The sequence below is a fragment of the Lygodium microphyllum genome, chromosome 8, assembly GCF_053477565.2.
Source record: "Lygodium microphyllum isolate KBCC chromosome 8, Lygodium_microphyllum_v1.1.10, whole genome shotgun sequence".
In the NCBI taxonomy this organism is placed as follows: domain Eukaryota; kingdom Viridiplantae; phylum Streptophyta; class Polypodiopsida; order Schizaeales; family Lygodiaceae; genus Lygodium; species Lygodium microphyllum.
The window spans coordinates 56623153-56767331 of record NC_141142.1 but is presented as its reverse complement, the minus strand read 5'-3'; the positions used below and the strand labels follow the sequence as shown (position 1 = coordinate 56767331).

At 39.8% G+C, this 144179-nt stretch overlaps 3 protein-coding genes across 3 annotated transcripts; 1 reads left to right on the top strand and 2 right to left on the bottom strand.

Moving 5' to 3' along the window:
• The first annotated feature begins 18262 nt into the window (after window positions 1–18262).
• LOC148032318 (aspartyl protease family protein 2-like) lies at window positions 18263–20231 on the top strand. The gene has a single exon (XM_087683912.1). The coding sequence runs from the start codon at window positions 18263–18265 to the stop codon at window positions 19820–19822; it is 1560 nt and encodes a 519-aa protein (XP_087540038.1). The 3' UTR covers window positions 19823–20231.
• A 34732-nt stretch (window positions 20232–54963) lies between these two features.
• Window positions 54964–111157, bottom strand: LOC148032317 (aspartyl protease family protein 2-like). Its single transcript, XM_087683911.1, has 2 exons — window positions 111033–111157; window positions 54964–55909 (listed from the first exon to the last, which is right to left on the bottom strand). Exons 1-2 carry the CDS (start codon window positions 111155–111157, stop codon window positions 54964–54966), a joined length of 1071 nt encoding a protein of 356 aa, XP_087540037.1.
• Window positions 111158–111179: 22 nt separating this feature from the next.
• LOC148032316 (protein ASPARTIC PROTEASE IN GUARD CELL 1-like) lies at window positions 111180–111683 on the bottom strand. The gene has a single exon (XM_087683910.1). The coding sequence runs from the start codon at window positions 111681–111683 to the stop codon at window positions 111180–111182; it is 504 nt and encodes a 167-aa protein (XP_087540036.1).
• Window positions 111684–144179: the final 32496 nt, after the last annotated feature.

Genomic DNA, 144179 nt, shown 5'->3' with positions numbered 1-144179 from the left:
ATGCCAAATGCCCTGCTGCGGGCACATGTACTATTTCTTTTGTTGCTGCAAATGGTGAAGTCAAAAAGCTTTCAAATGTGTTATATGTTCCCGAAATTAGGAGAAATCTCTTATCAGTTGTTGCTGCCATAATTGATCTTGGTCATGAAGTGAGGTTCAAGAAGACAGGTGCAGAAATTCTTGATAGTACTGGCACAATTGTTGGCAAAGGAGAAATAAGGAACAACCTGTATGAGCTAAGTGCTCTTACAGCCACCGCTGGAGTGGGCACAAGTAAGCTTTGGCATGAAAGGTTTAGACACATCCGATTTGCAGTGTTGAAGGAGATGCAAAAGCAAGGTATGGTTGCTCACCTACCTACAATAACTGAATTGAAGGAACCATGTGAAGCTTGTATGATGGGCAAGCAACAAAGAAAGGCATTTCCACAAGAAAGCAAGAATAGAGCACAGGCTCCTCTAGAGTTGGTGCATGCTCACTTGTGTGGTAAGATGCCTACACAGGCCTTGGGGGGATCTTCTTATTTTATGTTGATTGTTGACGACTACAGTAGGAAGATGTGGGTGTACTTCCTTCGTGATAAGGCTCAAGCTTTTGGTAAGTTTAAAGAATGGCTAAAACTTGTTGAGAATGAAACAGGGAAAAGTGTGAAGAAATTTAGAACAGATGGTGGTGGTTAGTTCAACTCAAAGGAGTTTGAAGGCTTTTGCAAGAGCAAAGGGATCAAGTGTCAATTGACGACGCCTCACACACCTTAGCAGAACGGTGTTGTGCAACGCAAGAATCGCACCATTGTGGAGATGGCAAGATGTATGCTATTAATACTGTAGTCTACATTCTAAATCGGAGCTACACAAAGGCTCTCAAGGGAAAAACACCTCATGAGGCTTACACTGGTAAGAAACCATCTGTCTCACATTTCAGAATTTTTGGATGTGATTGTTATGCACATGTTCCAGATGAGAAGAGAAACAAGCTAAAACCAAAAAGCAAAAAATGTATCTTCTTGGGTTATAGTGATGAGCAGAAGACTTACAAGTTATATGATCAAGAGGCAAATAAGATCATCGCAAGCCGTGATGTGGTGTTCAAGGAGGAGCCGCATACAGTGGAGGAGGAGAAGGCAAGTTCTTCCACTTTGTCATCAAGCGAGGAAGTAGTCCACTATGAACTTGTCTCGAGAGCTATCCCTATCCTTAAGGAGGAGGAAGCATCATCTTCAGATGATGAGGGAAAAGTTCACCAATCTGATATCACCCCACCGGAAAAGCCATTGCCGCGCTGGGTGAAGCAGCTCTATGACCACAATAATCCTATGCCTGCATCTATTGAGGAGAAGGCAGATGGACCAAGGAGGTCTCAGAGAATAGAGGAGCAAAGGAGGGCTTTTGCTCACATAGTCAATATGGCCTTGATGGTTGAGATTATGAGAGAAGTAAAGAAGCCAACTGACTTAGAAGAAGCACTTGCAGATCCACCATGGAAGGCTACTATGCAGGCGGAGTATGACAGCATAATGAAGAGTGACACTTGAGAGCTAGTGGATCGACCAGCAAAGCGGAAGGTTATTGGCATCAAGTGGATCTGGAAGGTAAAGTACAAGGCTGATGGTACCTTAGAAAAGTACAAAGCTAGACTGGTTGCCCAAGGATTTTCACAAGTTGAAGGGTTTGATTTTCAAGAGTCATTTGCCCCAACTGCCAGAATGACCACTATTCGCACGGTACTTGTAGTGGCTGCCCATAAGAAGTCGCCAGTGTACCAAATGGATGTTAAGTCAGCGTTCTTAAATGGTAACCTCAAGGAGGAGGTGTACGTGGCTCAGCGACTAGGGTTTGAGGCCCCCCAGTCTGAGAACAAAGTGTGTAAGCTGAAGAAGGCATTATATGGGCTGAAACAAGTCCCCCAGAGCATGGTACCAGCGGATAGATAAGTTCTTTTTAAACCTAAACATCAAAATTAGATGTGCCTCAGATGCTAACTTCTATGTTTACAGGGATGGTAAAAAGTCTGTAGTGATTTTCCTATATGTGGACGACCTTCTTATTACAGGTGACTATGAAGATATGATCAACCAAACTCGAAAGGCTTTGAGTTCTGAGTTTGAAATGACAGACTTGAGCTTGCTGCACTATTGTTTGGGGATTGAAGTCTGGCAAGAGCTAGGAAAGATCTTCATCTCTCAGAAGAAGTATGCATGGGAGATCTTGAAGGCATTTGGCATGATCGAGTGCAAGGAGATAGCTACACCTAATGCAAAGTTATCCGTCGAGGATACATCAGCACTGGCAGACATTGGGAGGTATAGGAGGTTGGTCGGTAGTCTGATCTACTTGTGTAACACTAGACCGGATATCAGTTTTGCTGTTGGTGTTTTGAGCAGGTTCTCAAACAAACCTCATGAGAGTCATTGGAAGGCTGGAATGCGGGTGCTTAGATACTTGAAGAAAACTCTTGACTATGGTATCACATACAGTTTCGGAACTTCTCTTTTGGGAAACTGTGACTCAGATTGGGCAGGAGACAGTGATTCCATGAAGTCAGTTTCTGGTTATTGTTTCTCTTTGGGCTCAGGAATTTTCTTTTGGATTAGTAAGAAGCAGCCAATAGTGGCATTATCCTCTACCGAAGCAAAGTACAAGGCAGCTTGTTTTGCTGCATGTGAAGCAATATGGTTGAGAAGGATTCTATGGCATATGGGAGTGCAGGATGAAGAACCAACTGTGCTGAGATGTAACAATCAGAGTTGCATCGCCATTGCCAAAAATCCAGTGTTTCATGCACGCACCAAACATATAGAGATCTAATATCACTATGTGCATGATTTGATGGAGGATGGGATAGTGGAACTGGTCTACTGTCCAACAGAGGAGAATGGAGCAGATATCTTCACCAAAGCACTTACGAAGGATCTGCTTCAAGTTCATCTTTAGAGACTCGGCATTGGGCCGAGGAGATAGTTTACCTATGGGTGGACATTGAGGGGGGGTGTTAGATATGATCAATGCCCCACCCTCATTAGGTGCTACCAATGATCCATGGTCCTCAAAGTTGTAAGGCCCCCATTATGAGGAGAAGCCAAATGTGAGCCCGGACATTGGTTGAGTCCTGACTTGTATATCAGATGAGGTCTATGTGACCGGATGGCAAAAAGGTGACCATTGTGGGTCTAATCTTTGGGTTAGACGGAGTGGTTAAGCTAGCAGCAACTTGAGGCGCATTGCATCGAGTTGTGGGGTAAGGGAGTTAAAAAGGGGCCCTATTGTGGGGTTCGGGGTCCGCAGAAGCAGCCCCTGGCTGGGGGGTCCCAAGGGGGGCCGCGAAAGCGGTCCCTGGGGGGGTCCCAAATGGTAAAGAAAATATTCCATGGAATATTCCCTAGCCGACTAGTGGAGGCTTATATGATAGGTCGGTCAGGCCAACCTCACAGCCTTCGCGGGCTATAAAAGCTAAACCCCTTCACATCGATCACTCATCTTTCACCCAGTCAGAGTTGTTGTTCTAGCTAGCCTTAAGCTCTTCACCTATCTTCTATCTAGATCGCTATCTAAGCTTCACACAATGGAAGCGCACGGGTGGACAGAGCCATCTTTGTATCAGTTGTTTGAAGTTAAAGAATTTACTGATTCTCCTTTTATTTGTTGTGTACTCTCTATCTCTTTCTCAGATTCTGTTCGCTGTGTCGTGTAATATTTTACATGGAGTAGACGTCCCCATAGGTGTGACAAATCCTGGAGGTGACGCAGCTCCAGCTGAACGACAAGACGGAGACACCACATCCGTGTCTCCACAGCAGCATCCCCCTAATCCCGATGCACTCCCTCCCTCTGGCCCAAGTCGTGAGCGTCGAGATCGTCTGCTCGAAGCCGAAGCATTCGATGGCGCTGAAGGAGATCTAGCAGAGTGCCCTGACGAAGAATGAGACAGCTCCTGGTCTGCCATCTCTCTGAATCTCGCGAACTAATCTAGAGACATGCGTGCGAAGATATCCTGCAACTCCTCATCGCTCATCCCTCGACTCAACCTGAAAATGTCACCTGCATAGATAAGAAATTATGTTAGAATAATCAATTTAAATTATACAAAGCACAGTAATATAAATCATTTTTAAAAAATCTCTCTTAAAATGCATATCTTATGTACCTTTATAAGAGATTGGTCAACGAATTGAGTAAGTGGATGCTCCAAGTATGAAGTATCCTATGGTCCCATATTAATCTCCTGACACAACTCCGCATACACTGGAAGGTTGATAGACGTGTCACCACAAAAGAATGAGTCTGCCTCGTTCTCAAAAATTCTTGGACTCCTGTATTTCCATCATTGTTAGCCGATGCTGGCTCCAAGCTTTCGACGGCCTCCACCCCTTGTAATATCGACCCCTCTATTTGCATATTATCTTCATCTTTGCTCGGAACATCGCTTTAATCATATACTCTCGCACTTCGGGGTGTTGAAGGTATAACATACCACCATCGAGGTTGTCGGGGGTTTGGATAGAAGATTACCTGTTCACAAACACGTATAAGAGAGTGATTAACCATTGTGACATAAACCATGTCGTAATACAATTAGCAAGAAAATGACTCCATGCACCTGTTCACAATGGGCCGGCAACACAAAGGTGTTGCGCAAATCCGTCCATTTTTTTCGGATTCTATTTCGAGAAATCCCGATGAACCTCGTCGAACTGTTGCTCCAGCTCCTCCAAGTACCACTTTGAACCATTGCACATCGAATAGTATCATGGAGAAGCTACGGTAATCCACCTTAATAATACTTTGCAAGTTTCCAAAATACTCCATCTCATCCACAATCGTGTTCGGATCCATTGCTCGTCGCGCCGGTTCTCTTGCTCGAACCTTGCCATGACACTGCACTATATATTTTGTATTGTACATTGAAACACTCAAATTAGATGTCGCATATAAAATTTAGGTACGAGAGATTCTAAACCCCTCATCATCTTTGGACTACATCCCCTCGAGAATTCTCACTCCTCCATCGAGATCTCTGTCCCTTTGCTGGATGCTGCAGTCAAGGCTCCATGCAACCATCGCGTTGACATAAACCACGGCATCTCCTCCATATCTTCGGGATATCGAATCGGTCGATGACCCGTACTGCGTCGGAATTCAGCTCCCGCTTCCTCTCGATCTTGCCTTGTAATCTAGTACTTGGCGAGCCACGTCTCCATGGAGGCATGGTGCAACATACAAAAGCGATTCACATTCTTTTCCATTGAGGCATCCATTCTTTTTTCTACCCCATTTCCAACCACCACATCTCCAATTAGTCTATCATCGTTCTTCAGCGTTCATAGCATTTTATTGTCTGGTTCCACCATTGGTAGCCATTGTAAAATATGCACTAACACCTTTGACACCAACCAACCTTCGGCCATGCTACCTTCTGGCCGAGCTCGTTGTCGCACAGCCTTTCAGGGTTTTCATGAAGCGCTCCAAGAAGAACATCCATCACGTATGGATAGGTCCAGCAATCTCCACATCGTCCACAAGATGCACAAGAAGGTGGATTTGTATCATGAGCATGCTAGTGGGTAGGTATTTCTCAAAGAGACAGGCCGTCTCCACTGCTCCCCGCCTCGCGGATTAAATAGAGGATGTCTTAATCTCTTTCTGTGAGATCCATTGCACCAAAGTCGACAACTTGTAAATGGCCCCGCAAATTTCTAGAGTAAGGCATCCTGTGATCGCGATCGGTAGGACAAACTGCCACAAATGAGAAAGCATTATGAATAATGGCAACTTTCCAAATTGCAAAATGCCCACGCTAATTACAATCCATTCGTAGCACAAACCTGACATATCTTATGCCAATCATAGGATTTTAACCCCGACAATTGGTCATCTTTAGAAAATGCAGACCTGAGAGAATGCATTGTACCCTTCGAAGTGCGGATAGACTTGATTACTTGCTTCACAATGCACTCTTCTTTAGTGGATAAAACCCAAGGAGCACAAGGAAGCTGCATGCGACCATCAGCACTCGACTACGCCAAAGCGCCTCCATCTTATCTACCTCCTTCAAATCCATTCCTGTCCCTATAGTGTCTCTCTTTCCTGTGATGTGGTCCCATAGCAAGTTTCCCACATTCTTGAAAATATGCATGGGATTCAACAAGTGGTTGACCTGTAAGTGGGTCTAATATGGCAACTCGTAGGAAACTGAGAACCGTCGCATTCCATTTGGATGTGATTCCGCGTGGACCATTTTCAGCTCGTACCAGCTTGCGGCGTTCATACGTGTTGGAGGTCATCCAAGGAAACCTTCCCTGAGTTCATGATCCTCTGGCAAGAAAGCGCCGTATCCTTGGATATACCATCTTCTTTATGGTTTGTGACCTTCGGGAGTCTAACTGTGGCCCACACAATGGACATGCATGATAACCTGAGGTAACCAGACCTGTTCCAATACAACGACCTAGTGAATACTTGATTGAATGAGATAAAATATAGATATTACTAGCGAGAACGGAGGTCTGCTCACCTGAGGACTCTCCCAATCCGGGAAAGTCATGCATCGTTCACATGAGAATGGCTTGAATATTGGTTGACCATCGACCATCGCGCTTGCTCATATCTTGCACAGTGACCCCCTCCTCCCACAAAATCTTAAGCTCATCGAATAATGGACGAAGATACACGTCCATATTTTTTACTTTGTAGCGGCCTGGAACAAGCAAGCTAAGGATGAGATGTCCTTTCTTCGTAGAAAGCCATGGAGGGATGTTGTAGTTGACAAGGACTATAGACCACACACTGTAAGAAGTTGAGCGCAGATCGAATGGGTTCACGCCATCCATTGCAAGATCAAGCCGAAGATTCCTTGACTCTCACGCAAAGCCTGGGAAGGTAGAGTCAATGTGGCTCCATGCGCGCAGATCCGTTGATATTCGTTGAACTCTATCCATGGACCTATTCTGCACATGCCACGTTGTCAAGCTCGCCATGCCGGACGTACGAAACATGTGGTTTATGCGGGGGATGAGTAAAAAGTGTCTGGGAACTTTTTGAGGGATGGTCTACCCTTGCAAGTCCTGTCGATATCTGTGAGCACCACACTTTGGACATGTCTTCATAGTCTCGTATTCTTCTCGAAATAGTATGCAATCGTTGATACATGCATGAATGTTATTGTAGTCCATACCAGGCTTCCGTAAAACATGTCGTGTATCATCACGAGACTCAGGCATGGTATTTGCAGGTGGTAATATATGCTATTTCAATAACCTGGAAAAAATCATAAAAAACCTTGAAAAAGCACAAATGTTTGTAATAATAGTGTAAAAAAAAAAATCAATGAAGCCTATGTGCAAGGTACCTGAATAACTCGGTCACACTCGTATCGCTCCACCCGTATTTTGCTTGCACACTTAAGTGTTCAAGCAGTGTCTTCAACCAGATACTCGGCACCCATCATATAATGGTGTCGATACTTCCTCTCTAAGCGGATCACATGTCTCGACATCCATGGGAATCAATGCATCGATCATTGCCTCCATCTCAGGCTCCAAGATTGTAGATAGGTCTGGAAGGTTGTCTGTCTCCTCTGGCATTGACGGTATAGATTGGCCTTGCGAGTGGTAGATTAGCTCCTGCACTCCATCCATCGCATGCCCACGAAATCTTGTAATTGGCCGCAAAGGGTGCACTCCCCCTTGGGATGAGACATCACCTCCCTAGATAGAAAATTTGCTGAAAATCTACAATCGCCTGATCAATTATCTCAGATTGAAACTCGCCAAATCGTCGTACGTGTTCTATAGACAATCAGCGTTTTCGTCTAATTGCCAACTTGCATTGAGAGCAAGGACATGGGACACACTGATTAAGATATGCCTTGCGATCTTGAACAATAAGACATTCTTCGTTTTCCATCTTATCTACATTACAACAAACGAGGCTCAAATGGATAGCTTTATGGAGATGTATGTCAAGTTACAAGTTGACCATAAGCTCTTGCTTAAGAGGTTTTAGCCTGTGTAAGAGATTGAGAAGCAAATTTTGTAAAACATTGAGGTTTTGTTTTTCCCGGTAGATAATTATTCATTATTGTAAAAAAAAAAGCATTGGTTCATAAGGTTCATGAGTCGAAGACTAAATGTTTGGACTTGACTAAAAGATTGGATAATGCCTTAGATGCTAAAAGGAAAAGTGATGAATATGTTACTTCATCATTGCAACAAAAAGATTGGTGACAAGGATGCTATGATTAATGAAGTTCTTCACGAGGTGAATATAGAGTTGAAGGGGATGGAACACGATTCTTCTTTGGGATTTAGTGGTGATCAATCAATTATTCAGGTGTCTTCTTGTGCAACCATTATACCTTATATACCTAGCTACTGTCTCTAGGTTATGTACTTTGAGTATCTTAGAGGGGCTCTACTAGGATTACTTATACAACTGTACTAGAGGGCTTTGAGTATAAGTAATCCATTTATGAGCATCATTGAGGATCTCTTAGTCTAATAATAAATCATTCTCAACAAAAAGCATCTTAGTAATGTGGTTTTTTTGTCCTAGGTGCATGTATAAAAATTAATGCCATCTATGAAATTTATCAACTATAGTAATAAAATTTGTTTCAATCAATTCTACTCATAGTCATAACATTTGAAGAAAATATCCTATGCTCAATTTAAGCGATTCTTCTTCTATCGCAATACTTTTGGGTTCATTTTGATGAAGTACCATAATGACCATTAGCTAGGGTATCATTTTCTTTTAGTCCTTCCGTTGACTAGTTGGCATGATTACTAATTTGTTATGCCTATAAAGTTAATACAAAAACAATGAATTATGCATATCACAATTAGATCCCCTACTTGGACATTATGAAGGATATAACGGATTTTAAGCCAACTTAAAGAGTCACCAATGTACGTGGCCCATGGCAAAGCACATTGCATACCATTATTGAGATAAGTCTATTATCGTGCATCTTAAATCTCCTAATTAGACTTTATAAAGTGTATGACTAATTTTTAGCCCTCTTAAGGAGTCGATGTAATGGTACCTATAAAAAAAGCAAAGTGCATACCATTACCATAATCATGGATATGTTATCGTTCCAATATATACACACACAGGTGGACTACATCTTGAGTAGACAAAAGCTATCCATTTGAGTAGACATACATTTCCATAAAGCTATCCATTTGAGTATAATTCTCTTTCTCTTTCTCTCCCTCTCTCTCCCTCTCCCTCTCTTTCTCTCTCATTTCCTCTCCCTCTCACAATATATCCTAACACTCTCCAAAAGCAAAAGGGAGAGGGAGAGAGAAAATGCACTCTCCCTCCCTCTCCCTCTCCCTCTCTTTCTCTTTCTCTCCCTCTCTCATTTCCTCCCCCTCCCTCTCCCTCTCCCTCTCTTTCTCTTTCTCTTTCTCCCTCTCTCTCTCTCTTTCTCTCCCTCCCTCTCCCTTTCCCTCTCTTTCTCTCGCATTTCCTCTCCCTCTCACAATATATCCTAACACTCTCCAAAAGCAAAAGGGAGAGGAAGAGAGAGAATGCACTCTCCCTCCCTCTCCCTCTCCCTCTCTTTCTCTTTCTCTTTCTCTTTCTCTTTCTCTCCCTCTCTCTCTCTCTCCCTCTCTCTCCCTCTCCCTCTCTTTCTCTCTCATTTCCTCTCCTAAACAAGCAAAAGAGAAAGTGATTTAAACCTTAAAAAAGCAAAAGGGAGAGGGAGAGAGAGAATGCATTCTCCATCCCTCTCCCTCTCTCTCCGTCTCCCTCTCTTTCTCTCTCATTTCCTCTCCTAAACAAGCAAAAGAGAAAGTGATTTAAACCTTAAACAAGCAAAAGAAGGAGAGAGGGGGACTCACCAATGAGATATGGCGAGTGTGGGGCGGCTCCTCTTTGTGATGAAGGCTCCTCCTCTCCTTCGCGAATAACAGCGGCGGCGGCAACAACGGCAAGTCTTCTTCCTCTCCTTCTCTCACGTATCTATTTCACCGTCACTATAAGCTCAAATCCTTGTAGTGCCTCCACCAAACAAAGTATCTCAACAGATAATACTCGAGCATCTTGTAATGTGTTTGGATCAATTTCCTTCGAGCTCATGTATCTATCAGGATGTATTTGAGAATTATTTATTTTTGTGTAGAAATTCAAAGATATATAATGAAAAAATACAATGTATACACACCTCACAAGCTCTCCCATCTTGTAAATGATATCACGTACATCTTTGGATATTACACAATGGGATATGCTAGTAGGAAGTACGAACTGAATGTAAACAATATTCATAGATCAAATGATTAGTTGAGGAAAAAGTCATCATGCCCCAAATTTTACACATAGTTACTCCACTAATTACTATATTCATGTTTAGAGATACCCTAACTTGAATCATTTTGTGCCAATCGTGGGACTTAAAACCAAATAGTTGCTCCACACCTCTTTTCTTTTTCTTTATGAAGGCTCCCTTGAGACATCTCATACATCCTGTGGGTGTTCGAAAGCTACATATTTGTTCCTTCACTATTTTTTCCTCGTTCTTTGACAACATCCAAGGTGCATGGGATAGCTCAATCTTTCCTCTAGGTCCAATGCGTGGCCAGGCTCATCTCATGCGACCAATGTTACGTAAATCCTCCCTTACATTGGACTGAATCACGAGCCCCTATCAAGTGATCCCATAATGTAGATACAACATTTTTCAATATGTGCATAGGGTCCAACAGGTGATTGACAGTCTAGTATAAAAGATGAAAAAATATAGGGAACCTAACAAATAAACAATATATTATGTAAACAATTCATAATGCTAAATACTTTAAAGTCAATCGAGAGAAATGCACTTCTTATTGACTCATGCCGAGTGGAGGGTGGCTGTCGGCATTAATCCATCTCTCCTTCCAATCTCGAATGGTTAGAGATTGTGGAGTCATTCCATTAGTAGAGAGAACATATTTGGGATGGTCAATAGAAAGAAATCGATGATGATTGTCGTAGATAACCTTCTTTAAATGTGCTGGCCTAGAGGAAACAAGAGAGTGACCACAAATAGGATATGCATGATATCCTGATGTGGTTAAACGTGAACAAACAAGTGAATTAATAAAATGCAATTGATTCAAGTCTTGAATTTCAAATTATATAGAGTTATATACATGTACCTGAACACTCTCCGTATCTTGGAAAGTCATGCATGGTCCACAACAACATGGCCTTCAATGTGAAATCTCTAGAGGATGCAGATGCACTTGTATCTTACACCTCAATACCTTCCCATAACATTTCTAACTCTTCAATAAAAGGCTCCAAGTACATGTCCATGTTTTTTACCTTGTGCTTTTCAGGAATCAGAAGGGACAACATTACATTTCTCTTTTTAATTACAATGGATGGAGGAATATTATAGTTCACCAATACCACTTGCCATACACTTTATGATGTGCTTTTGATGCCAAATGGATTGATTCCATCCATACCTAAACCAAATCTCAAATTTCTTGTCTCTTCTTTGAAAACGGGCCACAAATTATCCATATGTTGCCATGCCGGTGTGTCTGCAGGGATCCTCCATTTTCTATCACTTGAATGATGACTAACATGCCATGACATGAGCTTTCCAATAGACTTATACTTGAACATAAGTTTTATATGTGGAACAATCGGAAAATGTCGCAAAACCTTACGAGGCACATCCATTGACTTCATCTCCACTTCGTATCTTGATTCGCCACAAACAAGATACTCTCGTGCGAACTCATGAATCCCATGAAATAAGACACAATCATTGACATATGCATGGATCTTGACATAATCGAGGCCTCCCAGAGATGTCAAGTAATGTCTTACTTGCTCTCTCTTAGTTGGCAATTTGTTTCCTTTTGGAAGCATTTGTGATAATAACCTACATATATTTTTAAAAGTGAGTTAAAAAACCACCAACATATATTTCTATCTGATTTCAAAATAGAACAATTAATATTATGATTCATAAGCGAAAATGAATTGATACCTACTTCAATAATGCATCCAAACTGACATTACTCCATCCATAAATTGTTTGCAAGTTAATTATCTCGAGGGACGCACGAAGAATGGAGTACGTACAACCTTCATACAACGGAGTAGATGACGCTACGTATAGTGGATCATCTGGCTTCATAGAGTGACCTTCTCCCTGAACCGGTTGCGAAAATAGATGGTGTACCATGTTGTCCAAAATCTCATCCTCTACGACTTGATGGGGTATTTCATGAGGGCTACTATCATGGTCGTCAGTCTCCACTCTTCTTGAAGACTCTGCCTCCTCGCGTCGACGTTTTGCAGCCTCTCGATGCTTGGGAGGGAGCATCTGAGGATGTGGCACCGCATCCTGCTCAACCACAAAAGGAAATTTCATGTACATTGATATATATTGAGTAACATAGACTAGCAATCTTAGTGTTTTAAAAAAACAATGAATACCGATGATTTCTCTCGGTCCCATTCTTCATACATGCTGAGGTGTGACATTGCAACTCTACGTGCTCGAAAAATACACCCTCGACAACGATCACATATGCATTTAATTTTTCGTCGTAGCCATGCATCTCGATTATGAAGACGTAATGTTTCATCCTCACTTGAGGATGTGCTCATTGACTCATGAGCATACACCGCACTAGGTGATGATGATGATATGATTAAACCTAATTCATGACAACATCAAAATATTTGTCATTCATATGTTTACATAAAAACTTCAAGCTGGCGTATTAATTATTCTAAGATCTCAATTTTAAATACATAAAACTCATCATAAATACATTAAAACTTATGATCATAATTCACCATCAAAACTTATCTTAAAAATAAAAAATTATGATAAAACCTAAATGCGCATCTATATCTACATTTACGTACGCGTCTAAATTAACGTCTCTTTGTGCGTCTAAGTTCGCGTCTATACGTATGTTTACGTAAACTTAGACGCGCATATACACGCCAAGATAGATGCACACGTCAAAATTCAAAAGATACTTAAATCATTTCTTTTCAAACCGCGCCTTTGCTTTCCTGCGTTTTTTGCGGTTCTGAAGCTCGAGTTTAGCCGACATGTAGTCTCTTCATGCCTCACCTCCTTATGACTCACCTCTTCTTTCATTTCAAACACACAACATGGGGAAAAGGAAAGCCAAGAAGAGGAAGAAAGAGAAAAGAAGAGAGAGGAGAACAAGAGGAAGAAGAAGCAAAGGGAAGAGACAACAAGCAGCAAGCAAGCATCAAGGGAGAGTAACTCACCAAGGAGAGGAAGAAGGAGAAGGAAAAAGCGCCACCACCCGCCACACCAAACACCCAAGGTGAGTCTCTCTCTCTCTCTCTCTCTCTCTCTCTCTCTCTCTCTCTCTCTCTCTCTGTGTATATTAGGTCAAATGATTGCATTTTATATTGCATTTTGTAAATCATAAATGGCGGTCGTTGGACGAAAATCAGCCGACTGAGTGCGTCTACAAACTCGTCTACATTTCAGTGCAAACACAGGGATAGATGCAAAGAAATGTTTTCTCTCATTGCATCTGAGGCCGCGTCTCAGAGCGCGTGTATTCTGCGTCGGAGACACGAGAATACACGCGCTCTACACAGAGGCTTTGACTTCAGAACCGCATCTCCAGGTGTGTGTATTCTGCAGTCGACACATGAGAATACACGGGCACGCCAGAAGCATTGACCTAGAGATCGCATCTGATAGACGCGCTCTGAACAGATGGTTGACTTTAGGGACGCGTCTGAGAGCACGTCTATCATGCATTTTAGACGCGGTTATACACGCGTCAACCAGCTTTGATAAAAAATAATTTCCATTGCCTAAACAATATATTTTTGCAATGATGAATGTGACCAATCCCATGTTTGTGTTTATAAGTTTTCTTGATTCATGATCAAATTTTTAGAAGCTTTAGCCTCCCAACGTAGTGAATTAGGTAGCATTATACTTTCGATACCATATTAGAGATTTTGGGAGTCTTCCAAGCTCCACTTTCAAATAAGGAGTAAAGATTTGACCAAGTGGCTAATCTTAATCCCATATTTGAGAGTGGGACTCCCAGAGATTTCTTATTTATGAGAAGCATTAGCACTTAAGTTTTATGCTCAATGTCTAAAGAAAACTAGATTATTTGCACTTTCAAGTGCCATGAGCATCCATGTATTTTTTCTATGGGATTTTCACACCTTCACTTACATGGACCTTAGTAAGTGCTTGCAAAATACACTTGAAGAAAATGAAAATGTGTGAGCATCAAAATCCTTCTCTTACATAATGATTCTAGGCTCACTAAATGATTTTTCATAATTAATGTTGGATTGGATCAAGGATTATGGCTCTTTGAAAATGTTTAGGTGTGGATGAAGGTAATATATGATTTTTTGTATGCAAACAAATTTATCTTTTTCCTGTGTTTTTTTGGCAGATGTCGCATTTTGCTTCATCTAGCAATGACCCGGATTTGGATCGCATGAATGATACATTGGCCTTGTTCGGCAAGGGGGTCAATGCATTTTTTGGATGTTTTCCTAGTAGGGAAGACTTCATGGGAGAGATGACCAGACACCTTCCTCGCTCTTCCACAGTAGATGAGGTGTTTAGTGTCATGTCTGGAAAGTCTCTAACGTCTTTCCCTAGCACTACTTCCCAAACTCCAATTGCAGGTACTCCAGGTGCAGCACTTGTACATGCATCGACTGAAGCACAAGCATCAGCCAATGCACATGTATCTGCAGAAGCATGTGCGTCAAGCGAGGCAGAGGGTAGTCAACAGAGAGGGAGGAGGGAGAGTCGAGGGGGAGGACGAGGGTTGTGTGGGGGTTGCCTAGGAGGTGGCAAGCAATCACCCTCACCAGTAGATCATGTAGAGGAGCCAGTACGCCAGTACTATAGAGTTACAGATTCTGGTGGCATCTTCCATGATGATGAAGGAAGGGATGTTATGACGTACATGAGGAGCGTCGTACATGCGACGTATAAAGATTGTTTCGTCTACTTCAAAAATCAGAAAAGCGGCTTGTGGTAGGAGGTGTTGAGGGCAGTCCATAGGAGGTACCCAAATCCTGAGGGTCAGTGATTCTTGGATGATTGGGGACGCACAAAAGTGAGGGATTTGCTTCACAACAAAAGATCCCACCTCATGACACGCGCCAGGGACTCACTGCGGAGACAGGAGGAGGGGCGTGGAGCCTATAGCCAACCATCTATGTGCCACCGCATAGAGTGGAAGAAAGCTAAGAAGAAAGCATTAGAGAAAGTGAAGAGGCGCCAGCATGCAGAGGCGCGACGCATCCAAATGGAAACCATGGGATCGTCGCATTACGAATCGGGCGACAAAGAGTCGTGGGAGTCAGAGTTTGTAAGTATATTTTGATTTCTAGTTTTTAAAATTTTATATTTCTTTCAATTCTTTATATGATTTGTTGTAATACATTGTGTCTCATAATTGTTTGTATATATCATAATTGTGAGGGATTTACTTCAATTAGGCGTGTCTATATGCCCGTCTAATTTGCCAGGTAGACGCGCTGGTAGATGCACAAATTAAATTAAATCAATAACAATTTTGGTTTTTTTATGCACTCGTATTCACGCATGTATATGTGCATCTGTTGCACGTCTATTTCTGCGTGTAAATTCCTTAATACATGCGATTATAGACACGAATTTATAGACGCGCAAATAGATGGGCGAGTAGACGTGCTCGTAAGATTTTCTCTATATTCAAAAATCGCGTCTAAAAGTGCGTCTAAGAGGCCTTGTTGTTGTAGTGGTGGGTCATAGATGTGGTTTGTGGAATGTAATTTGAAAGGAAGATGTGTGGAAAATATAGCTTTAGTATTTGGAAGGCATTGTTGTCTCATATTACAACTTGGAAGCAAACAATACATGAAAGTAGGATAATACCTTGTGGTTTTCTCCATCCTTGAAAGCGTTGACTTTAAGAGCAAAGTGAAAAGCTTTTCCTACCAACCAACTAAGCTCTTCACCTTGCAGATTTATCTAGGACGCTGGTGTTGGTCTAGTTTTGATTAATGAGAGAAAACATGTTTCTTGGCCTCTTCTATAATTGCCTCTCTAAAGTGCTTTGGTTTTGGGAAATGGGATATAAACATGGTAAAAAAACAAAAAGGGATTTTGGAAAGTTAGAGGGAGCTCGTGACTCGAGTTCCTATACGTAACATGAGCTTATTACCTATCTTTTGGCATCTAGGAATGCCCTCAAGTAGCGAGGTTTTGAGAGCTACGTCCACGTAATTATTGTTATGTCCTTGAATCAATGCAGTGGAGGGACGTGAATTACATAATGAACGACCAAGAAAGCGAGATATCGAAACTCACCTCATATGAAGGTCCGTATGAAGCTTCAAATTTGACGCCCAATGTTGGGCTTCAATCAAATTTTACTAACACCTTTGGCCTTTTTTATTGGCATCAAATTGGGGCTTTCACAGTAATTTTGGGCATCAAAACTTCCAACATGTGTTACTCATTGATTAATGATTGCTAATAATTGTCAAAAAGTGGAGTCGACATATGAATTTAGGGGTTGACTGTTTTGGAGGAGCCTACCACAATCGCTATGAGGGGTACAAAGATAATAGTAGGGCATAGCCTGCATGTAATAGAGGGTAATGTAGGAGCTTTAACTCAAAGAGCTTTTAAAGGTTGAATGTGTGATGCTAAAGGCAACTAAATACTTTGCCACTACACTTGTATGAACCTATATAGCCTATCAACATTCAGCCTTTGATTACTCAACCCTCGATGCTTGCACCTTCATAAGTTATGAGTGTAAGTTGAAACACATCAGTTAGAGCATGCATAAATAAGTTGGGTCAAGCTAATGAGGACAAATCAAGCAAAAGGGGTAGAGTCACAATGTAAATGTGATTTATAGTAGATATTCACAAGTCACACGAGTATAGGTTTCTCCTTAAAACATGCAGCTCCATATCTTAATATGGAGTAGACAAATGACTTAAGAAACACAGTAACTTGTAGCTTCAAAAGGAAGGAAACATGCTTTATATTGATGTGAATATCTACTACATCATCCCATGAGTAGTAGGCACACTACAAGCATCATGAACTAATATACCTCTTCTTCTTCTAGCTCCTCATCCACCACACCTGCCAAAATTGCATACCCCCATCACTACACCTTCTCGCCATGACCTTCCTCATTTCCATCGATCCATGCTCATCCCTACAACACAAACAACATTGGTTTTTTACACTTATCGTATGCAAGTGACAAACAACGCTCAAACTTCCTTTGTGTGAAAGTAAACTGAACAAGGAACTTAGTTAATCATCAAGCTTCATTTTTGTATATTAAACATATTACATGTTCAAGAATAAACCTGAATCAACGCTCGTTGTCGAGCTTGTTGGATCTTGATTGAGGATGTAGCTGTTCATTGACTAGTGACACCAAATCTCGCAAGCTGAAGAAGTGCACGCAAGTGTTGAAAATGCATTGAGCATGATTTGAGTTTGGGTCGTTCAAAATTTTCTATGGTGGGAAAAAATAAATTACGGATTGATAGGGAAAATAAGTGAGCAATCAAGTGGATCGCAGTTCAAGGGTAAACACAACTATTAAAAATTGTAAATTTGAATATTTAAATTAATGCCTTAGATATTTAGGCTAGACTATATAGCCTTATAGATTTGAAAGTGGTTCTGGATCCCACTCATTGCGAATTCTAAGGCTTAATTCTATGATGAGTCATGACCAAGCTTTCAAATCAATGCTAAAAAAAGTGATTGAGCATGGGAATTATGCTTGTGTGTCTTCTCACTTCATTTTCATTCTACATGTATGTACAAATGTGTATGGTGACAGTGCCTTACCTAACATTATTAGACTTCAGCTGCAACCTTGACCTTAATTCTTAGACTTCATCTTGACACCTTTCCCCAAGTTTTTAGGTGTCGTTTGATGCCCAAAATGGCCATGACGCCCATTTTGGGCTTCAGATATAAACACCGTGCAGCAGCAGCCAAGATACCTAGCAACCGAGCCCCTGTCTATAGAGCTAGTTTCGCGGATTACAAAGCTACGTGCATGCGTTGGAACCGGAAGGCAAACTTGAAGACTAGCTTGCGAACTGCCGGGTGACGTCGGTTGGTTGGGCAAGATATATATGATCAGTAGTCGGTCCATCCGCAGGTGGAGCATGTACACATCACTTGACCAGAGACATCATTCGTCAAAGCAGTAAGTGAAGGCAAGCTTATCATCATCATGTCGATCTGCAAGGCGGGCCTGCATGTGCAGGCGCTGGTGGTCCTCCTATTCCAGGTCTATACGATCATCATCAACCCGCACATTGATAACATCGCGGGTGCGGCTGACATCGGACCGGACCATAATTATGTGGGGCTCCAGATGGACATCCTTCACAGGAGCGATGTGCACGAGGAATGTGCTAAGCGCGGCGCAGCAGTTGTTGAATATGGGGTGGACCATGGCTGTAAGCGCCTGGAAAGGGACGAGGCCCGTGTTCAGTCCCTCCTGGGTATTCTTGTAGGCGGTGCTGCCACCGCAGCGCGCCAGCAGCTAGCTGAGGTGGTACCTGCCTTGAAACTCTCGGGAAGTGGGGATTATTTCGTCAGGCTTGCGTTGGGCGGGGGCTACCATAATTACATGTCCCTCGACACGGGCAGTGAGCTGTCGTGGATCCAGTGCAAGCCCTGCGGCGGCAAGTCGTGCATCCCGCAGGTGGACCCTTCCCTCTTCGACCCCTCCGCCTCTGCCACCCTGCGCAACGTCTCCTGCAAGTCGCCTGTGTGCCATCGCCGACTCACGACAGGGCTCGTTGGCTCATGCTATGCGGGCACTTCCAACTGCGCCTACAAGGTGGACTATGCAGACGGCTCTTCCACCGCAGGAAGCTTGGTCATGGAGGCCATCACTGGCTTGAACAACAACAGCAAGCAGGCCGTTGAAGTGCTGCTGGGCTGCGGCCACGACAACACGGGCATCTTTGGAGGTGCGGTGGGAATCGTAGGTCTTGCACGCGGCCCACTCGCCCTTGCGTCGCAGCTCAGCGCGGATCGCAATCACAGACCCACCTTCTCCTACTGCCTCCCTCCCAGACGGCTACCCTCAACTCTTATAGGCCCATCAGTTGCAAGGGCCGCGGCTACAGGTAGCCTCGTACTTGGATCAGCAGCAATTAGCCCAGCAGCTCTACTTGGTCTCCGCTATACACCACTTCTCCTTCACCCCGATCCCGCTCTCCGGACCTTCTACTACGTCTCTCTCACCGGCATCACCGTTGGCTCCTCCCTCCTCCCCATCGCCCCCTCCGCCTTCCAAATCGACAGTCGCACCGGCGGTGGCGGTGTCATCCTCGACTCCGAAGTCGCCATCTCCCGCCTTCCCCCTGCTGCTTATGCGGCTCTTCGCACCGCCTTTGTCCGTGAAGCCGCGCCCCACCTTGGCCACCCGTCGCCTGTTGACAGTGGATCCTTCCTCGACACCTGCTTCGACACCACCCACATCCAGCTACGTGCTCAACGTCAGCACGATCAGCCTCTCCCTATTCCACGCGTCGTGCTTCACTTTGCAGGTGGCCTCGACCTCGAGCTACCTCCCTCCAATGTCCTCGTCTGGCTGGACGACTGGGCGAGCACCGCGGACGGAAGCCCCCCGTCCACGAGGAAGCTATGTCTCGCGTTCGCCCCTGCCCCTGATGCCATGTCCTTCTCCATCATCGGCAACGTCCAACAGCAAGGCTTCCGCATTCTCTACGACGCAGCCGGTGCTAGGCTTGGTGTCGCACCGCACCAATGCACCTAGACTCCCTAATTCATTGCACACCTTACTGGCTTCTCAGAGTCTCTGCGGAATTGTCGGTGGAGCCTTGTCCTCCTTCATGTAAACAGAATATTATTTCCAAAGAAAGAAAAGTTCTGACATTCTTTCTAAAATCGAATATCAATCCTGCTCATTACCTGGCTTCATAGATGGATATGAGTTCTCATTCCTGCTGATCAGGTGGAATGGAATGGACGATGTGTCGCTGGTCGGGTCTATGTAGATTAATGTTGGTGAAATCTCGTTCTCTCGCTTTGATCTCGCTCCTACGCTGCACCACTAGAGTTATACACAAGGGACTTTTAGTCAATCCCTATATAGGAAATCTTGTAAAATGTAGGAAATGTTGCAATATTTCCTATGTTTGTATGCATGTATTCCATATATACAACTAGGGAATGACATTCCCCACATCTAATAGTAGGGAATTAAAGGTCACTATAGACTATTTCTTAAGTTATGTAAAAATTCCCTATATAAGTGTATACAAGAACATGTTTGGATTAAAAACCTTATAGGTTTTCATGCATGCCTTGTGTGAATTGGTCTATAGCTCATGGTTAATTTAAGAGCAATAGTAAAATACTCACCCTTGCAAGCTTGGACATGCCAATGTAAACATAATCTTAGTCTAGCACCCTATGAGCCTTTGGTGAGAAACAATCAACCTTTTGAATTGTTGTAGTGTTTGGACTAATGACCTAGATGGTTAAAATGATCTGATTTTTTTGAGATATCCTATTGCTCTTATTAGTAGAAAATGTTGGTATTTGTATCGCTTCTTTAAATGAGCAAGATAGTGCTTCCCTTTGATTGCCATAGTGATAATAAGTGTCCAATGAGCCATAATTTTCCTTTTGTATTTCTTAAAATGGCAGGATACATACGTTGTATACTCTAGATAACTCAACAACCTTGGGATCTCCTAGTAGGGCCTCTTATGGAGGACTAACTTTTAGAGGCCCCTAAAAAGTTGGAGTTACACTCTATGACTATTATAACCATGAAAAGAAAAATACAAAATACAATGCAACATAGCTCCATTGTGATGGTTTAGCTGATAGTCAGGGTGATAGAATAATTCTCCAAATGAATGTAAGGCTGGAGTTATAAGTGTGGGTTGGGGCCTTAGCCATAGACAAGAACTCACCTTTTTCTTCTTTATCACAACCCAGTCTAGAGGGACGATGTTAGCAAACATCCATTTTTTAGCGATGTCCATGTAATTCGTAAGGGATCTAAGCATAAAATTAAGACAAAAAAATTTGCCATTTGGATTGATGCTCTAGAATGACTAAGGGCCATTTTATATTCATTTGGGAACAAATGTGTGCAACAAAGCTATTAATTGAGGTAGCAATTATCAAATGGGGGATAGAACTATCTTAGTGTTGTTGACTTTGATAAGGAAGAGGTGTTTGGATAGTTTTTTGTGGTACACAAAAAAGAGTGGCTAGCCATTGGCAGCACCGATCAAATGCATGCAGGTATCCAGACAAATTTCAAAGAAAAAGTGCCCAAATCATGTTTGATCTACCTTTTATTGCTTTTGGTTTATGTATTCTAAGGTGTTTGTTTGTATTGATGTTCATGAAACCTTCCTAAGGTACCAATTTTTCTCAAGGTGATGAGGTCCACAAGTTAGCTTTCCCTCTTTACATCCATAACCTAGTACATCCAACCAAGAGAGCACCATTCCAAGTCTATTCATAACCTAGTATGTCTAACCAAGATCATAGAGAGAACCATTCCAAGTCTACTCACAAATCACACTTGTTGTCTTGTAGGGGCTAAAATCTTATCCAACTTACAATTATAAAAGGTATAATTCGAATATAGTGATGAGAATACATCTCACATGATGCAATTATCAAAGATGCCACAAAGAGAATTGAATTACACCAATCAAAATACATCATAGAGAAAAAAAATGGTTGCACACAAAATAGGAACAGAGTTTGATTCTAGTTATGGCATGTGAGCTTTTGGACGACTTGTGCGTATGTGTTTTTTGAAGAGTACCTCAATCACTTTAATATTATAGTGTTAGGAGGTAAAACAAATCCCATAGAATTGCATGTACTAACGGAGACCTGAAAGGCAGTCGCGTTTATTGAAGGTAGGTTATGTGTACTTGGATCTACTTTAATTTTCTAGGAAGAAAGGACATGAGAAGTGGGAAATTCTATTGGTATAGTTGCCCCTCAATCTGCCACCAATGTATTCAATAGTCAATTTTTTGCATGTTTCTACTAATATATAAATAACTAAGGTATATGTTTCTCAATTGAAGCTTCAATAGTTTGTCAACCTCTTGCTAGTTGTATGATAATTCAACTATGAATCATCAAGCCACAAGTACCTAAACAAAACAAATAGGGGGGACCTACTCCTAGAGAAGCAAAGAAGGAACAAATTATGGTGGGCCCATGAGAACCTTGAGTAGGGGTTGCTACTATCTTTCAAGGAAGACAAATGATATTCTGGACCTACATCGAGAAGAAAACCATGGTATAGAATGTGGCCAAATCGTGAAAAGAGGATGATAAAAAGAGAACCAGTGATTACAGTAAATAATCAACAAAAGGGTAGACAATGTCTTTTGAAAGCAAGACAAAGGGAGTGTTTCAACAAAATCAGCTTGGGCTTCTCATGCATTGTACAACCTCACATTCCAGGTATTTACTTCCACCATAAGGGAGGTTCTTTAGAAATACTTGCAGACCATCATCCACAAGTAGAGAGCCAGCACAGTGTAAGCATAAAGATGATCAAACTATCATTATGGAAATCAACAAAAGCACTATTGTGTTTCCATGTCTACAAGCTACAATTGTGCTACTATTGAGATCCAAGATGGCTACTTCTGCAAAATAAATGATGGCTGATTTGTAATATGGGAATATAAGAAGAGGGATGCTCTTTTGAGGTAGATAATATGGAGATTCAACACTCGCGTCTGTCACTGAGTTATAAATCCTCTATATCATGTGCATTCATGGCATGTTTTATATATACATACAAAACCTATTTTGCGATATTTTCTTGACCCTTCTATGACTTTTTACTATAATTTAGGAATCCCTTAGTGTAACTTTATTTTTTTCATAAAAGAATTTAACAAATCCTTATGTAATAGATACAAAAAACTAGCTCTGTCATAGAATTGATCACGAACTAGCTAAGGAACAACTTCAAGCTATTCTATGGAAGGGTGCAAGCATATTAATGGTTCTCACCACTGAACACCATAAAGGTCGCATCTAAAGAATATATGACAAGCGGGCACAATGTGCGACCAAATGTTTGCTGAACTAAAAATACATTCTAAACTTGGTCAACTCATTAAAACAACCCCATAACATATAAGATCCCAAACTTCCAAGCTTTCATTAAAAAGAAAGTGATCCTAGAAAGTTTTTACACATTTTGGCATTGCCTAAAATTCACAAGCTATGGTCTACATGTGCTAGTAAGCTCGTTGCTCAAGCCTACTTTTCAAAGTGAGTGAGAAGTGAGCCTTGTGGATTTTTAAACATGAAAGCTAAAATAGAAATAGAAGAATATGAAATTTCACCATCATAATACTATCTTTGAGCTCTCATACATTGCGATATTGATCTCAGTCTTGTCTTTTAGTGATAACATTAGACTATATCATTGTATCTTTTGTATCTAATTCATCTTAAATAATTGTCTCCACTATTTCTACAAAGTGTATCAATAAGAAATGCACATACACACACACACACAAAATCTAAAGATAACAAGAAATAATCACACAGAATTTTTTAGTTAGTTAATATTAAGTCTTAAAAAAAGCCAAATAATATGAGTTTAACTTGTAGCTAAAAAGGATAGATATATCCACAACTAAGTTCCATAATTATTTGCATGAAGATGTAACTAAAAGCAGGATGTTTTATATTTGCACCTATACAAAGATTATCTCATTTTCTTTTATAAAGTAGATATGGCTATACAAAATTTTCCTCTAGGCCATGCATTCTACTCATCACCTCAACATTGTTGAAGCTAGAGTTCATTGTCATTTTCATATACGTAGATGCATCATCGCAATCTGCCAGTCATGTTCCTGAAGCAAATATACAAATACAAGAAATTAAAATCAAGGGAAATGCTAAGACTAAGCTTAATAAGAGGAATAGCTCCACACGCAATATACCAAATCCACTTATGCATAAACCAAGCTTTAATTACAACACTCCAGAAAAGATAGTCAAGTCCATGTAACTTATCATTCGTAGAAGTGTACGCAAGAGCCATTTGGAGAGGGAAAGAAGAGAAGATGGAGGAGAGAGGGTATAAGAAGAGGGAATACAACCAAACCAATAGCAAAGACTTCATGAAATGACAATTCACATGTAGTGTAACCAAAAAAATGATAAAAAACAAATGCCAACTGCTATAAAATGAGGAAAAATCAGGCAATAACTACAAAAGACAACAAAAACGGCATGTTCAAACTATTGTCTAGCCATCTGAAGGGTAGAAAATGAAAAACAAAGACTGGTTGAGCATTTAATGTAGTAAACTATTGAGATTATAGGCTAAATCCAAGCGCAAGCTAAAATAATAGGTTGGTCATCTAAAAAATGTAGGCGTGATCAGTAGGGGGAAGAAAGACTTGTAATGAGTAGAGAAATCACAGTAGGAACTGAGATCCTATAATATAATACCATATCAAAAGTGGTACAACAAAACGAAAGCATAGATGAGTGTAAAAATAAACTACTAGATACAATATGAAAAAACAAAAAAAAAATTGCAAAGAAAGAGAAATCAAAGAGATGCTCGGGAAATCAAATCCACATACCAAACATGAGAATGATGCATACAATAGTGAGTTACTAGCTATGTGAGCACCGGCACTGGCTCGTCTCTCCAACATGAAGACCACCTAAAGAATGATGATGACTCAATGAAAGGAAGAGGAGCCACTAAATAAATAGGCCCAAAATGTGCCTAAAATACCAAGTAATGTCAAGCATAGCCATGTCTCACACATGAACTAACTAGACTAGACTGATAGCACTTCTTTGCCTATTGCAATCATGGTGGACAAGGATCGGAATGTTATACATGGAGTTTTTTGGCATGCTTGAGCATTCCAACATGTAGAAGCTAAGCTAGGATAGGATAGGACTTGTTAATGATCAGTCTTAATCATGGTTTTATAATATCCTTACCACATTCTTGTGCCTATATATATTTGTGTATTATAGAGGGACATGCATTCTGCAACCATCGATAGCTACGTGGAAGTTTCCAACAATGATGAGTAAGCCCTCCTTCAAATAATTTCCAAGCAATCCATTAGCATTGGTATCAACACAAGAGTGATAGAGATTTCCAATTATGTGCCACCGTAATATACAATCCGACATCTTTGTTTACCATTTTGTTAGCCATTAGGGATCAACTTGAGTAAGAATATAGTACCAACATGTTATGGCATCATATAAATTAGTAAGGCCTTGATAATAGAAAAGAATGAGAAAAAATAGTTGAGGAATGGACAAAGGTTGAATCAAAAGGGAATGACTCCCAAGGACGATATAGAGGGTTTAGAAAAGTCAAAGAGTGAATGAAAAAGCTCATTCTTGTTGTGTGGCCAAAAGTTTCTCTCTTCTTATTTCTTGCTTCTTGCTTCATTCTTATGTATTAGAGAGAGAGAGAGAGAGAGAGAGAGAGAGAGAGAGAGAGAGAGAGAGAGAGAGAGAGAGAGAGAGAGATGGTGTGAAAGAGGGGGAGTGTGTATGTGAGAGAATGAGGGATTGTGGAGAAGCTCTTCTTCTCCTCTCTTCATCTTATTCTTTTTCTCTTATGTTTTCTCGTGTACGTGGCAATGAAGCTTGAAGCTTGGAGCTTTGAGACAGAGCTTGCTTGAAAGCATATCTTGGATCATCGAGCTAACAAAGGATATATGGGAGGAGGGGAGTTGATCAGATTCAAAGGTAAGCTCACTACACTTGTGGGTGAGAGAGTATGCACAACTATGTGAGAGGTAGCCATAGCTCTCGGCTTGAAATGCTTAAAGAAATAAGTAGTACATGGCTCTTGGTAGTGTGCTCGTGAGGATCAATGGATTCAATCTTCAGTGCTTACATGGTCCAAAATGAGCTTGAGTGCTTGAGTTCATCCACAAAAGTCTCCTTGATTTAGGTAGCAAGTGATGGAGTAAGAGAGTGTTTGATCTTCTTTTCTTGATAGTTTAGGTGTTGGAAGATTTCAGAGCATTAGTTAGATCAATGCTACGTTGTTTTACATTAGTAAAATGCATTAAGGTTTGGGAAATAAGATGGAAAGGACTAAAATATGTCATTGTAACAACTAGAAAATAGGTGAATAGAGAAAGAAGGAAAAAAGATTTTGAATATTTGCAAAGGAAGATAGATAGTAAGAAAAGGTGAGAAAGGGGGAAGGGAGATCAAATTTGGACACTTGGAGATTGAGAGAGAGAGAGAGCTATTGAGAGAAGAGAGAGGGCCCCAAGTCAAGTAGTCAGTAGTAACATCAATCTGTGGTGTCATTGTATTATTGTGTTTGAGATATGCTTTGAGTCTTCCCTAATGTTTATTGAATGAAGTCAAAACCCTGAATGCAACAATAAGTAGTGCATTTAAATGTTTCAATCAATTTGTTGACATTTGGTATGTTTTGTCCTATGCTCCTCAAATGGCATCCCCAAGATTGGGAAGACGGCCCTCGAACACCTAAGTAACTTTAGTCCCACTCGAACTTGCACAAGTCCACTCAAACACTTACACTCAAACAAGTCCACTTGGACACTCTGACATTGGGACAAGTCCCCTTAGATACTCAAACTTGAACAAGCTCACTCAGACACTCAGAGGAGCACCACTCATTCGAGTCTGAGTCTTTGATCACTTAGATGATCACAAAGTCCACTCAAACAATGGTCAAGTTTAGGACTTGGATAGGCAAACCTACTACTCTGTGAGGTTGTCCAGAACATAATTTTTAAGAGTTTTGACCACTGCGTGACGTGCTCATGCCAACATCTAGCAAGCCCAGCAATCGAGGTTGGAACTCAGATATGTACATGAGACCATAGAGCCGATTGTCACTAGAACTTTAATGTAACAGTCATGGAGTAATTGAAATTACCAACCACTAACTGCTTGCTCCTTAGTAGAGACTCAATTTGACTGCCTGGGATCACCCACCAGACCATCTATCAAAACCCATGAAGAATCCAAAATTGACTAGTAGGAGTAATCACTATTCATGCAAAAGAACCACAACAGCATGAAATTGATTGGTAAAAGTGTGGAGGTGATTGATTTCATTGAAGGTTGCATCGTGCAACAAAAACACTTAAGTGCATGTCAAAATTGTAAAGCCTAAGCATAGCTCACATCGAGTTGCACCTCTCAAAAGTATAAGTGTATATACTTAAAGATTGATTGGATTAACAAGGAATACACTAAAGGGGATTAAGTTGAGAAATGAACACACTAGTAGGAGTGCAACCTCAAAAATCACACGAGTGATCCAAGACACCAAAGACAAGATCTTGGAAGATAGAACCATCAGACCATTGAGGGAAACAAGGACTAACCAAGATTAGGGGCACATGCCTAGTCAACCTCATAGAAATACTAGTGGTTCAAAGAGACAACCACCATGGTAGGTACCAATTCGAATGAGAATGACCTCAACTTTGACCTTGGCCTTAATGTAGTAGGGGTACCTGGATGAAATCCAATGACTTATCACATAGTATAACCAATAGACAAGTATAATGCATCATGAAAGAGCTATAGCTAATATCATAGTCGATCTTGAGAAGGAGAGGAGTCCTAGAAGGATCACACTGTAGCACATAGCAAGGCATAACCAGGAGTAACACGCTTAGAGGCCACGTGAGGACAAAGAGATCAACAAGGTTCACAGGATACTAGCCATCTCAGGTAGAAATAGAACGAGAGGAAATGCCAATAGAGAGAGAGTCTTAGAAGCTGATTTTACATTGAGAGAGCTACTCACAAAGCTATTCCTAGACGATACTAGTGCCGAGCAAAGTGGAGTAGCCTTGGTAGCATTATTGTTAGCTGGAGTCACCTCCAATACGAAGAGCCAAACAAAAATACCCATAGTTTCCAAGCAACTTAATAAATATCAAGCAAACAATGATCTTTATCACTTCATCAAGCAGTTTGAGTAGGTCTGCAAGGCCAAATCCCACTCAATGGGCATAAGCATTCGATCTTTGCTCAGGAGACAAGCAACATACTTGTTTTATCATTCTAAACAATATCAAATGTAATAATTTCAATGATCTAAAGGATCTCTTTATCAAGAGATTCTCAAAGGCAAGATACTCTAACAAACTCATCTGTTAAGCTAGTGAATGTCATCCAAAAAGACAAAGAGGAGATAGAAAACTACGTCACTTATGTTAGGAGTCTCCACAAGAGGATACCTACAGGTGAGCTACCCAATGTGAGATCAGTATCCATCATATTCATCAATGCGATCCAGAACGAGGAACTCTGTAAGGCCTGTAGCGAGCAACTCAAACCTGCAAAAGGATGACATATTCACAAGAATCTTTAAGGAGGCTATATAAGTGGATGATTTAGTAAGAGAGATAAGATCTGGGGTTACATAGCAAGAGAATAACACGTTTAGAAGTGCTGAGAGAATTGTAGCACTTAGCAAAGGATCAATCCCTAGTGAGAAAGTTAAAGCAAAGAGTGTTGACTAGATCCAAGCGATAGTTGATCTACTGAGATAACCAAACTATAGGATTCATTGCGAAGGCCAGTGCAACCTCACATGCAGTGTGTACATTATGAAGGGAACCATCTACTATCTAAGTGTCCCAATCCTAGTTCTTCATCTTTTGCCAACTGCGGAAGATTCAGACATGATGCTATGCACTACACCGATTGCCAAGATGATTACCATACCAAAAACCCTATGCTCAACCATACTATCCAAGAGGCAGATAGCCTAACTTTGAAAGAGGAGCCCCTTCAACTCTACCCATGCCTAAGGATTTAGAGCTAGCCGCTCCAAGGATCAACATCAACCCAACAGGAGTTCCTAGACCTTTAGGACCTATAGTGACCCATCCACCAAGCAATACTCTAGTGCACTTGGTAGAGAAACCACTGGAGGGAGACTCATACATGAACCCTTATGTCTCTTATGACAAGGAGGGTAATGACATACTAATGGAGTTTAGGCCTATGCTACTCATGGCTTTAGGTAGAGGGAGTGGTAGAGGCCTAGGAGGAGGTCATAACCATAAGCCCATAACATGTTGTATGTGTGGCCATCCAAGGTATATCTCATCCCGCTATCCTAAAAATAAGCAAGCAAATAGAGAGAAGGTTGACTTGAGGTGTCCCAAATGCAGAGTCACACATCTATTTTCCGATTGCCCTAGGTAAAAAACCTCCATTATTTTGGCAATCGTGTCACCTAAAAGAAAGGCCACACCCATCCCCATAAATGTCATGACACGATTACAAACAAGGCAAGCTGGTATTTCATTACCTAGATCTAGTAACCTAGATGTAGTCTCAATAGGGAAAAAGAGTCAACAAAGGAGGAGGAAGAGCAGTGATGCAAAAATAACACTCAAACAGAGAGCGTGAACACTTTAATAAAGAGATAGTAGGTTAGTAAAACAGAAAAAAAAACATCTCATCCCAAGATGAGGGAGAAGGAAAGCCTAAGGTTGTGGAGAGTACCCTAATCCCAACCAACAACTAAAGGCTGTGGATCCACTTTCTCTTAGTTCATAGCTTTTTGCTCTAGTGCATCCAACTGGTTGTATCGCTCCTTAAATTCGTGCAACAATTCAAAGGTAGCAAGTCCTTTGTTGGGTTGATAAACCCACTCTCTGAATGTCTTTTGCATAGCAATACTGTAATCCTCCAAAAAATATTCATCTTTGAGGAGATTCTTGAAAGCATCCTAGTTAGAGACCCATACAAACAAATTTGTCACTCTAACATGCAAAGCAGGGACAAGCCATAAGAAATAGTTGCTCTAGTTGGTCGAAACTCCGAAGAAGTGCATCTAGCTTTTAAAGGATTTAATGTAGGCAGAAACATTCTGGCCATCAAATAATTTTTTCTCACTAACCGCAGCCTCAATCGCCTGGGTCGCACCATGCATATGCTCTTGTTCTTGATGTAGCAGTTGTTGTTGATCCAACTGTTGTTGACGCAACCACTGCTACTGCTGTATAGATAATTTCATCTGTTGGTTTTGCATCATAATGGCTAAAGAAAGAGTTTTTCACAAAGTCTTCATCTCGTGGGTCAAAAAGGAAGAAACTGTTGATGATGAAGGTGGATTATTCAAAGAGTTTCCCATCTCGATGATGAGAAGCGACACTTTCACATCGGGTTCACCAGATGTCGCACAAAATAATACATCCAAGAGTTCGTGAAAGTCACTCATCGCAGGTATTCTATGTGAAATGGCAGTTTTTAGTACAAATCCAAAGCTTAATCAAATCAAAGCATGAACATACACTTTACATCCTTGAATCCATACTTCAACAATTTATCAAAGATAATGGCACAAGTCCATGAAGTTTCTCCCAGTTAATTATGGTGGCAACCAATAGTATAAATTACTCAAGACGGTGTAAGTGATGACAATGGGGACAAGAGGGTATGTTGGAAACACAACCGAGAGATGATCCAAAAGCTAGCTCAAAGTAGGGTATTGTGCACTTGTACATTGCAGTTTGCTCCTTTTGCCGATCAAAGTAATGATGCTATCGATATTGTTGCCTCTTTTGCTGACTACAATGATGATAATGATGATGTAATTCAATGATGCTTAGAATGATGATATGTTAGGTGGACTATGGTTCAAGGTGATCTCTACCAAGCATTGGCTTTATAAGGTTTCGTGTATCCATTGCTCCATTGGTAGCACTTGCTCCTACAATTGTATGTCCTTTGAAGCTTTTTTGTGTCATTTTAAAGATTTTTGTTTTAACAGTCTATATTTTATATCAGTGAACTGATGAAATTTTAGTGTACAATTCCATCCACCATGGGAAAGGCCTTTCACAGTACAGTTTTCCATCCATATCTATATTGGCAAGGCCATTGCAACATCTTATCCAAACTGGTAAGAGGTTCATTCATGATTTCCTGATCAGATGATGGATAGGAAAGGAGTTTAGTGGTTGTCAGCCCGTGTGATATCCAAGCTGAAGGGTTGTTTCAGTAGCTCTGATGTTGGAGTCATTCTGCTGCACAAACGCAACCATATTTGCTAGCCTTAAAGATGACACCTCGATTGTTGCAAGCTTTCAAGACTTCAAACTTGATGTATCCTGAATGCCTTGGGTACTAATTACACCATGTGCTTGTATCACTGACAACTCAGAAATCTTAGATTTCAATAATTCATTCTCCTAAAGGAGTAGATGCTTCTTTTTATGTAGGTTCACAACCTGTTCCACTAGCAATTGGGTTTGCTTGTTACACAACAAGGTCAGTAGTACATAGCCGACACTACAAAAGCCAATCAGTCGAGTGTCTTTTCCCCCCTGCGAAATCGTCCCCTCCTCCTCAGACTCATTAAAGCGTGTCTATATATCAACCTTTGTCCAATCTACAGCACGCGGTGTCCGAAAAGGTCATAACTTTTCTTATAAAAGCTTATGACTTTTAAAAGCTTTTTCTAAAGCTATTCTCCTTTTTCTCCTTCCTGTCTCGTTGATTAATCCTCCATGTTAGCTCTCTTTGAGAGCAACCGTCAACTTACTACACATTGCTCCAAAATGAAGAGTAGAGTTCTAGAGAAGCCTCATTGCCTCCTTAGATGTCTTGTAGTTATTCTTGAAGATTGTTCCTTTAGCACACTAGCACATTGTAGTTTGTAATTGCACATAAGCTTGATGTCCCCCAAGATTCACCAATCATCTTCTTACTTATCAAATTTGATTCTTCAGTCGTTCCAATTTGGCGTAGTACAAGGCCTTGTTGTTTTCGATATAAGCTCTTCATATTTTCCAATTGGCCTTTCCTCTTAATCCATTGGCTTGAAGTGTAGTAAAATTGGAGATTCTGCAAAATTGGATGGCAAAGAACTACTTGCATAGTCCTTTTCTTCAAGGTCATGCTTCTTGCATCTAAACTTTTGTGAAGGCCCATTCCATAATGATATGTTTTTTAAAAATATCCTCTTAACTACATTCTTTTCAATTTCTTCAAATAGAGAACCGCTTTCCAACCTTCGTCATTTAGGAAAGCTACAATTATCTCCTGGCTCATAGGATCAATAAATCCCCTCCACCAAGCACAATGTTTCTATACAAGTCCTTGTGAATATTATCATCATACTTCATGATAGCATTTTATGTGGTCTTGTGATTACCAAGATCTCCAATTTGCGAGAGGATTTCTAATCTTCTTTGATGCATTCAATGTAGTTCATATGATACCCAAACAGTATCCTATTTAAGTATTCAGAAAAGAGAATTCATATAACATGAAGCTCTAATAGAATGTCCAATAAACACTACTCCACCATAGTGGGAACCCTTACATTGTTTCAAAGATGTGAGCACTATCTTAATTCCTTGCTTCTTGTTTTCCTCTCCCAATTGTTAGCTTTACATTGCCATCACTTCCTCCTTTGATTGATACATTGTGTCCTAATAGAAATCTATTTTAAAACAAAACTGTGTGCTTAATCATTCATGATTTAAAGAAGACATAAAATATCAAATCCATGCTATGCAACCAATCACGTGATGCTCACACGAAAACTATGGATGCAGTAAAGAATTGTGCCTATCCTATCTACATGTGCTTATGCATTATGCAAAATGCAAACGAAAAGACACACACAATGGAAAACAAATTCCTAATGATGCTAACTAATGAGTTTAAATTTCTGGCAAGAAAAACTCCGCCCTCAGGTCCGCGGTGGGGGATGCGCAATGACATGACAACGCAGGAGCCATCTGGAGAGGAAAAGAAGGGAAGATAGAGGAGAGAGGGTATACAGAGAGGGAATACAACCAAACGAGAAGTAAAGACTTCATGAAATGAGATTTTACATGTAGTGTAACCAAAATTCTAATAAAAAACAAATTCCAACTCCTACAAAATGAGAAAAAATCAGTCAACAACTATCAAAAACAACAAAAATGGCATGTTTAAACAATTTCCTAGCCATGTTTAGGGGTAGAAAATAAAAACATAGGAAGGTTAAGCATTTAATACACAAAACTGACGAGATTATGTGCTGAATCCAAGCACATGCTAAAAACGTAGGTTGTTGATATGAAAAATGCAAGCCTAATCATGAAGGTGTGAAGAAATACTTGTAATCACACTACAAGGATTTGAGCTAGTAGCGACGCCGATTAACGATGGCGGATAGTGGCGTTGCTATTGGCGTCTCTATTGGCATCGCTATTTGTGTCGTATTTGTGACGCAAATAGCGATGCTCCACAGGGAAAAAAAGCGATCGAAACCAAGCGTGTTTTTCATTTCGCATTTGCGGCTTGTGAGTTTTGAGAGCGAGAGCGAGGAAGAGAGCGACCGTCGTGAGAGAAGGAGAGGAAGAAGACTTGCCGCGCCGTCGCCGCCGCCGCCGTTGTTCGCAAAGGAGAGGAGGAGCCTTCATCGCAAAGAGGAGCCGCCCCACGCTCTCCATATCTCATCAGAGAGTCTCCCTCTCTCTTTCTTTTGCTTGTTTAAGGTTTAAATCACTTTCTCTTTTGCTTGTTTAGGAGAGGAAATGAGAGAGAAAGAGAGGGAGAGGGAGAGAGAGGGAGAGAAAGAGAAAGAGAAAGAGAAAGAGAGGGAGAGGGAGGGGGAGGAAATGAGAGAGGGAGAGAAAGAGAAAGAGAAAGAGAGGGAGAGGGAGAGGGAGAGGGAGGGAGAGTGCATTCTCTCTCTCCCTCTCCCTTTTGCTTGTTTAATGTTTAAATCACTTTATTTTTTGCTTGTTTAGGAGAGGAAATGAGAGAGAAAGAGAGAAAGAGAGGGAGAGAAAGAGAGGGAGAGGGAGAGGGAGGGGAAGAAAATGAGAGAAGGAGAGAAAGAGAAAGAGAGGGAGAGGGAGAGGGAGAGGGAGGGAGAGTGCATTCTCTCTCTCCCTCTCCCTTTTGCTTGTTTAATGTTTAAATCACTTTATTTTTTGCTTGTTTAGGAAATGAGAGAGAAAGAGAGAAAGAGAGGGAGAGGGAGAGGGAGGGGAAGGAAATGAGAGAGGGAGAGAAAGAGAAAGAGAGGGAGAGGGAGGGAGAGTGCATTCTCTCTCTCCCTCTCCCTTTTGCTTGTTTAATGTTTGAATCACTTTCTTTTTTGCTTGTTTAGGAGAGGAAATGAGAGAGAAAGAGAGAAAGAGAGGGAGAGAGAGGGAGAGAAAGAGAGGGAGAGGGAGGGGAAGGAAATGAGAGAGGGAGAGAAAGAGAAAGAGAGAGAGAGGGAGAGGGAGAGGGAGGGAGAGTGCATTCTCTCTCTCCCTCTCCCTTTTGCTTTTGGAGAGTGTTAAGATATATTGTGAGAGGGAGAGAAAATACGAGAGAAAGAGAAAGAGAGGGAGGGAGAGGGAGGGAAAGAGAAAGATAACATATATTGGAATGATAGCATATCCATGATTATGGTAATGGTATCCACTTTACTTTTTTTATGGGTACCATTACATCGACTCCTTAAGGGGGCTAAAAATTATTCATACCATTTATAAAGTCTAATTAGGAGATTTAAGATGCATGATAATAGACTTATCGATAATGGTATGCAATGTTCTTTGCCATGGGCCAGGTACATTGGTGACTCTTTAAGATGGCTTAAAATTGGTCATGTCCTTCATAATGTCCAAGTAGGGGATCTAATTGTGATATGCATAATTCATTGTTTTTGTATTAACTTTATAGGCATAACAAATTAGAAATCATGCCAACTAGTCAACGGAAGGACTAAAAGAAAATGATACCCTAGCTAATGGTCATTACGTTACTTCATCAAAATGAACCCAAAAGTATTGTTATAGAAGAAGAATCCCTTAAATTGAGTGTAGGATATTTTCTCTCAGGTCTTATGACTATGAGTAGAATTGATTGAAATAAATTTTATTACTATAGTTGATAAATTTCATAGATGGCATTAATTTTAATACGCAATCCTAGGACTAGTTTCCTCTCCTCTTCTAGGTCTACTATGATATCCTCAAATGGCCTACCATGGTGGTCCATGTGGGTTTGCAAGTCGTAGTTGCTCACCATCTATTGGATTTCATCAGGGAAATCCCCCAGATCGGGCTCTTCATTGTGTCTATGATTCATGCTGCTCTCTGCCATATCTGTGGTCTCTTGTTCCACTAGGGTGTTGATGAGGCTAATTAAATCATGTAGATTCATGCTTGCAATGATGTCAAGGTGGGCCTCCGATTCATCTAGCTCATGTGTCGTGTCTCCCTCTTAGTCCTACCACTTGGGGTTCTCGATTACCCATCCAAGTTTCAGGGTCTTCTCCTACTGGTGGGTTTGTTCAATTTCCTGAGTTTGAATGAGTTCCTTGTTGTTTATAGACAATCCTCAATTTAAGTTCACTCAGAGTGTATGGTGCCCTTTTTCGTGCACTATGAAAAATCAAACTTTTGGCTTTTTAGTGCACTTCAAGTGATAAACTCAATGTGGGGTGCGAATGCAAAATGGAAAATGTCGCTCATGTTATTCTCCTTTTTGTTCGTAGCCTAATGTGGTTCTATGCGTGTTCTCTGGCTGCTACTAAGACTTGTCTAGGGTCTTTACTACTCCTTTCTACTCAATCAGGGTGGAATTGGGGTCTATGAGTTGGTTTTCGCTCTAAGTGGGATTGGACTCTCAACTAGGCTACTAGAGGGTGCCTCTAGGCCGTATGTTACAATTTCCCATATTCTCGACTTCTGTAAGCTAGGTCATTTATCTCGAGGGGTTCTAAAGTTTGTTTTAGCTAGTTTTGGTCAAAGGGGCTAGGTGATTTTTCCTTTTTTTTTTCTACCCTTGTTGGTGCAATTCCTAGAATCAGATGGTCTGATTTTGGGTGGTCCGACTCTAGGAGTCCATTCAAAGGTGCACCTTCTCTTTTTTAGCACTTTTTGGACTCCGATGGCCACACCTTGGAATTCTTGTGGCCATGCATGCACTTTTGGGCTCTTCCAGGTCCGATTTCCTTTTGGGCCGTCTCTTTCAGCTCCCGACTTGAGCTTTTCCATTTTTTTCACTTTTTCTGCTTTTTATTGTGCTTAAGTTAATAACCCATGAAAAATGTATTGTAGTCAATGGGAATATAAGTCTACTTACAAAATACTTGCTTTAGTTTCTTGGCATAGCCTTGAACATTCTCGTGAGGTTCTTAATGTGTTACATTGAGAATGCATAGCCAATACTCACCTCCCCTTTCAGGGGAAAAATCTCTTCAAAAGGCCACAAAAAATAGATCAATCATAGTTATGGTTCTAATCTCTAGGTTGTAATACCATACTACAGCTCATCCTTTCAGATTCATATTAAATAACATCATTAAGTGTCCTTCATCTTGGATTTGACAGTTGAACATTAACTTTTGAAACTCATTGATATGAAGTTCCACATCTTTCTTTGCTAACCCATTAAAAATGAAAAAGAGGAAATCCTAAAGTTTGGCAAGTCCAACATTCCTGTTGGGATTGCAATGGCTTGCACCATTATGACCAGATTTACTAAGGGTCCTTGAACTATGGGAACTATTACTCCACTCGAAGTGGGCTGACTAACTGGAGGGGATGTTCTAGAACTTCCTCCTCCTAACGAATTATTCATAGAACTAGGATTGCTAATATCTCTCCCCTATAGGGATATCGAACCACTCTGCTGAGGAGAACATATCCTAATAATTCGGCCCACCATCTAGCCCTTTCAACTCTTTCTTGCTTCTGAAGCTTGGCTTGATGGTCTTTTGGATCTATTTTACTACCTTTTGGTATACACTAATAAATTGTTCCCTATCAACCAAGATTCAGACACCACCACTTATTAGCACCTCCTATTAAACGCACCACTTGTAGGGACCTAAAATAGGTCTGACACTAGCTCTAAGGCTCTAGTCATGCCTCAAAGCTCAACCAAAACACCCCGGGGCCTTGCGGCCCTGGGGCCACGAGTGTTCGGAAGCTATACACCGATCTAACCAAATAAGCATTTATATGGCTCGTAGTCCAACGAATAACCCTTCCCAAACTCCTCATCACTGGGAGTCCCTACACATATTGTTGTTTTATACCACATCAAAGAGACACAATGAGCACCCCTTGGCTAATTGTCGTAGCCCCTCTATGACTCTTCTACACCTCAAGGATTTGGCCTGAGGAGATGCATTGTAAACATGTAAAGCACATATGATACATAGTCCTCTCTTTAATCAATCGTTCCAAGAGATAAAGATGATCCTCATTTAATACTTTCCCAAATAAACTGAGCACTAATCCTACACCTTGGGATATCTCACTCTCAACATGGGTCAATGTTTATGAAGACAATTGTCATGCATCCATGATAACACCATGTATTGAATGCAATGCAATTGTGAATGATTCATAGTGCTCAAACATTTTTTTCATTTGAAACAACACTGTGACCATGTGAAACCATTTCTTTTCATACCTTTGTTCTAAATGTAATTGTTGTGTTGCATACGGTCAGCGCATGCTCGTGCTACTGAACCCTTTAATTCTCAAAACACCCGCCCTATATGCAAAGTGCATTACAAAAATTCAGATTTAGTATATAATCATTACTTATTATCCCTCCTCTCCCTACCGTTTAGGGTTGTGCATTCAATGGTAGGTTTAGAGAGCATTTTGATGTATTTTTATTCATAAAGAGCTATAAATATTCACTTTAATATAAAGATAGGACTAAATTGAGGCTAAATGTCATGCTTTAGTCATACCATACATCCGTGGACACATATATTATCTTTTTTCATTTAATCATAAAAACTCTATTTTTCTTATTTATTTATTAATAAATACTATTTTTTTATTTTTTTATGCGACTTGATTAGATTTATTGAGAATTATTTTCATCATTCATTTCATCCCATATGAACTCCATTGACACATCAAAACCCCCAAAATCCATAATATACCTTAGAACTGCAATTTACAGGTTTCACGTGTTTATAGAAAAAAGTAATCAATTATTGATTCTTGCTATTTTTCTTAAATTTTCTCATAAAACCAATTATTAACAATCAAGAATAATCATTTTCAACCATTCGCAACAAGTAAGATTTATCATAAAACGATGAAATATATCACTTACTCATAAAACCACGCTTTATCTCACACGTATCTTGTATTCGGAAGGCCATTGACACTGACTAACAGTCGCTAATGCTCCTCCAAACATCGATCTACGCTCCATCAGAGCTGATTTCAAAGATACTTTTTGAAGTGGAAAAGAGCCCGAGATTCTGTAAAAGACCAAATTTTCATGCAAAATGAAACAGTTGTGGATCAATGAGATAGAGTTTTCCTAGATGGAGTTCAATGCCAAGACCCAACACAAGTCTTGGTTCGTCGATCGGAGTTTATTTGACCCCCTATTTAATTTTGTAGATTTTGATGTCACAAAGTCATCTGGCTAGACCAATCTCAAATCCGCTTCGGTTTTACATTGTGAACAGAAAGAGACAAAAACACATAAGCCTTGTAACCCCAAACTTGAGCTACGCTCATCCCGCTAACCTGATTTTGAGTGAGAAAGGTCTTTTGAGTTTTACAGGATGACGGAACCACATATGGATGATCTTATGGCTGAAGATGACCTACCTGAACCTACGATGGAGCAAAAGCTGGACTTAATCATGATACAATTGGAAGAAGAACGAAGGGCTAGGCAAGCATTGCAAGTGCAACTGGCAAAATTACAAAGAGCGTCTACCGACAAAGAAGAACCTCAAGCTGAATATTTGATTCGACGTACCATCGACGCCACTCTTGAAGCTCAAACCATTCGCAAGGAATCAAAGATAAGTAAACGAAGTTTCAAATTTCGTACTTTCAATGGCATATGAGAAGGAAAGACTGTTCTAGCATTCATTAGTCAGTTTGATGACTATTTCCATGAGGAAACCTATGCAGAAAAAGATAAAATCAAGTGTGTTACTAATCATTTGGTAGACAGAGCATCACTTTGGTGGACTGTAGTACGCAAGAGCATAGAATGTCCTGTTACTTGGGAAGATTTCAAGAAGAAGTTCATGCAGAATTTCCTTCCACCGCAATTTCATGAGAAAGCTATTAGGCAATGGGATCTACTCCAGCAACGGGATCGTGAGCCTATACCTCAATATACAGAGCGTTTTTGGAATGCACTCCTACAGCTACGCATGCTTGAAGACGTACCAGAGGTGATACATAAGCGCAAGTATATGTCTGGACTCCTTGGGCATTACTACGCTGAAGTTAACATGTTCAAGCCTGCTACTCTTGAAGACGCCATTTCACTAGCTCACGACACTGAAGATAAGCTACGCGGTAGAGACAGACGACCACAGCAGTTCCAAGCTAATGGTAATTATGGATCTAAACAATTCAATTCCAATTTTAGAAGATTTAATCCAGGTCGTTTCTCTTCATCATCTTTCCGCAAGAATTGGGCAAAACCACCTGCATTACCATCCAATGTAAATCAAAATCCTAAGCCTATTCCACAATCAAATCCAAATGTACCTAGACTTCCCGCCATTGCAAACAATGTAACCAAAGCCAAGCCAATAGTATGCTATAAATGCCACCAGCCTGGACATTCAGCAGCAAATTGTCATTCAAAGAAGCCACCAGCTCATATCAACTACCTTGGAGCCATGGACGAAGACAAACATGAAGATATGCCTGATTTCACTGAAGATGAGGACGACACTACTACTACTTCCGATACTTTACTAGGTATGCCTACTCCACATTCTTTATTGACTATGAAATGTTTGGTGCATGGAAAGGAAAAGACTATTTTGCAAAATTGGTTAAGGAATTGAAATTACAGACTGTACCTATGCATTATCGCATAAAAGCTGCATTTTTAGGCACTAGGTATAATGGTACACAGGAAGTGCAAGACTTAGAGATTCAAATTGGCCAATACATTGAAAGATGAAATTTCTTAGTTGTTCCATTACAGTCGAGTGACATTATTTTAGGTATGCCTTGGCGACACCAGCATAACCCAGATATAGATTATTCCACACATACAATGAATATTAATTTTCAAGGAAAATCTATTACATTATATGGTATGCATGCATCTAATGTTTTTCCACTGCTTTCGCATACTCAAGCTAAACGTGCATTACGCAAGAGTAGTAAATCCTATCTCATTTGGGTGAATGAATTGCAAGTAAATAAAAATCATATGCACTCTAGGCATAAAGAATTTCTTGCATATTTTAAGGACTATTTTGCAGAAGACCTACCACCAGGTTTACCTCCTTCACATCCAGAAGACCATAAGATAGATTTGATCCCTGGCACACAACCACCTTGCAAAGCACCATATAGGCATAACCAGATAGAGCAAAAAGAAATCCAGAGTCAAGTTGAGGAATTACTAAATAGAGGATTGATTTGACCTAGCAGTTCTCCATTCGGTGTACCTGTATTGTTAGTCAAGAAAAAGAATAATACCTATCGTATGTGCATTGACTATCGAGCTTTAAGTAAGATCACGGTAAAGAATAGGTACCCTATTCCTAGAGTTGATCATATCAAATGGGCTTCCTTTATTCAAAGTTTTCATCCTATCATTCAATACCAACCCGGAAAAGAAAATGTAGTGGCTGATGCATTGAGTAGAAGACCTGCCATTCATAATATTTCTGTCATATCTTTTGATTCTTTGATTGCTATGAAAGATACATATCACCAAGATATTACTTTTCATTCTGATTGGAATAAATTAGTTCAAAATAATTTCATTCATGTTGATTCATTGTCATATAATTATGGATTTATGTTTTATGAAAAGAGATTGTGTGTTACAATTCCATTCCGATCTTTTGTTTTGAATGAAATTCATTGTCCCCCATATTAAGGTCATAGAGGTATCATATCTACCTTACGTATGTTAATTGAAGATTTTTATTGGCCGCATATGGATGCTGATGTATCTAACTTTGTTTCTGAATGTTTGATTTGTCAAAGAGTTAAGAGACATCATGGTAAACAGTATGGATTACTTACGCTTTTGTCTATTCCATCTAAACCTTGGGAACAAATTTCTATGGATTTCATTACTGATTTACCTAATACTAAATCTAACCATGATATGATTTGAACAGTTGTAGATAGATTTAGTAAACAAGTATATTCATCCCATGTAAGAAAACTTTAACAGCATCACAAGCAGCACAAGTATTTTTGAAAACTCTTTTTACTAACCATGGATTGCCAAAAGTTATTATTTCAGATCGTGATTCTAGATTTTGTAACAACTTTTGGATTACTCTGTTTGCTAACCTAGGCACAAAGATTGATTTCTCATCTGCATTTCATCCAAAAACTAATGGACAAACAGAAGCCACAAATAGCACCATTCTAGATCTTTTACGTGCATATACTATCTCTAAACCTCAGACATGGGACACTCATTTGCATTTATTACAGTTTGCATATAGCAATACACCGCACACATCTACAAAGAAAGCACCGTTTGAAGTCATTTATGGATATTGCTAGTATGCATAATAGTATTTTTGATGAGGTTAAATATATGATTGCTAAAGCCCAACAATCATATACCAAACAAGGCAACAAGAAAAGACAAGCCATGAATTTCAAAGTTGATGATTATGTTTGGCTGAGAATAGAAAAACGTAGACTGCAAAGTGTAGATAGACATCCAGTTGTCAAATTAGCTCCCAGATTCTATGGACCATTTAGAATCATTCATAAAATTAATGACAATGCATTCAAGTTAGAATTACCATCTCATTGGAAAATTCACAATACATTTCACATTAGTTTATTGAGACCATTTAGAGGCCAATTACCTGTACATCCTATTTATGAAAACCCACCTTTATTAGAGAAAGAGACTGAAATACTTGAACCAGAAGCTATCATAGACACTGACTTTATGACCACTAGAACTGGCCGAAGGTATTCTGGATATCTAGTTAAATTTAAGAACCATCCTGTAGAAGAAGCAAAATGGATGCACGCTAGAGACTTAAATGCTTTCCCCACTCTGTTAGCTCCACATTGAGGTAATAGCAATTGAGGTCAATTGCTATCCCACCCCGGGGGTATGATGCCAGGAGGCATATTTCACGGTGGATTCCGTGAGGTTTTACGGTGGATTTCGTAAACTTTGATGACCAGGGCTCATACACAAAGTGGATTCTTTGTGTGAGAAGTTGATGGGGATGCCTATCCTTTTCGGGCGTTTCATTAATTTAGGGTGTACATGGGTGATTCCATAGCGGGTGATTCTGCAAAATGCATATTAAATTAATAAACGTTTATGAGTTTAGAGTGCGCACTCGTAATAAATCAAGGTTAGGATTTATTTCTAACCAGTTGATTTATTTATGTGGCTGAAGACTGCTAGATATTCACTTTTGTCGGTTTAATTATATTATTTTACTAACGATTGTGAATGCTTCAGTTGATGTGTAGAGATAGCAGCAGTGGCGGAGGAAAGCATTGGAGTTTAGCGAGTATTCGATCTATGGATTATATTTTGATAGGCGCCATGCCTATATTTTGTCATGTCTATTGAGGCATCGATTATTTATTATTATTTTGTATGCGCCTATGCGCACAGATATGTTATTTCTATTTGGACATTATATTTGGACTACTACAACAATAAACAAGAAAACAAAAAAAACCATTGCTACAACAACAAACAAGAAAACCACTACTACTACGACGACTACGACTATGACCACGACTACGACTAGCACTAGGACTATGACCACGACCACGACCACGACTACAACTACGATCACGACCATGACTACGACTATGATGACGACCATGACCACGACTACAACTATGACTATGACCACCACGACGACAACTATGATGACGATGACGACGACAACGATGATGATGATGACGACTACGACTACGACACGACCACGACTACCACTACCACTACCACTACCACTATAATAAACAAGAAAAGAAGAAAAAACAAGAACAACAACAACTACCACTACTACAATAACCACGACCACGACTATGACTACCGCTACCACTACCACTACCACTATAATAAACAAGAAAAGAAGAAGAAGAAGAAGAAGAAAAAAAAAACAACAACTACTACTACTACTACTACAACAACAAAAAACAAGAAAACTAAATAACAATAAACAAGAAAAGAAAAGAAAAAAAACTACTACTACTACTACTACAACAAACAAGAACACAAAACCTCTCCCTCCTCTCTCTCTCTCCCTCTCCCTCTCCCTCTCCCTCTCTTTCCCTATTAGGATTAATATTTTCTCCCTCTCTCTCTTGTTATTTCTTTCCTTTTCTCTCTTCCTCTCCCTCCCTCACCCTCACCCTCTCTTTCTCTCTTTCCCTATAATGTTAAATGTTTTTTCCCTCTTTCTCTCGTTTCTTCTTTCATTTTCTCTCTTCATCTCCCTCTCTCATTTCCTCTCCCTGTCTTTCTCTTTTTCCCTATTATGTTTAATGTTTTTTCTCTCTTCCTCTCCCTCTCTCATTCCCTCTCCCTCTCCCTCTCCCTCTCCCTCTCTTTCTCCCTTTCCCTATTATGTTTAATATTTCTTCTCTCTTTTTCTTCCTCTCTCATTTCCTCTTTTTCCCTCTCCCTCTCTCTCTCTTTCTCTCTTTCCCTCTTTCCCTATTATGTTTAATGTTTCCCTCTCTTTCCTCTCCCTCCCTCTCTCATTTCCTCTCTCTCCCTCTCTTTCTCTCTTTCCCTATTATGTTTAATGTTTCCTTCTCTTCCTCTCCCTCCCTCTCCCTCTTCCCCTCCCTTCCTCTCTCATTTCCTCTCCCTTTCTCTCCCTCTTCCTCTCTCATTTTCTCTCCCTCTCTCATTTCCTCTTCCTCCCTCTCCCTCTCCCTCTCTTTCTCTCTCATTTCCTCTCCCTCTCTCAATACACATGAATTTAAAAAAAACAAGTTAAAGAGAAAGAGAAAACACAAAAACAAAGCAAGAAGGAACAATGTACTCACCATAAAGGCTCGAAGAAGGGTTTGGTGGCTCCTCTTTGTGATGACGGCTCCTCTTTGCTCTCCGTACACTTCCTCCTCTTCTTCACGAATGGTGGTGAGAAGCTTTCTTTCTCCCTCTTTCTCTCTTTCTCTCCCTCTCCCTCTCAAATATAAGATGTTCGCTCTCCCTTTCGCTCTCTCTTTTGTGTATGCACGCAAAATAACACGCTCGGGTTTCGGCCCGCGTTTTTTTCGTCTGAATACTGTCGCTAATAGCGACACAAATAGTAACGCCACTATTTCGTATTGGAAACTGCCGTCGCTATACCTCTATATCCTTGTAGTGAAAGATTTGGATGCTAACCTTGATTAAGCATTGTTGGCTTTTAGGACATCATATAAGGTTACCATAGGGCTTACACCCTTCAGAAAAGTGTATGGATTAGAGGCTTTGGTGCCTATGGAACTCGTGGCACCAAGCTTGAGAGTTGCTGTTACATATAAGTTAGATCCTGAGAAGTTAATGGAGTATAGATTGGAACAACTCTTGAAGTTAGAGGAGGACAAGGTGGTAGTTACCTACATTTCAGGAATTACATAGCACAAAGATAGACTTGGGTAAATAGACATATTAAAAAGAAAAATTTTCATGAAGGAGATTGGATTGTTGTTTATAATTCTCGACTTGGAATTTTTTCTGAAAAACTAAATCTTTGGTATGCAAGCCCATTTGTAATCTTCAAGGATCTTGGTCAAGGCACATTTTTATTAAAAGATTTGCAGGGTAATTCATTGAAGCCTACAGTTAATGGGTTTACAATGAAAAGGCTTATGCAACCTTATTACTCAAATATTAACTTAATTGTACCTTGGTGTACAAACTTATCACTGACAAGCAGTGATGACAAGGGGTGGTTTTTTGTTTCTCATGGTGACAACTTGCACAAAAAGTCCTCAACACAAAGAAAACTTCCACTTGTGGGTTCAAATGAAGAAGATGATTGCTTCATTTGTTTCTTCTTCTTTTTCATCATTATCTTTTGTGAATAGGTCGGTCTCCCATGCTATGAATCATACACACCGTAGTTGAGTCTGATGGTGGTTGTTTATGCAAAAGTGTGCTAGATCAAATGATGACAATGATGAGGATTTAAACTCAAGTTCCAAATTCCTGTAGGCATGGTTACTAAATCAATAACCCATCTATAGTGAATGGATAAAGGATAGGTAGGCTGAAGCCCATCTCTATGCTTTACCATAGAGTACATTTGAAAAACATGACAAGACTCAACAAAATGCTCAATGCCTTTATACATGTTTTGCCACCAAAATTTCTCTTTTATTTTGGAAAAAGTGCCCCATATGCCTCTATGACTAGCTAGTAGGCTTTCATGAAATTCTTGCATAACTTGTCTTTGAGTCTTTTTGTCTCCTAAGACACGAACAGGCGCCCTTGCTTTCTTTTTCGCATGCCTCCAAAGGTAACAATCTTTAAGAAAAAAGCCATAAGATTTTCTCTTAATTCTCTTAAACTCTTCATTAGTCCAAGCTTCCTTCTTTTTCATGTGCTAAAAAATTGGCCAATTTTTAGACAATCATCTACATAATACTCCTCTTTAAAGTATGGACAAACCATAACAAAACATTGAGCATGCTGTTTACTAGCTGTCCACTGTCCTTCTTTGGTTGTTTCATCCTTCCTTGCTGATATAAAATTTGTTTTAGCAGCTGAACTATTGTACTTGCTGTAATTATTATTGTATCTGCATTTTTTACTGCTGAATCAATATTAGATTCAGCTGTACTTGCTGTTTTCAAATTTGTACCTGCATTTACATCATCATTTATAGACTCTGATTCTTCTTCATCCATCATTTCTTCTTTATCCTTATATCTGGCACGCGAAAGCATGTAGCAAACTGGATTATCTCTTCCTACAATATGTTTCAAATCGGGATTTAAGGATTTAATATAGGCTATCCATCTTAGCATGGCTATGTCGGGGGTGGAACAGTTGGCAATCATGCCCAAGAGTGGAAGGCAATCTGTTTCAACTATTACGTGTGCACCCATGAAGTACTCCCTGTCACATTTCAATGCAGTTACTACTCCCCGCTCCAAAGCGGATTGCATATCTATTTCCTTCAAGGTCATCTTGACCAACTGCCCATCCTATTCCAATAGGACTTGTGTCCACTGTGAGTATAATGGGCTGTCCATTAGAGTAATTAGCCCTCTTTAAGGTGGGGGCTGAAATCAACAATTTCTTCAGTTTTCGAATTGCTTGAGTATGTTCTTTTCCCATATAAACCTTTGATCTTTTCTTAGCAGTTGATAAAGTCTTTCAGCAACATGAGCAAAATGTGGTATCCAAATAAGGTAGAAGACACATGCACCAAGAAATCTTCTCACTTTTGAAACATTTGTACATATTTCCTGCATTTTGTTAATAGCATCTATTTTGGATGGAGAAGGCTTTCGACCATATGGACCACACATAGGCCCGACCACAAGAACTTTTTCGACTCCAAAAACAGATTTAGCTCCTGAAAGAGTAAGATGGATTTCTTCTAATTTAGACAAGATTTGAGCACAATCATTAATATGATCGGAAACAAACTTATGACATCCAAGTTCATTGAGTTCTTCATTTTTCTCATAAACTTCACATCCTTTGATTGGAACATCATCAAGAAAAGGAAGAGTTAATTGAGGAATATAATCCCTCAATACTTTATGCATGGCATTCATCATGTGAGCTACTGAATTCGTAGCCCCTTGAGGTAGAGTACACATGCGGACTAAGCCAAGAGGCGTCTTCATTGTGGTAATGTCTCGGCTTTCCAAAGCAAGCTGAAATTGGTCATAGCCTGAATATAAATCTCCCATGGAATAGATTGCTCTTCCTGCAAAAGCTTCAGCAAACTCATCAACAATTGGCCTTGATCCAACATTTCTAATAGTGACTTTATTGACAAGCTGTAAATCTTGAACGAATCGCAAAGATCCATTCTTCTTAGGCACGATAAACCATCGGTTGGAATATGGAGCTGAAGATGGCTCCAATATTTGCATTTTTATCTTTTCATTTAGAAGTTCCAATAACTTAGGCAAATGAGCCCTTGGTACCGGAATTGGTTTAAGATTCCAAGGAACGTGTGGGACCGTAAAAATCACCATTGGTGCCACAATGCTTGGATCCACACAGCCAATTTCATGTGGCTGAAATGAAAAAGCTTTGCCATGATTCTTTAACATCTGCATGAAGATTTGCTTTTCACCCAGCAAGAGGAAAGAGTCTTCACCAATTTTCAGTTTTTGTAGACTTTCTGTTGTAAATTGGTGACCAATATCTTTAGGATCATGAAGGCTTGGTTGTTTGGATACCCTTTCTGCTAGTCCTTCGCTTTCAGGTGGTAAAGGAGTAGCTACCGGCTTGACCTTTTTATCAACTGTTTTATACTTTGTTTCTAGTCTTACTTCATCCTTGTTTGGCTATCCAAAAGCTTCATAATCTGCAAATTCTTGAATTATATTATACATATCCAATGTACATACTTGTATGGAGTGATTTTCAGCTTGATTTTCTGCATGAATGGCTGTATAAATTTCAGCCATTGTATCATTATAATTCAGCCCATAAAATAGCCCTAAAATTTCTTCATCTTTAGGTAAAACATCAATTTGCTTCAACTTTTGTTCCATATGGCACAAATACTTTCTTTCAGCCCTATTCATGGCTGAAAATTGTTTATAACAGGCCATAGTATTGGCTATAAAGACCTGCAAATCAACTTTTGGCCTTGCCTCCTTTATAGGTGGAGGTAATTTTTTATGACATGATGCACTGCCATAGCCTCCACTTATAGCAGCACTACCCGAAAACCCTTAAATTCTCACGCATTAGAAGGAACAGGATGATCTCTCAATCGATCCCTATTCCGGTGGTGATTAACATAGACGGTCAGGAATTGGACAGCTTTGTCATTATCCTTACTTCTTATCCGAGCATATGATGAACCATCATCAAGAGCCTTTGTCTCTAAACGAGACTCGAAAATAAATGGTTGTCCAAGAATGATAGGATACCTGCAGGAATCTTGAACAAAGAAATGAAATTCATCTTTTACATTACCAATAGTAACTTGTACATAAGGACATGCTGCATAAAGATCGCCAGAAGAGTTATTGGCTGCCTTCATGCACCATCCTAGGTCCACATCAATGGGCCATCCGCCATTCTCATAGAGACTTCTTGACATAACATTAATCTCCGAACCATGGTCTATAAGGGCAATGCAAGGAGTTTCTTTTTCACCGATTTTAACAACGGTTTCAGTAGTCGCCCTTGCCCAATGGGTACGAGAGTAGTGACTACTAGGAATAAAGTGAGCATCACTTTCTTCTTGCATATTATGAAGATGAGCTTCTTTCTTACACATGGGCTGCACTTTAGATTGAGAAGTTCCCACCATAACGGCTTCTTCAATTTCTGCTTCATGAATGTCTTCATCTTTGGTTTCTATGGCTGCAATCAATTCTTTGATTGCCTCCAATCGAATCCCTTGAGTTTTCAGCTTCTCTTCATCCTGCAAATACACATGAAGTGCTTGCAAAAAAGCATGTACAGATTCTTCAGTTTCCTCACCAACATATTGTCTTTTTTGTTTAATTACATCAATTATTACATCATGAAATCCTCGTTTTGCAATTCCGAGAATTTCACCTAATGTAAATTCAATTCTACTTCCAAGAATCCTCTCTTCTAGGATCCGTTGTTGCAGACTCTATGTCTGACTGCAACTTGTAATTCGGATGTTTGCTTTTTCTTTTTCCTTCTGTCTTCTTTGCTTGAGGGGCATCTCCCATGTCAAGCTCTGGCGATGGAGGATTTTCAGCAGCCTTCTGTTGGTCTGGTTTACTTCTTGTTACGTGTTTAGTTGGCCCTGAAGAAGAGGGACCGGCAATATCCTCATCTCTTCTTCTCTTTTCTTCTATCATGGCTTCATGATTATTAATTTCAGCTAACCAGGCAAAGCGGAAAATGAATCCACAAGCTCGGTCCAACCGGTTCTTCCTCGTATACATTGACTGGTAGTGGTTAAATCATCTTTAGTTGCCTTGCCTTGCTCCATGCGATCCAAGGCCTGCATCCATACTTTAGATTTAGCATTAGTTTTACATGCTTTAACAATTTCATTAGTTGGTTCAATTTGTAGCCCATAGGTTGCTGCATCAACAGCTGCATAGGCTGTTCTTGTTGTCAAATCCTCCAATCTTTTCTTCATGCCACCGTTACCGAAGTTTGGTTCATGAGGAAGCCCGATTTCGGTTGCATGAATTTTATCATCCTTCCAAAAGACTAATTTTTGTGCTTCACCCTCACGGAATGCACTGCACTCCCTTTTGTCATGCAGTAGGCTATCACACCAAATACAACGTCTTTTGAAGCCTTCTCGTATAGGCCTTTGGGCAGTTGATCGACCCCTTTCTTCTACTTTTACATCAAGCCTTTCCACTTTAGAATTAATCTTTGTTAGATTAAGATGGAGATCCCGCATGCTTTTAATTAGCTCGTCCATGACATCCTTATTTGGAGATGGAACATCAGAATTTCTTGGTTGCTCGGCCATAGAGACAGGAGGTTGAGAAATTGGAATAGGCTCCTTCATGGATTCAGTTATTGCAGGGGTTGATCCCCATCTTAGGCGCAACTGCTCTCTTCGAGTAATCATATTGACTGCTTTAGTGACATCACTCCAAGCAGTCTTCAATCCCATCTCAGAGCCAAGGTCTTCAAGTCGATCAGTTAATTTCTCCTGAAGAGAAGAATCTGCACCCTTTAGAAATAATTCAATCTTTTGACTTTCCATACCTTGTTGGTCGTCAGGATCTAGTTGGGCAAATTTGCTTTCAAATTCTCGATGAAGAGCAATGGCGGTTAGACCCTTTTTGGGCCTTTCGACCCATTCGGTGAAGACTTTCTTTGTCATAAGGCCAAAATCTTCAAGAAAAAAATCTTCTTGAAGAGCCTTCTTGAACATGGTCCATCCCGCATCGTTTTGGAAAAGACCATGAATTCGGTCCTGGAGACCATGCACAGCCAGATGGGCAAAATAACGGCTCCAGGCATGTTGAGGGACTCCAAAGAAGACCATCTTGTCAGTATAGAGGCGGATAAAAGAGGACACATTTTTCCCATTAAATTGCTCGAGAGCTCTTGCCCAACTGCTTCTAAGGCTTTAATGGCAGCAACATCAATCCGCTCTTCTTCTTGTCTATCTCCGTTGTTGTTGCAATTGCAACTGCTGCTGAAATTGCAATTGTTGTTGTTGACTTTCTTTCATTAGATGAACCAATTGTTGCAAGGCATCTCCTCCCGAACTTGATGATTCTCCCATTGGACTTCTTCTTCCGCAGCGGACCTTCACGTCGGGTTCACCACTGTCGTCGTGTTAAGGGCTGAAGGTCTACCACCGAGGCTTAGTGCAGAAGAGGAGTATGGGATTCAAAGTTCAGGAATGAGAAATAGATTGGGGTTTAATAAGATCTGGGATTTAGAAATGATTTAGATATGGAAGAAGAATTCAAGCTTTTTCTCTATGTATTTAACATACATGAACGTAAGAAATAACTCTATCTTGATTACATCAAATGCCTCTGAATACATACATCATGACATAAAGGATATTTTCAGCTTCTCAATCCAAATATGAATATCAAATGCAAGTTCTAATGGCTTTTATTTCAAGTACATAGACGGATTTCAACTCTTTGGGACAAGTATTATGTTAATAGACTTCAAATACATTCAAGATTTGGGCCAATGGTACATGAAATGCATTGAAGGAGCATAATTTTAGCTTCAGCCCTGTTCTAAAATAGAAATTTCCAGCCCATAATCAAGCTCAAAAAGAGTGTATAAACTCATGAAGAAGCTCCTCTAATCATTAATGAACAATGTCCTGATGAAAAGAGGTCATTTCCTTCCATTACAACCACATAAATCTCTTGTTTGCTCATAAAAATGGACAAGAACAGTGAGCTACCCTGTTTATGACTGGTTATTTTAGCCCATAACATCCCATACACCTTCAAAATCCTCACCCTTTGCTTGCCCCAAAGTCACTCAAGTACTTGGGTACAAGTCGGGCTTCATTGGACCAAGAATGAGGTAGACAAAATGAGAGATTCAGTCGTGCATAAGAGTAGGTTGAATACTTTTCTCTCAAAATTTCCCCTTTTATAGACTGTTAAAACATGCATTTTCGTCAGGCCAAATGCATAGATAAGTGGAGCTCTCAATGTGTTTACATCTTCAGCTTCTGGTCTTGTTGATCTCCAGTTTGCATGCTCCAAAGCATGCACCATAGCTTCAGCTTTCTCCAGTTGTGCTCAGGCTGTGCAGCCTGCATTTTGCGCCGAAAAATGCGGGCTACTCCTTGCTCAGGCCCAGGTCACTTTTTGACCTACTCAGGTCACTTGCTGGTCACTTTAGTTTATTACTTCAGGTCCCTTGTGAACCTAGTGGACTTTTGGCAACTTTTGGCAATTTTCTTGAGTTCTGACCATATTTTTGCACCTAAATCAATGTGATTTATCCTGCAGACTGTCAATTACTTCCAGTTAACCAAGTTGTAGGTTCCCATAGTCTTATTTTTCATCAATATACATGGTATAACTGAAAATTATATGCTAAATACAAAAGAGCTTATGTAACTAAGTTGGTTATTGGGTAACAATGTCTGAATTTTGTATGCAAATTCCTCATTTAACTCCTAGTGAAGTTCTTCTATGTTCATAAGAATCCCATGATTTATATGATAAACAATAAACTCTTCGACAGCGTGTATAGACGCACAATATGAATATATCCACTTTTTTATAAATAGGATTATATATTTACGTAGCGCGTCAATACGCGCGTCTATATGGGCGTGTAACTCTGACTATAAGTGCGCTTTTAGACGTGAAATTATAGACGCGGCAGTAGACACGGTAATAAATGCGCCCGATATTTTTTAACACAGCTCAAATATTGCATCTACAAGCGCGTCTATGGAGACTTTTTGTTGTAGTGATGTAGGTCCAAAATATCATTTGCCTGCCTTGAAATATAGTAGCAACCCCTACTCAAGGTTCTCATGGGACCACCCTAATTTGTTCCTTCTTTGCTTCTCTAGCAGTAGGTCCCCCCTATTTGTTTTGTTCAGGTACCTGTGGCTTGATGATGCATAGTGGAATTATCATACAGCTGGCAAGAGGTTGACAAACTATTGAAGCTTCAATTGAGAAACATATACCTTAGTTATTTACATATAAGTAGAAACATGCAAAAAATTGACTGTTGAATACATTGGTGGCACATTGAGGGGCAACTATACCAATAGAATTGCCCACTTCTCATGTCCTTTCTTCCTAGAAAATTAAAGTAGATCCAAGCGCACATAATCTACCTTCAATAAATACGATTGCCTTTTAGGTCTCCGTTAGTACATGAAATTCTATGGGATTTGTTTTACCTCCTAACACTATAATATTGAAGTGATTAAGGTACTCTTCACAAAACACATAGGCACAAGTCGTCCAAAAGCTCACATGCCATAACTAGAATCAAACTATGTTCCTATTTTGTGTGCAACCATTTTTTTTCTCTATGATGTAATTTGATTGGTGTAATTCAATTCTCTTTGTGGCATATTTGATAATTACATCGTGTGAGATGTATTCTCATCACTATATTCAAATTATATACATTTTATAATTGTAAGTTGGATAAGATTTTAGCCCCTACAAGACAACAAGTGTGATTTGTGAGTAGACTTGGAATGGTTCTCTCTATGATCTTGGTTATACATACTAGGTTATGAATAGACTTGGAATGGTGCTCTCTTGGTTGGATGTACTAGGTTATGGATGTAAAGAGGGAAAGCTAACTTGTGACCTCATTAGCTTGAGAAAAGTTGCTACCTTAGGAAGGTTTTATGAACATCCATACAAACAAACACCTTAGAATACATAAACCAAAAGCAATAAAAGGTAGATCAAACATGATTTGGGCACATTTTCTTTCAAATTTGTCTAGATACTTTCATGCATTTGATCGGTGCTGCCAATGGCTAGCCACTCCTTTTTTGTGTACCACAAAAAGCTATCCAAACACCTCTTCCTTATCAAATTCAACAACACTAAGATAGTTCTATCCCTCATTTGATAATTGCTACCTCAATTAATAGCTTTGTTGCACACATGTGTCCCCAAATGAATATAAAATGGCCCTTAGTCATTCTAGAGCATCAATCCAAATGGCAAAATTTTTTGTCTTAATTTTATGCTTAGATCCCTTACGAATTACATGGACATCGCTAAAAAATGGATGTTTGCTAACATCGTCCCTCTAGACTGAGTTGTGATAAAGAAGAAAAAGTGGAGTTCTTGTCTATGGCTAAGGCCCCAACCCACACTTATAACTCTAGCCTTACATTCATTTGGAGAATTATTCTATCATCGTGACTATCAGCTAAGCCATCACAATGGAGCTATGTTGCGTTGCATTTTGTATTTTTCTTTTCATGGTTATAATAGTCATAGAGTGTAACTCCAACTTTTCAGGGACCTCTAAAAGTTAGTCCTTCATAAGAGGCCCTACTAGGAGATCCCAAGGTTGTTGAGTTATCTAGAGTATACAACGTATGTATCCTGCCATTTTAAGAAATGCAAAAGGAAGATTATGGCTCATTGGACACTTATTATCACTATGGCAATCAAAGGGAAGCACTATCTTGCTCGTTTAAAGAAGCGATACAAATACCAACATTTTCTTCTAATAAGAGCAATAGGATATCTCAAAAAAATCAAATCATTTTAACCATCTAGGTCATTAGTCCAAACACTACAACAATTCAAAAGCTTGATTGTTTCTCACCAAAGGCTCATAGGGTGCTAGACCAAGATTATATTTACATTGGCATGTCCAAGCTTGCAAGGGTGAGTATTTTACTATTGCTCTTAAATTAACCATGAGCTATAGACCAATTCATGCGAGGCATGCATGAAAACCTATAAGGTTTTTAATCCAAACATGTTCTTGTATACACTTATATAGGGAATTTTGACATAACGTAAGAAATAGTCTATATTGACCTTTAATTCCCTACTATTAGATGTGGGGAATGTCATTCCCTAGTTGTATATAGGGAATACATGCATACGCACATAGGAAATATTCCTACATTTTACAAGATTTCCTATATAGGGATTGACTAAAAGTCCCTTGTGATATATATAGCTCTAGTGGTGCAGCGTAGGAGCGAGATCCAAGCGAGAGAACGAGATTTCACCAGCATTAATCTACATAGACCCGACCGGCGACACATCGTCCATTCCATTCCACCTGATCAGCAGGAATGAGAACTCATATCCATCTATCAAGCCAGGTATTCGATTTTAGAAAGAAAGTCAGAACTTTTCTTTCTTTGGAAATAATATTCTGTTTACATGAAGGAGGACAAGGCTCCACCGACATTTTGGCAGAGACTCTGAGAAGCCAGTAAGGTGTGCAATGAATTAGGGAGTCTAGGTGCATTGGTGCGGTGCGACACCAAGCGTAGCACCGGCTGCATCGTAGAGAATGCGGAAGCCTTGCTGTTGGACGTTGCCGGTGATGGAGAAGGACATAGCTTCCTCGTGGAGGGGGGGTTTCCGTCCGCGGTGCTCGCCCAGTCGTCCAACCAGACGAGGACATTGGAGGGAGGTAGCTCGAGGTCGAGGCCACCTGCAAAGTGAAGCACGACGCGTGGAATAGGGAGAGGCTGATCGTGCGGAGGTTAAGCACGTAGCTGGATGTGGGTGGTGTCGAAGCAGGTGTCGAGGAAGGATCCAGTGTCAACAGGCGACGCGTGGCCGAGGTGGGGCGCGGCTACACGGACAAAGGCGGTGTGAAGAGCCGCATAAGCAGCAGGGGAAGGCGGGAGATGGCGACTTCGGAGTCGAGGATGACACCGCCACCGCCGGTGCGGCTGTCGATTTGGAAGGCAGAGGGGGCGATGGGGAGGAGGGAGGAGCCAACGGTGATGCCGGTGAGAGAGACGTAGTAGAAGGTCCGGAGAGCGGGATCGGGGTGAAGGAGAAGTGGTGTATAGCGGAGACCAAGTAGAGCTGCTGGGGCAATTGCTGCTGATCCAAGTACGAGGTTACCTGTAGCCGCGGCCCTTGCAACTGATGGGCCTATAAGAGTTGAGGGTAGCCGTCTGGGAGGGAGGCAGTAGGAGAAGGTGGGTCTATGATTGCGATCCGCGCTGAGCTGCGACGCAAGGGCGAGTGGGCCGCGTGCAAGACCTACGATTCCCGCCGCACCTCCAAAGATGCCCGTGTTGTCGTGGCCGCAGCCCAGCAGCACTTCAACGGCCTGCTTGCTGTTGTTGTTCAAGCCAGTGATGGCCTCCATGACCAAGCTTCCTGCGGTGGAAGAGCCGTCTGCATAGTCCACCTTGTAGGCGCAGTTGGAAGTGCCCGCATAGCATGAGCCAACGAGCCCTGTTGTGAGTCGGCGATGGCACACAGGCGACTTGCAGGAGACGTTGCGCAGGGTGGCAGAGGCGGAGGGGTCGAAGAGGGAAGGGTCCACCTGCGGGATGCACGACTTGCCGCCGCAGGGCTTGCACTGGATCCACGACAGCTCACTGCCCGTGTCGAGGGACATGTAATTATGGTAGCCCCCGCCCAACGCAAGCCTGACGAAATAATGCCCACTTCCCGAGAGTTTCAAGGCAGGTACCACCTCAGCTAGCTGCTGGCGCGCTGCGGTGGCAGCACCGCCTACAAGAATACCCAGGAGGGACTGAACACTGGCCTCGTCCCTTGAACTGCGATCCACTTGATTGCTCACTTATTTTCCCTATCAATCCGTAATTTATTTTTTCCCACCATACAAAATTTTGAACAATCCAAACTCAAATCGTGCTCAATGCATTTTCAACACTTGCGTGCACTTCTTTAACTTGCAAGATTTGGTGTCACTAGTCAATGAACAACTATATCCTCAATCAAGATCCAACAAGCTCGACAACGAGCGTTGATTCAGGTTTATTCTTGAACATGTATGTTTAATATACAAAAATGAAGCTTGATAATTAACTAAGGTCCCTTGTTCAGTTTACTTTGACACAAAGGAAGTTTGAACGTTGTTTGTCACTTGCATACGATAAGTGTAAAAAACCAATGTTGTTTGTGTTGTAGGGATGAGCATGGATAGATGGAAATGAGGAAGGTCATGGTGAGAGGGTGTAGTGATGGGGGTATGCAATTTTTGCAAGTGTGGTGGATGAGGAGCTAGAAGAAGAAGAGGTATATGAGTTCATGATGCTTGTAGTGTGCCTACTACTCATGGGATGATGTAGTAGATATTCACATCAATATAAAGCATGTTTCCTTCCTTTTGAAGCTACAAGTTACTGTGTTTCTTAAGTCATTTGTCTACTCCATATTAAGATATGGAGCTGCATGTTTTAAGGAGAAACCTATACTCGTGTGATTTGTGAATATCTACTATAAATCACATTTACATTGTGACTCTACCCCTTTTGCTTGATTTGTCCTCATTAGCTTGACCCAACTTATTTGTGCATGCTCTAACTGATGTGTTTGAACTTACACTCATAACTTATGAAGGTGCAAGCATCGAGGGTTGAGTAATCAAAGGCTGAATGTTGATAGGCTACATAGGTTTGGACAAGTGTAGTGGCAAAGTATTTAGTTGCCTTTAGCATCACACATTCAACCTTCAGAAGCTCTTTGAGTTAAAGCTCCTACATTTCCCTCTATTACATGCAAGTTATGGCCTACTATTATCTTTGTACCCTCATAGCGATTGTGGTAGGCTCCTCCAAAACAGTCAACCCCTAAATTCATATGTCGACTCCACTTTTTGACAATTACTAGCAATCATTAATCAATGAGTAACACATGTTGGAAGTTTTGATGCCCAAAATTACTGTGAAAGCGTCAATTTGATGCCAATAAAAAAGGCCAAAGGTGTCAGTAAAATTTGATTGAAGCCCAACATTGGGCAACAAATTTAAAGCTTCATACGGACCTTCATACGGGGTAAGTTTCAATATCTCACTTTCTCAGCCGTTCATTATGTAATTCGCGTCCCTACACTGCATTGATTGAAGGACATAACAATAATTACGTGGACGTAGCTCTCTAAACCTCGCTACTTGAGGGCATTCCTAGATGCCAAAAGATAGGTAATAAGCTCATGTTACATATAGGAACTCGAGTCACGAGCTCCCTCTAACTTTTCAAAATCCCTTTTTGTTTCTTTACCATGTTTATATCCCATTTCCCAAAACCAAAGCTCTTTAGAGAGGCAATTATAGAAGAGGCCAAGAAACATGTTTTCTCTCGTTAATCAAAACTAGACCAACACCAGCGTCCTAGATAAAGCTGCAAGGTGAAGAGCTTAGTTGGCTAGTATGTAGGAAAGACTTTTCACTTTGATCTTAAAGTCAATGCTTTCGAGGATGGAGAAAACCACAAGGTGTTATCCTACTTTCATGTATTGTTTGCTTCCAAGTTGTAATATGAGACAACAATGTCTTCCAAATACTAGAGCTATATTTTCCACACAACTTCCTTTCAAATTACATTCCACAAACCACATCTATGACCCACCCTTGGAGTCTCAACCTTACCCTTCTCAAGCAAAGAAACAAAACTATGCATGTCACATAACAATGCCTTTCACATGAGTGTTTTCTTGTCGCTACGATTGCTACAATCTACTGTAGAATAAGCATTCCATCTTCAAGGTTTGTGTATCTAGTAGATAGATACGCTCATAAACACTCACGTACAAAGCGTTTCTATGCTTGCTTTCTAGTGGAATGAAAGAAACCAATTTCCTATGGGTGTCTTTGGACTTGAATGCATGTACGTAGCTTTGTAATCCACAACACTAGTTCTATAGACCTTGCTATTTAAGGGCACCAAAGAATCTTCACACGATGTGAGCTTCAATATCACTTTCTCGGCCCTTGATTATGTATTTCACCTCCCTCCACCAAACATTGCTTCAAGGCCATAATAATAATTAGGTGGATGTAGCTATTGAAACCTTGGTACTTGAGGGCATTCTAGGATACCGAAAGATGGGCAATAACCTCATGTTACATATAGGAACTCCTGTTGCTACTCATCAAGAGCTCCCTCTAACAAAAAAAACTTTCAAGAGCCTCTAAGGACATGTTTATGAATCTCCTCTCTTTTCCATTTTTAAGTTTTTTGGCAAAGGAAAACTTTATCTAGAAATAGTGGAGCTGGATGCTTTATAACATAATGGGATTCTCCCATTTGCTAAGATTCAACCTTTGATGCAACATTACCAATTGTAGCACACAACTATGTCTTGCAAATCTAGTAACCTTGAATGTCAAGAGGTTGTTCTGATAGCTCACTATGTCTTAATAAAGATCACTTATATTGTGGAGAGATATGGGTTCTCATTGAGAAATTCTTCTATGCACAATTAGTTGTACTGACTCTCCCTCTCACCATGAAAGAAATATAAGATTGATAGCGAGAAAGAAAAGAGCACAAGTGTATATGCAATATAAAAAATGTTGCATGAAGAACACAATAATGTATTCAAGAGAATAATTATTGTATTGAGTTGTATTAATAGGAGTAGAACAAATACAAGCACAACAGAGTGGTAGATGAGCTCCACAATTAGTGGGTGGTAGCTATGACTTATTACATGTGAGAAGCAGCCACCTTTAGTTCTTGATGGAATAGCTACTTAAGCCTATCAAATATTATCTTTCATTACTTATCTAGTAGTACATTCCCCTTAGGAAAATACTAGGACCATCTTGAATATTCTCTACAATAGAATAAAAGCACAGATACAAACGCTATAATTGCTAAAAAAAGGCATCTTTCAAAACATGTTTAAATTTTCTTTTTAACTCATAACTATTAATAAGCTATCGGAGAAGACAAATCACACCTTTAGACATGTCAATGAATATGAAAAACGAACAATATATGTACTCATAACTATTAATAAGCTGTTTGAGAAGGCAAATCAAACCTTTAAACATGTCCATGAAGGTGAAAAACAACCAATATATGTGCTCATTTAATAGTGATAGAAATAAGAAAGATGTAAAGAGAGAGAGAGAGAGAGAGAGAGAGAGAGAGAGAGGTCATCCAAGGTGTTGTGAAATATTAGAGCTCATATGCAAGGTAATGAAGCCTTAAAAATGCAAAGGGAACCCTATTCTTCAAAGATGCAAGGTTTGCTTCACTTTCAATATCTTAAGAATTAGTGGTTTGCATAAATTTGTTTATTTGGTCATTTAGATCTTATTTGTTGTTTTACTTATTTAAACCCAAGATGGTATGCATTATTTAGAGTTTCACGATTTGTCTCTATTCAGATATGTAGCTTAAACACTAAAAAACTAAATAAGCCCATCTGTAAACATCTCCTTAAGAGTCTCTAAATGCTTTGGTTAAAAGTTTGGGTAAATGGCTACTTAAACATCTCATTAATGTCCTATTAAAACTAATTTTAATGCCTATTTAAACATGACTCTAAACGCATGTGTGTCTTGATCATGTTTTTGTGCGCATTAGGACAATATGAGAGCCTTAGTAGTGCCACTTTCTGTCATATAATTGACATCAAAAGACATCACTATCCACATTGCTTCTATGCAAAGCTTATAGAATGCCACTAAGAATAGACATTGCTTATGCAATGTAAGCATTTCATATGCCATGGCCCCCATGGTATAATCAAAGGCTATGAATAAAGTGCTTTTTAAGTGATAGTACTTGTATGCTTTAAGAAAGCCTTAGCGTATTTAGTCTTGCTCATACTCTCTCTCTCTCTCTCTCTCTCTCTCTCTCTCTCTCTCTCTCTCTCTCTCTCTCTCTTAATCTTTGACTTCCTCACACACACACACACACACACACTCTCTCTCTCTCTCTCTCTCTCTCTCTCTCTCTCATCTGCACACACTACTTGATGGGTACAATAGGAGAGTGGCATCATACTAGTAGCAAGTTGAAGAATGTATGCATGATAGGTTAGTGATAGCTAATATACTTTCCTATTAATCTATTTAGAACCTATAATTGCACCAAGGACAAGTTGAAGCATATCTCTTGTGCACCTATTTTAAGTACATCTCTTTTGCACTTGTGGATAAACATAGATACCCTAGGCCCACTATCCCTTATATTGTTTCCATTAATGTTCAGGGTGCAAATGCACATTTATTAAGCTCTTATCCTTGTGATAGAGCATATACACTTGCATCTTATATATAGGTGTATAACCTAGTTTCCTATGTCCTCTCTATCTTTTTGGATGACATTCACTAGCTTAATAGTGAGTTTGTTAGAGAATCCTGCCTTTGAAAATATTTTCATGAAGAGATCCTTCAAATCATTGAAGTTATTACACTTTATATTATTTAGACCGATAAACCAAGTCCATTCCTTGTCTCCTAAGCAAAGATTGAATGCTTACACCCGTTGAGTGGGGTCCATGAGGTTGTTAGCCTCGCACAACTGCTTAAACTACTCGATGAAGTGATAGAGATCATTACCTGCTTGATATTTGTCAAGTTTCTTGGCAACTATGGGTATCTTTGTTTGGCTCTTGGTATTTGAGGTGACTCCAACTAGCAATGATGCTACCAAGGCTACTCCACTTTTCTCGACACTCATATTTTCTAGTAATAGCTTCGTAAGTAGCTCTCTCAATGTATGATCAGCCTCAAAGACTCTCTCGTTATTGGCATTTCCTCTTGTTCTATTTCTACTTGAGATGGCTAGTATCTTGTAAACCTTGTTGTTCTCTCTCTCCTCACGTGACGTCTAAGTGTGCTACTCCTGGTTATAGCTCGCTATGTGCTGTAGTGTGATCCTTCCAGGCCTCCTCTCATTCTCAAGATGATCGATTATGATATTAGCTATAGGTCTTTCATGATGTGTTATCCTTGTTTGTTGGTCATACTGTGTGATAAGTCACTGGATTTCATCTTGGTACCCCTACTACATTAAGTTCAAGGTCAAGATTGAGGCATTCTCATTCAAATTGGTATCTGAAATGGTAGTTATCTCTTGAACCACTAGTTAATGATGTGTCTCTAATCTTGGTTAGTGTTTTCTTCCCTTAACGGTCTGATGGTCCTATCTTTCCTAGATCTTGTCTCTGGTGCCTTGGATCACTCGTTCGATTTCCTGGATCGCACTCCTACTAGTGGGCTCATTTCTCAGCTTAATCCCCTTTAGTGTGTTCCTTGTTAGTCTAATCAATCTATAAGTATACACACTAATACTTTTGAGTGGTGCAACATAGCTAGTGAGCTATGTGAATTACTCCTTGCAATCAATTTTGGGTTCCTCATGGGTTTTGATAGATGGTGTAATGGGTGATCAGTCGTCCCAGGCTGTCAAATTGAATCTCTACTAAGGAGTAAGGAGCCACTGGTTGGTAATTTCAATCACTCCATGACTATTACATTAAAGTTCTTAAAAATTGTGTTTTGGAAAACCTTTCGAAGTAGTAGGTTTGCGTATCCAAGTCCCAAACTTGGTCGTCTGGGTGGACTTTGTGATCGTCTGAGTGATCAGACTCAAATTAGAATGAGGGGTGCTCATCTAACTATTTGATCGAGCTTGTCCGAGTCCCAGCATCTGAGTAGACTTATCTGAGTCAGGGTGTCGAAGTGGACTTGTTCGAGTCTGAGTGGACTTATGGGAGTTTGAGTGAAGCCTCGGGGAAGTTACTGTATGTATATACGCTACATCACATGCATTCAAGGACTATTTATAAATATCATTTTCTATGAATTTTTTTAAAATAAAACATAACCCTTTTCTATTCACTCTATAAATAACCCCTTTATATTGATGCCAGGAGGCATATTTCACGGTGGATTCCGTGCCATAGTGGATTCCGTGAGGTTTTACGGTGGATTCCGTAAACTTTGTTGACCAGGGCTCATGCACAAAGTGGATTCTTTGTGCGAGAAGTTGATGGGGACGCCTATCCCTTTCGGGCGTTTTATTAATTTAGTGTGTACATGGGTGATTCCATAGCGGGTGATTCCGCAAAATACATATTAAATTAATAAACATTTATGAGTTTAGAGTGCGCACTCGTGATAAATTAAGGTTAGGATTGATTTCTAACCAATTTATTTATTTATGTAGCTGAAGACTGCTAAGTATTCACTTTTGTCGGTTTAATTGTATTATTTTAGTAACGATTGTGAATGCTTCAGTTGATATGTAGAGATAGCATCAGTGGCGGAGGAAAGCATTGGAGGATAGCGTGTATTCGAGTTATAACTTATATTTTGATGGGCGTATACCTTAGGCATGGCGCCTATATTTTGTCGCACCTATTTATTAAGGCGTTGGATATTTATTTATTATTTTGTATGCGCATGGGCGCACGATTATGATATTTGTATTTGGACATTGTATTGGGTATGCCTGACTCTTTGGGCGCCCGCCCATTAGCTTTATTTCTACTTTGTGCTAAAGCAAACTCAAAAGCCAAGAGCGTGCTATTTTGTAATTTGGGCTATTATTTGAGCTTGAAGATGATTAATACATAAAATACATGCTTTGTGGAGCGCTCACACAAGGCATGGGGGGAGATTGCACCCAATTGGTCTCTTGTTCATGTCGTGCATGCTTTCTACCTTGAGTTTTGTGCAAAAAGTAGAGTTCTTTTATTCTTGGGGACCTTCCGGCGTTCACTACGCGAGTATACAGCATCCGATTTGCGCACCAGTGGGGGTATGATGCCAGGAGGCATATTTCACGGTGGTTTCCGTGAGGTTTTACGGTGGATTCTGTAAACTTTGTTGACCGGGGCTCATACACAAAGTGGATTCTTTGTGCGAGAAGTTGATGGGGACGCCTATCCTTTTCGGGCGTTTCATTAATTTAGTATATACATTGGTGATTCCATAGCGGGTGATTCTGCAAAATACATATTAAATTAATAAACGTTTATGAGTTTAGAGTGCGTACTCGTGATAAATTAAGGTTAGGATTGATTTCTAACCAATTTATTTATTTATGTAGCTGAAGACTGCTAGGTATTCACTTTTGTCGATTTAATTGTATTATTTTAGTAACGATTGTGAATGCTTCAGTTGATATGTAGAGATAGCATCAGTGTGGTGGAGGAAAGCATTGGAGGATAGCGTGTATTCGAGTTATCACTTATATTTTGATGGGCGCATACCTTAGGCATGGTGCCTATATTTTGTCGCACCTATTTTTTAAGGCGTTGGATATTTATTTATTATTTTGTATGCGCATGGACGCATGATTATGATATTTGTATTTGGACATTGTATTGGGTATACCTGACTCTTTGGGTGCTCCACCCATTAGCTTTATTTCTATTTTGTGCTAAAGCAAACTCAAAAGCCAAAAGCGTGCTATTTTGTAATTTGGGCTATTATTTGAGCTTGAAGATGATTAATACATAAAATACATGCTTTGTGGAGTGCTCACACAAGGCATGGGGGAAGATTGTACCCAATTGGTCTCTTGTTCATGTCGTGCATGCTTTCTACCTTAAGTTTTGTGCAAAAAGTAGAGTTCTTTTGTTCTTGGGGACCTTCCGGCGTTCACTACGGGAGCATACAACATCCGATCTGCGCACCATATATTACATCCTTTAGTATGTAAAATATATATAAAAATTGTATTTTAAAAATACATTATTTTGAACCCATGTGGTTCACACATATATTTATGAGTAACTTACCCGAGAGTGGGACTAAAGTTACTTAGGTAAAGATTTGGTTATCCGAGTCCTGGGGACACCGTCTGAGGAGCGGAGGACAAAATATGCCGAATGACAGAATATTGATTGAAATAATTAAATACACTACTTATTGTTGCATGCAGGTTTTTGACTTCATTCAATAAACATTGGGGAAGACTCAAAGCATATTTGAAACACATGAATGCGATGACACCACAGATTGTTGTTATATTGTTGTCAACTTGACTTGTGGATCTCTCTCTTCTCTCTATAGCTATCTCTCTTAATCTCCAAGTGTCCAAATGAGTTCTTCCTTCCCCTTTCTCACCTTTTTTTCTCTTTCTTTCCTTTCCCCCATGTATTCAAAATATTTTTTCCTTTCTTTCTCTATTCACTTGCTTGCCAATTGTTAGACTTATGTTTTACTTCTTCTCTTCTTATTTCCCAAACCTTAATGCATTGTACTAATGTAAAACCACATACCATTGATCTAACTAATGCTCTGAAATTTTCAAACACCTAAACTATTAAGAAAAGGAGATCAAACACCCTTTGACCCCATTGCTTCCTATCTAAACCAAACACACTTTCATAGATGAACTCAAGCACTCAAGGTCGGTTTGCAAGAACTCAAGCTTGAATTCGTTGGTCTTGACAATTGAACCAAAATGTCTGTACTCTCACGAGAACACTATCAAGAGCCACGGATTACTTATTGCTTCAAGTTTTTCAAGCCAAGAGCTATGGCTACCTCTCTCACAAGTGTAGTGAGCTTCTCGACAATCCCTCACTCTCTCACATACACACTCCCCCTCTCTCACACCCTCTCTCTTTGTCTCTCTCATACATAAGAATGAAGCAAGAAGCATGAAACAAGAAGCAAACAAGTTTTGGCCACACAACAAGAATGAGATTTTTCATTCACTTTTTGACTTTTCTACATACTCTATCTCCTCCTTGTGGCCATTCCCTTTTGATCCAACCTTTGTCCATTCCTTCACTATTTTTTCTCATCCTTTCCTATTAGCAATACCTTAATAATTTCTATGATGCCATAATATGGTTGTACTATATTCTTACTCAATTTGATCCCTAATGGCTAACAAAAAGGTAAAAAAAGATGTTGAATTGTATATTACCACGGCACAATTTGGAAATCTATATCACTCTTATATTGATGCCAATGCTAATGGATTGCTTGGCAATGGATTGAAGGAGGGCTTGCTCATGATTGCTAGAAATTTCCACGTAGCTCGATGGTTACACAATGCATGTCCCTCTATAATAAAAAAGTTGTATAGGCACAAGAATGTAGTAAGGATATTATAAAACTATGGTTAAGATGAGGTTAAGACTAACTAAGAAGGCCTATCATAGCCCACCTTATCTTCTACATGTTGGAGTGCTCAGGCATGCCAAAAAATTACATGTAGAACATTCCAAACCTCCTCCACCATGATTTGAATATGCAAAGAACTGTTATTGGTCTACTCTAGTCAGTTCATTTGTAAGATTGGGCTATGCTTTACATTACTTTGGATTTTAGGTATTTTATGGTGGTCATCTTACTGAATATTTAGGTATTTATTGTTGGCTAACCAATTGCCATATTTGAAATATTTTGGGCCTATTTATGGATCCTCTTCCTTCATTCAATCATCATGAATCTTCAGGTGATGTTCTTTTTGGAGATAGGAGCCAATGCCGATGGTCACGTAGCTAGTGACTCACTGTTGTATACGAACCGAGCATGATTTCTTACTGTATGATAGAAAAAATGCATCACAAAGGCCTAGATCATCTGGAATCAGAGGGAGTGAAGCAGTCACAAAAGATGCAAGGATAGCTTTTGCAATAGACTCAAAAGTTAGTAGGGAAGAATAATCCCTACTAATCAATGGGACATACTGAACAGGAGGAGGAGCTTAAGGCACCATTCAGATGGAATATACATATATACCACAAACACAGACAATCATAGTGAAGTCTTGTAAAACAACAAAATAGCTATAACAAAGAAATCGATCAAAATAAGCACACACAGACGTAACTAACCAACTGACCACCCCTACATATATGTGACCGAAAGCTTCATGCTATGCAACAAATAGGCACCCAAGACCCCGTATCAGTTAGAAAAGAAAACTACAGACCGCACCCGTAATCGTATCACACAATCAAACTATAATATCTCAATAACCTAATCAGGACATAAGCAGAATTTTGATAAACAATGTCTGCTTAAAGGACTGCACGTGCCCATTCCACGAAGCGTATTTATTAAAAATAAAAAAAAGTGCAGTGAGGGAATGGTTTTAGTGAAGGATTCGCTTTAATAAATTATTAACAATGGTTGAAATTTTATTAGGTTGTAAACCTTAATAAGAAAACGGTGGTTCATTGTTAAATTGTTAGTTACAATTTATTAATGTGAAACGGTGCTTTTAATTATTCCCGGACTTCCATACCTAGACTTAGGTCTCTAAATGCATATTCATTGATTAAAAATTTAATGTGTCTCAAGTGCTCTTCTTTTTCAGCGCATGTATTTTTGTGACAGCTGGTTCATTTTTATTTAAAAATAAGGTGTCTCTAAAGCAGACATAGCGCATGTAAAGTGAACATCGAGTGATTTTAATTTATGTAATGTAAGCATTTCATATGCCATGGCCCCCATGGTATAATCAAAGGCTATGAATAAAGTGTTGTTTAAGTGATAGTACTTGTATGCTTTAAGAAAGCCTTAGTGTATTTACTCTTGCTCATAGTCTCTTTCTCTCTCTCTCTCTCTCACCACTCACACACACACTCATTCTATCTCTATCTCTCTCTCTCTCTCTCTCTTGATCTCTAACTTCCTCACTCATATACACACACACACACACACTCTCTCTCTCTCTGTCTCTTGATCTCTAACTTTCTCACACACACCCACACGCACACACACACACACACACACACACACACACTCTCTCTCTCTCTCTCTCATCTGCACACACTACTCGATGGGTATAATAGGAGAGTGGCATCATACAAGTACCAAGTTGAAGAATGTATGCATGATAGGTTAGTGATAGTTAATATACTTTCCTATTAATCTTTTTAGAACCTTTAATTGCATCAAGGAAAAGTTGAAGCATATCTCTTATGCACCTAGTTTAAGTACATCTCTTTTGCACTTGTGGATAAGTCATAGATACCCTAGGCCCACTATCCCTTATATTTTTTCCATTAGTGTTCACTGTGCAAATGCACATGTATTATGCTCTTATCCTTGTGATAGGGCATATACACTTGCATCTTATATATAGGTGTATTACCCATCCTAGTTTGTTACACCTTATCCCTATCTCATAGAACTTTACCATATACACATCCACATCAACCCTCGAATAGATCCATACCACCTCTTGTAAGTTAAATACTTTGCACCTACCAATATACACATGCACATTTATTTAAACAACAAATCTAGGCAAGAACTCAAGGGGTCATTTATGAATATATATCATGCAAATTTGACAACATAAGAGATTTTTCAAGTACTATTTTAAACCATTTTCTACATATAGATAGGTGCATCAAGAGTCCTAAGGCCATCATAGCCTAGAGTCCAACAAGATTTCGAAAAATACCTTAAGTTGAAAAAACCATTATCTCCTTCCATCTACATACATTGGGTTCTCAAAGCATATAGGACATCCAACACCATAGTCTAGAGTCTTAAGGTACTTTGCACCACAAGGCCAATCACTTCTTGATGAAATGAAACTAGAGTCACCCAAGTTGATGTCTTGCCCACAACTCATAGAAGCTCCTAAGCCACACCAGGAGTGTTAGAAGTTCCTAGGATACATAAAACGTTTGTAGAGAATCTAGTCTCCATCATAGGAAGTCAAGAACAATCCCTTAGGCATGTGCCTCCCTTGAAGTTATCCTTGGTAATGTAGACCCTTATGAACTCCAAAAGTCAATCACGGTTAGGTTCTCTAATGACCACATTACCTCAAAAGGATTACATCTAGCCTAGATCAATACCATCCACTAGGTAAAAGGTGTAGCGTATGGCACAAGAACGCTCGAGTGATTGGTAGATGATTGCTTATATAATTCTTGTGTGTCTAACCTCCCTTATACACATTAGTGATGGGACATAAAATGGGCGGGCACTGGCTATAGCACTAGGTGGACCTCTAACATACATAAGACAACCCCACGGCCTCGCGGTCAGGAGCATCTATAGGACACATTGCCTTGCCATCATACATACATTTTGCATTTGTATCGTGTTTTGTAGTCTAACCCTTAACCTTCTCACACTCCTTAAAGGGAGACCCTACACATTTTGGTGTAATTCACAACGTAGAACAACATAGGAGGCACCCCTCGGCTGATTGTTATGGCCCTACTGCAACTCTTCTACAGCTTGGGGATTGGCCCCAAGATGTGTCGCTAACACATATGACATATACGAAACAGACTTCACTCTTGGTACCAATATTATATCATTCCAAGAATGTACCAATCCTCACTTACTTGTTCCATTAGACCCACTGTCTATACTTACAGCTTGGGTGCCTCACTCTCTCCAATGTGGGTCATTTATACTTCAACCAAGTGCTATGCATGCCAATAATAGATACCATGCGTATACGATTTATGCAAAAGTGTATGCTTTATTTCGAACACAAACAATTAGGGCTTGAAATCAGCCTAGATATCATGCAAAAACAATCCTTTTAATGAATTTTCGCTAATACGCAATGCTTCGTTGTAGGAGCCTAGCACCGAGGCTAACCTCGTGCTGCTAGATCCATTATTTTCAAATAAACCACATCTTGAATGCTATACATAAAGAGAAAAATCAGACTTTTTATCATTTCAACATTTAAACTATTGTATAACATCATCCTCCCCCTCATCGTTTAAATTTTGCTGCGGTGCATAGGTATAGAGGTTCTTTTATGTCATTTTTTGTATGTAAAAGCAATCAATATGCACTTTAACACAAAGGACAAGGCCAAAATGAGGCTTAACTCCATGCTTCAGCCCCGCCAGACATTCACATATATAGATCTTATTTTTCCATTTTTTTCTAGCGCAACAAAACCATTTTTTTATTTTTCTCTATTTTTTCTATTTATTTTTAATAAAAATATGTATTTTTTGGTTTTTTTAAATGATTGATCTTTTGAACAAAAACTCAGCATTTTTTTAAATTTTATCCCATCTCCACTCATTTTTCCCCATTCAAAATTTTAAAAACTATCAATTTCTATCAAAATTAGTATTTTTTTTGGGTTTTGAAAGTTTATAATTGCTATAAATCAATACAGGTTCTTCATAACAATGATTGCAACCCTTAAACATAATGCAATGAACATTCAAATAAACTTTCAGCCCATGGGCACACTATTAGACCATGAACGATAAAAAATAAGCAAAATTCTTTCATAAAATAGAGCATAATGCCTTTTTGTGTGTTTTGGGTTTTTTAAATATTTAATTGGGACTGTGTATCGAACCAGCAGCCATGGATTTCAGCATAGATATTCAGCCTTCAGCCTCCTCAGCCTCTTGGAACAATCCGGTGCCTCCCTCGGATAAGCATCCATCACCCAATTCTCTTCTTGATTCTTGCCACATGAAATGCCTCTATGCAAGAGAGAGAGGGAAGAGAGAGAATAAATAAAAATCAAAATTTCATTATGTTCATCATATTGCACGTGGTTACTATCAAAATCTTTCCCTCTCTGCATAGATCAAGGATCTCCCCTTCTCTCTCTACATGATTGAGCATCCAAGAGGCACATGCATCCCCAAAAAATGGGGTGTCAATCAAGAAACGCCCCTCCCTGCATCACGACATATTTTTGCATGTTTTCTTCATTTAGATTTTCATTTCAATTCATTTATAAAATGTCCACTTTAAAAAAAACCACTTTCACACTACTATGGAAGGGTTTTCAGCCTGTTTGGGGATGCAAACGGATCCATGTTTTGCCTATACGACAATGCATGTGGTGATGGTGCTTCTTTTATCCATTCTTTGACCTTATCCACAACAATGTCTTCCAATCAGACTCTTTTTTGTCGACTCACTTGACAACAATGCCACACCCATTCCCATAAATGTCATGACACAGCCCAAACAAAGAAAGCTGGTATTTCATTACATGGATCTAGAAACCTAGATGTAGTCTCTATAGGGAAAAAGAGTCAACGAAGGAGAAGAAAGAGGATTGATGCAAAAATAACACTCAAAACAATGAGCGCAACCACATTAACAAAGAGAAAGCTAGTTACTAAAGTCAAAGTAGAAACATCTGCTCCTAAGACAAGGGAGAAGGAAAGCTTAAGGTTGGAGAGTACCCTGATTTTTGCATGCCAAACTACTGGAGGGTTTTTACCTAGCGCAATCAGCAAGCAAATAGGTGTGTGACTTTGCCTTTGAGACATGTCAAGTTAGCATTCTCTCTATTTTCTTGCTCATTTTTAGGATAGAAGGATGAGATATACCTTGGATGGTCACACATCCAACATGTTATGGGCTTATGGTTATGACCTCCTCCTAGGCCTCTACCACTCCCTCTGCCTAAATCCATGATTGGCACATGCCTAAACTCCATTAATATGGAATTCCCCACCTTCTCATAAGAGATATAAGGGTTCATGTATGAGTCTCCCTCCAGTGGTTTCTCTACAAAGTGCATTGGAGTATCGTGTGGTGGATGGGTCACTATAGGTCCTAGTGGTCTAGGAATTCCTATTGGGTTGATGTTGATCCTTTGAGTGGTTGGCTTTGAATCATTAGGAATGGGTAAAGCCAAAGGGCATCCTCTTCCAAAGTTAGGCTATCTGCCTCTTGGGTAGTATGGTTGAGCATAGGGTTGCTGGTATAGCAACCATCTTGGCAATCGGTAGTGCATAGCATCATGTCCACATATTCTGTAGTGGCACAAGACCAGGACCTAGGATTGGGACAGTTAGATGGTAGGTTGTTCCCTTCACAATGTACACACTTTGCATATGTTTGCAATGAATCCTATAGTTTGGTTAGCTCTGACATTAGATCCAACTATCACTTGGATTTGGTCAACATTCTTTCCTTTATCTTGTTCACAAGGGACTGAGCGCTTGCTAAGTACTACAGTTCTCTTGACACTTCTAAACATGTTATTCTCTTGCTTCGTAAGCCTAGAGCTTCTATCTATGAGTAAATCATCCACTCATATAGCCTCCTCAAAGATTCTTGCCAACACATAACACTATATTTGTGAATTTGAGAATTTCCAACCCCCAATACCTTTATTATTTGGCCACATGGTCTAATCTTGTTGTCTTACTTAAAGGTGGTCTACCCTAAATACTATATAATCTACCTTCCCAAATCTCACTTTTAAATATGGATAAAGATTTAGTCACGTGGTCAAATATTTATCACTTTTTGGAAATTGGGACTTGGAAAATTCCCAAATTCTCTAATATTATGTTACATCCTTTTTTGCAGGTTGGAACTGCTTGCTAAGGCCTTATAGAGTTCCTCCTTGTGAATCCCACTGATGAATACAATGGATATTACTCTAACATTGGGTGGCTCAATTATGGGTATCCTCTTGTAGAGACTCCTTACCTAAGTGACATAGTTTCCTATGTCCTCTCTGTCTTTTTGGATGACATTCACTAGCTTAACGGTGAGTTTGTCAGAGTATCTTGCCTTTGAGAATCTTTTGATGAACCGATTCTTTAGATCATTGAAGTTATTACACTTGATATTATTTAGACCGGTAAACCAAGTCCATTCCTTGTCTCCTAAGCAAAGATTGAATGCTTACACCCATTGAGTGGGGTGCATGAGGTTGTTAGCCTCGCACAACTGCTTAAACTACTCGATGAAGTGATAGAGATCATTACCTGCTTGATATTTGTCAAGTTTCTTAGCAACTATGGGTATCTTTGTTTTGCTCTTGGTATTTGAGGTGACTCCAGCTAGCAATGATGCTACCAAGGCTACTCCACTTTTTCTCAACACTCGTATTGTCTAATAATAGCTTCGTAAGTAGCTCTCTCAATGTAAGATCAGCTTCTAAGGCTTTCTCACTATTGGCATTTCCTCCCGTTCTATTTCTACTTGAGATGGCTAGTATCTTGTGAACATTGTTGATCTCTCTCTCCTCGCATGACCTCTAAGCATGCTACTCTTGGTTATAGCTCACTATGTGCTGCAGTGTGATCCTTCCAGGCCTCCTCTCATTCTCAAGCTTGACTATGATATTAGATGTAGGTCTTTCATGATGTGTTATCCTTGTTTGTTGATCATATTGTGTGATAAGTCACTGGATTTCATCTTGGTACCCCTACTACATTAAGTTCAAGATCAAGATTGAGGTCATTCTCATTCGAATTGGTATCTACAATGGTAGTTGTCTCTTGGACCACTACTTAACAATATGCCTCTAATCTTGATTAGTCTTTTCTTGCTGTAATGGTCTGATGGTCCTATCTTTCCTAGATCTTGTCTCTGGTGTCTTGGATCACTCGTTCGATTTCTTGGGTCGCACACCTACTAGTGGTTTCATTTCTCAGCTTAATCCCCTTTAGTGTGTTCCTTGTTCATCCAATCAATCTATAAGTATACACACTTCTACTTTTGAGTGGTGCAACGTAGCTAGTGAGCTCTGCAAAATTAGGTTTTTCAATTTTCACATGCACTCAAGTATCAATGAGGCATAGTGAAACCTTCAATGAAATCAATCATATCCACACTTTTACCAATCAATTTCATGCAATTGTAGCTCTTTCGCATGAATCTTGATTACTCCTTGAAATTGATTTTGGGTTCCTCATGGGTTTTGATAGGTGGTCTAATAGGTGATCAGCCTCAGGTAATCAAATTGAATCTCTACTAAGGAGTAAGCAGCCAGTGGTTGGTAATTTCGATCACTCCATGACAGTTACATTAAAGTTCTTAAAAATTGTGTTTTGGACAACCTGTCACAATAGTAGGTTTACCTATCCAAGTCCCAAACTCGGTCGTCTTAGTGGACTTTGTGATCGTCCGAGTGATCAGACTTAGATTAGGATGAGGGGTGCTCATCTTAGTGTTTGAGAAAGCTTGTCCAAGTCTGATCATCTAAGTAGACTTATCCAAGTCGGAGTGTCGAAGTGGACTTGTTCGAGTCCGAGTCCGAGCATCTAAGTAGACTTATCCAAGTCGAAGTGTCCAAGTGGACTTGTTCGAATCTGAGTGGACTTATGGGAGTTTGAGTGGGGCCTCGCGAAAGTTACTGTATGTATATATGCTATATCACGTGCATTCAAGGACTATTTATAAATATCCTTATTTGTCAAATTTTTTAAAATAAAACATAACCCTTTTCTATTCAATTTGTAAATAACCCCTTTATATTACATCCTTCAGTATGTAAAAAATATATGAAAATTGTATTTTTAAAATACACTATTTTGAACCCATGTGATGCACACATATATTTATGAGCAACTTACCCGAGAGTGGGACTAAAGTTACTTAGGCAAAGATTTGGTTATCCAAGTTCTGGGGACACCGTCTGAGGAGCAGAGGACAAAACATGCCGAATGATAGAATATTGATTGAAATAATTAAATGCACTACTTATTGTTGCACGCAAGGTTTTGACTTCATTCAATAAACATTAGCGAAGACTCAAAGCATATTTGAAACACATGAATGCGATGACACCACAGATTTTTGTGATATTGTTGCCCACTTGACTTGTGGCTCTCTCTCTTCTCTCAATAGCTCTCTCTCTTAATCTCCAAGTGTCCAAATGAGCTCTCCCTTCCCCCTTTCTCACCTTTTTTTCTCTCTTTCTTTCATTACTATCTATTTTTCTTTCCCCCATGTATTCAAAATCTTTTTTACTTTCTTTCTCTATTCACTTGTTTCCTAGTTGTTAGACTTATGTTTTACTTCTTCTCTTCTTATTTCCCAAACCTTAATGCATTCTACCAATGTAAAACCACATACCATTGATCTAACTAATGCTCTAAAATCTTCGAACACCTAAACTATCAAGAAAAGGAGATCAAACACCCTCTGACCCCCTTACTTCCTATCTAAACCAAGCACACTTTCATAGATGAACTCAAGCACTCAAGGTCAGTTTGGAGCATGCAAGAACTCAAGCTTGAATTCGTTGGTCTTGACAATTGAACCAAAATGTTTGTACTCTTACGAGAACACTATCAAGAGCCACGGACTACTTATTGCTTCAAGTGTTTCAAGCCTAGAGCTATGGCTACCTCTCACAAGTGTAGTGAGCTTCTCGACGATCCCTCACTCTCTCACATACACACTTCCCCTCTCTCACACCCTCTCTCTTTGTCTTCTCATACATAAGAATGAAGCAAGAAGCATGAAACAAGAAGCAAACAAGTTTTGGCCACACAATAAGAATGAGCTTTTTCATTCACTTCTTGACTTTTCTACATACTCTATCTTCTCCTTGGTGGCCATTCCCTTTTGATCCAACCTTTTTCCATTCCTCCTTTATTTTTTCTCATCCTTTCCTATTAGCAAGACCTTAATAATTTATATGATGCCATAATATGTTGGTACTATATTCTTACTCAAGTTGAACCCTATTTGCTAACAAAAAGGTAAAAAACGATGTTGGATTGTATATTACCATGGCATAGAATTGGAAATCTCTATCACTCTTATGTTGATGCCAATGCTAATGGATTGATTGGCGATGGATTGAAGGAGAGCTTGCTCATCATTGTTGGGAAATTCCACATAGCTCGATGGTTATAGAATGCATGTCCCTCTATAATACAAAAAGTTGTATAGGCATAAGAATGTGGTAAGGATATTATAAAAGCATGATTAAGACTCATTAACAAGGCCTATCGTAGCCCACCTTATCTTCTACATGTTGGAGTGCTCATGCATGCTAAAAATTTACATGTACAACATTCCAAACCTCCTCCGCCATGATTGTAATATGCAAAGAAGTGTTATTGGTCTACTCTAGTCAGTTCATGTGTAAGATTGGGCTATGCTTTACATTACTTTGGATTTTAGGTATTTTATGGTGGTCATATTATTGATTATTTAGGCATTTATTATTGGCTAACCAACTACCATATTTGAAATATTTTGGGCCTATTTATAGATCCTCTTCCTTCATTCAATCATCATAAATTTTCAGGTGATCTTCTTTCTGGAGAGAGCAGTCAATGCCGATGGTCACGTTGTTGCAACACGTAGGGTTGAAGGTCACCACATGGGTTTGGCAAGAGAAGAATGTATGGGGGTTCAAGAGCTTAGACTCTAGAGATGGTAGAGATAAGAGAAGGGTTGAAGGTTTCAAGCCAAGTTCTTGAAGATAAGTGATAGTAGGGTGAATGTAGATTCAAGGAGAGAAGTAGATGGAAGAGAAGGGGTTCGAAGAGATTGAAGATGTATAATAATAATTCAAAAAATAATTAGAAAATATAGAAGAATACTAGCAGAGATGAATCTTGTTAGTTCCTTTCAGCAGTATGAGAAAATATAACTCCCATACACAAAAACGTGTACAAAATAATACATTCCTCTATGCTATTCAGATCACCAATGTGATTCTTCTAATGGCTCCGAAAGGGGGATTGAATACCAAAACACCTGTCTAGAATCCTGCCGGATCACTCCTTCATCTCCCACTTTCAGAGTGTTCACTGCCTGAAAATAGCAATCGCGCGTCGCGCGATTTCGCTAATCTCTCTTTTTACATAAAATCCTCTCAAATTCGCTGAAAGCTACATGTGTTCTTTTACATATCATTCTTATCTAGAAGTTGTCTATAGTTTTGTAGATTTTTTTACAAGAGATAATATCTAGAATATTAAAATTTGACTAAAATCTAATATTTTTGAGCCACGGATACTAACACTAATGTCTAAAATGGCATTGTCTCTCTAAATCTAAAAGGAGGCCACACTCTAGATTTTTTTACACGGTGTATGCGTGGCGGCACAAGATCCATCCCCTCCTAACCTAAACATCCTCTAGCATGTGTCAAAGTCTTACGGATTTGCAGTGTTAGAAGAAGTATCTTTTGCCATGTCAATGTCTTCATCTTCTGTCTCTTCTTCTTCCTCTATGTCTTCATGCTCTTGAATTATATTCAAGTCTTCTAGCTCATTTGTTGAACTTTCTCTTCGTTTGAAGAGCTTGATTCTTTTTCCAGCTATGGGTATCTTCATGCTTGTTCCATCCAATTCAGCCAATGAATATGTGGCATTGTCATGAACAACCTTTACCACATATGGGCCAAACCAACGCTTCACCATCTTTCTAGAAGCACTGTATTGATTCTCTAAGCTACTGTCATAGAAAAGCATCCTATCATTTTCTTGAATTGCTCTTGTCTGAAGTCAATGTCGCTTATCAAATCTTCTTTTGTTCTTTAGTCTTGATGTCTTTAGCTTCTCAATAGCTGCTTGAACATCTTCAAGCCTTCTTTCTAGCTGCCATATGCGCAAAGTCAGCAACTCTTCTCTACTGATGCTTTCCTCCCAAGGTAGAAGACTCCATGTGAGAATATATTTTTCAATTGGCATAATTGGTTTTTGTCCATGCATAAGTTCAGTTGGCATATAGCCAGTCACTGAACAGTGAGTAGTCCGGTCAACCCATAATGCAAAATGTAGCATTTTAGGCCATTCTTTGATCTTTCCTCTACAAGACTTTGCTAGAGCTTTGAGAATAGGTTGATGACCTCTCTCATTCTTTCCATTGCCTTCAGGGTTGTAGGCTGATGTTAAAACCAACTTAATACCCAATTGAGCAAAAAAGTTGCGTGCCTCATCAGCATCCAACTCTCCTCTATCTACAGTTACTTTACCCACACAAACATATCTACAAAACACTTCTTCAAGAAAAACATGACAAACAGCTTGAGTGGATTTGGTTGTTAAGGCTTTCCCTTCAACATGATTGGTTAGATCCTCTCTTGCAAGCACTAAATACCGCATATTCCATATTCCTGTAGGCATGGTTACAAGATCAGTAACCCATCTATAATGTATAGACAAGGGATAAGTTGGTTGTAACCCATCTCGATGCTTAACCATAGAATACATTTGACACACATAATAGGTCTCAACAAAATGTGCTATGTCCCGATACATGTTTTGCCACCAATAATGTTCTTTGACTTTACTAAAGGTTCCCCATATGCCTCTATGGCCAGCCCACAAGCTTTCATGAAATTCCTTCATTACCTGTTGTTGTAATCTTTTGTTTCCTAAAACTCGGACAAGCGCTCCTTTCTTCTTCTTTGTATGCTTCCATAGATATCCTTCTTTAAGAAAAAAGCCATAAGCTTTCCTCTTGATATGCCTGAAATCCTCATTAGTCAAAGTCTCCTTCTTCTTCATTATGCTCAAATATTGGCCAATCTTTAGTCAAAATCTTCTTCAAGGAAATGAACTAGAACTTGAGCAATCCAATGAGCATGCTGACCATCCTGTTGTTTTTAGCTTTGGACCATTATATGCAGTAACTGAAAAGATATTTTCAGCTGCCATGGAATGAAATTCAGCGAGTATAGATTCTTCAGCTTCATCTTCTTCCATAAGCTCTTCTTCATTGTCATATCTTGCACGTGATAGCATGTCAGCAAAACTGGATTCGCCTTTCCCACAATATGATTTTATTCGGGGTTGAGAGATTTAATATATGCAATCCATCTTAGCACAGCAATGTGCGGTGTAGAGCAGTTGGCAATCATGCCCAAAAGTGGAATACAATCAATTTTTACCACTATGGAAGCACCTATAAAGTATTCATGATCACACTTTAATGTTGTTACAGGTCCCCACAATTCCCTTTTTACTTGTGCATATCTTCTTTGACGTTCGTTGAGAACTTTTGTTCCAAAATGAATTGCATACCTATTACCTTCAAGATCCTCTTGGCCAACAGCCCATCCTATCCCAATGGGACTTTTATCCACAGTAAGGATGATGGGTTGACCATTTGAATAATCAGCCCTTTTGAGAGTGGGGGCTGAAATTAACAGCTTCTTTAATTTACACATAGTGAGAGTATGCTCATTACCCCAAGAGAATCTTTGGCATTTTCTTAATAATTGATAAATATTTTGGGCTACATGAGCAAAATGTGGTATCCATATGAGATAGAATACACATGTGCCAAGAAATCTTCTCACCTCTGAAATATTTGTGCATTTTTCTTGCATTCTGGTGATGGCATCTATCTTGATTGGAGAAGGTTTGCATCCATAGGGGCCACATAGATGGCCGACCATTAGGACTTCTTCTACTCCAAAAATCCACTTAGCTCCAGAAAGGGTAAGATGTACCTCTTCTAGTCTTGTCACAATCATGAATATGGTTAACTACAAATATCCTGCAGCCATCTTCATCAAGCTCCTCATTCTTTTCATTGACTTCACATCCATTGATAGGTACATCATCAAGAAATGGAAGATTAAGTTGTGGAATAAAGTCCCTTAAGACTTTGTGCATGGCATTGATCATGTGGGATACGGAGTTTGTTGCACCTTGTGGTAGAGTGCACATGCAGACCAATCCAAGAGGTGTCTTCATTGTGGTAATGTCTCAGCTTTCTAATGAAAGCTAAAATTGGTCATATCCTGAAATATAGGTTGCCCATAGAATAAATTCCTCTACCTGCAAAAGCTTCAACAAACTCATCAACAATTGGACCCGAACCAACATTTCGGATTGTGACACGATTAACAGGCTGTAGATCTTGAATGAATCGTAAAGATCCATTTTTCTTGGGAACGGTAAACCATCGGTTTGAGTAGGGCACTGAAGAAGGTTCTAAAATCTTCATTCTAATCTTTTCATTTAGAAGTTCCATTAATTTGGGCAAATGCACCTTGGAACAGGAATAGGCTTGAGGTACTAAGGCACATGTGGGACCATAAATGTGACCATAGGAGCCACAATATTTGGATCCACATAGCCTATTTCACTTGGTTGAAATGCAAAAGATTTTCCATGTTTCATTAGCATTTACATAAAAGAGTGTTTTTCAACCAGCAAAAGGAAAGAAGTTTCACCTATTTTGAGCTCTTTTATACTTTCAGATGTGAACTTGTGACCAATGTTGGAAGGATCACGAAGACTTTGCTGATTTGCTACCCTATCAGAGCCAGCCCTTCACTTTCAGGAGGCAGGGGGACTACCACACGTTTGACTTTCTTATCCACCATCTTGTATTTTGTCTCCACTTGCGCTTCAACCTTGTTGAGTAAACCAATGTCTTTCTGCTCAACAAATTCTTGAATTATTTGATAAAAATCCAATGTACATACTTCTATGGATTGATTTTCTGCCTCATTTTCTGCATGAGCAGTTGCATATATTTCAGCCAATGTATCAGTAGTAGTTAGCCAAAAAAAAAACCGGAAATATCTTCATTTTCAACCATCATTTCATAAGTTTTTAGCTCCCTTTTTACATGACATAAATATTTTCTTTCAGCCTTAGTCATGGCTGGAAGAGACTTATAACAACCCATACTATTGGTTGTACATACATACAAATTTACTAGAGACACAGTTTCTGTAGCATAAGGAGGTTCAATCTTTTTACATGATGCACTAGCATAGCCTCCTTTTATAGTAGTGCAATCTGAAAACCCTTGAATTCTTGGGCATTAGGAGGTAGAGGATAATCATGCAGTTGGTGTCTATTTCGATAATGGTTAACACACACAGTAAGAGATTGGACAGCTCATTCATTATCCTTGCTTCGGATTCGAGCATAGGAAGAACCATCATCAAGAGCTTTTGTTTCCAAGCGGGCTTCATAAATGTAAGGTTGCCCAAGAATGATAGAGTAACTACAAGAGTCTTAAACAAAAAAGTGAAAATTGTCTTTTATGTCTCCAATAGTTACCTGCACATTAGGACGTGTAGCATATAACTCTTTAGAAGATTTGTTTGCAGCTCTCATTCACCATCCTGGATCAACATCTATGGGCCATCCACCACTTTCATAGAGAGTCCTTGCCATGACGTTTATCTCTGAGCCATGGTCTAAGAGTGCAATACATGGTGTTTCTTTTTCTCCAATTTTGATGACTATCTCCATTGTTTCTCTTGCCCAATGGATATGGGAGTAGTGATTGCTTGGAATGAACCGAGCCTCTTCCCCCTCATGCATGTGCTGTAGACGACCTTCTTTTTGAGAGGTGGGCTACCCAACTGGTTTGGACTAGCCGACCATTACATTTTCATCTTTCACTTCTTTAATTTTTGCATTCATGTTTTCTTTATCTTCAGCTTCAATTACTGCAATTAATTCTTTAACTGCTTCAAGATGAATTCGTTAGCTTATCTTCATCCTACACAAAAACTTGAAGAACTTGCAAAAAAGCATGCATTGTTTCTTCAACTTCATCACCAACATATTGAGTTTTCCTTTTGATTACATTAATAATTACATCATGGAATTCACGTTTGGCAATTCCAAGAATTTCGGCTAAGGTGGATTCAATTTTGCTTCTTAGAATTTGTTTGTTTAGGACTCGTTTGAGATCGGTTGAAGATTCTATATCAGACTGCAAATTGTAGCCTGGTTGCTTGCCTTTTTTCTTTCCTTCGGTCTTCTTTGTTTGTGGTGCATCTTCCATCTCTTGATCTGGGGTTATATTTTCAGCAAGCTTTGGTTGTTCCGCTATTCTTCTAGTTACCCGTTTTGGAGGACCAGAAGAGGAAAGCCTTGGTCCATATTCTCTTATTCTCTTTTCTTGAGTGAAGACTTCTTTATGATTGATGTTAGTCAAATGTGCAAAGGTGAAAAAAGAATCTACTGGTTCTTTCCAACCAATTATTCCTTGAATGCACTGACTAGAGTTAGCCAAATTTTCTTTGGCTGCTTTACCATGTTTCATTTGATTTAGTGCTTGCATCTATACTTTAGATTGCACATTAGCTTTATATACTTTCAAACTTGATTTAGTTGGCTCAATTTGCAGCCCATAGGTAGTTGCATCAATTGCTGCATAGGCATCCTTTACAGCTAAATCTTCTAATCTTTTCTTCATTCCACCATTGCCAAAATTTGACTCCAGCACTACAACAGAAACGAGGCATAGACGCGCATGTTAGACGTGCAAAGTTGGGCGCATCTATTAGTGCGTCTATATGTGTATGTAAAAGAGTGTATAAATAGACACGAATTTTGCATCTATATATCTGCGTAAATAGATGCCAATATAGACGCACCTGCAGATGCACAACCACCTGAAATTGGACTTAATATAATAAAAAAACCAGAGTTAATAATTATTTAACCACTTGAAATTGATTCTTAAGTATGCACGTGTGCGCATGATAAAAACCATAGAATTAAGAATACACATTGAACCATTGAATAAAAAAGCAGAGTTAATAATTATTTTTGCATTGCTCTCTAATGAATGGCAGTTCCTCTAATTGACAAGCCTAATATAAGTAATTAGCGGCAGAAACCGTATTATACAATTAGTAGCAAGCATTGCAATATGTATCTCGTAATTTCTCTACTTGAAGATGATAAAAAATACTTTCTTTTTATTATGGAAAATTCAATTTAGCTTTAAACTTGACTATTAATTCTTGAGTATGTACGTGTGCGCATGATAAAAACCATAGAATTAAGAATACACATTGAATCATTAAGCAAATTAAGTATGTTACAGTAAATGATCCATCTCATCTTCAATGAGATCAACCCTTGCTAAACTATCTACTTCTAGGTCTATGTTACCAAGAGGTAACGAAACAAATAAGTCTATCCCACTATCAAATGTGTTGCTATATTGCTCAATAACTTCATCAATATCATCGACAATCACATTGTCTTCTTCTGCGTTTCCTTGAACATCCTCGCGAGGTTCATCTTGTACTATATCACGCATATCATCCATTATAGTGTCATCATGTACATCATCATTAATTGTTGGATTGTCATCTACTATGTCCATGTCCGTAATATTACCATATGTTGGTTTTGAACGATTAGATATATGGATGACATACTACCATCGGTTATTGTTTACCATTGGATGATACACAACCTGTATTTGAAAAACAAAAGCAAGAAACTTAAATACTTATTATATTGTGTATATGTATCACATGTATACATATTAAAAAATTAGCTTTTGCATATATACATGCTCACATTGTTGAGGTAGTACTAATGTGTCATTCTTGTTTTGGTGAAATTTTGTAGAGTCAATGATTATAAAACCACTTGGATGACGTTTGATTGTGCAATGCTCACCATTTGTTACCACTTCTTTAAACCACTTCACATCCAGTACATATATAAGAGAATCGTATGAAGTCAAGCTTCAGAATATCTTGGATCAAGCCACAGTAGCCTTCCATGGTACCATTGGCATCCTCGAAATGAGCAAGGACACCACAATCTTGGGTATTTCTCTTTTCATCTATACATTGAGTTCGAAGATGTTTACCCTCACGCCAAATAGCATTGAATAATATGTGCTAGTAGTAAAAGATAAAAGATCAAACATGTCAATTATTTATATAAAATATAACTTATAGAAACAAATTAATTGATAGTATGTCTCACCTTTGATAAGCAACCTAGTGCGTATTCCCACTCTTCTTGAGATATATTAATTTCCTCCTCTTTTTCCATTATCTCCATTTCCTCATGTAACCAATCTATATCAATATGACATGGGAGCGCATTTAGATGATCTAGAAATGAGACATTACGTCCATATCTGGTGCAAAATGCTTGTCTTTTGCTTTTTCTTCTTGCCCTTGCTTCATTATATAGTGTCACCCATTTGCTCATTACATCACTATTGAGCACACAAAAACTATTTAACTTACGAAGTTCTTCTTTTGTTAGCACTTTACTCATTCCTTTTCCTTGAGGTATTATAGAGGTCATCCTCAAGTCTTCATCAACTTTCCATAGTCGTGGTTCAGAGGGTTCCACTTCAGCAAGATATTCAGAGATATAAACAAGGGATGATTGCACTAACCAACCCTCAGCCATGCTTCCCTCAGGCCGTGCTTTTTGCCTCACAAAATCTTTCAAGGTTTTCATGAAGCGCTCAAGAAAAAACATCCACCTTGCATGAACTGCCCCACAAAGTGCGATCTCATCAATCAAATGTACGAGTAAATGTAATTGAGTAGTCAAAATGGATTGAGGAAAATTTTCCTCCACCAAACAAACCACCTCAACAGATAATACTTGAGCATCTTGCGATGTGTTTGGATCAATTTTCTTCGAGCTCACGTATCTGTCAGGATGTATTTGAGAATTGTTTATTTTTGTGTAGAAATTCAAAGATATATAATGAAAAAATACAATGTATACACACCTCACAAGCTCTCCCATCTTGTAAATGATATCACGTACATCTTTGGAAACACAATGGGATATGCTAGTAGGAAGTATGAACTGAATGTAAACAATATTCATAGATCAAATGATTAGTTGAGGAAAAAGTCATCATACCCCAAAGTTTGCACATAGTTACTCCACTAATTACTATATTCATGGTTAGAGATACCCTTACTTGAATCATTTTGTGCCAATCGTGGGACTTCAAGCCAGATAGTTGCTCCACACCTCTTTTCTTTTTCTTTATGAAGGCTCCCTTGAGACATCTCATACATCCTGTGGGTGTTCGAAAGCTACATATTTGGTCCTTCACTATTTTTTCCTCGTTCTTTGACAACATCCAAGGTGCATGGGGTAGCTCAATCTTTCCTCTAGGTCCAATGCGTGGCCAGACTTGTCTCATGCGACCAATGTTACATAAATCCTCCCTTACATGACTGAATCACGAGCCCCTATCAAGTGATCCCATAATGTAGATACAACATTTTTGAATATGTGCATGGGATCCAACAGGTGATTGATCTTAAGTTCAGTCCAGTAGGAAAGACAAAAAAATATAGAGAACCTAACAAACAAACAATATATTATGTAAACAATTCATCATGCTAAATACTTTAAAGTCAATCGAGAGAAATGCACTTCTTACTGACTCATGCCGAGTGGAGGGTGGCTGTCGGCATTAATCCATCTCTCCTTCCAATCTTGAATGGTTAGAGATTGTGGAGTCATTCCATTAGTAGAGAGAACATATTTGGGATAGTCAATAGGAAGAAATGGATGATGAGTGTCGTAGATAACCTTCTTTAAACGTGTCGGCCTAGAGGAAACTAGAGAGGGACCGCAAATAGGACATGCATGATATCCTAATGTGGTTAAACCTAAATAAACAAGTGAATTAATAAAATGCAATTGATTCAAGTCTTGAATTTCAAATATAGAGTTATATACATGTACCTGAACACTCTCCGTATCCTGAAAAGTCATGCATGGTCCACAATAACATGGCCTTCAATGTGAAATCTCTAGAGGATGCAGATGCACTTGTATCTTGCACCTCAATACCTTCCCATAACATTTCTAACTCTTCAATCAAATGCTCTAAGTAAATGTCCATGTTTTTTACCTTGTGCTTTCTAGGAATCAGAAGGGACAACATTACATGTCCCTTTTTAATTGCCATGGATGGAGGAATATTATAGTTCACCAATACCACTGGCCATACATTGTATGATGTGCTTTTGATGCCAAATAGATTGATTCCATCCATACCTAAACCAAATCTCAAGTTTCTTGGCTCTTCTTTGAAAACGGGCTACAAATTATCTATATGTTGCCATGCCGGTGTGTCTACAGGGATCCTCCATTTTCCATCACTTGAATGATGACTAGCATGCCATGACATGAGCTTTCCAATAGACTTACACTTGAACATAAGTTTTATATGTGGAACAATCGAAAAATATCGCAAAACCTTACGAGGCACATCCATTGACTTCATCTCCACTTCGTATCCTGATTTGCCACAAATAGGACACTCTTATGCAAACTCATGAATCCCACAAAATAAAACACAATCATTGACACATGCATGGATCTTGACATAATCGAGGCCTCCTAGAGATGTCAAGTAATGTCTTGCTTGCTCTCTCTTAGTTGGCAATTTGTTTCCTTTTGGAAGCAGTTGTGATAATAACCTACATATATTTTTAAAAGTGAGTTAAAAAACCACCAACATATATTTCTGTCTGATTTCAAAATAGAACAATTAATATTATGATTCATAAGCCAAACGGAATTGATATTTACTTCAATAATGCATCCAAACTGACATTACTCCATCCATAAATTGTTTTCAAGTTAAGTATCTCGAGGGACGCACGAAGAACGAAGTACGTACAACCTTCATACAATGGAGTAGATGACGCTACATATAGTGGATCATCTGGCTTCGTAGAGTGACCTTCTCCCTGAACTGGTTGCGAAAATAGATGGTGTACCATGTTGTCCAAAATCTCATCCTCTACGACTTGATGGGGCATTTCATGAGGGCTACTATCCTGGTCGTCAGTCTCCACTCTTATTGAAGACTCTGCCTCCTCGCATTGACGTTTGGCAGTCTCTCGACGCCCGAGAGGGAGCATCTGAGGATGTGGCACTACATCCTGCTCAACCACAAAAGGGAGTTTCATGTACGTTGATATATATTGAGTAACATAGACTAGCAATCTTAGTGTTTTAAAAAAAACAATGAATACCGGTGATTTTTCTCGATCCCATTCTCCATACAAGCTGAGGTGTGACATTGCAATTTGACATGCAGATGTTGCATCCTGGTTCATCTAGCAATGACTCGGATTTGGATCGCATGAATGATACATTGGCCTTGTTCGGCAGGGGGTCAATGCATTTTTTGGAGGTTTTCCTAGTAGGGAAGACTTCATGGGAGAGATGACCAGACACCTTGGCCGCTCTCCCATAGCAGACGAGGTGTTCAGTGTTATGTCTGGAACGCCTCTGACGTCTTTGCCTGGCACTACTTCCCAGACTTCAATTGCAGGTACTCCACGTAGAGGTACTCCAGGTGCAGCACTTGTACATGCATCAGCTGAAGCACAAGCGTCAGCCGACACACGTGCATCTACAGAAGCACGTGCATCAAGCGAGGCAGAGGGTAGTCGATAGAAAGGGAGGAGGGAGAGTCGAGGGGGAGGACGAGGCTTGTGTGGGGGTTGCCTAAGAGGTGGCGAGTGATCACCCTCACCAATAGATCATGTAGAGGAGCCAGTATGCCAGTACTATAGAGTTACAGATACTGGTGGCATCTTCCATGATGATGAAGGAAGGGATGTAATGGCGTACATGAGGAGCGTCATACATGTGACGTATAAAGATTGTTTCGTCTACTTCAAAAATAAAAAAAGCAGCTTGTGGCAGGAGGTGTTGAGGGCAATCCATAGGAGGTACCCAAATCCTGAGGGTCAGCAATTCTCGGATGATTGGGGACACAAAAGTGAGGGATTTTCTTCACAACAAAAGATCCCACCTCATGACATGTGCCAGGGACTCACTACGGAGGCAGGAGGAGGGGCATGGAGCCTATAGCCAACCACCTATGTGCCACCGCATAGAGTGGAAGAAAGCCAAGAAGAAAGCAGCAAAGAAAGTGAAGAGTCTCCAGCACGCAGAGGCGCGACGGATCCAAATGGAAACCATGGGATCGTAGCATTATGGATCGGGCGGCAGAGAGTCGTGGGAGGCGGAGTTTGTAAGTATATTTTGATTTCTAGTTTTTTAAAATTTATATTTCTTTCAATTCTTTATATAATTTGTTCTAATACATTGTGTCTCATAATTGTTTGTATATATCATGATTGTTTTGCAGGCTACTATCGTTGGTAGGATACCTACTCCTAGAGAGGTAGGTTACCATCGAGGCCATAACCGCGTAGCCACATGGCTTCACTTCTATGAGGAGGGTCTCATCACTGAGGACCAATACAACTGGGCTATGAGGATTCGACAGTCAGAGGAGGTATGTTTTTCTTACTTTCCTATTAAAAGTATAGCTAATTATAACTTCTTCTCCACCATGTCTACGTAAGCAACCTTGATCTTTTGTGTGTGTAGGCGAACCCGAATGTGGAGCATAGCGAGGAGGGGGATAGCGACGCTAGTAGCCATGGTGGTGCTAGCGAAGATGTTTCTTCTTCAGATTCGTAGAGGAGCACCATACCTCCTCTATGGCCTTGTTTTCTTGTATATGTATTATCCATCTTTGAGCCTACTGCTTGCAGCCACGCTTTAGGTCGCAAGCACTTAAACTCCCCATGTAAATGCTTTTGATCTATAATGAATACATGAACTTTTATTTTCAATTCTCGTGCTTTTAGATCCATTGTCTTTTTGCCAAATGCACAATCTGATGTATGGGAGGGGGAAAAAAAAACTAGAGAGCAAAGCAACCACATGCTCTCTGGTTTTTTTTTTTCAGTTCTATTTTGTGCATCTATCCGCGCGTCTAAATTGCAGAAAACACGCGTTTATAAGTGCGTTTACAATGCAGAGTACACGCGCTAGATAATTCAAATTTTAAAAAATTTTAAATATCTTTTTTTTATAAAATGAGACTTTTTGTTTTCCGTTTGCGTATATGGGTGCTTGTAAAAGCGCGTCTACATGCGTGTCTATATGCCCGTCTAATTGCTAGATAGACGCGTTAGTAGACACACAGAATAAATCAAATAAATAACAATTTTGGTTTTTTATGCGCTTGTATTCACGCGTTGTTGTACTGCTGCGCATCCGAGGTGTAGAATCCACCCAAAACTTGGGTGTGTGGGATTTGATACTTTGTACATACTTAGTCATTATGTTTGCATTTTTATTCTGCATGGTAATATAGTGAAGAGGGGTTTTGCTAGAGGAACTTATCCGTAATGCTCTGGTTAACATGTACGCTAAATGTGACATGCTTGTAGAAGAAGAGGGAGTTTTTGATAGATTGGTAACTCGAGATGCAGTCTCATGGGCTACACTTATTTCAGGATATGTAGAATGTGGGCTTCGTAGACAAGTGTTGAACTGTTTGGAACAGATGCAAGTGGAAGGTCTGACTGTGGAAGCTGTCATGTTTGTCAAGGGGTTAAGGCTTCTGGTGCCAATGGAACCTTAGAAATAGGAGAAGTCTTGCATGCTGAAGCAACCAAAAGAGGTGGAGTAAAGTGATGGATAATTCGAAGTTTCATTGTCTTCTACTCTCCAAGTACTCAAGTTCATTGAAGAAAATCGCATTGGATGGCAACAAAATTGTTTGCACCGAAGTACTCGAGGTTCCAAGGTAAAGCATACTTGGCTTAGACTTGTGATGTGGGTTAGAGCATCAAGATGAAGGCTTGTATGCTTTTCTAGAGGACGCTTTTCTAGGGCCTATTGTGAAAGGATTGAATGTCTGGGGAAAGAAAAATAAATAAAGCCATGGATGGCTATTTTCAAATGGGGCTTTTTGGGGGGAAAGAAAAAGCTTGCGAATCAGAGGATCTCGGAAACTTCGAAGGGGAGTTTAGGACAAAGTCTTCAAAAAAAGCATAAGGAAAGGAGACTGAAGACGGTGGATGAGGAGGCGAAGAACAGCTGACTTGGTGCTTCCTTCTTGAGGACTAGCTACAACTTGTCTCTACGCACTGTCGATTGCATCTATCAAGAAGGACTGTTCTGAGACATCTTAACAACGACAGAGAGGAGGAATAAGAAACGTTGGATTGTAATGGTGAAGAAAAATGTCAATGTAATGATGCAAGAACTGGTAACAAAGAGACAATAGAAGACTGGGATTTGATGACAATGTGCCATAGAGAGCCAAAAGGGAAGTCAACCTGCGTAGCTGCTAAGATCACCCACTTACCTACTTTGATAACACAATTCTAACTGGCAGACATCCGTTGAGAAAAAAAAAACAGAGCGATAGCACAGGTAAAGGAAAGGAGACGTAGGAGAGCTCGAATGAAGTCGAAGGCGAGACAGTTGTTCTGACATCTAGCGAAAGCTGAAGGAATTGGCAGTTTCGTTGGACTTTGATGGCGGACAGAAGCTGCTAGTACAATACGTGAGAGGATTAGAAACACCATTCAGTTGTGGGTGATGAAGAATCTATAAACGAAGAAAAAGCATCTTCGGAAGACTGCAACAACGGATGACATGGAGCTCGGAAGAAATAGAGAGAGATCTTTGGTGACAATCAGAGGATGCTGCGAAAATTAAGGTGAAGATCGATGAAGGAGGAGAAGCTCTGACAATCTTTATTGACCTGAAGGTCCTCCGTGTTGTCGAAGCCTTCTGAGGTGGATGTCTGCATCAGAAGGTGGTGAATCAAGCTAAATAGGGGCGTGTCCATGCCCTATTATATTTATAAGCATAGTAAGACAACTATTATGCAGAGAAGGGGAACTTTAGTGGCAACAGGCTCTTTGAAAACAATCATATGTGTACATGGATAAGGTGCTGAAGCAGGTGGTAAAATGAAACAACAGTCTTTATGTTGAAGTGAAAATACTCGGTTTGCTGAAAGCTTTTTGTCAGTTATATATTGTATACTGCATGCCTGCTGTATGTTTACTGAGAGAAATTGCTGAAACAAATATAGAAGCAGGAAAGATTCTCAAGGATGTAAAAGTCAGAATGGTGAATTACATGACTAGTTAAGTGGGAAAAGTTTAAACATTTCAGACTGAAATTATGGTGTCTTGCAGAAAAGATGACATGACACATGCAGGAAATTCTGTCAAGAAGAACAACTTTCTTATGCATTACAATCTATGGACTGCATGGTCCAACAAGGGCATAATGTCTCTTCTAGCATTGCATTTTGCCTTATACAGGGTTGTATAGGAAAGAAATACCTGCTTATAGTTTGCTGGATGAAGATGCTCTTGTTGATATGTATACTAAATGTGGAAGCCTAGAGAACGGATAAGTTGTCCAACATAACCTGATCTTGCTTGATTGATCTTCTATCCTAGAATTAGTCAAGGACCTCTGTGGTTGCAATTTTTCTTTGAAAATCCTTTGACATCTTTGGTGAACCCGACGTGAAAGCGTCGCATAAATTTCAGGATGGGAGACACTTCAACATCCATTTCAGCCTCTTCTACGATTCCTGCTGTGTCATCTACTTCAACTCCATCATTGACTGCTGCTTCAAGTACTTCAACGGATGATCTAAAGCAGATTTTGCATAATATGTCTATGTATATGCAGCTTCAAAATCAACAGACACAATTATATATGCAACAACAATAGCAATTTCATCAACAACAGTTGTCTCAGCAAAGGCCACTATATTCAGAGCAGGAAAATGCAATCAGCGCGACTAAGGCGATTGAAGCAGTTGAGAATGAGAAGAAGCTATTTGATGGCCATAATGTTTTAGCTGACTTGAAGACGTATGAGATCAAGATGGGATTTTTTGGAGTACCAACTGGAATTATGAGTAAGTATTTCCTTTGTCTTGTCACACCCGCCTTGAGGGCAAAAGTGATTGATCTTTTTACTCAAAATTCGCATTGGCAATATTTTAAGAAGGCCCTGAAAGAAGAGTATTTCCTTGAGGACTTTGGGATGGCAACACGATGGTCATTCCAAGAGTGGGTCTACATGCCAAACAAAGGTCTAGCTGCTTCAGAGTTGATACGAGAATTTGAAGAAAGGTATAGTCAGCTTGATGCCATTGAACAAAGAGCATTGGATGTTGAGAAAGTTGAGCTTTTCTTGCAACCTGTAGATCTTGCACTTCAGGAAGAATTAGGAGAGCTTCTTGAGGATCGCACGAAGCCTAGGGGTCTTAAAATGGATTGGCAAGATGCCCAGAATGCAATCTCAACTTTGACCAAGAGGAGGATATGGAAGACTTGCCTACAGAATGGATCTATGACACCGACGCCGTCTTCTGCTCCTATGCCTGCTTCTATCCCTGTTATTTCTTCTTTTCCTCTGCTAGTTTCTTGGACTATGCCAGTGCCTACTGTTTCTACTCCTCCTGTTCCTCCTGTTCCAAGACTGATGCTGGCTCCTTCTGCTCCAACACCATCCACTCCGTCAGTGCCTTCCTCTCTTGATGATATAATCAAAGGCATAACGGATTTGACACTAGAGTCTGTTAAAGCAAAATTGGTGGGAAAATTGAAAGAGAAGTTTGCTTCGACTGCGCCTACTATTTCTTCTAGTGCTCCTACTACACCTAGGAGTGCTCCTAGTGCACCTAGGAGAGATCAAAGATGTATTTGGTGTGATAGTACGGACCATCAACATTGCAGGGATTGTGAATCTTTTCAGGATGCAAGGATGAAGAATCTGGTATTTTGGGGACAAGATGGTAAGATCTGGTTGACTGAAACAGGAGCTCCGCTTGCTACCAACTTTGGGAAAGGCGGAATGAAGAAATTAGTGGATGACATGGCTACGCATACTTCTTATGTGGCAACTAGAGGAGATGCTTCTGCATATGGAGTTCACATTGAGAAAGGATCAGAGAATCAGTCAGCATTATGGACTTATGCTATGGAGACAACAAACAAGGGACAAATTCAACAAATTGTTTTGACTAGTGCAGGCTCTAGCATCAGATCTGAGACAGGTTGGGATTCACCTGTTGACAGTTACACTATTTATGCCTACTTGGCTAAGTCTCAGGGAGCAGATGTACTTGTTGAGGAGAAGCGTAAGAGGGATGAAGAAAATCCAAATGCAGCTAAAAAGACTAGAGGGGGTGAGTTTGTTACTCCACCTACTATAGGACCGTCTTTGAGACAAGGGCCAGAACGATAGATGGAAGATGCTCAAAAGAAAGAGAAGAGGCAAGAGCCTAGAGAGAGAAAGTAGCCAGGGTTTGGATTGATGCCCGATATTGAGACATCTACGGACATGAAGAAAATCTTTAATGACAAGATACTTGGCAGTGAGGTGACTTTTACTATTTCTCAGGTTTTGGGCATCTCGAAAAGAGAGTTTCAAGATCAGTTTCAAGAGGTCTTGAAGAGGAAAAGACATGCATTGCCTACTACTGATACACAGGGAGTTTTGATTGGGGAGTTGGATGAGGATGAGGGTGAGGTTATGGTTGAGAATGCTTCTGTTTTTCCATAGATAGAGAAGAGGGTTCAGCCTATGCATTATGCTGAAACTGATGAGCCTGTCTTGATACCGCATAGTCACTTTTCGCGGAGTCATTGGGCTAGGGCAGCTACAAAAACGATGGTAAAAATTGGAGAGAAACAGGTGCCTTATGTTGCTTTGGTGGATCATGGTTCAGAGATTAATCTCATAGTTCGTGGAGTTTATGAAAGTAATAGATGGCCTATGGATGTAGAGCATGGGTGGCGTATGAGAGCCGCCAACAACACTGTAGGTGATTTGTATGCTGCCTGTCCCAGTGTCAGGGTTTCTATTGGAGATGTAGAGGAGGATTTCCATTTCTTTGTGCAGGATTCATACTCTTATCCCATAATTCTTAGACAGCCATTCATCATAGAGATGCGCATGGAAACAAAGGTAATGGATGATGGATCTGCTTATGCACGGATTCGCAGTAAAGATGGCATGAGAGCAGTTTAGTTTATGTCTCTGTGTATGAACCATGTTAGCAACAGGGATACTCTTAGAGATGCACCTTTACCCACTGTGAGGGATTCAGGTTTTCATTAGGTACCGTTGTTTCGCAAGACGATGGTGATACAGAGCAAAGGAGATTGGAGTTCTTGCCTCCTGGCAGTAGTGTTTTCTCCTCCAGTTTTGTTGGAATTTCAGCAAACAGTTCGATGAGTTATCAGAAGACTTCTAAGTTGCCTAGAGCTGCCAGGCAGTACATATGCAGGAATGAGAAAATTTTGAAAAATGCAGGTATTTTAGAGGATGATGAGCATATAGATGGGATGTATGATAGTATGATTTGTGCAGATACGATGACAAAGATGAAAAATATGCTGAAAATTGATATGCAGAGTTGTCACAGTAATGTATTAGTGCAATCCCTGGACATGTTTCATGAAATTGCAGATTTTGTGTCACAGATAGAGTCAGAGGCTGAGGTGACTCAGCAAAAAGTGTTGAGTGCTGAAGAAATTCAGCAAACAGAGTTTTCGGCTGATTATGATCAGCTTACAGAGACACAGAGGGCTGAAAACTTTTAGCCAACAGATTTTAGTGTGCTGAAATATTTCAGCATCCAGAGTTTAGGGTTGTTCCTATGCAGTCCATAGAGTGGAGGGCTGAGGATATTCAGCCGCTAGAGTGCAGAATTGCTGATTTACAGCAAGATTTGAGTAATGCAGAGGATCATAATGAAGCTAGGGTTGACACGAAATACAAGACTGTGGATAAGAAGGTGAAGCCGGTAGTTGCACCGCTTCCACCTGACAGTGATCAGCAAATAGAGAGGGCTGCCAAACAGCCAATTTTGAGGAATCCAGAGCATATAGACCATAAATTTTCAGCAGAGACTCTTGCTGAATTAAAATTTGGAAATGGTGATTTCTTGCTACCCACAGAGAAGTAATGCTTTCAGGAGATGCTTGAGCGACATGGAAGGAGGTTTTCTTTTTTCCCGCATGAGATTGGATATGTGAATCTGGATATTGTTGCTCCTATGGTGATCTTTACTATTCCTTATATTCCATGGAACCTCCGACCTATTCCAGTGCCTAAGGCACACCTGCCAAAGCTGATTGATTTGTTGAATGAGAAAATCAGGATGGGAATCCTAGAGCCTTCATCTGCACCATACTCAAATAGGTGGTTTACGGTTCCAAAGAAGAATGGTACTCTCCGATTTATTCAGGACATGCAGCCAGTAAACAGAGTTACTATCAGGAATGTTGGTATAGGTCCAGTTGTGGATGAGTTTGCAGAAGCATTTGCTGGACGTGCCATCTATTCTTTAGGTGATTATCAGTTTCAGCTAGCTTTGGAAAGCAGGGACATAATCACTATGAGAACTCCTATTGGGCTTGTCAGGATGTGTACCTTGCCTCAAGGTGCCACTAATTCTGTTGCGCATATGATGAATGCCATGCATAAGGTCCTTCGTGATTACATACCTCAACTTACCATGCCTTTCTTAGATGATGTGCCCATTAAGGGGTGTGCAGAAGAAGAGAAGAATGAGAGTCTAAATGAGCAGGGATGCAGATACTTTGTGGCTAATCATATTTCAGCTTGTGAGAAGATTTTGGCTAGGTTAGAAGAAGTGAACTTGACACTATCAGGGCAAAAATCTATTTTTGGAGTAAATGAGGTCGTTATTGTTGGACATGTGTGTGGATATTATGGCAGGAAACCCTCACCTGAGAAGGTGGATGCTATAGGCAAGATTACGGAGTATTGTTCTACCATGTCAGAGGTACGGAGATTCATTGGAGCTTGTGTGTTTTATATGATTTGGATACCCCATTTTGCACATATAGCAGATTGTTTATATCAGCTCCTTCGAAAGGGCCAGAAATTTTATTGGGATGAGAGCCATACTAGAGCCATGCGGAAATTGAAGAAGTTATTGCAGATTGCTCCTCTTAGGAAAGCGGATTATAATTGCAGAAGGCCTATTGTATTGACAGTTGACACTAGTCCAATTGGCATAGGTTGGGCTGTGGGTCTAGATGATGCAGATGGAAACAGGTATGCTGTTCGGTTTGGGGCAAAATTCCTAAACGAGAGATAGAGGAGATATCTGCAAATCAAGAGGGAGTTACTGGGGATTGTTACGGCTCTCAAATGTGACAAGGAGTACTCTATTGGAGCCTCAGTTGTGGTAAACACAGATTACTTGCCATTGATAGGTATGATTACGAGTTGTTCTACTCCAGATATAGCTATGCTGAGATGGATTGCATACATCAAGTCATTAAATCAAGAATTTAAACACATAGTAGGAAAGGATAATCCAGTGTGGCAGATATGCTGTCTAGAGCTAGATATGATGATGAGGAGATACTACTTGCAGAAGAGGATGATGCAGAAATTTCAGCCGCTATAGTTGATCATGTTTGCCATGTCTATGATATTGTGGCTTTCATAGAAGAACTCTATGTTGGAGATTGGTTGTTGCAGATTGGCAAGTACCTTAGTACATTAAGCAAAAGAGATGAATGGACATATGAAGAGTTCAAGAAGACCAGAAGAAAAGCCTATGGTTATTTTCTCAAGGACGGATTTCTTTGGAAGCATCCGAAGAAAAGAGGTGGATTACCCTTGCGGGTTGTCTGCGATAGAGAGACACAGTTACAGGTGATGAGGGAGTTTCACGAGAGTCCTTGGGCTGGTCATAGAGGAGTGTGGGCTACTTATGAGAAAATCAGGGAGAAATATTGGTGGAAAGGCATGTATAGAGATGTTTCTCACTTTGTAGAGACTTGTAGAGACTGCCAGATGTATTCGGTAGTGCGTCATCGAGATGAGCTTCATCCGACCTATCCGCTATGTATTCATTATAAGTGGGTAGTTGACTTGGTTACTATGCTTATGGGTCTATGGAAGATGAGATATATTGTTTTGGCTAGAGAGGATCTTACCAATCATATTGAGGGCAGACCTTTGAGAACGAAGACTACTAGTGCAGTGTGTAAGTTCTTATTGGAAGAGATTTTCTGCAGGTATGGTTGTGTGGGTAAGATCATTGGAGATCGCGGTGAATTGGATGCAGATGAAGCTAGGGAGTTTTTCTCTCAACTAAGAATCAAGTTGGCTCTAACCACAACATACAATCTAGAGGGAAATGGGAAGAGTGAAATAGGACATCCGCCGATAGTGAAAGCATTAGCCAAAGCATGCAGAGGAGGGATTGGAGAATGTCCAAGACTTCTACCATTTTCTTTGTGGGCTGATCGTACGACTCACAGTGTTACCATAGGATATATGCCCGCAAAGTTGATGTATGGTCAGAAACTGGTTATGCTGACTGAGACTTGTGCTTTGACTTGGTCAGTTTTACCTTGGCAGGAGGATTTGACGAGAGAGGAGCTCTTAGCTCTTCAGATTCGGTAGTTGGAGAGAAGACCAGAGGATATTCAGCTAGCTATTGATAGGTTGAAGGTTGCTAGACTAAGAACTAAGGACAAGTTTGACAGTAGGCATCGCTTGCGGCCTAGAGCAATAGAAGAGGGAGATTGGGTATTAGTCTTTGATAACAGCCTTGAAAATCAGCATACTGCACTTTGGAAGATGGTGAAAAGATGGTTTGGACCGTACATAGTCAGACATGTCTTTGATAATGCAACATATGAGTTAACAGAATTGGATGGGACAGTGCTTAGAGTGCCTATTGCAGGAAAAAGGATCAAGATTTTCAAGAAAAGAGATGATGAGGATTATGCATTGGAAGAATTTGCAAGAGAAGAGCAACGAGAAGAAACTCCAATAGAAGAGACAGATGATATGACAGATAATCTTGTTGATATACCGGAAATACACAATGAAGAGATTGATTTGTTCGTGGATCTTGATGATAATGATCATGGGTAGTTGGCCCATCCGGAGGATGCGCAGGATTAGAGGGGGTGGATGTCGTACTGCTGTGCATCCGAGGTGTAGAATCCACCCAAAAGTTGTGTGTGTGGGATTTGATACTTTGTACATACTTAGTCATTATGTTTGCATTTTTATTCTGCGTGGGTAATATAGTGAAGAGGGGTTTTGCTAGAGGAACTTATCCGTAATGCTCTGGTTTACATGTACGCTAAATGTGACATGCTTGTAGAAGAAGAGGAGTTTTTGATAGATTGGTAACTCGAGATGCAGTCTCATGGGCTACACTTATTTCAGGATATGTAGAATGTGGGCTTCGTAGACAAGTGCTGAACTGTTTGGAACAGAAGCAAGTGGAAGGTCTGACTGTGGAAGCTGTCATGTTTGTCAAGGGGTTAAGGCTTCTGGTGCCAATGGAACCTTAGAAATAGGAGAAGTCTTGCATGCTGAAGCAACCAAAAGAGGTGGAGTAAAGTGATGGATAATTCAAAGTTTCATTGTCTCCTACTCTCCAAGTACTCAAGTTCATTGAAGAAAATCGCATTGGATGGCAACAAAATTGTTTGCACCAAAGTACTCGAGGTTCCAAGGTAAAGCAGTCTTGGCTGACTTGTGATGTGGGTTAGAGCATCAAGATGAAGGCTTGTATGCTTTTCTAGAGGCCACTTTTCTAGGGCCTATTGTGGAAGGATTGAATGTCTGGGGAAAGAAAAAAAAATAAAGCCATGGATGGCTATTTTCAAATGGGGCTTTTTGGGGGGAAAGAAAAAGCTTGCGAATCAGAGGATCTCGGTAACTTCGAAGGGGAGTTCAGGATGAAGTCTTCAAAAAAAAGCATAAGGAAAGGAAATTGAAGACGGTGGATGAGGAGGCGAAGAACAGCTGACCTGATGCTTCCTTCTTGAGGACTAGCTACAACTTGTCTCTGCGCATTGTCAATTGCGTCTATCAAGAAGGACTGTTCTGTGACATCCTAACAACGACAGAGAGGAGGAATAAGGAACGTTGGGTTGTAATGGTGAAGAGAAACGTCAATGTAGTGATGCAAGAACTGGTAACAAAGAGACAATAGAAGAGTGGGAGTTGATGACAATGTGCCATAGAGAGCCAAAAGGGAAGTCAACCTGCGTAGCTGCTAAGATCACCCACTTACCTACTTTGATAACACAATTCTGGCTGGCAAACATCCGCTGAGAAAAAAAAACAGAGCGATAGCACAAGTAGAGGAAAGGAGACGCAGGAGAGCTCGAATGAAGACGAAGGCGAGACAGTTGTTCTAACATCTAGCGAAAGGTGAAGGAATTGGCAGTTTCGTTGGACTTTGATGGCGGACAGAAGCTACTAGTACAATACATGAGAGGATTAGAAATGCCATTCAGCTGTGGGTGATGAAGAAAAAGCATCTTTGGAAGACTGCAACGACGGATGACATGAAGCTCGGAAGAAACAAAGAGAGATCTTTGGTGACAATCAGAGGATGCTGCGAAAATTAAGGTGACGATCGATGAAGGAGGAGAAGCTCTGACAATCTTTATTGACCTGAAGGTCCTCCGTGTTGTCGAAGCCTTCTGAGGTGGATGTCTGCATTAGAAGGTGGTGAATCAAGCTGATTAGGGGCGTGTCCATGCCCTGTTATATTTATAAGCGTAATAAGACAACTATTATGCAGAGAATGGAAACTTTAGTGGCAACAAGCTCTTTGAAAAAAATCATATGTGTACATTGATAAGGTGCTGAAGCAGGTGGTAAAATGAAACAACAGTATTTATGTTGAAGTGAAAATACTCAATTTGCTAAAAGCTTTTTGTCAGTTGTATATTGTATACTGCATGCCTATTGTATGTTTACTGAGAGAAATTGCTGAGACAAATATAGAACCAGGAAAGATTCTCAAGGATGTAAAAGTCAGAATGCAGAATTACATGACTGGTTAGGTGGGAAAAGTTTAAACATATCAGACTGAAATTACGGTGTCTTGCAGAAAAGATGACATGACACATGTAGGAAATTCTGTCAAGAAGAACAACTCTCTTATGCATTACAATTTATGGACTGCATGGTCCAACAAGGGCATAATGTCTCTTCTAGCATTGCATTTTGCCTTATACAAGGTTGTATAGGAAAGAAAGACCTGCTTACAGTTTGCTAGATGAAGATGCTCTTGTTGATATGTATGCTAAATGTGGGAGCCTAGAGAATGGATAAGTTGTCCAGCAAAACCTGATCTTGCTTGATTGATCTTCTATCCTGGATTTAGTCAAGGACCTCTGTGGTCGCGATTTTGCTTTGAAAATCCTTCGACAGCGTGTATATGTGCGTCTATTGCGCGTCTATATTTGCATGTAAATTCATTTTTACATGCGATTATAGATGTGACAATGTAGACGCACAAAAAGACGGGCAAATAGACGCGCCCGTCAGATTTTCTCTATATTCAAAAATTGCGTCTAAAAGTGCGTCTATGAGGCCTTTTTGTTGTAGTGCAGTGGAAGACGAGTTTCAGCTGCATGGATTTTTCCCTCTTTCCAAAAGAGGAGCTTCTTTGCTTCACCCTCATGGAAGGCAGAACACTCCCTCTTGTCATGTTGTTGGCTGTCTCACCAAATATAGTGCCTCTTAAAGCCTTCTCTCATGGGCCTTTGAGTTGATGATCATCCTTAATCTTCAACTTTGACATCTAGCTTCTCTACTTTGAAACTAGTTTCTATAAGATTCAAATTAAGGTCATGCATGCTTTTAATAAGTTCTTCCATGACATCATTTTTAGAAGGAACAAAAGAAAAAAGAGTTGGTTGATTAGACAAAGGAATAGGGGATTTTGAAGGTGAAACAAGCTCCATCATTGGAGTTGTTGAAGTTAAAGTAGAGCCCAATCTTAGTCACATACGCTCTCTTCAAGTGATCATGTTAACTGTATCAGTAACATCTGTCCATGCAGTCTTCACTCCTGATTCGGAGGTAGCATCTTCTAGGCGATTAGCAAGCTTTTCTTGCAGAATGGGATCTGCAGCCTTAAGGAATAATTCAATCTTCTGACCTTCCATACTTTTTTTGTCTTTAGCATCAAGTTGTCCAAATTTACTTTCAAATTCATAGTATAGAGCTGTTGCAGCTAAACCTTTGTTGGGTTTTTCAACCCATTCAATGAAACTTTTCTTCGTCATAAGGTCAGAGTCCTAAGAAGAATTCTTCGCGTAGGGATTTTTTGAATGTAGCCCAACCTGCATCTCGTTGCAAAAGACCATGGATTTTTTCTTGAAGACCATGCTTGGCTAATCTGGCAAAATTACGGCTCCATGCATGTTGCGGTACACTAAAAAAGAGCATTTTCTCAACATACAAATGAATGAAAACATAGACATTTTGACCATTACATTGTTTTAATTCATGCCCAACTTCTTCTAGGGCCTTGATAGCTGTGGAATCAATCTTCTCTTCTTCTTTCCTTTGTTGTTGTTGTTGTAACATTTGGATTTGTTGTTGTTGAGTCTACTGCAGTAGGCGCACCAATCGTTATAGAGTATCTCCTGAAGAATCCCCCATCTTAGAGTTCTCTTACACCAGCCTTCACGTCTGGTTCACCAATGTGGTAGTGCATAGGATTGAAGGTTACCACAGGGGTTTGGCAAGAGAAGAATGTATGGGCGTTCAAGAGCTTACACTCCATAGATGGTAGAGATAAGAGAAGGGTTGAAGGTTTCAAGCCAAGTAATTCTTGAAGATAAGTGACAGCAGGGTGAAGGTAGATTCAAGGAGAGGAGTAGACGGAAGAGAAGGGGTTTGAAGAGATTGAAGATGTAAAAGAATACTTCAAAAAAGAATTAAAAAATATAGAAGAATACTAACATCGATGAAGCTTGTCAGTTTCTTTCAACATTATGAGAAAATATAACTCTAATAGATAAAAACATATACAAAATAATACCTTCCTCTATGGTGCTCGGATCGCCAATCTGATCCTTTCAATGGCTCCAAAAGGGAGGTTAAATACCATAACACTAGGCCAAAATCTTACCGGATCACTCCTTCTTCATCTCCCACTTTCGAAGTGTTGTTCACTTCCTAAAAACAGCGATCGCGCGTCGCGCGATTTCGCTAATCTCTCTTTTTACATAAAATCCTCTCAACTTAGCTGAAAGCTACATGCTTTCTTTTATATATCATCTTAATCTAGAAGTTGTCTATAGTTTTGTAGAGTTTTTACAAGAGATAATATCTAGAATATTAAAAATTGACTAAAATCTAATATTTTTGAACCGTGGACACTAACACTAATGTCTAAAATGGCATTGGCTCTCTAAATCTAAAAGGAAGCCACACTCTAGATTTTTTTACATAGTGTGTGCATAGCGGCATGACAACGTAGCTAGTGACTCACTGTTGTATGCGTCATTCTCATGTTTTGTATGTGGATTTCATTTTTCGAGCACCTCTTTGATTTCTCTTTCTTTGCAGTTTTTTTTTTTTGTCTTGTGTTTAGTAGTTTATTTTAGCACTTGTCTATGTTTATGTTCTACTGCACCACTTCTGACATGGTATTAGAATATAGGATCTCATTTCTAATTACAAATTTTTTACTGATTACGAGTCTTTCTTCCCGCCCTACTCATTACGCCTGCATTTTTTAGATCAGCAACCTACGATTTTAGCCTGCGCTTGGATTTAGTGCATAATCTCGTCAGTTTGCTGCATTAAATGCTCAACGAGCTTGTGTTTTTTATTTTCTCTCCTTAACCATGGCTAGGAAATTGTTTAAACAGGTCGTTTTTGTTGTTTTTGGTGGTTGTTGACTGATTTTTCCTCATTTTGTAGTAGTTGGACTTTGTTTTTTATTAGCATTTTGGTTACACTACATGTGAACTATCATTTCATGAAGTCTTTGTTGCTAGTTTTGTTGTATTCCCTCTCTATATACCCTCTCTCCTCTATCTTCTCTTCTTTTCCTCTCCAGATGGCTCCTGCGTTGTCGTGCCATTGCGCGTCCACCATTGCGGACCTGAGGGCAGAGTTTTTTTTTGCCAGAAATTTAAACTCATTAGTCAGCATCATTAGGAATTTTATTTCCGTTGTGTGTGTCTTTTTGTTTTCATTTTGCATGATGCATGAGCACATGTAGATAGGATAGTCACAGTTCTATGATGCATCCATAATTTTCGTGTGAGCATCACGTGATTGGTTGCATAGAATGGATTTCATATTGTATGTCTTCTTTAAATCATGAATGATTAAGCACAAAGTTCTATTTTAAAATATATTTCTATTAGGACACGATGTATGAATCAAAGGAGGAAGTGATGGCAATGTGAAGTTGACAATTGAGAGAGGAAAACAAGAAGCAAGAAATTAAGATAGTATTCACATCTTTCAAGAAACAATGTAAGGGTTCCCACTATGGTGGAGCAATGTTTATTGGACATTCTATTAGAGCTTCATGTTATATGAATTCTCTTTTTTGAATACTTAAAGAGGATACTATTTGGGTATCATATGAACTACATCGAATGCATCAAAGAAGATTATAAATCCTCTCACAAATTGGAGATATTGGTAATTACAAGACCACATAAAATGCTATCATGAAGTATGATGATAATATTCGCAAGGAGTTGCATAGAAATATTGTGCTTGGTGGAGGGGAATTGTTGATCCTATGAGCAAGGAGATAACTGTAGCTTTGCTAAATGATGAAGGTTGGAAAGCAATTCTCTAATTGAAGAAATTCAGAAGGATGTAGCTGAGAGGATATTTAAAAAAACATATTGTTATGGAATGGGCCTTCACAAAAGTTTAGAAAATGTAGAAATGCAAGAAGCATGACCTTGAAGGAAAGGACTATGCAAGCAATCCTTTGCCGTCCAATTTTGCAGAATCTCCAATTGTACTACACTTCAAGCCAATGGATTAAGAGGAAATGCCAATTGGAAAATATGAAGAGCTTATACAGAAAACAACAAGGCCTTGTACTATGCTAGATTAGAATGACTCAAGAATGAAATTTGATAAGTAAGAAGATGATTGGTGAATCTTGGGGGACGTCAAGCTTATGTGCAATTACAAACTACAATGTGTTAGTGTGCTAAAGGAACAATCTTCAAGAAGAACTGCAAGATATCTAAGGAGGCAATGAGGCTTGTCTAGAACTCTACTCTTCATTTTGGAGCAATGTGTAGTAAGTTGATGGTTGCTCTCAAACAAAGATGACATGGAGGCCTAATCAGTGGGATAGGAAGGCAACAAAGGAGAATAGCTTTGGGAAAAAGCTTTTAAAACTCTTAAGCATTTATAAGAAAAGCTACGAGATTTTTGGACACCATGTGCTACGGATTGGACGAAGATTGATATATGGGCACGCTATAACTAGTCCAAGGAGGAGGGGACGATCTCACAGGGGGGCAAAGACACTCAACTGATTGGCTTCTGCAGTGCCGGCTATGTACTTTTGACCTTGTTTTGTAACAAGCAGACCCAATTGCTAGTGGAACAAGTCGTGGACCTGCATAAAAAGGAGCGTGAATGAACCTTACTAGTTTGGATAAGATGTTGTAGTGGCTTTGCCAATATACATATGGATGGGAAATTGTACTCTAAAAGGCCTTTCCCATGGTGGATGGAATTGTACACTAAAATTTCATCAATTCACTGATATAAAATATAGATGTTTAAAACAAAAATCTTGAAAATGATATAGACAAAGCTTCAAAGGACATACAATTGTAGGAGGAGGTGCTATCAATAAAGAAATGGATACAGGAAAGCTTCTAAAGCCAATGGCGCTTGGTAGAGATCACCTTGAACCAGTCCACCTAACATATCATCATTCCAAGAATCATTGAATCAAGCCACATCATCATTATCATCATTGTAGTCAGCAAAGGAGGCAACAATATCGATAGCATCATTACTATGATCAGCAAAAGGAGTAAACTGCAATGTACAAGTACACAGTACCCTACTTTGAGCTAGCTTGTGGATCATCTCTCGGTTGTGTTTCCAACATACCCTCATGCCCCCATTGTCATCGCTTACACCGTCTCGAGTAGTTTATACTACTGGTTGCCACCATAATTGACTTAGAAAAACTTCATGGACTTGTGCCATTATCTTTGAAAATGCATTTTTTAAAAATTTGTTGAAGTATGGATTCAAGGATGTAAAGTGTATGTTCATGCTTTGATTTGATTAAGCTTTGGATTTGTACTAGAAAATCCCATCTCGCATAGAATCTCTACAACGAGTGACTTTCATGAACTCCCACATGTATTATTTCATGCGATATTTGGTGAACCCGATGTGAAAGTGTCGCTTATCATCATCGAGATGGGAGACTCTTTGAATAATTCACCTTCATCATCAACAGTCTCTTTCTTTTCAACCAATGAGATGAAGACTTTGTTACAAACTCTTTCTTCAACCATTATGATGCAAAACCAACACATGGAATTATCTATATAGCAGTAGCAACAGTTGCATCAACAGCAGTTGGATCAACAACAATTGTTGCATCAAGAACAGGAGCATACGCATGGTGTGACCAACGCGATCGAGGCTGTGGTTAGTGAGTGAAAATTATTTGATGGCCAGAATGTTTCAGCCTACATTAAATCCTTTAAAAGCAAGATGCACTTCTTTGGAGTTTTGAATAACTAGAGTGAATTCTTCTTATGGCTTGTCACGCCTACTTTGCGGGTTAGGGTTACAGATTTTTTTGTATAGGACACTAACTAGGATGCTTTCAAAAAGTGCTAAAAAATGAATATGTTCTGAAGGATTACAGTATCGCTACGTGAAAGACATTCAGAGAGTGGGTTTATCAGCCCAAAAAAGGACTTTTTGCCTCTGAATTGTCGCAAGAGTTTGAAGAGATATACAACCAGATGGATGCACTAGAGCAAAGAGCTATGAACTCAGAGAAAGTGGATCCATAGCCGTTAGTTGCTGGTTGGGATCAAGGTACTCTCCACAACCTTAGGCTTTCCTTCTCCCTCATCTTAGGACGACATGTTTTTTATTTTCCTTTAATAACCTACTTTCTCTTTGTTAAAGTGTTCACACTCTTTATTTGAGAGTTATTTTTGCATCACTACTCTTCCTTCTCCTTCGTTGACTCTTTTTTCCTATTGAGACTGCATCCAGGTTACCAGATCTAGGTAATGAAATACTAGCTTGCTTTGTTTAGGCTCGTGCCATGACGTTTATGGGGATGGGTGTCAGAGTATCTTGCCTTTGAGAATCTCTTGATAAAGAGATCCTTTAGATCATTGAAATTATTACATTTGATATTGTTTAGAATGATAAGCCATGTTCCTTGTCTCTTGAGCAAAGATCGAATGGTTACGCCCATTGAGTGGAATTTAGCCTCGCACACCTACTCAAATTGCTTGATGAAATGATAAAGGTCATTTTTTGCTTGATATTTGTCAAGTTGCTTGGCAACTATGGGTATCTTTGTTTGGCTCTTCGTATTTGAGGTAACTCCAACTAGCGATAATGCTACCAAGGCTACTCCACTTTGCTCGGCACTAGTATTGTCTAGTAATAGCTTCATGAGTAGCTCTCTCAATGTAAGATCAACTTCTAAGACTCTCTCTCTATTGGCATTTCCTCCCATTCTATTTCTACTTGAGATGGCTAGTATCTTGTGAACCTTGTTGATCTCTCTCTCCTCACATGACCTCTAAGCATGTTACTCCTGGTTATACCTCACTATGTGCTGTAGTGTGATCCTTCCAAGACTCCTCTCATTCTCAAGATCGATTATGATATTAGTTGTAGGTCTTTCATGATGTGTCATCCTTGTTTTTTGGTCATACTATGTGATAAGTCACTGGATTTCATCCGAGTACCCCTACTACATTAAGATCAAGGTCATTCTCGCTTGAACTGGTACCAACCATGGTGGTTGTCTCTTGAACCACTAGTATTTCTATGAGGTTGACTAGGCATGTGCCTCTAATCTTGGTTAGTCCTTCCCTCAACGGTCTTATGGTTCTATCTTCCCAAGATAGTGTCTTTGGTGTCTTGAATCACTTGTGTGATTTCTTGGGTTGCACTCCTACTAGTGCGTTTATTTCTCAGCTTAATCCCCTTGAGTGTATTCCTTGTTAATCCAATCGATCTATAAGTATATACACTTATGCTTTTAAGTGGTGCAACTCGATGTGAGTTGTGCTTAGGCTTTCCAATTTTCACATGCACTGAAGTGTTTCTAATGCACGATGCAACCTTCAATGAAATCAATCACATCCACACTTTTACCCATCAATTTCATGCACTTGTAGCTCTTTCGCATGAATCGTGATTACTCCTAGCTATGAATTTTGGGTTCTTCATGGGTTTTGATACATAGTTTGATGGGTGATCAACCCCAGGCAGTCGAATTGAGTCTCTACTAAGGAGCAAGTAGCCAGTGGTTGGTAGTTTAAATCACTCCATGATTGTTACATTAAAGTTCTAGTGAAAATGAGCTCTACGGTCTCATATGAATGTCTGAATTCAAACTTCGATTGCAGGGCTAGCTAGATGTTGACATGAGCAGGTCACGCAGTGGTCAAAATTCTTAAAAATTATGTTCTGGACAACTTCTCAGAGTAGTAGGTTTGCCTATCCAAGTCCTAGACTCGGCTGTCTAAGGGGACTTTGTGATCATCTGAGTGATCAAAGATTCAGACTCAGATGAGTGGTGCTCATCTGTGTGTCTAAGTGAGGTTGTTTGAGTTCGAGTATCTGAGTGGACTTGTCCCAATGTTAGAGTGTCCAAGTGGACTTGTTTGAGTTTGAGTGTTCGGGTGGACTTGTGCGAGTTCGAGTGGGACTAAAGTTACTTAGGTGTCCGAGGGTGGCCTTTCCAATAGAGAGAGGTGATCAAGGTAATGAAGCCTTTAAAATGCAAAGGGAACCCTATTCTTCAAAGATGCAAGGTTTGCTTCACTTTCAATATCTTAAGAATTAGTGGTTTGCATAAATTTTGTATTTGGTCATTTAGATCTTATTTATTATTTTAGCTATTTAGATCCAAGATGGTACGCATTATTTAGAGTTTCATGATTTGTCTGTATTTAGATATGTAGCTTAAACACTAAAAAACTAAATAAGCCCATATGTAAACATCTCCTTAAACGTCTCTAAATGCTTTGGTTAAATGTTTGGGTAAATGGCTACTTTAATTTTAATGCCTATTTAAACATGACTCTATAAAGGCACGTGTGTCTTGATCATGTTTTTGTGCACATTAGGACAATATGAGAGCCTTAGTAGTGCCACTTTGTGTCATATAATTGATATCAAAAGGCATCACTATCCACATTGCTTCGATGCAAAGCTTATTTTGAACTTGTGGGTAAGTCATAGATACCCTAGGCCCACTATCCCTTATATTGTTTCCATGAGTGTTCAAGGTGAAAATGCACATGTATTAGGCTCTTATGCTTCTAATAGGGCATATACACTTGCATCTTATATATAGGTGTATAACCCATCCGTGTTTGTTACACCTTATCCCTATCTCATAGAACTCTACCATTTACACATCCACATCAACCCTCAAATAGATCCATACCACCTCTTGTAAGTTAAATACTTTGCACCTACCAATGTACACATGCACATCTATTTAAACAACTTAAATCTAGGCAAGAACTCGAGGGGTCATTTATGAATATATATGCATATCATGTGAATTTAACATAATAGATTTTTCAAGTACTATTTTAAACCATTTTCTACATATAGATAGGTGCATCAAGAGTCCTAAGGCCATCATAGCCTAGAGTCCAACAAGATTTTGAAAAATACCTTAAGTTGAAAGATCCATTATCTCCTTCCATCTACATTTATTGGGTTCTCAAAGCATATAGGACATCCAACACCATAGCCTAGAGTCTTAAGGTACTTTAAACCACAAGGCCAATTGCTTCTTGATGAGATGAAACTAGAGTCACCCAAGTTGGTGCCTTGCCCACAACTCATAGTAGCTCCTAAGCCACACCACGAGTGTTAGAAGTTCCTAGGATATATAAAACGTATGTAGAGAATCTAGTCTTCATCATAGGAAGTCAAGAACAATCCCTTAGGCATGTGCCTCCCTTGAAGTTATCCTTGGTAATGTAGTCCCTTATGAACTCCAAAAATCAATTACAGTTAGGTTCTCTAATGACCACATTACCTCAAAAGGATTACATCTAGCCTAGATGAATACCATCCACTAGATATAAGGTGTAGCATATGGCACAAGAAAACTCGATTGATTGGTAGATGATTGCTTATACAATGCTTACATGCCTCACCTCCCTTATACACATTAGGTTACAAGAGTGATAGGTTAGGATTGCATGTAAAATATCCATTGTATTTTGAGAAAAGTTGAGACTAAGAAAACGGTCCTCAAGTGGAACTCTTAGCGAAGGTCACATTGCAACCATTGAAAAGCTTATTAGACTTGCTCGTAAGAGAAAAACCATGTGTCTTTGGGTTCAATGCATTTCCCTCTAGAATACAAAAACATGTATAGGCACAAGAATGTGGTAAGGATATTATAAACCATGATTAAGACTGATTAAAAAGGCCTATCGTAGCCCACCTTATCTTCTACATATTGTTGGAGTGCTCATGCATGCCAAAAAATTGCATGTAGAACATTCCAAACCTCCTCTGCCATGATTGTAATATGCAAAGAAGTGTTATTGATCTACTCTAGTCAGTTCATGTGTAAGATTGGGCTATGCTTTTTATTACTTTGTATTTTAGGCATTGTATGGTGGTCATCGTAGTGATTATTTATGCATTTATTGTTGGCTAACAAACAACCATATTTGAAATATTTTGGGCCTATTTATGGCTCCTCTTCCTTCATTCAATCATCATAAATTTTTAGGTGATCTTCTAGTTGGAGAGAGGAGCCAATGCTGATGGTCACGTAGGTTGTGACTCACTATTGTATGTGTCATTCTCATGTTTGGTATGTGGATTCCATTTCCCGAGCACCTCTCTGATTTCTCTTTCTTTGCAGTATTTCTTTATTTTTTCGTCTTGTGTTTATTAGTTTATTTTAGCACTCCTCTATGCTTTTGTTCTGCTACACCACTTCTCACATGGTATTAGATTATAGGATCTCAGTTCTAATTACAATTTTTCTAATGATTACAAGTATTTCTTCCCGCCTTGTTGATTAGGCTTGCATTTTTCAGATCAGCAATCTATGTTTTTAGCATGCGCTTGGATTCATCACATAATCTCGTCAGTTTGGCAGAGACTCTGAGAAGCCAATAAGGTGTGCAATGAGAAGCCCAAGCTGATTTTGTTGCAACACTCCCTTTGTCTTGCTTTCAAAAGACATTGTCTACCCTTTTGTTGATTATTTATTATAATCATTGGTTCTCTTTTTATCATCCTCTTTTCACGATTTGGCCACATTCTGTACCATGGTTTTCTTCTCGATGTAGATCCAAAATATCATTTGTCTTCCTTGAAAGATAGTAGCAACCCCTACTCAAGGTTCTCATGGGCCCACCATAATTTGTTTCTTCTTTGCTTCTCCAGGAGTAGGTCCCCCCTATTTGTTTTGTTTAGGACCCTGTGGCTTGATGATGCATAGTGGAATTATCATACAACTGGCAAGAGGTTGACAAACTATTGAAGCTTCAATTGAGAAACATATACCTTAGTTATTTACATATTAGTAGAAACATGCAAAAAATTGACTATTGAATACATTGGATGCAGATTGAGGAGCAACTATACCAATAGAACTGCCCATTTCTCATGTCCTTTCTTCCTAGAAAATTAAAGTAGATCCAAGCGCACATAATCTACCTTCAATAAACACGATTGCTTTTCAGGTCTCCGTTAGTACATGAAATTCTATGGGATTTGTTTTATCTCCTAACACTATAATATTGAAGTGATTGAGGTACTCTTCACAAAACACATAGGCACAAGTCGTCCAAAAGCTCACATGCCATAACTAGAATCAAACTATGTTCCTATTTTGTGTGCAACCATTTTTTTTCTCTATGATGTATTTTGATTGGTGTAATTCAAATCTCTTTGTGGCATCTTTGATAATTGCATCGTGTGAGATGTATTCTCATCACTATATTCGAATTATATACATTTTATACTTGTAAGTTGGATAAGATTTTAGCCCCTACAAGATAACAAGTGTGATTTGTGAGTAGACTTGGAATGGTTCTCTCTATGATCTTGGTTAGACATACTAGGTTATGAATAGACTTGGAATGGTGCTCTCTTGGTTGGATGTATTAGGTTATGGATGTAAAGAGGGAAAGCTAACTTGTGGACCTCATCAGCTTGAGAAAAGTTGCTACCTTAGGAAGATTTCATGAACATCCATACAAACAAACACCTTAGAATGCATAAACCAAAAGCAATAAAAGGTAGATCAAACATGATTTGGGCACATTTTCTTTCAAATTTGTCTGGATACTTGCATACATTTGATCGGTGCTGCCAATAGCTAGCCACTCCTTTTTTGTGTACCACAAAAAGCTATCCAAACACCTCTTCCTTATCAAATTCAACAACACTAAGATAGTTCTATCCCCCATTTGATAATTGCTACCTCAATTAATAGCTTTGTTGCACACATCTGTCCCCAAATGAATATAAAATGGCCCTTAGTCATTCTAGAGCATCAATCCAAATGGCAAATTTTTTTGTCTTAATTTTATGCTTAGACCCCTTACGAACTACATGGACATCGCTAAAAAATGGATGTTTGCTAACATTGTCCCTCTAGACTAAGTTGTGATAAAGAAGAAAAAGTGGAGTTCTTGTCTATGGCTAAGGCCCCAACCCACACTTATAACTCCAGCCTTACATTCATTTGGAGAATTATTCTATCACCATGACTATCAGCTAAGCCATCACAATGGAGCTATGTTGCGTTGCATTTTGTATTTTTCTTTTCATGGTTATAATAGTCATAGAGTGTAACTCCAACATTTTAGGGACCTCTAAAAGTTAGTCCTCCATAAGAGGCCCTACTAGGAGATCCCAAGGTTGTTTGAGTTATCTAGAGTATACAACGTATGTATCCTGCCATTTTAAGAAATGCAAAAGGAAGAAAGAGCAATAGGATATCTCAAAAAAATCAAATCATTTTAACCATCTAGGTCATTAGTCCAAACACTACAACAATTCAAAAGCTTGATTGTTTCTCACCAAAGGCTCATAGGGTGCCTGACCAGGATTATATTTACATTGGCATGTCCAAGCTTGCAAGGGTGAGTATTTTACTATTGCTCTTAAATTAACCATGAGGTATAGACCAATTCATGCGAGGCATGCATGAAAACCTATAAGGTTTTTAATCCAAACATGTTCTTGTATACACTTATATTGGGAATTTTGACATAACGTAAGAAATAGTCTATATTGACCTTTAATTCCCTACTATTAGATGTGGGGAATGTCATTCCCTAGTTGTATATAGGGAATACATGCATACACATATAGGAAATATTTTCCTACATTTTACAAGATTTCCTATATAGGGATTGACTAAAAGTCCCTTGTGTATATATAGCTCTAGTGGTGCAGCGTAGGAGCGAGATCGAAGCGAGAGAACGAGATTTCACCAACATTAATCTACATAGACCCACACATCGTCCATTCCATTCCACCTGATCAGCAGGAATGAGAACTCATATCCATCTATCAAGCCAGGTAATGAGCAGGATTGATATTCGATTTTAGAAAGAATGTCAGAACTTTTCTTTCTTTGGAAATAATATTCTGTTTACATGAAGGAGGACAAGGCTCCACCGACAATTCGGCAGAGACTCTGAGAAGCCAGTAAGGTGTGCAATGAATTAGAGAGTCTAGGTGCATTGGTGCGGTGCGACACCAAGCCTAGCACCGGCTGCATCGTAGAGAATGCGGAAGCCTTGCTATTGGACATTGCCGATGATGGAGAAGGACATGGCATCAGGGGCAGGGGCGAATGCGAGACATAGCTTCCTCGTGGAGGGGGGGTTTCCGTCCGCGGTGCTCGCCCAGTCGTCTAGCCAGACGAGGACATTGGAGGGAGGTAGCTCGAGGTCGAGGCCACCTGCAAAGTGAAGCACGACACGTGGAATAGGGAGAGGCTGATCGTGCAGAGGTTGAGCACGTAGCTGGGTGTGGGTGGTGTCGAAGCAGGTGTCGAGGAAGGATCCAGTGTCAACAGGCGACGCGTGGCCGAGGTGGGGCGCGACTTCACGGACAAAGGCGGTGCGAAGAGCCGCATAAGCAGGAGGGGGAAGGCGGGAGATGGCGACTTCGGAGTCGAGGATAACGGTGCGGCTGTCGATTTGGAAGGCGGAGGGGGCGATGGGGAGGAGGGAGGAGCCAACGGTGATGCCGGTGAGAAAGACATAGTAGAAGGTCCGGAGATCACAAGGAGCTTTAAACATGTTTCCATATAGTAAAAGAAGAGAGATTTTCTAGATACTTATCAAAGTATCTAGAAAAAGTCTCAACTAGTAGAAGTTGAACACTTTACAAGTTAGTGATCTAGTAAAATATTTTTATATAGAATATTTTTAAAATTCCTAGTTGATGATCTAGTAAAATATTCCTAGATAAGAAAACTAGTTGAAACCATAGATATAGTAAATTTTTCCTATACAAGAAAACTAGACGAAACCATTAATACAAGCCATTATCACACCAATATATCATGTTAAGAAAACTAATCACGATTTATTTACAATGTTGTATTGTTAGCAATAGAATTGTGATTGAATCCACTAAAAAAGTTGTCTTGAACACTACATTCTCTCTACTTCACCATGTTCTACAGTACCTAAGGTAGATCTAGAGTTGTCATTCTCTTCGGATCTGCTCCACCATTAAAAAATCAAGTCTTGTTAGCTCTTCTTAAGCCTCCCTTCCTTTTTTTTGAAATCTAGATCCTTGCTGCTTCAGCAACAATGTTGTCTCGAGATTCGTTTTGTGCTTACAATCAACAAGGATATCAAAAGGCTCAAACATGTACATAGCGAAAAAAGCTCAGAGCAATAAGAGAAGACCTACCATTTTTAGCAGACTTCCTTCCCTTTGATCCTAAAATCATTGCAATCTCCCATAGCTCCACAATATAGATCTACTGTATTGGTTGTATGCTTCAAACCCTGTATCCTATCCACAACAAGACAAATAATGAAATGACATTTAAATTATTTGCTCATGGAATCATATTGTATCATACTTACTAATCGGGATAAATGTAATGCCCATCCAAATCAATGCATACTCTTGTGGGAATATGAAATGCTATCTAGACTCTCAAACAATAAGATTTACCAAACACATATGCTAGTGTTGAGTTTTCCCACAAGATAGGAATCCAATAGATTGAAGTATCATACCAAGTCAAATTGATTTAGCTTACCAGTATATGTAAATAGGATATCAAAACCTTGAATTTACATTCTTCATTTTCAATGTTTTAGCAAGTTGTTTAAATAGGTGGATGAAACATACAGATCCATCAAGCTCAAACTTCAACCAATCTAGCCTTTTATTGGCCTTGCTACAACCAAAGTAGCAAGAGGTGCATCTAATGTAAGAGCACCAAAGTAGCAACAATTGTACCTTCTATGAATTTCCTTCATAAGGATACATACCTTGTGGTGGCAATCGAGGGTTTGATATGCTTCCTCTCCTCCAAGCACCTTGTTGGTGTTGCATGTGTCTAGAAGACCTACTATCATGACCACTCTAACTCCATATGAAAAAGTTGCTAATAGAACAAGCCTCTTAGTAGTGAGGTTTCAAGTGCGCATAGGCTTCTTCTAAAAGATTAGATAAATATTCACAAGAAATACTCCTTGATTTGTTCAAATGCTAGCTAAACATTGATACTCTTATTAGAAATGATGATGCCGATGAAAAATGTCCTACAAGCAAGCCATATTCCACAAGAAGTTAGATTGGTCTTAGCTATTAAATATCCAAGGTGAACTAAAGTACCAATCCTTAGATTGTCTCAAGAAACTCAGGAAGCCACTCCTTCAAATCCAATATGCCCAATGATTCTTATTAATTCATTAAGCTCCAAGAAGTCAATACGAAAGGGATCATTTTTTATTTTGCTTCTATAGATTTTGTGCATCATGGAATTCAGTGTGATCTCTATTGAATACATCTCCTACTTCTTCCACGTGTCACCATGAGCCTACAGCCCTTCGCTTACTTACCCATTGCTACTAGTGATATTTGCACTGATGACTATACTCCCAAACATGTCTATCCACATGCTTTTTGACAGGGCCTATGATAGGGGGTGCTTCAAAGGAGAAATGCATGCATTGTGTTGTTATTTGATATCCTAGACAAAGTTTTGATAGTGATTGTGCATCAAAATTAAGATTTTTGTTGGTGAAAATTGGTACCTGAGAAATTTAGGGATCAATAATTTCAAATGATGTGTTGCTACTCCCTCATCCATAACCTGTTTGAAGAGTTAAAATCAGCACCATGTAAAGTTGCAGCTTGCAATCCTTCACATGATGGCTGCAAATTTTGGAGTTAGTATACTGATAGCATTATAAAGAAACCAAATTCATTGTTTATACACTCGTACATACAAAACTTTTCCTTGGTTACACCTTAACACCACATAATATTACAGAATCATAGAAAAACCTATCAATAGTGTTTTACAAAATCATAAGGCAACCCCTCCCAGCTTGCCGTACCCATCCTTACTTGACCCACCCCCTCCTTTCTAGTGTATAAATTTCTATACATGATACATTAGCTCACTGCTTGTTATTCCTTCCTCGCGCTCTGTCTTTGACTTTCCTGCCCACCACTTAATGCCTCTTGACCCACCACTTCAACCTTTTCGGGCAAAATAAAGTGTGGCTAATTGTATTATTCAGAACCATTAAAGAACAATCAAGGGCTCAACAACATAACTGGAGCTGAAAGCTAACATCACAGCATGAATACAAGGCCTCCCAAGGCCATTTGGGGGGGATTGGGAAAGAGAAGCCAAGGAGCTAGGAAAACCCGATACAAAGGAACAACTGCCCAAGCTTTGTTGATGTCAAGTGTCTCTCTGAAGCTACTCCCAACCCAGAAGCTCTTCTCAAGCTCATATGCTACCACAAGCTCCAAAATAGTGGGAAAAGACCCTACCAACATGTAGCCAACAAACCATACTCTACACAACATAAAATGTTTCTCAAACCACTTCATAAACTATATGAAGTTTACCACCTAGTCTTGAGAGAGGAAAGAAATGCTCTAAATTTTCAAACACAACAATTCAATGCATCATTGGAGCAAACATACTCACTAAAAAAATTCATTAGACCACCCCTAAGCAGGAAAGTACCTGGCAATCCCAACCTAGTTACAAGTTGTCTTCATTTGCAACTACACGTTGAATGCCTTGTCCCTTCCTTCAAGTAGTTGTTGTGGTTTGCCTTCATAAATGGAGGCAATGAACTCTTTCTTTACCTCTTTCAAGTAGACCAACAAAACCACCACTTTTGATGCCTGTAGACATTTGACTACAAAACTTGTCCTCGTAAGAATCAAATCAATTTTGCATCTCTTCAAATTTGATCCACTATTTAAAAAACCATGTTGAAGAAAAGGACAAGAAGAATTCTTAAAACTCTCACCTGAGCATTTGTGGTTACTTCCTTTGTGTCCTGATTCTTTGGCATTTCATATTTGATTATACATTTGTTGGAGAAATGGGGAGCAAAGGCATTCTCTTTCAATGATGAGTAGATCCATGCTCTACATAAAGCTACAAATGATGAGCAAATCGATGCTCTACATAAAGCTGCAAAGGAAATATTGGAGAATCAGAATTAGCAAATCCTTTTAGTCCATGATGAAGAGGATTATGTGATTGGAAAGAATGGAGAACAAGTCAAAGTTGCAGATCTAGAAGGCAAAATTATTGCATTGTACTTTTCGGCACATTGGTGCCCACCGTATCAAAGATTCACACCAGTGTTGGCATCCATTTATAATCAGTTGAAGGAAAAGAACAAGGAATTTGAGGTTGTGTTTATCCCATCTGATGAAGACCAAGAATCTTTTGACAACTACTTCAATGACATGCCATAGCTTACTGTGCCATACAGTGATTCAAAAATGAAAAAAGTACTTAGTCAATGGTTTGAAGGAAGGCATACCTTATTCTAATCAATTCGCTTTCATTTTCTCGTCAAATACTCCACCTAAAATCTAACCTGCTTCTGAAGGGAAGGGAAAGAACTTTTAGAATTGACAATTAGAAAAGTAGTTCTATCTGAAATCTATTCTATATCAACATAGTTCAACTAATCCTGCACATCAAATGATGCAAAGAGATGCTTGGATTTTAGTAGCTGTATATCCAACATGCATATGCTCTTACTGATTATTTTTCCCATCCATGAGAGAAGTTCAAGTTCTATACCTTGCTCTCTAAGTCAAAGTTGCTATTGCATTAAACCATATACCATGAAATCATAAACTCTTACATGGGACAGCATTGGCTTACAGCCATTCCAAGTCTCATAATTCGTGTATGCCATAGTTCCACCAAGTCTCAAAATTTATAAAATTTGGAGTTTTGGAATTTTTTGAAGTTTACTCTTAACTGGCTGCCATCTTGTACCAAGCTGGATTTCCATCTTGTGCTAATATACATGTTATGATTAGCTCTTATTTGATGTGGCTTCAACAGTCAAGTCAGATTATAGCTTACAATTAGCTAATTGAAGACATCTTCAAGCATAGATTTATGCATTCCCAATACTTCAATTGGTCCTTATTGAGTTGTTATCTAATCAACTAATTCCTATATTGTCTCGTGTATCCCTCAGTTTTGTCAGTAGGTAGGTGGAATTTATACCCAGAATTTGAGTTTAAAGAAAGGTATAAACATCTTCTTCTATCAATTCTTATGTACTGTGTTTCAAGAAAGACATCTCTTCAGATGATGCATCTTCTTAAACACAATCAAAATCATCCATTTTTACAATTAAAATTAGTAGCACAACAGGCCTGCATAAACTTACATGCGAGTCTCGAAACTTACCTAAACATCTAAGTACGGGGACTTCTAAGTACTGCATCTTCACGGAGCTCGACTGGCCAGGACCTCGCATTCGCAGATTTTGGCCCCCACTTTGGCGGCGAGCTAGACGGATCCTCAGAGACCTCACATTCGTAGATTTTGGCCCCCACTGGTGGCGAGCTAGACGGTTCCTCAACCTGCCTTTCTTCACGAGCCAGACCGTGCAACAGTGATGGCTGCCCAACATGGACGAATATGAGATGAGCTCCTAATAGGCCGACTTGCGTTCAAGCCTAGGGCCTTCATTCATGTCATCGTGCTACGAGGGAACCTGCACCTCATGGTTTACAATGCTCGAGGGCGAGGATGACAATGAGGCCTTTCGCTGAATTCAGGTGATCACATTCAAACCTAAATTTTGGCAATCCGCACAACCGATTAGGGGGTAGGGGAGGGCCTGCAATTTCGCGGCTTGAAACACTTTCACTTGCTCCACTAAACTCGTAGAAGACCTGGTGCGCAGATCGGTTGCAGATAGCTCACCTGGTGAATCCCGGAGGTCCCCAAGAACAAAGTACTCTATCTTTTTGCACAAAAACCCATGTAAAAGCATGCACGACAAGAGGCAAGAGACAAATTGGGTTCAATCTCCCCCATGCCTTGTGTGAGCGCTTCACAAAGCATGTATTTTATGTATATTTCCAATCTTCATGCTCAATAATAGCCCAATTACAAAAATATGACAAGCTTTTAGCTTTTGAGTTTGCTTTCTACAAAAATAGGAAAATAAAGCTAATGGACGGTGCCCATAGAGTCTGGCACGCCCAATCTCAATGTCCAAATAGAAATAACATATCCGGGCGCATAAGCGCATACAAAATAATAATCGATAATCAATGTCTCAATAGACATAACAAAATATAGGCGTGGCGCCTATCAAAATATAGTCCAAATATCGAATACCCGCTAGACTCCAATGCTTTCCTCCGCCACTGCTGCTATCTCTACACATCAACTGAAGCATTCACAATCGTTAGTAAAATAATACAATTAAACCGACAAAAGTGAATACCTAGCAATCTTTAGCTACATAAACAAATCAACTGGTTAGAAATAAATCCTAACCTTAATTTATTACAAGTGCGCACTCTAAACTCATAAATGTTTATTAATTTAATATACATTTTGTGGAATCACCCGCTATGGAATCACCCATGTACACACTAAATTAATGAAACGCCCGAAAAGGACAAGCGTCCCCATCAACTTCTCGCACAAAGAATCCTCTTTGTGTATGAGCCCCGGTCATCTAAGTTTACGGAATCCACCGTAAAACCTCACGGAATCCACCGTGGCACGGAATCCACCGTAGAATATGCCTCCTGGCATCATACCCCCGGGGTGGGATAGCAATTGACCTCAATTGCTATTAGCTCAATGTGGAGCTAACAGAGTGGGGAAAGCATTTAAGTCTCTAGCGTGCATCCATTGTGCTTCCTCTATAGGATGGTTCTTGAATTTTACTAAATATCTAGAATACCTTCGGCCAGTTCTAGTGGTCATGTAGTCAGTGTCTATGATGGCTTCGGGTTCAAGTATTTCAGTCTCTTCTTCTAGTAAAGGTGGGTTTTCATAGACAGGGTGGATAGGTAATTGGCCTCTAAATGGTCTCAATAAACTAATATGAAATGTATTATGAATTTTCCAATGAGATGGCAGTTCTAACTTGAAAGCATTGTCATTAATCTTATGAATGATTCTAAATGGTCTATAGAATCTATGAGCTAATTTGACAACTGGATGTCTATCTACACTTTGCAGTCTACGCTTTTCTATTCTAAGCCAAACATAATCATCAACTTTGAAATTCATGGCTTGTCTTTTCTTGTTGGCTTGTTTAGTATATGATTGTTGGGCTTTAGCAATCATATCCTTTACCTCATCAAAAATAGTGTTATGTATAGTAGCAATATCATCGGCACTTTGTATTCTATTAGACAAAGATGCAACAGGGGTAGATAATCTATATCCATAAATAACTTCAAAAGGTGCTTTCTTTGTAGATGTGTGCGGTGTATTATTGTAAGCAAACTGTAGTAAATATAAATGAGTATCCCATGTCTGAGGTTTAGAGATAGTGTATGCACGTAAAAGATCTAAAATAGTGCTATTTGTGGCTTCTGTTTGTCCATTTGTTTCTGGATGAAATGCAGATGAGAAATCAATCTTTGTGCCTAGATTTGCAAACAGTGTAATCCAAAAATTATTACAAAATCTAGAATCTCTATCTGAAATAATCACTTTCGGCAATCCATGGTTAGTGAAAATAGTTTTCAAAAATAACTGTGCTGCTTGTGATGCTGTTAAAGTTTTCTTACATGCAATGAAATATGCTTGCTTACTAAATCTATCTACAATTGTCCAAATCATGTCATGGTTAGATTTAGTATTTGGTAAGCCAGTAATGAAATCCATAGATATATGTTCCCAAGGTTGAGATGGAATAGATAAAGGCATTAATAACCCATACTATTTACCATGATGTCTCTTTATTCTTTGACAAATCAAACATTCAGAAACGAAATTAGATACATCTGCATCCATATGCGGCCAATAAAAATCTTCAGTTAACATGCGTAATGTAGAAATGATACCTCTATGACCTTGATATGGGGGACAATGAATTTCATTCAAAACAAAAGATCGGAATGGAATAGTAACACACAGTCTCTTTTCAAAGAACATGAATCCATCATTATATGGCAATGAATCAACAGGAATGAAATTATTTTGAACTAATTTTTGCCAACCAGAATGAAAAGTAATATCCTGGTGATATGTGTCTTTCATAGCAATCAAAGAATCAAAAGATATGATAGAAATGTTATGAATTGCAGGTCGTCTACTCAATGCATCGGCAACTACATTTTCTTTTCCAGGTTGGTATTGAATGATAGGATGGAAACTTTGAATGAATGAAGCCCATTTGATATGACGGTCAGAAATTTGGGGTTGGCTAAGTAGATGTCTAATGCTTTGATGGTCGGTCTTTATCATGAATTCTGAACCCATTAAATAATGCTTCCATTGTTTTAATACTTGTACAACTGCTAAGAGTTCTTTGTCATAAGTGGAATATTTGAGCTCAGAGGGTTTCAGCTTAGAACTAGAATATGCTATTAGATGGTTGTCTTGCATTAATACGGCTCCTATTCCTGATCCGCTAGCATCGGTCACAACTAGAAAGAATTGTCTATTAAAGTCAAGCAATTGTAGAACAGGGGCATTGGTTAATGCACGTTTGAGTAAGTCAAAGGATTTCTGCTGATTTTCAGTCCATTGATAAACAATTCCTTTCTTAAGAAGTTTGGTCAATGGTAAAGCAAGTAATGAGAAATTATGTACAAACTTCCTATAGAAACTAGCAAGACCAAGGAATGAGCGTAGTTCATGTACATTTTTAGGAACAGGCCAATGCAATATTGCGTCAATTTTCTTAAGATCAACTTTAATTCCTTCTTTTGATACAATATGACCTAGATATTCTATTTCTGTCTTAAAGAATTCACTCTTGTCAGGATTTGCAAACAATTGATTTTCTTTCAGTAACTGAAAAACTAATGATAAATGCTCATAATGCTCTTTTTCACTTTGACTGAACACTAAAAATATCATCAAAGAAAATAATCACACAATACTGATATTTTAGAAAAATACGGTTTATCATTCTACTGAAAGTTAGCAGGTGCATTAGTTAATCCGAATGGCATGACTAAGAATTCGTAATGGCCAAACTGTGTTCTGAATGCAGTCTTAAATATGTCGGATCTATCTAGCCTCACCTGATGATATCCAGACTTAAGGTCAATTTTACTAAATATAGAAGATCCTTGTAGTTTGTCCATAAGGTCATCAACTCTAGGTATAGGATACCTATTCTTTACAATGATCTTATTTAATGCTCGGTAGTCAATACACATCCGATAAGTATTATTCTTTTTCTTGACTAAGAGCACAGGTGCACCGAATGGAGAACTGCTAGGTCGAATTAAGCCTCTATTTAGTAATTCTTCAACTTGACTCTGGATTTCTTTTTGCTCTATTTGATTGTGCCTATATGGGGCTTTGCAAGGTGGTTGTGTGCCAGGTATTAGGTCAATCTTATGGTCTTCTAGACGTGATGGAGGTAAACCTGGTGGTAGGTCTTCTGCAAAACAGTCCTTAAAATATGCGAGAAATTCCTTATGCCTAGGGTGCATATGATTTTCCTTTGCATGCAATTCATTCACCCAAATGAGATATGATTTAGTATTCTTGCGTAGTGCACGTTTTGCTTGAGTATGCGAAAGCAGTGGAAAAATATGAGATGCATGCATACCAAATAATGTAATAGATTTTCCTTGAAAATTAATATTCATTGTGTGTGTGGAATAATCTATATTGGGATTATGTTGGTGTCTCCATGGCATTCCTAGAATAATGTCGCTTGACTGTAACGGAAAAACTAAGAAATTTCTTCTTTCAATGTATGGACCAATTTGAATTTCTAAATCTTGAACTTCTTGTGTGCCATTGTACCTAGTGCCTAAAAATGCAGCTTTTATGCAATAGTGCGTAGGTACAGTATGCAATTTTAATTCCTTTACCAATTTTGCTGAAATAAAGTCATGGGTACTACCGTCATCATGCAATATAGTTCTTTCTTTTCCATGCACCATACATTTCATAGTCAATAATGAATGTGAAGTAGGCATACTTGGTAAAGTGTCGGAAGTAGTAGTAGGATCATCCTCATCTTCAGTGAAATCTGGCATATCCTCATGCTCTTCTTCATCCATGGCTCCAAGGTAGTTGATATGTGCTGATGGCTTCTTTGAATGACAATTTGCTGCGAGACGCCCTGGCTGGTGACACTTGTAACATACTATTGGCTTGGCTTTGGTCACATTATTTGCAATGGCTGGGAGTCTGGGTATATTTGGATTTGCTTGTGGAATAGGTTTAGAATTTGGATTGACAGTGGATGGTAATGCAGGTGGTTTAAGCCAATTCTTGCGGAGAGATGGTGATGAGAAACGACCTGAATTAAATCTTCTGAAATTGAATTGAATTGTTTAGATCCATAATTACCGTTTGCTTGGAATGGCTGTGGTCGTGGATCTCTTCCATGTAACTTATCTTCAGTGTCGTGAGCTAAGGAGATGGCGTCTTCAAGGGTAGCAGGCTTGAACATGTTCACTTCAGCGTAGTAATGTCCAAGAAGTCCAGACATATACTTCCACTTATGCGTCATCTTTGGTACGTCTTCAAGCATGCGTAGCTGTAGGAGTGCATTCCAAAAACGCTCTGTATACTGTGGAATAGGCTCACGATCTCGCTGTTGAAGTAAATCCCATTGTTTGATAGCCTTCTCATGAAATTGCGGTGGAAGGAAATTTTGCATGAACTTCTTCTTAAAATCTTCCCATGTAGCAGGACATTCTATGCTCTTGCGGACTACAGTCCACCAAAGTGATGCTCTGTCTATCAGATGATTAGTAACACACTTGATTTTATCTTTTTCGGGATAAGTTTCCTCATGGAAATAGTCATCAAACTGGCTAATGAATGATAAAACAGTCTTTCCTTCTCTTATGCCATTGAAAGTGCGAAACTTGAAACTTCGTTTACTTATCTTGGATTCCTTGCGAATGGTTTGTGCTTCAAGGGTGGCGTCGATGGTACGGCGAATCAAATCTTCAGCTTGAGGTTCTTCTTTATCGGTGGACGCTCTTTGTAGCTTTGTCAATTGCACTTGCAAGGCTTGCCTAGCTCTTCGCTCTTCTTCCAATTGCAGCATGATAAGATCCAGCTTTTGTTCCATGGTAGGCTCGGGTAGATCGTCTTCAGCCATAGGATCATCCATATGTGGGGTAGTCATCCTATAAAACTCAACAAACCTTTCTCACTCAAAATCAGTTAGCGGGATGAGCGTAGCTCAAATTTGGGATTACAAGGCTATGTATTTTTGGGTATTTCTTCTTCAATTTTCAGAAATTCTACAATATTTCTGTCTCCGTTTGCTGAAAGTACTTCAAGGAACTTGTAGATAGGTAGAACAGCTTGCTGCGAACAACTTTCCAGTTCAGAGTTTTTGCATACGAACAAGTCTTCTAAGAGTTTTAAGCACTAGTCAGTTCTGATTTAGTCTGACTTGCAGAGTTGCAGACTTAGCAGACTTGCAGAGTTGTTGACTTGCTGGACTTAGGCCAACTTGCAGAACTTGCACAACTTGATTAGAGTCGACTTACGGAACTTGACTTCAGAAGTGCGAGACCCGGAGTTACTGAACTTGTCTGCCCAGTATAACTTGCAGAGAATTGTGTGACTTAGCTTAAGGAATTAAGCTTAAGCTTAATAAGCTCAATAACTTAGGCTTTGTGGAGATGAAGAGCCGTCAGAAAACGGCGCAAATCGTGGAGGACAAGAATATGTGTTTGATGACGTCGCGCAAATTTCGGACCCACTCAGTTACTTCGTTGATGAATTTTGTGGAGCTTCTTTACTTCCTTAAGCCTTTAAGCTTGTAGACTAAGATTTTTGAAGAAAAAGATATGGGCTTCTTACTGTTTTATCCACGACTTGTTTATGGAGATGAGGGAGTGGTCCTCCGCCTACAGAGCTTGGTCCTTCGTGATCTGACAGTGGAAACAGGGGTTCTTGATCGCCAGAAGTCTGCCTGTATCGACGGTTCGCGACGAGATTGACTGTAGAGCCCGTTTGTTCCTGGAGCTCCGCCTTCGCCCGAGATTGGTAGCGATTGGAAGCTCTTGATCTCTACTCCGCTCTGATACCACTGGTGCGCAGATCGGTCGCAGATAGCTCACGTGGTGAATCCCGGAAGGTCCCCAAGAACAAAGTACTCTACCTTTTTGCACAAAAACCCATGTAAAAGCATGCACAACAAGAGGCAAGAGACAAATTGGGTTTAATATCCCCCATGCCTTGTGTGAGCGCTTCACAAAGCATGTATTTTATGTATATTTCCAATCTTCATGCTCAATAATAGCTCAATTACAAAAATATGACAAGCTTTTAGCTTTTGAGTTTGCTTTCTACAAAAATAGGAAAATAAAGCTAATGGATGGTGCCCATAGAGTCTGGCACGCCCAATCTCAATGTCCAAATAGAAATAACATATCCGGGCGCATAAGCACATACAAAATAATAATCGATAATCAATGTCTCAATAGACATAACAAAATATAGGCATGGCGCCTATCAAAATATAGTCCAAATATCGAATACCCGCTAGACTCCAATGCTTTCCTCCGCCACTGCTGCTATCTCTACACATCAACTGAAGCATTCACAATCGTTAGTAAAATAATACAATTAAACCGACAAAAGTGAATACCTAGCAGTCTTCAGCTACATAAATAAATCAACTGGTTAGAAATAAATCCTAACCTTAATTTATTACAAGTGCGCACTCTAAACTCATAAACGTTTATTAATTTAATATGCATTTTGCAGAATCACCCGCTATGGAATCACCCATGTACACACTAAATTAATGAAACGCCTGAAAAGGACAGGCGTCCCCATCAACTTCTCGCACAAAGAATCCTCTTTGTGTATGAGCCCCGGTCATCTAAGTTTACGGAATCCACCGTAAAACCTCACGGAATCCACCGTGGCACGGAATCCACCGTGGAATATGCCTCTTGGCATCAAGACCTTCAAAGAATTTTATTTTGAATGCAACTCTATTACCCTCCCTCTTTGTCAATGGCCCCCCACCCAATTACCCTCTTGAGCACACATCGTGACACCATCCCTGTATATTTAATAACTTCATGCCAATCTTATGAAGTTAGTAGAGCAGCAATCCTCTCCTTAACCTAGATTTTTCAACACCATGTTTGCTCGGTAATTGTCACTCCTCTTACACAATGTTAATTCTTATCATGCCCCCTCTTCTTCATAAAGGTGCCTCATATGTTGCCTCTTCACATGCGTATTCATGGCTTGACAATCGCCTAAAGTATTGTCTTTTTCATTGAGTGTTCTGATCCCCTTTCTTAATGTTCCAATTAAGGATAATGAGATCCCCTCATAGCTAGTGAAATTTTAGCTTACACTTGCCCTAACTTCCTACTAAATCTTCTTAGGTCCTCTAGCCCTAACCTCCTAGTAAATTTATAAGTGTTTTCTATAACAACTTTTGCAAAAGCTGCAAGAAAAATCTTATTGGTTAAGGATCTTAGAAGAAATTTCTCAAAATGTATAGGATCCTAGGTTCCTTTTAAACTAAACTTTATTTAACTATATTTATTTTCAATGCTTCATAACAAGGGTAATGCCATACTAGTTTGATCTAAGCTAAAGATATAATATTCTATTAACCAATCTTTTCCGAGGACAAGGCCGTGTTGAATATGAATCATTAAGGTAATGTCAAGGTTATTCAACTTTGTCAAGCTTGGTTCTCCCTTTTTTGTTCAAATTAATAGATTACTACAACTCAATCTATCAACTTTTCTTGTCAAAAAAGGCTAATCATTTAATCTAACATTCCATTGAGCATAACTTCCTTAGGAGAAGCGAAGTATTTAACCCAACATTTCATCATGCATAAGATTTAATGATAGGTTTCTTTTGGCTATTAAATAATCATTCTATTCTTGCTAGTAATAATACTTTAACTGATCCATTCATAGTAAGAAAACACCCTCCAGTTGCATCCATTCATTACATGGTGTGGCAACCATTCACTATGGGGCAAAACATGATTCAAAAACTCATTGGTGTAGCAACCCATGAGAATGCCACATCTCAAGATTTCATACCTACCAAACTAAGTTTTAGCAGATTCATAAGTGAGGCTTGGTGAATCACAAATAAGGACTCTCATTCTTGTGATAAGATGGATCTCAACAATTAGGACATTGTATGTACCACCTAGCTTGATCATGATTGTCTTATGTAGGGAAGGCTCTCATGCATAACATGGATAATGAGGGTAACATCACAAAACCAGAGGGCTTGATAATGGTCATCTTATTCAAGGAAGCTATCATGTATGATCAGGATTATTTCCTTGCATGACCAAGATTATGGTCATCATTTTGTTCAGATTTATTTATGTCTGAAAGAATTTTCAAGCCCAAATCAATTTCAAGTTACCTACTCTGAAAACACTAGGCAAGCTACTTGCTTTGAACTGTTATGACACCTAGACAAGCATCCAATATGTTATAGCTAGGTTGATTAATGTCATTAAGTATTTCTCTTGTTTCAATACATTTCAGTATTTTGTTTTTTCACCTTCAAGCCTATTGAAAGCTATGTTTAGACCCTAGAGTTTGTGCAAAACACCTAGTTGCTTTGGAACATTGCCAATTAGAGTGTTGCTCAAATTGGTAAGATAGAATATATGCATTGGAATGACTTCAAAAAATTGGTTGGTATTTAGGTACATGACCACCACCACAATACACTCCCTAGTTCAGTCTCATATACTTCTTGACATGATATTCTAGGGCATAGCTGCTACTTAAGATGGATGCCTATTGAAACCCAAAACAACTTACTTGTACCAAGCTACTCAAGAGCATTACCACACAACCTACTTGTACCAAGCTTCTCAAGAGGATAGGCTGAGGAGTGTACTAGATAGCCTACATGAACAAAGCTCAGAGGACTATGCCAGGGGACTATGTTGAGAGGACTATGTGGTGAACAATGCATTACATGAATTTATGTAATGGGACTAAGTCTCCTCCTAGTGATCTAGAATTGTACACATGCTTTAGTCATTTACTAGAATTTCTTCAAACTATTTTGATAGAAAAAGATATAGATAATTGCATGTAAGGCTTTAGATTTGCAAGCATAATCACTACATAAAGGGCATCATTAAAGTTTTTAATTTGTTATCTTTAAGATAACACACAAATTCAAGTGTATCCACCTATAGGTGATCTAGATCAACTCAAACTGGCATTGACCATCCCTCTCTTATTGTTGGCCATTACCTTAGTTACAATGCAGGAAACAAGAGTCCTACTTCACTTCTAGTGTCTTATATGATAATCTAGGCTATGGATTCTCAACCTTCATTAATCTCACCAGATTCATGATGCCAAAATTAGGCCTTTCCTATGCATGTATTTTTTGTCACTATTGCATGTTACTTGACTCACATCATACATAATGTACAAGATAATCAAATAAATTCATCCATCATATGCTCAATAGTTAAGGTTTGCTGCTAGAAATCTTGAAATCACCCAAATTCTTTAGAATCAAGCAACTACAACAATTCTGCTACTTGGAAGCCTGGCTCACTTAGCAACTTTGCTAACTCATTCAATCCTAGGTAAATAAGCTTGCTTTTGCTCACATTAGTCACAACCCTAGATAGCTCTAGAAAACTTTCATACACTTTCATCAAATACATCTACTAGTTGCTTCTCTACTTGCACAATATTAGTTAGTTATTGTGTTGGAGACCAAGTATTTTCTTAATGGTATAGGAAACCCCTTACTTACTCCATGTTGCACCTTCAAATTCAAATTCCTAAGCAAAGGGTTGGTGATTATGGTGGCAAAGAGTAATGGGGCAATGGGACACCCTTTCGCATCAACCTCTTTACCTCAAATGGACGTAAGCATAGACCATTTACAGACACATTCTAAAGAGATTGAAACATCCCTACAGAAACTCCATGATTCCTCCTCCATCATCTATCATAGTGATGAACTCTTGTTGCTTCTTTTGCTTCATCAATTAATTAAATTAATTGGTCGAAGCACTAGCCCCATAAGATACCATTTCCCTTAGACTAAATTTTGGCAACTTCACGTTTATGTTTTTGCAAGTCCTCCATGTAATGCTCCACTTCTTTGAGAAGTTTATAAAACATCCCATTACTAGAACACTTAGCAAGAGTCATAATAATATACTCCCTGCATTGCTAACTACTAGCATGCAACCCTCTTTGAAGTCAATCCTGATGTTTGCCATACATCTTGGTAATCTTAGTTATGATAGCTATGGATCTCATCTAGTTCTATGTTGGATTAGCGATTGGATTTGTTGGTTTGTTTCCAAGCCTCCTTCAGATATAGGTTGAATCCTTCCCTTTCTAGAAAGGAGGTGTTGAAAGAGAGGGGATTCCATTTCTTTCTCCTACTAAACATATCCTTCTTGGATGGACTTATTAGGCACCTCACATTCCAAGAGATTTATAGTGAGCCAACTAATTAACATTATATCTTTGTTCGAACCTCCATAATCCAAAATAGCAAAATATCTGTGTCAACAAAACATTTGCAAGAAGCTTTTAAAGGGAAAGTTTTTATTTCTTACCTCCATTAGACTTCAAAGAAATTATTTTTTTCCATCCTACTTTAACTTCAACATCTCTAGGATTGCCACTGATAATTAGGTTACTCCTTAGGTTCCTCCTTTTGAGGCTTGTTTGTTTCCTTGAATTTACCCTTCTCAACCTATGTTTTTTCCTTTTTGCTTCTTTTGAAGTTCTTCCTTATCTCCATTATTTTCTCATTGGCTTCTTCTTAGCTCAATTCCTTTTTGGGCATTCCTTTGCAAAGCACCCATCTTGTTTGCATTTGAAGCATGTATCCAACAAGAGGGAGAATTTGATATCAACCAACAACTCAATCCCATTAGGATAAAAAAGCTAGAGCATCCCAAGGATCTTCTTCCTCTTATCCCAAAGTACAAGAGGCCACTTGCTCCACTAGTTGATATTATTGTAAGAACATGGAGCATTCTACCTAGAACTTCTATTAGTACATTAACTTCTCCATCTAGCAAAGTAGGAAGCCCATGAAAACTAGCCCATATTGGGCATTTAATTTGCAAGACCTCCTCAGGAATAAAATCAATATGCCATGGAAGCATGTAAACAAGGCTCACTTTAAGCCAAACAAGTGAACCCAAAACCCAATCTCTTTTTGCTTTAGATGAAAGCAAGACCCAAAAGAAATCTAATGGCAAGTAAAACAATGTGAGCACAACTTTGATCCATAGGTGAGCCAAAACAATCTAGCAAACTCGTCCTTAAGGGGAACCTTCCCTTAAAATACATGTACATGTTGCATAGAGAATACTTAACATTGCTTTGTCGAATGCATGGCAACAAGGATACCACTCATGCACAGAGCACTTGCTCCCCAAATTCTATTGTGACTCTTTTAATTCTCATTGAAATATTTTTGGTCACCCCACATCTTCTTCTCTAGCTCTTCCATGTTCATGCTAGCAATGACAATGTTAGCATAATCCATCTCTATCCCATTGTCTTGCTTCTATTGCTTTATGTTTGTGCTATGTGTTCCATCATCTCTTACTCCTTGTTCACCCCCTGAATATGCTACATGCATGAAAGTGGAAGTATATGCCAGATGTTGGTAGGAAATGTTGATTTTTTAATGAACTTAATACAACTACCCTTGTTAATAGACCATGTGCCATGACTGTCTATTGAGAGCTCCCCTCTTCAAGTTTCCACATACTTAAGAGGTTCTATGTCTTTCATTTAAGGAAAAGGCTTTTACAATTTGAACTGTTTCTATTTTGCTAATGGATGGATATGCTTCTAGTTTGTAAGGGGCTCAAATAACTTTTGATAACTATTTGTGCTTGTAGGGATGCTAGGTATATCCCACACTTGAGGGGAAATTTGAGGGGAATTTTAAGATTTGAAGCCATGGCATTGAGTTGAATTGAATGAGATTCTTCTTTGTTTTAATGTGATAAGGAAATATTTATATTGTTAAAAATGATATTTTATTTGTGGATGTGTAAACTATTTGTGCTAATTAAAAGTTATCAAAATGCACAAATGTATCTTACAGCACATGTACATTTTGGATGCATACAAACATATCCATTACAAGTGTGTATCAGCATTGTCTTATTTGAGATTGACTGCATGGCTTATGGTTAGGCCTATCCATTATGATGTGTATATTTACTTAGCATGACTATGTTAGATCTTATATACAAATTTGTCTTGATTTACTATGCATGCACATTATCCTATGATCCATAGCTTCATAATTCTATCTAATAAACATGGCTATATTAGGTGATATATAGAAATTCACCTCGATTTACCATATAGACACTTATTTTACTAGTTATAGCTTCACATCTATCTAGTAAAATTAAAAACCTAGTTCCAATTTAAAAAACCCTAGTTAGTACCTGCATTTACTAGATATAAGGCTATTTACCATCTAGTTTAGTGTCTAAAGTTCCTTGTGCTAGAGCGGGATCGGGGTGAAGGAGAAGTGGTGTATAGCGGAGACCAAGTAGAGCTGCTGGGGTAATTGCTGCTGATCCAAGTACGAGGCTACCTGTAGCCGCGGCCCTTGCAACTGATGGGCCTATAAGAGTTGAGGTTAGCCGTCTCGGAGGGAGGCAGTAGGAGAAGGTGGGTCTATGATTGCGATCCGCGCTGAGCTGCGACGCAAGGGCGAGTGGGCCGCGTGCAAGACCTACGATTCCCGCCGCACCTCCAAAGATGCCCGTGTTGTCGTGGCCGCAGCCCAGCAGCACTTCAACGGCCTGCTTGCTGTTGTTGTTCAAGCCAGTGATGGCCTCCATGCCACGACCAAGCTTCCTGCGGTGGAAGAGCCGTCTGCATAGTCCATCTTGTAGGCGCAGTTGGAAGTGCCCGCATAGCATGAGCCAACGAGCCCTGTCGTGAGTCGGCGATTGCACACAGGCGATTTGCAGGAGACATTGCGCAGGGTGGCAGAGGTGGAGGGGTCGAAGAGGGAAGGGTCCACCTGCGGGATGCACGACTTGCCGCCGCAGGGCTTGTACTGGATCCACGACAGCTCACTGCCCGTGTCGAGGGACATGTAATTATGGTAGTCCCCCGCCCAACGCAAGCCTGACGAAATAATCCCCACTTCCCGAGAGTTTCAAGGCAGGTACCACCTCAGCTAGCTGCTGGCGCGCTGCGGTGGCAGTACGGCCTACAAGAATACCCAGGAGGGACTGAACACGGGCCTGGTCCCTTTCCAGGCGCTTACAGCCATGGTCCACCCCATATTCAACGTCAGCTGCTGCGCCGCGCTTAGCACATTCCTCGTGCACATTGCTCCTATGAAGGATGTCCATCTGGAGCCCCACATAATTATGGCCCGGTCCGATGTTATCAATGTGCGGGCTGATGATGATCGTATAGACCTGGAATAGGAGGACCACCAGCGCCTGCACATGCAGGCCCGCCTTGCAGATCGACATGATGATGATAAGCTTGCCTTCACTTACTGCTTTGACGAATGATGTCTCTGGTCAAGTGATGTGTACATGCTCCACCTGCGGATGGACCGACTACTGATCATATATATCTTGCCCAGCCAACCGACGTCACCCGGCCATATCCCGCTTCCAGTTCGCAAGCTAGTCTTCAAGTTTGCCTTCCGGTTCCAACACATGCACGTAGCTTTGTAATCCGCGAAACTAGCTCTATAGACAGGGGCCCGGGTGCTAGGTATCTTGGCTGCTGCTGCACGGTGTTTATATCTGAAGCCCAAAATGGGCGTCATGGCCATTTTGGGCATCAAACGACACCTAAAAACTTGGGGAAAGGTGTCAAGATGAAGTCTAAGAATTAAGGTCAAGGTTGCAGCTGAAGTCTAATAATGTTAGGTAAGGCACTGTCACCATATACATTTGTACATACATGTAGAATGAAAATGAAGTGAGAAGACACACAAGCATAATTCCCATGCTCAATCACTTTTTTTAGCATTGATTTGAAAGCTTGGTCATGACTCATCATAGAATTAAGCCTTAGAATTCACAATGAGTGGGATCCAGAACCACTTTCAAATCTATAAGGCTATATAGTATAGCCTAAATATCTAAGGCATTAATTTAAATATTCAAATTTACAATTTTTAATAGTTGTGTTTACCTTTGAACTGCGATCCACTTGATTGCTCACTTATTTTCCCGATCAATCCGTAATTTATTTTTTCCCACCATAGAAAATTTTGAATGATCCAAACTCAAATCGTGCTCAATGCATTTTCAACACTTGCGTGCATTTCTTCAGCTTGCGAGATTTGGTGTCACTAGTCAATGAACAGCTACATCCTCAATCAAGATCCAACAAGTTCGACAACGAGCATCGATTCAGGTTTATTCTTGAACATGTAATATGTTTAATATACAAAAATGAAGCTTGATGATTAACTAAGGTTCCTTGTTCAGTTTACTTTCACACAAAGGAAGTTTGAGCGTTATTTGTCACTTGCATACGATAAGTGTAAAAAACCAATGTTGTTTGTGTTGTAGGGATGAGCATGGATCGATGGAAATGAGGAAGGTCATGGCGAGAAGGTGTAGTGATGGGGGTATGCAATTTTGGCAGGTGTGGTGGGTGAGGAGCTAGAAGAAGAAGAGGTATATGAGTTCATGCTGCTTGTAGTGTGCCTACTACTCATGGGATGATGTAGTAGATATAGCATCGAGGGTTGAGTAATCAAAGGCTAAATGTTGATAGGCTATATAGGTTCATACAAGTGTAGTGGCAAAGTATTTAGTTGCCTTTAGCATCACAGATTCAACCTTCAAAAGCTCTTTGAGTTAAAGCTCCTACATTACCCTCTATTACATGCAAGCTATGCCCTACTATTATCTTTGAACCCCTCATAGCGATTGTGGTAGGCTCCTCCAAAACAGTCAACCCCTAAATTCATATGGCGACTCCACTTTTTGACAATTATTAGCAATCATTAATCAATGAGTACCACATGTTGGAAGTTTTGATGCCCAAAATTACTGTGAAAGCCCCAATTTGATGCCAATAAAAAAGGCCAAAGGTGTTAGTAAAATTTGATTGAATCCCAACATTGGGCATCAAATTTACAGCTTCATTCGGACCTTCATACGGGGTGAGTTTCGATATCTCACTTTCTCGGCCGTTCATTATGTAATTCGCATCCCTCCACTGCATTGATTCAAGGACATAACAATAATTACATGGACGTAGCTCTCGAAACCTCACTACTTGAGGGCATTCCTAGATGCCAAAAGATAGGTAATAAGCTCATGTTACATATAGGAACTCGAGTCACGAGCTCCCTCTAACTTTCCAAAATCCCTTTTCGTCTGTTTACCATGTTTATATCCTATTTCCCAAAACCAAAGCTCTTTAGAGAGGCAATTATGGAAGAGGCCAAGAAACATGTTTTCTCTCGTTAATCAAAATTAATAGACCAACACCAGCGTCCTAGATAAAGCTGCAAGGTGAAGAGCTTAGTTGGCTGGTAGGAAAGACTTTTCACTTTGCTCTTAAAGTCAACGTTTTCGAGGATGGACAAAACCACAAGGTGTTATCCTACTTTCATGTATTGTTTGCTTCCAAGTTGTAATATGAGACAACAATGTCTTCCAAATACTAGAGCTATATTTTCCACACAGCTTCCTTTCAAATTACATTTCACAAACCACGTCCTTGACCCACCCCTATATGTCTTCCAATACTAGAGCTATATTTTCCACACAACTTCCTTTCAAATTACATTTCACAAACCACATCCTTGACCCACCCCTATAGTCTCAACCTTACCCTTCTCAAGAAAAGAAACAAAACTATGCATGTCACATAACAATGACACGCACGTACAAAGCATTTCTATGCTTGATTTCTTGTGGAATGAAAGAAACCAATGTCCTATGGGTGTCTTTGGACTTGAATGCATGTACGTAGCCTTGTAATCCACAACATTAGTTCTATAGACCTTGCTATTTAAGGGCACAAAAGAATATTCACATGATGTGAGCTTCAATATCACTTTCTCGGCCCCTGATTATGTATTTCACCTCCCTCCACCAAACATTGTCTCACGGCCATAATAATAATTAGGTGGATGTAGCTCTTGAAACCTCGGTACTTGAGGCCATTCCAAGACACTGAAAGATGGGCAATAACCTCATGTTACATATAGGAACTCCTGCTGCTACTCATCAAGAGCTCCCTCTAACTAAAAAAACTTTGAAGAGCCTCTAAGGACATGTTTATGAATCTCCTCTCTTTTCCATTTTCAAGATTTTTGGCAAAGGAAAACTTTATCTAGAAATATTGGAGCCGGATGCTTCATAACATAATGGGATTCTCCCATTTGTCGAGATTCAACCTTTGATGCAACATTACCAATTCTAGCACACAACTACGTTTTGCAAATTTAGTAACCTTGAATGTGAAGAGATTATTCTGATAGCTCAGTATGTCTTAATAAAGATCACATATATTGTGGAGAGATATGGGTGCTCATTGAGAAATTCTTTTGTGCACAATTAGTTGTATTGACTCTCACTCTCACCATGAAAGAAATATGAGATTCATAGCGAGAAAGAAAATAGCACAAGTGTATATGCAATATAAAAAATGTTGCATGAAGAACAAAAGAATGTATTCAAGAGAATAATTATTGTATTGAGTTGTATTAGTAGGATTAGAACAAATACAAGCACAAAAGAGTGGTAGATGAGCTCCACAATTAGTGGATGGTAGCTATGACTTATTACATGTGATAGGCAACCACCTTTACTTCTTGATGAATGAGCTACTTAAGCTTTTCAAATATTATCTTTCGTTACTTATCTAGTAGTACACTCCCCTTAGGAAAATACTAGGACCATCTTGAATATTCTCTACAATAGAATAAAAGCACAGATACAAACGCTATAGTTGCATAAATAGGCATATTTCAAAACATGTTTAATTTTTCATTTTAACTCATAACTATTGATAAGCTATCGGAGAAGACAAATCACACCTTTAAACATGTCAATGAATATGAAAAATGAACAATATATGTGCTAATAACTATTGATAAGTTGTTTGAGAAGACAAATCACACCTTTAATCATGTCCATGAAGGTGAAAAACAACCAATATATGTGCTCATTTAACAATGATAGAAATAAGAAATATACAATTTGTTTAGTTGGTCATTTAGAGCTTATTTATTGTTTTAGTTATTTAGATCCAAGATGATACACATTATTTAGAGTTTCATGATTTGTCTCTATTCAGATATGTAGCTTAAACATTAAACAACTAAATAAGCCCATTTGTAAACATCTCCTTAAGCATCTCTAAATGCTTTCCTTAAAAGTTTGGGTAAATGGCTACTTAAAAATCTCATTAATTTACTATTAAAACTAATTCTAATGCCTATTTAAACATGACTCTAAAGGCAAGTGTGTCTCTATCATGTTTTTGTGCAAAGTAGGACAATATGAGAGCCTTAGTAGTGCCACTTTTTGTCATATAATTGACATCAAAAGGCATCACTATCCACATTGCTTCTATGCAAAGCTTATGTAATGCCACTAACAATAGACATTGCTTATGCAATGTAAGCATTTCATATGCCATGGCCCCCATGGTATAATCAAAGGCCATGAATAAAGTGCTTTTTAAGTGATAGTACTTGTATGCTTTAAGAAAGCCTTAGCGTATTTACTCTTGCGCATACTCTCTCTCTCTCTCTCTATATATATATCTATCTATCTATCTATCTATCTATCTCTAACTTCCTCACACACATACACACACACATACACACATACTAAAGAAATCTGGACAACCGAACTGGCATTAGGTCCAAGGATAATTATTAAAATGCAGATCATTCATTAGTTTTGAAGCCACAATAAGGTCGCATCTAACGCTGCAGCATCAGCCTCAGATTTTTGTAAATCCTCACCCACCAGCAAATCAATAGTGGCTCCGCCCACATCAACCACAACAAACTTTTCTCCTTCTCTGATGGATAGGAATCTAGCATTTTGGAGACAATGAAAAGATGCAGCCTCTGGCTCCAGAACTACTCTTAATAGATGAGGGCTAGCATCCTTTGAGCATGTTTTGCTTGACACTCCCTTGACCATACCAGCTTCCTGAGCACATTTCCTCATCTTTTGCTTGGTAGCTTCTGCCCATATTGCTGGCGCGGAAAGACACTATCCTTCATCATCAATTGCCCACCATACCTGTCCCTCAGGTAATGCAAGATAAATTGTGATACTTTCTTGAGGTAGTCGACGATGAGAGACTCAATTGAAAGGCCTTGAGGAAGAGCCTTCGATTTGGATTGACCTTTGTAAGGAGCTTGTTCTGCTAGATATAACTTGAAACCACTCATGAAAGTACTTTCGCAAGGAAGCGATTACGTGCATGCAACAATTGTCTTGAAGGCAATCTGGTTTGTGTTTTGCAGTAGGGCACAGAGGAGGCCTCATGCTGCAGGGGCCAGTCGCTGTTGATGTTGTGCATAGATGTGGATGTCGTGCGGGGGCCATACCCTCTCTTGCTCTATTTGCCTATTATGTTTAACATCTTATCTCTTTTTCTCTCTCCTCTCATTCTCTCTTTTTTTTTCTCTCTCCTCTTCCTCTCTCATTTCCTTTGGCTCTCTTCCTCTCCTTCTCTCATTTCTTCTCCCTCCCTCTCTCTCTCTCTCTCATTTCCCTATTATGTTTTCTTCTCTCCCCCTCTCCCTCTCCCTCTCCCTCTCTCATTCTGATGTACTGCAGTGTCTACATTTCAGTGTAGACGCAGATATAGATGCGAAAAATGTTTCTCTGAGGGCGCATCTTAGAGTGCGCGTGCTGGTGCATGTGCTCTGCAGTGTACACGCGATGATACACGTGCTGACAAACGCCCACAGAGACGCAGGTATAGATGTGCACAGAGACGTAGGTATAGGCGTTGTATGTAATATGTTTTATCTACACAGGGTAATATGATTTTTCTTGTGTAGATGTGGAATCCTGGATCCTGTAGCACCCCATTCAATAAGGAGCAATTCATGGGGGAGATGACCAATTATCTTGGTCACCCTCCCACTGCAGATGAGGTTTTCAGTGTGATGTCTGGGACACCTATCACATCTTTGCCTACACAGGGATCAGCTAAGGTACATGGATTGACCGAAGCATGTACATCTGCAGAAGCATGTGTATCGAGTGAGGTAGAGGGTAGTGCACGTCGAGGGAGGAGGGAGAGTGGTGCGGGAGGACGAGGAGGTCGAGGGCTTTGTGGGGGTTGCCTAGGTGGTGGCTCTCGATCACCCTCACCGGAAAATGAGAAAGGTGAGCCTCCAGAAATGTACTACTCTATCACTGATGTTGGTGGTATCTTGCATGACTTTGAGGGAAGGGAAGTGATAGCCTACTTGAGGAGTATCGTGCATGCCACATACAAAGATTGCATGATTCCCTTCAAGCACCAAAAAAATGGTTTGTGGCAAGAGGTGTTGTGGGCAGTACATAAAAGATACCATAATCCCGAGAATTCATGATTCTCAGATGATTGGGGACGGTCAAAGGTGAGAGACGCGCTTCATAACAAGAGGTCTCACCTTATGACGCGCAGTAAGGAGTCATTGCGGAGACAAGATCAGGGGCGCCTTGGATATGGCCAACCACCCAATTGCCACCGCAAGGAGTGGAAAGAGGCCAAGAAGAGAGCAGCAGAGAAAATGACAAGTCGCCAGCATGCAGAGGCGCGACGTATCCAGATGACAACCATGGGATCATTGCATTATGGATCGGGTGGCAAGGAGTCATGGGAGGTTGAGTTTGTAAGTATTATTTGATTTATTTTTTTAAATTAAATTTTGTAATTTGTTTCACTTCATTATGTAGTGTGTTTTAATACGTTGTATGTTCAAATTGTTTTGTAGTATCATATCGTTGGTAGGATGCCTACTCCTAGAGAGGTAGGCTACCATCGAGGTCATAACCGAGCATCCACTTGGCAGCATTTCTACAAGGAGGGACTCATCACGGAGGAGCAATATAATCGCGCAATGAGGATTCCACCACCAAAAGAGGTATGTTTTATTTTTTACGTGAAAAGTATAGATAACTCTAATTTATTATTTGTAATGGTATTTATATACCTTAATCCTTTGTGTAGGCGAACCCTAATGCAGTTGAGGATAGTGAAGGGGGGACTAGCAGTAGCGCTGGCGGCAACGGCAGCGGCACAGGCAGCGGTGGTGGTAGCGATGATGATGCTTCTTCTGAGGAGATATAGAGGAGCCCCATGCATGCATGCCTCCCCTTGGCTTGTAATTTTCATTTTTGATATGTATTACTTTCAGCTAGTGCTTGCGACCATGACGTCACAAGCACTAGAACTCATAATGTAAAAACATTTCATCTATATATATGAAACTTCGTGTGCTATATACATTGTTTTGTTTTCAGTATCCAATCTTCGAAATAATCTTTCTCTGTTTTCCCTAAGCATACAATTCGATGTTGACGGGGGGAAAAGAACCAGAGAGCATGTGCAAAGCCACATGCTCTCTGGTTTTTTTTTTCATACCTCTGTTTTGCGTATCTATCAGCGCGTCTAAATTGCAGGATAAATGCGCGTCTATTCTCGTAAAAAACTTTCAGAGTAAACGTGGTTTTAGACTTGTAGATACACGCGTATATAGACGCACAATATGAATATATCCACTTTTTTATCAATATGATTATATATTTACATAGCGCATTTATACGTGCGTCTATAGGTGCGTCTAAGTGTGCGTGTAACTCTGATCATAAGCGCGCTTTTAGACACGATTTTGTAGACACAGAAATAGACGCGTTAATAAACGCACCCAACATTTTTTTCCACAATTCAAATATTGTGTCTGCAAGCGCGTCTATGGAGCCTTTTTGTAGTAGTGTCATAGTGTAACGTGTCCACTAGAATCCTCTAGAACACGTCTTAGCAGCCCATCGGAAAGGTTGTCTAGAAAACTCCACCCGGCACTCCCATGGAATGTTGCGGGTTTTGCAATCTAGGACTTTCCGCGTCTGCCATGTAACGGAAGTGTCCTGGCCGTTCCCACTTAGGATCGACCGGAATTGTTTGGTCATTTACTAACAGCAACTAGCGTCAGACCTGATCGAACTACTTTACACAGAAACGCCTGGTCTGAAGCGGATTCATGCTGCACTTGGTTCAAGGAGAATGGGAAACGAGAGGGATGCAAGGCTCGACCTCTCTGCCAAAAGGCATAGTCCCATTCCGTTCCCCTAAAACAGCGTGAATCGGGTAATCGGTAATTCCAAGTCATCGTTCTCATTACTTGTTTCGGTGATGTTGATCATCCTTCTGTTCGTCGAAGACTTTGAGAAAAGTTCCCGGCTAACCGGGACCACCCATCCGTAGGACGGACCCATGGTCCATCCTCCGCACTTTCCTCGGTTTGTTTTAGTTATGTAATTACCTACCACATTAGTTTGACATATAACAAACAGCTTCCTTGATTAACCCTGTTAAGCACTGGTTCCTTCACGTAATCTTATCACAGGACATAAAGAAAACAATGCCAAACAACTTCTTTATTATCATTTTATCATTTTATCTTTGCAATACAAGGAGTTCCCGCCCGTAGGCGTATTCATAATCCGCCCGAAGGCTATCCAGTAATCCACCAGGAATCACTAATCCAAGTTTCCGCCCGTAGACTAGTATGCGGGCCTCGAGATCCAATCCCGAGTCACGTTAGTCTCTTGTGCAGGGCCCGGAAGGCGAGGGATTTACAGCCAGAGCCCCCCCTGGCACCCAAGCGTCCTCCTGCTCCAACTAGAGCTTAACGGCAAGACCTCTCACGGCGGGTTCGGTCCACGTTCCCGGCGCGGTTAACAACCCCCTTGGTTAGGGTTAGGCAGGCAATCGAGGGTAACTGAAGCTGCCTCTCCCTTCAGGCTTCAACCTGAAGTATTTAGATATGTTTTCGTCCTTTAGTTCATTGAGCAAACAATGCAAACAGTGCTTTTTAAACTGTTACAAGCACAATTAAATTCTAGTGGTCGTTTAGCTGGCAAACTGTTAAGGAGTGACTCCTTTTCTTCGAATGCAACCCGCATTCGATCCGGAATCAATTGCAACTTGGCAAGATTCCTATCATTCTTGGGTTAGGGTCATACGCTACCAATACTTTAGGTTTTGTTGTGGTAGGTTCCAACGACCGTGTCGCTTTAGTTTATTGTCTGGTCATTTGCTTCAAGGCAAACACCTAACCTTCCTTTTCCTTGGCAATTATCCCCCAAGAAAATTGAGTAACAGGATGATTACTCATCCTCTTGTAAGTTAAATTCTTTCAATAACTTGCCAACCTCATTTCGAGAGATGATAAAACTCTCTTGTGGACAAATCTCAAGTCTATACAATATTGCAGCTTTTTGCACATGTATTGCATCTATTCCACGGAATCATTCTACCCATTGCTTAGCGTTTTCCGGTCACGGAATTACCTCTAGCCAAGTAGCAGGGTTTTAGGGTATCCTCCAACCCATTCCTAACTATGTTGGCCCATGGTCCTAGAAATAGGCAACTCCGTCGGAGTTTCATCATTTTGAACGAATGATCCTTAGGATAAAACCTTAGATCATTTCATGCAGGAACATCCAATTGCTTCGACATTTCGTGAACGTGTGTAAGATCTTTAGGTTTGCGGGTTTTGTCCTGGCAACCAGTGTAAAACTAGGTCGAATTATTATTGCACTAAACCCTAGTTAACACTTGGGATACCTAACATATCGACTCAATCATGCCCATATGAATCCTTGTGGTTTAGGTGACCTAGTCAACTCAATAAACTTGTCTTGCGTCAAGGATGATCCTTTCCTCAAGGTAATAAACTAAATCTAATGGAGAACAATAGTTACAACTGCACCAATACGCGTAAACATGCGATTTATTGCTTCTATGCATCACATGGTTCACGATAACCCTATCCTTCCTTGGTAAGGTAAAATGCTTGATAATCTGTACACTAACTTTCCTAGGTCCTACTAGGATTTACATCAATTAATCATGCCTACAACCTTGTAATCTACTTTCGAATCTTGTGCTTTGACGAACCATGCAACCTTTCCTAAATGCGGCTTCTGATGAATGACGTTTTCGCCTGATGACTATGCAATACGCAACATTCTCCTAGCTACAATGTAGTTAACGAAGTTTATACCAAACTAAAGCTAGTGTTAACTCATTCCATTTTACATGCTATTTGCAAGTCCATAAGATCATTTTCGTACTCTATTATTTCTTTTCGGATAATATCTCTTGGTGTTAACCTTGCCTCATGAAATCATTACGAGGAGGATGTTGCCTAACATGCGGCACACGCTTATTCCTACCATGTCTAGGACGGAAGAGAATGCACTTATAAATTCCATTTCTTTGCCCTAAGTTTAGACTCATTACTTTGATAATGTACCAAAAACTACATGCAACTAGTCTTCTAAGGTGGATAACTCGTTCAAATTCATGACATATTTCCAATCCTGCCTAATGTTTCAAAGATACTTATCAAATGTATTTTTTTCCAATTTCCACATGCATTAAAGTTACGCGTAAAAATGCAATCCCCTTTATGAACTAAGCGCGCCTAATCATTTCTTTATGCGAAAATAACTCGAAAGAACCTGGACTTGAGGGGTCGGGGAGATATCCACTTGTATACTCGGAGATGAACCTCCCGCAGTCGCACCTTGTGATCTTTTGGGGGCCATCATAGGCGTAGATTCGGCTTCTGATTTGCCTTTGTGGTCTACGAATTGTCTTGCCTTGGCATGCAGCCTTCCAACCTTTGCCTTTCCTCGTATGCGGAAGACTTCTTTGCGGGATGGCGCTTGCGGCAAAGGGCTTTAGGAGTTCTTTTAGGAAAAACTCGAGTTGGCACGTAATTGATTCTTGGATGGCTTGCGGCCTTCAAAGTCCTTTTACGAAAGCCTTTTTCGAAGGGTCTTATGGGAGTCTTTACGGCCTTCACCCTCTCCTCTTCAAGTTCCGGGGAGGGGTATGAATGGGTCTTTTGGGGAATGTGGTGGGAAGGGGGCTTAAGGAGGCCCCCCTCTTAGAAGCTTCTAAAGAAGCTTCTAAGAAGCTTCAGCTTCTACAGGCCACGGGGGGGTCGTGCTTCAGGCGGGGGCGGCGGTCTGAGGTGGACTGGTGGTCTGGCGGCAGCGATGGCGGACTGGCGGTCTGGGCGGCAGCGACGGCGGACTGGCGGTCTGGGCGGCAGCGTCGGCGGACTGGTGGTCTGGGCGGCAGCGTGTCGCTTCACGGCGACCTCCCCCTTCACGTCCGGCACGGCGACCTCCTTCAGCTCCTCGTCCAGCACGTCCAGCACCCTCCTGCACCCTCTAGCTAGGGGGGTGTTTATATAGGCGTTGGGAGGGGTGGGGAAGAGGGCCTCCACACACGTGGAGGACTCCCCCTCATGCAGCCCGACCTCACTCTTCCTTGGCCATTCCCCCCCACACTCCCTCTCCTCCAGCCATGCATCGGCTGGGGGAAGGGATAATAATAAAAAAATTTGCCTTGAATTTATCCAATTGCCCTTCCCAAGCGGTTGTTTCCTCGCGGCTATACGGTCTTCAACCCCGGCCTTTAATTCTCGACGTGGAGGCCTCATTTTTTAGCGTGCATGGTGTGGATTAGGTTACCAATAATCACGAAGTAGGGAATACTCTTGCACAGGGTTTACACGGCGTGCGGAAAGTTAATATTTGCGGTACGGGGTACGCGGAAATATTACATTCTCTCCCCCTTAGAAGAATCGAGATGTCCTCATCTCGAGATAAACTGGGGATATTGAAGATTGAGAGAGCTTTCATCCATCCAGGTAGCATCCTCTTTGGGATAATCTTTCCACTGGACGAGGTATTCTCTCAAGGTTCTAGATCTCAACTGTCTCTCCCTAACATCTAAAATCTTTTCCGGTCTTAGTTCAAGGACTCCTTGACTAGGCATTACAATTTGTTGGTCATCAAGTACATGATTTGGGTTGGGTACATACTTTTTTAAGAGACTAATATGGAATATATTGTGAACTTTTAGGTTATCAGGAAGTTGCAATTTATAAGCATTGGGTCCTAGGCATTTGAGGATTTTATATGGTCCACAATACCTTGGACTTAGCTTCTTGCATTTACCTAGAGATAAAGAGCTCCTCTTGGGGCGTACCCGTATGAAAACCATGTCTCCTTCTCCGAAGACTCTTTCTTGACGTTTCAAATCCGCATATGCCTTTTGTCTATCTTTGGCTGCTTGTATGTCTTGTCTTATTGACTTTATTTGGTCATCCATGTCCTCCAACATTTGTCTTGAAGCTTCCACTCTTAGGGTAGGATCTGAAAAATTTAGGGGACTTCGACAATCATGACCATACAATGCCTGAAAGGGAGTCATTTGAATGCTCTGCTGGTAAGAAGCATTGTAAGCAAATTCTACTAACGGCAAGTATTGAATCCATCTCGTCGGCTCTCGACAGCAGTAAGCCCTAAGCATATCCTCAATGATTTGATTTACTCGCTCTGTTTGTCCATCTGTTTGGGGATGGTAGGCAGTGCTAAAACAGAGTTGGGTTCCAATAGCTTCAAAGATAGCTTTCCAGAAGTGTGAAGTGAAAAGAGAATCTCGATCGCTAATGATCCTTCTAGGTAACCCATGTAGCTTGAATATTTCTTTGATAAACACTCTAGCAATGTCGGAGGCTTTATAGTTTGTCTTTACTAGAATCAGGTGTGCAACCTTAGTAAGCATGTCAACTACAACCATAATGGAGTTGTATCCTCCTTGGACTTGGGGTAAGCCCACCACAAAATCCATACTGATGAATTCCCATTTCATTTGGGGAATATCAAGTGGTTGTAATTTTCCTGGCATCATGACATGTTCAGCCTTGATACGTTGGCAAGACAAACATTCAGTGACATATTTGAGGACGTCACCTTTGAGCCTCTCCCAATGATAGCTCTTCCTGATTGCATTAAGAGTTTTTGCATAGCCGGGATGTCCTGCGAAAGGGGAGTCATGAGCTTCCCACAATATCTTCTGCTTAAGTGACTGGCTTGCTGGTATACATAGCCTTGTTCTATAGTAAATAAGTCCATTGTCAACAGAAAATTCATGATACTTGGCCTGTAGCTTCAAATTCTGATCCTTGGTAGATATTTCTTTTATCATTGCTTGGTAGGCTAAGTCATGGCATGCTTCCTCTCTAGCTAATTCGAGTATAGGGTTGCTTTGGCATAGATACCTTTGTAGCCAGAGATCTGGCCGTTGATGGATTCTGCAAGATTAGGGAGTTTAGGAATGCCTTGCGACTGAGTGCATCGGCAACTACATTCTCTTTCCCTGGTCGATACTTGATTTCAAAATCATATTCCTCCAATACTTCAATCCATCGGCGTTGCCTCATGTTGAGCTCTTTCTGGGTAAAAATCCATTTGAGACTCTTATGATCGGTTACTAGAGTGAACTTATTTCCCAACAGATAGTGTCTCCAAAGCTTTAGAGCATGGATGACAGCTAATAACTCCAGATCATGAGTGGCATAATTCTTTTCGTGACTCTTCAATTTCCTTGAAGAATACGCTACTCGATGACCTTCCTGCATAAGAACACACCCCAAGGCAAGAATGCTGGCATCAGTTACTACCTCGAACTCCTTATTGAGGTCAGGAAGTTTTAGAATAGGTGCTGATACCAAACATTGCTTCAATTGGTCGAAGCTATTTTGCTCGGGAGTTGACCATGTAATGGAAGTCTGCTTCTTTAGTAAGTCGGTAAGAGGTGCTGCAATCAAAGCATAGTTTTTGATAAAGACCCTATACCATCCTGTCAAGCCAAGAAAACTGTGTATCTCTTTGACGGATAATGGTATTGGCCATTCAAGCACATCTCTGACTTTGGTTGGATCTACTGATATTCCTTCTGATGATACTATGAATCCTAGATATTCAATCTGACGTTTGAAGAATGCACACTTCTTCATTTTTGCATACAGCTTATGAGACCTCATTGTCTCC

Coding starts and splice junctions, on each gene's coding strand:
- LOC148032318 (XM_087683912.1), top strand. CDS start 18,263: ATGTCGATCTGCAAGGCGGGCCTGCATGTGCAGGCGCTGGTGGTCCTC.
- LOC148032317 (XM_087683911.1), bottom strand. CDS start 111,157: ATGCAGCCGGTGCTAGGCTTGGTGTCGCACCGCACCAATGCACCTAGA. Junction 55,910..111,032: donor GGAGCCTTGTCCTCCTTCAT/GTAAACAGAATA, acceptor AGTGGATCGCAG/TTCAAGGGACGAGGCCAGTG.
- LOC148032316 (XM_087683910.1), bottom strand. CDS start 111,683: ATGTTTAAAGCTCCTTGTGATCTCCGGACCTTCTACTATGTCTTTCTC.